A 121,202-nucleotide genomic window follows, 5' to 3' on the forward strand; every position below is an offset into this window, starting at 1 on the left:
CTAGTTTTCCTTCCATCCTCCAGAGTGTGTATTTTTCTTAAATTCAGAGGCAGATTCTTATATAAGAACTATTGTGTAACCAGAGTAGCAGCTCTCTTCTAATACATTATGCTTATGCTATAGTGCAAGTATGCTGCTAATAAATTCAAGGTTACTTATTTGTCTACTGTGGTTAAAAATATTCTTTACAGATACTTGTGTTGTCTACTGATTGAGAGACTTGATCAAACCCAGTGAATAGGTCTTTAAACAAAAAATGAAAATATGACTCAGAATTCTCAGTTCTGTCTGAACGAAAAGAGGGGGTGTAATGTGTAAACTTTCCTTTGCTGATGTTATATGAAGGACTCCGAGATAAAGTATCTATAAATTTAAAAAACTAAATGTAATATAATAGCAATTTCATGTGCATGTTATGACTGTGAACAGCATAACTGGGGTTCACTTGTAGTATCTCAGTGGTTGTAGGGGTGCACTTGTAGTATCTCAGTGGTTGTGGTTTTTTGGGTTATTTTTTTTGGTTTTTTTTTTTTTGGTGAGGTTATGTAGTTCTTAAGATGATAGTTCTTAAATAGGTAGTGTTCCATAACAGGATTTCTTAGTGCATTTTGTTAGCTCTTTTAAAGTACCAGAGACTTATCCCAGAAGGGTAAAGGAGGGTAGTTGATGATTACTAAACACTTTCTTCAGATAACATAAGTTTAATATTCTTCAAACCCATCTTAAAGCTCATTTCTCAATACATTGCTGTTACCATCTTTCAGATTGAGATAGAGATCTGAGGGTGATTTGTAACAATATTAAATGCAGATAGAACAGTAAGCTGATTTGCCAGAAATCTAGACATGAGTTTTGAATGTGTACTCATAGGGAGGGGTGGAGCTTACGTTGACTGTGCCTGTCACTGATGGTCCTTTAATTGTCTAAGATGCCACTAAAAAAAAAGTTGACAAATAAGAGGAGGCTCATAGGTGACATGAATTATAAGAAACCTAAAATTGAGAAATCAGAGAAATTCTTTCTTTAGATCATGAAAGTTCAAGTGCATAATCATCCATATGAATAAGAAAAAATTGAAATAAGTTTGGATGTTGCTAGTCATTTGAAGAGTTTACCAAGATGGTGGTGGATTTTCGTGTTACTGGAAAACTTTATTCTTACTGTGAAATATGATTGCTTATAAATAAAATTAACTAAGGAAGAACCTATGACTTTTATGTAGGCAAGCAGACTAAATCACAAGGAAATTTACTTTTCTTGCATTTCAGTGTTCAGTCTTTAACTTTCTTTTGTATTTGTAGTGTTTTCATTTCTGTGAAATACAAGCCATTTAATCTGTCTTTCTGTGTTTTCATCCTTTAAAGTAGGTCTGGCTGAGTTACCACATGAAAGAGCTACCACCCTGTGTATCTGGAGAGGAGAGAGCCGGAGAAATTGCTGCATGAACTGTATTTTGAGAAACTGCCCTCAGTTGCATCTGTAGTAATTGCCCGTTTTTGAGTTAGCTTAGTCTGCTCTTTAAGATGATCTGTTAGTAACTGGTGATGGCATGGGCAGTTAGCAACCTGAACGATGCCTTCTGGAAATTTTCATTCATCATCTTGGATGATGGCGCTGATGTTTGGTACCCTTCTGTATTCATCAGCCTCTTTCCAGCCTTAGTTGTGGACTGATAGTTTGTGGAGCCCTGTATTGAACTGGCTTACGGAGCTACATTCAGCTAGCAGTAAAATGGGGAAATGTGCTGTTTCTAACTTGTTAAAGTAGGCCAATTTATTCCATAGCAGCATGGAAAGTTGCACCACTGAGAGTTGATGCAGGGAGAGGAGCAGAAGAACTGGCTGAGGAAAGGGATTCATAAGTTTGGTTTTCTTACTATAACCACTGTTTATGTGATTTTTATTTTTTTTTTGTTAACCAGAGAATTAGTTAAAGAAGTGTTGGTGCTGACTTGTCTGAGTTTGATGTAAGAAAAAAAGGAGTTTTTGTTGGCTGTTTCTTGCAGAATTGTTTGCAAACAGTAAGATTTTACATGCTGATTATTTTTAAAGAGCGTATGTCTACAGGGAGAACCTTCCCACCAGTATAGAGTCAGTCAGTAACTTGAGTAATACCACCCAAAGCTCCATATAACCAAGAGCATTCTTTGCAAACACTTGTAGTCTACAAATGCTTCTGAAATGCCAAAATACATTTAGTGGAAAAAAAAAAGAAAATCTGACAAAACTTTCAGTTAACAAAACCCAAGTCTCAGAAAGACTGTTTCAATCAATTAAAACCAAAGAAAGGGTACTTCTAAAGGCTGTGGGCTGTTTCCTATCACTAAGAATGTCAGAAACTCATAGTTTGTTTTCTGACTTATACCTGTTAAGTGAGGCACAGAAATTTTAGTTTCTGTTGGGCTAGAGATGTGGGGGTTTGAAAAATGCTAAACTTTTTTGTTTGGTAGTTTGTGGTTTTTTGGTTGGTTTTCTTTCTTCTTTTTTGACTGTTGGAGGAGAGGAAACTTTTGTCTTATCCATTATATGAAGTATGTTTTGGCAGGTCCTTGTATCAGTGAAAACAGCAGCGTAAATAGGTGTTAACCCTCAGATCTGGAGTTTTTTAATTATGTACATATGGAATCGTGACACAATGACTAATAATGTGCTTGTTGTCTTGTAAACATGTTTGCAACTACTGCTTTTCATGATATGAGCTGTGTCTGAAATTTTAAGAAGCTGCATTGTTTTGGGCCACACCAGTTTCAAAGCTGTTCCTTAATTCACAACGTTTTCTTACCTGCCCAGATGCAGTTGCTTTTGATCTCCAGCTGTTCCACCAGTTACGTTATTGAGGATCTGTGAACGTATTGCTGCGCCTACTTTGCTAAATGAGGAGCTCCCATGTAATTCAGAGTTGTAGAAGCAACTCTGTAGGAGTAACTCTTTAAGTATTAGGTTGGTATTGTGTAAAATGATTCATCTCCAGGGGAGGCGGGGGGGGGAAGCCTCTTAAACTATGAATTACTGTATACTGAGTTACTGAGTTTAGAAATTCCTCTTTATTGAATTGGGATGTAGGGGCTTAAGCATGTTTTCTGGTTGCTCTGCAGAATTGCAGCTTGGCTGTTGTGTTGAGTGGAAAAGACTTGCTTTACTGACCAGCAGCTGAGTTTGAGAGCTGTTAACAACACCCTGACTGTTGGAGATGGTGTCATTAAGTAACCGCCTCTGTGCCTGATGCACATCACAACACGTATAAATAGAGCTGCAGATGGCACCTTACAGATGTCAGGGATTGATAGCCTTTCTTTAAGATTATAGTGTGGCTTGAGCATGAGGTTTAGAGTCTGATACAAAGTGGTAATGGGAGATAGAATCTCCACCTGGAGTAACGTGTCTCTTAGTGATTAGATGTGGTCTTTGGGTTAAATTTGTTTTGGAGGAGCAGGGGATGAAATTATTCTCAGCAACTAGGTCCGGAGGAGTGGTACTGTTTGTTCATCACGTAATTTAGGTGTGTGTGGATTTGTTTGGTTTGTATTTTTTTTTGTTTCTGTTTTTTTTGGGGGAGGGTTGTTTTGGGGTCTTTGTGTTTTTTTGTTTGTTTGTTTTTTTTTTAAGTTCTAAATTTTTTATGTGCCTTTTAAAGCATGTTTTCTTTCAACACTTGGTTGTCCAGATAAAGGTATGCATTTGCATTGTGTTTTAGAAACTAAGCCATTTCTGTTGCTAAAATACATTAGTAAAGAGTGTTTGCCCTCATAATGAGGTCATTTTGTTTGTTCTTCTGGTGGTATTTGTCTTTTGCAAAATTAAGATATTTCTGGTTAGAGGCATAGGTTGCAGTATTGAAGAAAGCTTCTTGAAATCTGCTTTTAGACATGATCTTACAAGTAACATGAAGGAAGGTATTTATTTCCTTAAATTCAGCTTCAGTCCCTATGTTAATTTTCCTTTGATATTAGGTTTTATGTGCTGTAAAATCCTTTGCTTATGAGATGAGGTATGCAAGTTTGAGCAAGAGAACATTTTAAGAAGGGCACCTGGAAAATAAAGCGACTAAAGGTAGAAGGCAGGTTTGCAGAAGGAAACAAAATGAATTGGAAGGAACATTATGCATTAGTCTTGTAGGTTTGTCTAAATTGAAGTGAAACAGGAAATCCTGATTTAAAAAGGCAGGAGAGAAGGGTGATACCACAGGAATTGCAGCATCTCAAAGGCAAAGCTTAAGATTTGCTTTATGGAAATGAAGCACAGCTTAATAAATGTTAATGTGCCCCAAAGTTGGCTCTCCATCTCCAGAGGTAATAAAGGTATAACCTCCTTGAGGGGATATGTTCTCCAGATCAGATACTCGGTGAATGAGCAGTAGCATTTGAGTCTTTTAAACACATGATGGACTAGTCAGCCTTTGTTTCAGGTGAATTGCCCTTTTGTCAGGCAGGAATTCTGTGGTGATGTCCTGTGAGATACCTAACCTTTGTAATCAGGGGTGACACGAGTTGTACTGGAGGCACTATTACCTGCACTATAGCCTCAACTGGCCTGCAGTAAACTTCCTTTGTTAGCAGTATATAGATGATGCACATTGGCAGTTATTACATTCACATAGCTCGATGTGAACAGCTGCAGTCTTTGAGTGAACAGTGATAGTCTTGCCTTGCTTAGGTAGTTAAGCTAGTTCTGTCCGTCTGCTGTCACTTGAGCCCATTCGAATCTAGAGATATATATGGGGGGTAAGGAGTTTGGGCCCCTTGGGCCTCTGTGACCTGGGAGATGAAGCATTGATAAGTATGGCTCTTACAGATGTGAAGAAGTACTTCCCCAGGCACAAAAAGCAAGAAACCTTAAACTGCTGGTGTGTTGCTGTTGTAGAAGGTGGAATTTTAAACCACTGGGTTTAAAGGAAAGCCGTGACTTTGGCATAGTTAAGTGTAAATTCCAGGGAGTTAAAGAAAAATGTATTAATATATTCATTTGCTTAAGTTTAGCTTGTAATCTAGTTTATAAAGGAGGCATGGAAAATGACATATCAAAAACATGCATGAATGTAAATAGAGATATCATAGAGGAAACTTAATGACTTTAAAGTGAAGTTGGTAATGCCCCTTTAAACCCAGACAGCACAAATGCTGATTTCTCTCTGTGTCCTGCACTGAATATGGCATTTTCAGTTTCAGTGTTTGTGTAGTTGGAAAGAATCGTACCGCGAAACAACAGAACAGTCAGAATTGAATAATGAAGCAGGGATTCTGCTCTTAAGGGCAGAAATGATAAATGTAGGCATAGGATTATTACTGGAGAGCTGTGAAACCCATGACACCCTACTGTAAATGCGAAAAGGAGTGGTTTGTAAACAGACATTTCTTTTTTTTAGATGTAACAATGAGCATGTTCTGAACTAAATAACATACATTTCAAAACTTCGAAATGTGTGTTGAAACTATTGATAAACAGTCTTCAAAAGTACTTGGTTGTTGAGTTTATATTGGATAGGAAGAGCTTGCAGTAAAGTGAAGCTATGGCATTGCAATGTAAACACGATGTAGAGCAGTGAAATAAATGTTATAACCAGCATGATGTATTCATGGATGGTTTTGGTGTTTTGTTAGCTAACGTAAGAAGAATTAATTCTGGAAGCTTTTCTACTTAGTACTATTCTACTATTCTTACTTTCTTTTTTGTCACCTCATTCTTTTCCTTATTTTCATACCTTCTGTCTTTTTTTTTCTGGCAGCTGCTACAGAAATTTCCTTTTCAAATTTTTAGCTTTTTTTTTTTTTTTTTATGGGGTTGTAGATCCTACAAACTACCATCCCATAATTAAAAGGATCTTGTTTATATGATAGCACAGATCTAATACAGCAGGTTACACAGTTCAAACAAATAACCTGTATGGAATAGTCATTTTGTTACAGTTTGTCTGATTACATAGTTAGCAGCTCTGTCTTCAGTAGTTGTCTTGTAATTGTTTGCCCTCTAAAATGAATTCAAATCATTTCAGCAATGTAACTCTAAAAAGCTTGAAACTTGTAATGATATGTAACAATGTAATGCTGGAAAAGCCTGAAATTCTTTTAAGTGGCCTGTTGAGGTAATACGAACAGAAGAAGGAAATATATGTGTTTATGGATATATATTCTGTTGAAGCTTGATCGTACCTGAGTTTCACTCCAAGTTGTGTTAAAAACTTCTGTTACTGCTGAATCATAATATTCTTGAATATTGGGACCAAACTTAAAGGCTGATTTGTGATACGTACCTGACCTCGCTTGTAGTAGTCTGCTGTAAGCTGATATTCAAAAAAAAAAAAGAGACTTAGAGAACTGTGACTGGTTTTTGTGTGTCTTCCCCTTTAACTAATCATGGACTTTGTTGGTCAGACTCAGCAGATGTTGTCTGGAAATGCAGGACTAAGGAGAGCTCTCAAAATGCAGTTTCTTCAATGTGTTGTGTAAACAGGCAGTTGGAGAGAGGCCCTTCACATCGTCCTGCTGAAGGCAGGGCTGCAGACTGCCTTTATTGGGCACCAGTGAATCTGCAGTAGAGCTTGGTGTTAAAGGTGTGTACTGTCAGAAATCTTTTTTCACGATTCCTCTGTTCTTGGAAGTACTCTGAGAAATTTGTGACAGCCTTGGGAGTAGGTGAATTCTACCTTTTTTTTTTTCCCATTATTATTATTTTTTCTTTAAAGAGTAACCCAATATAAATTTGTTCTGCCTGTGTAAGTGTAGTTCTGTTCTCTCAGTATTGTTTGTTGAAATGTTGTATGGAAAAACCAGCACGTTTCTTAATTTCTTAATCTTGCAGAGGAACTAGAAGAATAAAGATTGTAGTGCTGTGATCCTGTTTTGTGGCAGAAGTGTTTCAGTAATTTCTAGTTATTCATATTAACGTGCATTACTTTGATCTAAATGAGGTATTCCTAAATTTGTTTTGCTGAAGTACACCTACTGACTGCTGGTAGGCAAACAAAAAGGACATTTCAGTTACTGGTTTTCTAGTAGTGCTTAAACACATTGCTGTTTCCCTTTTTGTTGCACTTATCCTTTGACAAGGTAATGAGTGTGCATTCTGCATAGTAGTAAAGAGGGAGTAGACAGGAGTGAGGAAGATAAAAGCTCAAGTAACAGGCTAATAAAGTTCTGTCTGTTCCATGCATGTAAAATACATGTAGTAGTTGCATAATGTTTTCCTTTATCATAAGGCTTTCAAATTTGGGATGAAGTGGTTTTGATTTGCTGTTAGGAACATGAGTTGTATAAAATGATTTACACGTTCTAATGGTTTTCAGGCTTCAGCAAACCTATTTTTAGGAATGGATTATCACCTTTTATAGTGCCTGATCATCTTCTCAGAAAGCTTGCTAGGGCATTAACATGATCAAAACTGTTTCTTTAGAGTTTGATTGTGCACTTGCCTGACTGTCCTGAGCACAGCTGCTTGTTGCTGCCTTCCTTGCCAAGGGCTCCTTCTCCTTTGGAACTACTACTTAACTGACAGCAGTTAAAATGAAGTAGGGTAGCTTGAAAGACCAACCTGTGCTGATCTGGCTCATTTTGGTTGTTACAGTTTCCACTGTAGTTTAAACAGCAGTTCTGGGAGAGGAAGCCTCTGGGAAGGGTGCTGGTGACAAGGGTGCCTGGTTTCTCACCTGGAGTATTGTGTGCAGTTCTGGTGTCCTCAACATAAAAAGGACATGGAACTGTTGGAACAAATCCAGAGGAGGGCCACGAGGATGATCAGGGGGCTGGAGCACCTCCCATTTGAAGACAGGCTGTTCAGCCTGGAGAAGAGAAGTCTGCGTGGAGACCTCATAGCAGCCTTCCAGTATCTGACGGGGGCCTATAGAGGTGCTGGGGAGGGACTCTTCATTAGGGACTGTAGTGATAGGACAAGGGGTAACGGGTTGAAACTTAAACAGGGGAGGTTTAAATTGGATATAAGGAAGAAGTTCTTTCCTTTTAGGGTGGTGAGGCACTGGGATGGGTTGCCCAGGGAGGCTGTGAATGCTCCATCCCTGGCGGTGTTCAAGGCCATGTTGGACAGAGCCTTGGGTGGCACAGTTTTGTGTGAGGTGTCCCTGCCCATGGCAGGCGGGTTAGAACTAGATGATCTTAAGGTCTTTTCCAGCCCTAACTATTCTATGATTCTATGACAAGCAGCTGGGGATGGTAACAGCTTCAGTTTGTTTAAAGAAACAAACCCCCAAATCTAACAAATATTTTGACAGTAGGTGAATGGCTTAGCAAACAAGGTCATCTGGTTTCAAGTAAGGAAAGTGATGCTGATTCCTGAAGGAATCTGTTGGGTACAACTGCAGGAAAAGACTGTTCATTCAACAGCAGTAGCATGTGTGCCTTTTTAAATGGACTTCTCTTAGAAGTTGCATTTAGTTATTACTTTATTGCTCTAGCATCTTCGTGTCAGCATTCTGTTCTGAAAAATGCTTTCAGTTAATGGAAATTCAGGTAGTTCTTCTTAGTGAACTAAATTTACCTTCTTGTAAATACTGAAGAATATCACTGACGTTTATTTTAAAGCAAACTTACGGGCAAAAACATTCAGGTATGTAGCAGTCTGGAGCAGACTTGTAACTGGATAGCATTTTTAATTAAAAATATACTACCACACAGTTATTCTTTCTGGCATTGATATACACCGATTTCTGGGTTAGATGCAATGGTGACCATAAAATCCTGACTTTTGATAATACCTGTAATTGCATTCTGTATCTTTCATTGCAGATCTTCTCTGGCTTTAAACAGCCATGCTACTCCATTGCCAAAAATCAAGCGAAGCGAATGCATGCATTTATTCCCCTCTTGAATTTGAAGTTGGTAGCTCTGTATAGTGCCTGAAGGTAAATCTTTTATTGCTTCAAGTTTAAAAGTTTTGAGTCTGCTGATGTGCACATAGAAGATCCTGTCATGAATTTTGATCTTGATAATATATTTTCTTAATAACATTTTTTCTTTTCCTTTTTAAATAGCTTTAGTGTTAAGGTGTGGAGGGGTATAAGTTTCATTAAAATTTCACTTTAGGTACACAAGGTTTCCAGACATACACTTCAGCTTGGAAAGGAATGTTTATATGAAAGCTTCTTATATGGGCAAAACCCATATAGTGTATATGATACTGTACAAGCCTTTTACTCTACTTAGGTGGAAAAGAGGTGTTTTTGGTGGGGGATAGTTGCTTTAACCATTGTATTATTTAACATCTGTTTCTAATACTTCCTGGGCAGTCCCAAATATACCATCTGTGAAAAAAGTCTACACATGATATTGATTCTGAAACTTAGGCCAAATGATTTGGTAATAAATTATTCCTAGCTTGTTCATAGTGTTGAGCAGGTTTTGTCCGTTTAATAACTTCAGTTTGTAGAGTATATTCTTCTTATTCCAATATAAATTAAAACTTTTGCCAGATAATGCAGTAAAGTGCAAGTGCAAGGACAGCAGATCTCAATTCAGATAAAATTATTTAGATTTTTTTTTTTTTACTTGATATGATTCTGTTTCTGAAGCCTTGTTGTGAAAATGCATGTTTTGAGTAGTTTATATACTATAATTAAGGCGTAAAAAGTGTGTGGAAAGTCATTTTTATAATGACAAAAGAATATTGCTGAGTAGCTGAAACTTTTGTAGCTTAACCTTTCAGAACTCCTTCCACATCAAAAAAAAAAATCAGGTCATTAGTGACTGCAGCGCTTGTTGTACTTCTGTAGCAGCTTTGTTAGTGTGGAGGAAGTTATTCATAAACTTCTGAGCTCCTGTAGAGGAGAAGAGTAAAAGGCTCAGAAGTGTGGAGTATTTCAGTGATAAAATCTCAAGATTACATCTCAGTGTTTTAAAAAACAGGTCAAAGTTTTTCATGTTATATGCACTGGAAAAAATGTGTGCTTGTAGTCACTCATCTAGATCCTCATAGGGTACAGGACTGAAATGTACCCCCAGGTGTCGGACTGCAAGTTCATTCACAGCTAGTGCTGACAACAGAGGAAAATATGTTGTGGTTTGTGGTTTTTTTTTAATTGTTACTTAATTATGGAGAGATAAATAGAAAATCTACCTAATCTTAGCTTTTTGGGTTGGGTTTTGGTTTTTTGTTTTTTTTTTTTTTTTTTTGTTTTTTTTTTTGCTAAAGCTTCAGTATGTCTGTGTGGAATAAAAGCCTGTGGATAAGGATATTAGTGAGCAGGCAGACTTTGTAGCTGTAGCTTCATCAAGGAATGAATGCTTACAGCATGGATCATGCTGCTGTTCGTAAAATCTACAAAAGATGTCTGGAATTGACTATCTGGGGCTTTAAAAATTAGAAGGCCAGGTAATGAGCTCAGATGGTGGCTTTGTTATTTTCCTGAGTATATATTTTCATATATTTCATATATTTTCATATTTCTGGTCAGAGAAGCATGTGTATGTTTAGTATTAGATAAAGAACTGTGGAATGTAAGAGCTGATGTATTCACCTACTACATATGTAAAAGTGTTGTGTGTTTTTTTGCTTTTTTGTTTTTTTTTTTTTGTTTTTTTTCTCCAGAAGCATGTAGCTGTGTCTTTTGTAACTCATGTGGAACTAACACTTGATTTTTATTAATTTAATTTTTTTCAGTATCTAAATGATTTTAGCAGTGGAAATTCTGAACTTCAGAGACCTAAAGAAATCATCATGAAGCTGTATGTATTTTTGGTCAACACTGGAACTACCCTTACCTTTGATACGGAACTTGCTGTACAAAAGTAAGAAAGTAAAGTAATTGTGTATTGCTTAAAATTAAGTATAGATGCTTTTTTGTATACTGAATTCAGGAGAGATGATAGTTGAATTTTGCATGTAGTTATCTTCTGGGTTTTCAAGTATTTGAGTGAATTTTTTTTTTGTTTTTTGCTTCTTTTTTTTTGGTTTGTTAGGGATTTTTTTTTTTTTTATAAGCATGTTCAGTGGCTTGCAGGTGATGGTGTGTGTATTTGAGGTACCATGAAAGAGCAGAGATTGTTTACTTTCTGGGGCAGTGACAGAACATGGCCTTCTCTTAGCTGAGTCTGGTGTTACATTTGGTGTTTTTTGGAAAAAAAAAACTGTCAGAATGACTTTGGATCTTCTATGACCTTTTTTATTTATTTATTTAGGATTCATGTGTAGAAGTGTTTTTTTTCCTGACTGGCATCACAGAAAGAATTCTTCAGATAGCTCTTTCTCCTGTCAGTACGCATTCATCCTGAGCAAAATGTACAATCTCTAATATTTTTAGGTCGCGTGCTAAAGAACCAGCATATAGGTTTTTGTCCTATATCCAGGATGGGTAAAAGTTGCTTCTGTCCTATGCTGTAAGGCTCCAAAATGTTTTACACATATTTTGTATATAAAACAAGAACTTCTGAATGCCCAACTGCTTGAAATGTGAGCAGTGTTACAGAATCACAGTTAAGTCCCAGTAACTTTGCTGTTCATATTTTTTTCACTGCACATTAAAAGCATCTTTGTTTTGAAGAGGACTAGATACACTGGATGTGTTGTATCCTTTTTCCTTGTTCTCATGTGGGACTCTAATAAGTAAATAATGTATAGTATTATGGTACTTCATTCATCTTGGAGCTAGCAAGGGCAAAGCTTACCTGCTGTATTCATATTCTATTAGTGATGAATGAGTTGGAAGTAATTGCCCTTGAACGACTTTTACAATGGTTTTTGTGCTCAAATCTGTTGAATCCCTGTTTGTAATTTTCATGATTCAACAAGCGAATTTGAATTTTGAAGCTTGTTTGGGGTGGAAGGGCCCTAAGACTGTCTATGTGGTCTGTTCTTCTGTAAAGCCTACTGACACTTAGCATATAATAGTGTTTCATCTAAGCCATTCTGGATCTACTGGGTCATTTGCAGATGTGTCACACCTCCGTATGCTGTCAGCACCTCCATATGCTGTCTGGTACAGCAAGATATTTTGTTCCTAAATCATGGTGCCGAGTGAGGTACAGCATCTGAACTGCCAGACCAGGCACCTAATAGTCTGGTACTGGCTGACTTTTGTTCAGTTGGATAATTCTTTGAGGAAAGAAGCTTTCGAATGGCTGAACCACTGTCATGGTTTAAACCCTAGCCAGACAGCTTGTTCACTCACTCCCAGTGAGTGGTGCCGGGCTGAGAGCAATCGAGGCCCCCCCCCCACCCCAGGACTCTCCCCTTCCCCGCTCCTGGAGGAACGGGGAGGAGGATCGAAAGAGTGCAACTCCCACGGGTTGAGACAAGAACAGTCCAGCAACCAGTGTACAACACAAATCACCACCACTACCACCAACGACAGCAATGATAAGAGAAAATAACAAGGGAAGAGAATACAATACCACTGACCAAGAAACGAGTCCCACCCGGAAGCCCGTGTCCTTCCGGGTAACTCCCAGTTACCCCCCACCCCAGGCATGACGTGCTGTGGTATGGAATACCTCTTTGGCTAGCCTGGGTCAGGCGCCCCGTCTCTGCTTCCTCACAGCTTCCCCTCCTCCCTGGCAGAGCATGAGCCTCACAAAGTCCTTGGTCAGGGTAAACATCACTTAGCAACAGTCGAAAACATCGGTATCACCAGCACTGTTCCCAGGCTGGAAGTCAGAGCACAGCACTGCACCAGCTACCATGAAGGAGAAACATGACTGCTACTGCTGAACCCAGGACAACCACACAAAATGAAAGACTCTTCAGTTGAACAGTTTAATTTCTTATTCTCTATATTTGTATATCTGTGCTCTTTGTAGCAAGAATGTCTCCTGGGTTCTTTGCCTGTCTCCTGGAAAAGCCAACCTATCTTCCCAAAGACCGTGGAGATGATAGGTGAATGCTTACTGTAATACAGCTGGCAAGTACAAGCTTGTGCTCATGAGATATTTGTAGTGAATTCATGATGTCATACTGAATCATGGTTATTTTAGATAATTGACCTTTTTTTCACATACCATATAGCCAGTTATTGCAAACCCATTGATGCTTTTATCGATTATTTACTTGATACTCTGAAGCTTTTTAATATCTTTGCACAGGGACTACCCAGTGTGTTATAGTTTGGGTCAGTTACTGTATCATAATAGTAAATTCTTGTTTAGTTTACTGTTTGTCTGTGTCTTCCAAGACAAAGTCTAGAACTGTCTAAAATAAGCAGTAACATGAAGATGTCATCACCAAGAATTAAAGGTACAAGGATGGTAAATTAAAAGAGGGATGGCTTATCGATCTGCTTTTTCTGCATTAAAAGTGTCTGATATATTTTCATGAATTTGTTGCATATGGATTGTTTAATTTCCTGTTTAGTGCTCCACATAACATACAGTGAATCAGAATTGATTCGGTGAAATTGTGTTACACATAATGGAAACTTAATACTCTTGTTGCCTTCTAGGGCTTCAGCAAGTCAGCTGTGTGTTCATGAAGTACAAATTCAAAGAACATAATATGGTTTATACATTATACATATATATGGGGTATCCTAAAAGTGTGATGTGATATAGTTTCTGTATGGTATTACATTTTCTTTGAGAAAAAATTGCTGATAAGTTACCAGTAATGTAGAGTCTGTCTTCTTTTAGCTGGTAGCTTATTAGCTGGATGTCCAGAATGCAACACATTATAACATGTACAAAACGTAAAGGTATGTCTTTTTACAGAATAAAAAGTAGTAGTCCTTTCAAAAAAAGTTCTGCTTCAACACAGACAAGTCATCTCTCTCAATTACAGGAATATGTAACGTTAGAGGCACAAATCTGCTGATAATGTCCTTTTCTTTTCCCTTTTTTTTTTTTTTTTTCCCCAGTGTGGCTGATCTGAAACATGCAATTCAAACAAAGTATAAGATTGCCATTCAGCACCAAGTACTGGTTGTCAATGGAGGAGAGTGTATGGCACCAGACAGAAGAGTGTGTAGTTACAGTGCTGGAACAGTAAGTGCATACTGCATTCTTCAACTAAACTATCAGTTACAGGGGAAGGAAAAGATGTTTTACTGAGGAATTTTTAAGGTTTGGTTTTTTTTTTTTCTGTAGTGCATTGTTTGCTGGATTTCCTTGCATTTGGAAACAGATGTTTATATATTTAGCTTACATGTGTAGATCTTAACATAATCCTTAGGACACTTTACCCACATGATGAGGTGATCGGTGGTTGAGCAGTATGTTGCTTTTACTCAGTGTTTGTTTTCATTTTCTTCTTGAGTGTAGGATACCAACCCAATATTTTTATTCAACAAAGAAATGATCTTGTGTGAGCGTCCACCAGCTATCCCCAAAACTACATTTTCAGCAGAGAATGAGATGGAATTGAAAGTAGAAGAATCTCTTATGATGCCTGCGGTGTTTCACACGGTAGCATCACGGACACAACTTGCAGTGGTAAGTAAATTCTTACTGTACTTTTACAGAAGGAAAATAACTTTTTTTTTTATGTCAGAAGGGAAGCTTGATATAAATTATGAAATAGCTTGTTTAAAAGACAGTAAGGATGACATATTAGTGATGACGTATTCTTTTGAGCCTTTTTCTTGGAAGTTTCAAGGTAGGTATTGAAATGTGCTTGCTTCTTCAGCATGCTCAAAGCTTCTTTCAAAAGTGTACTGTATGTAACACAGCCTTTATGGATGCGTATATTTACAGCATTTGCAAAATGAAAGCAGTCTGTTTGCTTTGGGTCCATGCCTTAATGCTCTGCCTTATTTTCAGTGTCTTCAGTCTGCCTCAACCTGAAAACTGAAAAGTTACATTGCAAGTGTTGTTAACCGAAGTAGAAAATTTTTAAAAACTGCTTGCCAAGCTTCTGTTTCATCTGATGTCAAAACAACTGCTGAAGAATTAATAAAACTAAGCTTCCACTTCCTAAAATTCAGGTCTCTTATTACTGAGTGCTGGCTTTTACTTACATAGAAGCAAACTTGTCAGAATTCTAATTTAATTACTTCTGTATTATTTTGATAGGGGGAAATAGTTTCCTGCAACATGGTCAGTAAGTCAGTAAGATACCAAGTGTGCATGCAGTAGAAGCAGCTGCATGTTCAGGAGAGTGACACAATGCCTTCAGTAGCTGATGTGATTGCGTTTCTTCATGTTAGGAAATACTGCCCTCATTTTCCTTTTAAAATTTTGCTTTTAAATGTATTAAATTTTGTCACATCTGACACAGCTGGGAAGTGAAGAAATGGTTATGTGTAGCACTTAGCACAAAAGAAATGGTGCTGTATGGGTTTAGCATCTTGTCTTGGTAATAAAGTTTCTTAGTTTCAGTGGCAACTTTAATACAGTCAAGAAGAATATATAGCACTTGAAGTGGCTTGTTTTCAATACTGTACAGCTGAATTCAGAGAAAAATGCTAAGTCTTACATATAGTACAGGGGTGTTTTTGTTTTGCCCCTTGGCCTTCTGCCCTGTCAGGAAGAGGAAAACTAGCCTGGATAATCTGACCTTGACATACTGTCAGATTTAAGGCAAGGACTGAGTCCAGTAGATTCTCTTGCTATCTCTGCCACCTGTTGACAGTTACTGCTGATTTAGTAAATAGGACCTTGAGTTATTAGGAATCTGAATTGTGTGATTGTCATACAGAGAAGAGGGGATATCAGTGTGAATACAGCTAGGACTCGGAGGTTTTCATTTATGCTCCTTGAAGAGTGTGAGGATTCTGGTTTTGGCAGCTGAAACTGAAAAGCGCTTTAAAAACATCTTTTTATGTTAAGGGGATGTTTTGAAAGTCAGCAAGACTGGTATCTGTTAAGGGCTTAACACTGATTGGATATGAAATGGGGGCTGTAGCAACTACTCCAGTCTTCACATTTGTGTTTTACTTAGGTGAATGGAAGTGAAGGTGGTGGTACCTAGTTTTACATTTCTCATTGCTGATAATTTATCTTGCTGCTTCATGATATCCCTGATTTTGTGGTCTTGAAGTTTTTTAATTTTGGTTTTGATCAGGTGAAGTTAGTATGCACTGACAGAATGGAATTCTCTGGAGTAGGCTTTTTTATATTCCAGGAATCTTATTAAAAAAAAAAAAATCCTAGTTAGTTGAAAAGCATTGTTAGTGCTACCTTCTCTTCCCCCTTGATTCTGAAGGATGTCCTTTATATAGGATGTACACATATGCAGAGCAAGCAAGTTTATTGCCGTGTTTCTGCTTTTAAATTAATTGTTTAGGTATTTACTGCCTAATTCTGGTTTCAGTTCTTCTGTAAGGGAAGCCATATTTCAGAAGCACTCTTAAAGGTCTCTGTGTGGAGCATGGCTTTTATTGGCCAACTGGAGCTGTAATATTTAGCTAGAGACTGAAAAGTTTATCTAGAGAAAGTAACCCTGAGGTGATTTGCAAGAAAATAAACCTTTCTGTACTTGATGGCACCTATTAATAGTATTATGGGATGGTGAGAGGAATTTAGTATTTAAAGGTCTGTAAACATGTGTCTAAGGAGAATGGAGGTTTTACTTTTAGCCTGCAGATTTATCTGGAAAAAATTCATGGTCTGTTCCCCATTTCTTCCAGTTTTTCGCTGCTTGTAGATGGGCTACAATGATAGTAGAATCTTCTGTGAAAGACTTAGAAATTTATTTAAAGATAAAATGGGTAGTCATATTTGTAAATCTGATACACCTTTACAACCACAGCAAAATTTATCCAAGATTTTAAATCTTTCAAAGCTTCAGCCTCTGTACTAGGCTGTGAAAATGCACTGGGTACTTCTCTGGGAGGTCTGGGGAATGAGAAAACTATCATAGATTGTGGAAGATTAGTAAATAGGCTGTCATAACTAGAGATGTAGCAAGGTATAAAAATTGTTTAAAGGAGTATTGAAGTTTTGAACTAAAGCAGTTTTTCAAGATGCCTGCTTGAAGCATATTGAGCAGTAATTCAAAAGAAACTGAGGGAGGACTGGGAATGTGGTCAGAACATTAATCTTCTTCATGGTTCACCATAAGCCTCTTGTCTGTGAGGAAGAGGGAACATGGATTATTAATCCTTCTCAAAATTGATTAAGATCTCAGGGGAGCTAGAAAGGCTCTGAATCTCAGTAGTTGTGAGATTGGTACTCACAGAGCCGCACTGAGATAGCTGTTCAGGAGACTTTCTGCAAAATGGGGATAAAGAATCTGCCTTATAGTGATCTAAGCTGTGTCTCTATTAATTTTAGAGAAACAGTAACCTGCTTTACCAGAAAAGCAGAGTGGCAGTACTTGATAGAGAGTTTTTGCCTGTTGTAATTATTTAGAGCAATTTAATTAATTAATAATTACTACTAATACATGATTGAAATATTTTGTAGTGCTAAAATGAAAGTTACAGTCTAAGTCTGCATTATCTGTAATAGGCAAACTTGTGTGGAAGATGATGAGTATTTCAGGGTGTGAGCACTTCTATGTTGTTTCTCCCTCATTTTAAGCTGGCCTGAAAACTATTAAGTAATGTTTTTTTTTGCTATCTCTGACTTGAACTGTATACTACCTGGCAGCTATGCTGTTGTCCTGGGTTCAGCAGTAGCAGTCATGTTTCTCCTTCTTGGTAGCTGGTGCAGTGCTGTGTTTTGATTTCAGCTCGGGAACAGAGCTGATAACAAGGATGTTTTGGTTTGGCCAAGGACTTTGTGAGCCTCATGCTCTGCCAGGGAGGAGGGGAAGCTGGGAGGAAGCAGAGACAGGACGACAGGACACCTGACCCAAACTGACCAAAGAGCTATTCCATACCACAGCACGTCATGCCCAGGATGTAATGGGGAGTGAGCCGGAAGGGCTGGGAGACTGCAGGGTTGGAGGAGGTATCGGTCGGAGCTTGGTCGGGCTTGGGGGGCGAGTTATCGGTCAGCGGGTGGTGAGGTGTTGTATTCTGTTCCCTTGTTATTTCCTTTATCATTATTATCATTGGTGGTAGCAGTAGTGATTTGTGTTATACCTTAGTTACTAAACTGTTCTTTATCTCAACCCGTGGGAGTTGCATTCTTTTGATTCTCCTCTCCGTCCCTCCGAGAGCAGGGGAAGGGCAAGAAAGGGGGGGAAGTGAGCGAACGAATTACCTGACTGGGTTTAAACCACGACAGCTGTAGAACTGTAGGAAAGGTGTGGTTTTTAAGCTTACCTTATTTTGCACCTGATTTGTACTGTAAAGAAAGGGGACAGATATTTTTGATTCTTTCTTCTGATACATTCTTCATTAACATTGGTATATGACCTTTAACTTTTTTTTCTCACAAAAACAAGTAGTTCTATATTTTCCTTTAAGAAATGCTTAGTTTAATCCATGCTTTTATTTCTTCTCCATTGTTTTTTTGCATGTCTGAAAATGACCATTATTGATTTAATTTCTGCCTCTGCTTTTTGCATATTTTTTGCCATAATTCTTATATATTCTTAGTTACTAGTCAGGTATAAACAAAAGTTATCTTTTGGCTCACTGCTGAGGCCCTGGCATTCTTTTATAGCCTTTTGTACACATATGTATAGGGTATAGGTATATGTAAAAGCAGCCCCCTCTTTTTTTTTTTTTTTCAATTGAAACTGATTTCGTTAACTTACATATAGGATTTCTTAGATTTTAATACCTCCTAACCCAAGATTATTCCTCTGGGAAACTTGTTACCTCCTGTTTGGTTTTCTACAGTACAATAATGATCATATCAACATACCTCAATTTTTTTTTATTTTTGCTTTCATGCTCCTAACATCTGTGCAGATTTTCCCAAGTTCATTTTGATTACCTGGGATCTCCATTATGTAGAATTCACAGTATAAAAATTAGGTAGTTTTAAAGAAGTCTGTTAGTTTTAAACTTGTTCATTTACTAATAAAATTGAAATTCTCACCATAGGTTTTGTCATATGTGGCATGATGTCTTTGTTTTATAAACCTTTCTTACCAAATCCTTTTTGGTCAGTGTTTGTTGCATCTACTGACTGGCTTGTAAATCCAGTTCAAGCAACCTTCTAAGGCTATTTTCTGTCCCAGTATCTTAGTTTCCCTTTGACTAAATATTGTACCTTTGAGATGTCTATGTCTAAAGGGTTACAGCTTGCCTTTTTACAACCTCTGTTTTCCCACTGTTGCAGTTTAGCAGTTTTGTCCTTGAGCAGCAGTATGTGCACAGTGTTTGCAAAAAGTTACATACACACCACCTTAGAAGACAAGCTGTTCTCTACACAGGACATTGTGCAATAAGCTACATTGTATGAATCTTGTCAAATTTTGTGGTCATTTACACTGCTTAAAATAGTTTCTGTTACCTTAACCTTTTGGAAAGGACTATTTATTTTCTTTTAGTGATCTAACTGAAGTTTCTGTGTTATTTCTCCCAAAAAGTCTATTGAAAACTTGAACTTTCTGTTAGTGGGTGTGTTTTGCATTTCATGTGATGCTGCTGTTGTCATCATCGAACTGTCATCTGGCCAGTTTTTCTTTGAGAAATTGGAATAAGGATGAGAAACTCTGTGGTTTCTTTGGTTGATTGCATAAAACCATGGCTGTAAGTCATAGTACCTAGCTCATTCTTGGTTTAGTTCTAAATGCTTCAAAATACTTAAACCAAGAAGTACAGTCATGTTTCCTGAAAGCTGCGTATCTGTTATTTGGAGAAAAGCGGTTTTGAGACCCTCTGGAAAAGAGTTACTTTAAAATTTAGAAGTTCTTTAAGGCATTGTAACGTTTACAAGAGCTTTGTAGCCAAATTAATGCTATTCATCCTTTTTGTTGAAATTATTAGTCTAATAGCCAGACATACTTCCAGCTCCTCCACAGAAGTCCACATTTCTTTGTGCCTGAGATTAGTGATCAATCTCATAATTTTTTAAAGTAATATGGCTGGGAGGAGTTAAAATGGAGTAGGTTGTAGATGAGTAACTAATAGATCCAGCTTTTTTTTTTTTTTGTTGGCCTTTGTAACCAGAATTGTTAAATCAAGCTTTCTGAAAATTCACCAGGAGAAAAAAGATTTGGGTGGCTTGTATCAAGCTAGTAGAAATTATCACTTGGCTTGTACCATGATTTGATTTTCTGGCTGTGATGGTTTATTTCAGCTTGGTGGTATTTTTTGGGATTGGGGGTGAAATTTTGTCACTTGACTTCTCCAAGCCCGCTTTTAATGTTACAGTGAAGAGCTAGTGAAAACAACACTGAAGAAAAACTCATTAAACTATGACTTACAGAGCAACTTATTAAGTATTATGCTGATTAAATAAATACTTTCTATGCATTTAGTAAGTCATGAACTGTGAGGACAAATGTCCAAAGGATGCAGTCACCAAAAATGACCAGTGTTAATGGGGAATGGAGTCATCAGCTGTATAATGAAAGAGAAATTAAGTATCAGGCTTCCTCACAGCGAACTGTTCCAATCATTAGTTTTAAAATCTGAAATCTTAAAGTGGTTAGTCTAGTAGCTTTACCGGTGCTTTAGTTAGAGGTGTATGAGTTGGAGATAATGGTCTTAGTTACTACCTTCAATAAGCAAGATAAGTTACCTATTGTGGAAGCATTTCTATGCTGTTGTAAAATATAGATGTGTGTAATTTCACTTTCAAGGGTCTTCTTTGTTGGCCTGAGGTTGATTTTTAGGGTGGCTGAAACCTGTAAGGAGGCCTTTTTACAGGATTTCAGACACATGGCAATAGAGGACTTTGATGACTTGTTTCCTTTTACCACAGGGTTGTAGAGAATGGCAAGAACCCTGCATTTCCTGAGAACTTTTGTTCTTTAGAGGTAAGTCCAAAGAGCACTTAAGACCAGCAGACCTTCCTTGGATTTATTTTCGTTCAGTTGAGCAGAGTTATGACAATAGGATGCAAAGACAAAGTCCTGAAGTTGATGGGAAACACTACCAGTTAATTTATTTGAGATAAAATGTACTTTATTGCTTCTGCTGATTTGTGTTGATACATATTAAACAGAAGTAATTATAATCAGAAGAATAACCTAAATTTTAAGTTATGATGATTGAAGGAAGTAATTAAAATAAACATTCTGTTAAAGCAGCCAGCCAAAGATAGAAGTCTTTCTGGTGGGCCTGTGAATTTCTTGACAAATTAGGAAGTGAAAATGCTTCCATTTACTCTTCAGTGTAACAGCCAGTTTAGATTAGCCTGCGTTTGTCTAGTCTTGTAGTTGTGCATCTTGAGGTCCCTATTCCAGTGGTATGGTGAAACTGTCGGTGTTCTAGGTATGCTGATATAACTGAGTAAGATGTAGCTCTACCAGGCAGCTGAAGGCAATTTTTATGCTTTGTGATCCATTGGGTGTCTGCCAGTTACCCTGCATGTAGATCAGTGAAAAATCAATGACAAAAGCAAGCCTGTTGTTAGGCAGGTTTCATTTTCTCTGCTGGAGCTGGCAACTTTACTCAGAAGTGTTAAAACATATGTTGGATTGTACACTTTTATTTATATGCTTGTCATAATCAGATTTTTAAACTTTATTAATTTAGCAGAGAGCTGCTTAATTCTTTTCTGCATGCAGACATAACCAGTCATGTGAAATAGATTGGTGTTGATCCTTCTAAAGAAGATGTAGGAGGTTTCTCCAGAAATGTTGTCTATGGACATGTTAGGAAGAGCAAACCAAATCACTTGAAGATGTATTTCAGTAGTGATAGAATGATATGGAAGATATTATCTATGTAGCTTTTAATGTCTTAATTTCTTTTAAGCTATGTGGCTACTTCCAAGGGAAGCAGAATGCTTTACCACTTCATTTTCTTGCTGCACACCCTCACATTTTGAAAGCAGGTGTGCAAGTTTGACTGAAACAGCATTTTTTTCTTGAACCCTCCATGCAACATTAGAAAATAGAGTAATGGTCTAACACTATTTTTGTTCCCTGAACTGTTACCTGCTTAGTATAGTCTAAGACTGAAACAGTTCTGATAGGTGGACAGATAGTTACTCCATGTGGTTTGAACTTTGTTAGAAACATTAATTGGTCTCCTAGAATTCAGAGTAATATTCTTTACTATTTGAAAGTAATGAGCTTATATCATGACACTGCCTAAGAAACCAGTATTAAAGCAGTACTGAGTTCTTGCATACTCTAGTTGCATGTTGCATTCCAATTCATCTATGTAAACAGAATTCTACCACTTGCCCTACCTCTCCTCACCCCCCCCCCCCCCCCCCCGAGAATTTTTTGGCACATGGGGTACAGATATAAAAATAACTTCAGGAGGGTGATAATAGGTAATGCTGTTGTAATATCATGCATATGTGCCCTGAAACAGGCATGTCTCTGTTTAGTTGTACAGTTTCACTTGTAATCTATTAGCTTTTGGGTAACTTTGAAAACATGTTAGTTAAAAGAACCTCATTTATGTTTTCAGGCTAATTAATTTTGAGCTAAATGTTAGTTTGGTTTGAGCTCTAAATAGTATTTTTTTTTCTCAGTATCATATTTATGATGTTTTCACAAGGGGATTTGTTGTATACACAGGGGACGTTAAAACAAAAAGGAGCTGTGGCTCATCTGGCAGTGAATCCTTAGATGGCATTGGGGTACTCATGTAACAGTTTCTTTGAGCATATCTCTGACATATAACAAATACAACAAATATTTTGTCAAATGGCAAATCCTGACACTTATTAGAATGCCCTTCTGTCGCATGGTTTCTGAAAAATATGTACTAATTTGCTGCTCTGGGAAATACTGTTTACTTTTACTTTTCTAGGAGTTGGTTCACAAGCTTCTGGTTTGGTTAAATTGTGTAAATTGCCACAGGTTAGCCTCCTAGATGCAGAGTTGTCAGTGCTGATCATCAGTAGTGTAAGAAGCATTCTCAGTTGCGATGATCCATCCCTCTTTCCCCCCTCCCTAAAATTTAACCTACGAATTCTGTTTTGTGTTTGAAAGTGTATTGTTGAGCAAACAATCAAAGTTAAAACTAAAATCTTAAATTGACAACACTTGAGTTTTCAAGTTAGCATCAAGAATGACGTAAGGCTTAGTAGGACAACACTAACTTTGACTTTTGACTTCCCCTGTGAACGTGAAAAGTAAATCTATCTAAAAAAGCAAATATTGGCCACTGGTTAGGAATATGTTTTAGGGTGGAAGGTCTGGTCATATCAAGCCTGGCACATACATTTCCTTATGAGGCATTAGAGCTGTGCAATGCTAAGTGAGTTTGTCTGCAGAAAAATGGAACTAAGAAAAAGCCTCTATGCAGGTCTTCTAAAGAAATACTTTTTTTTGTTTGAGGGTGGGAGAAGTCCAGTCTTTACTTTCTCCAGTAAACTGTGATACTCTCTTGAAGAAAATGCATAAAGAGACTGTATGATCGTTTGTTTTTTTTTTTTTTGTAGAAGGATTATATAGTCTTCAAACTAATGTGTGTTTTTAGATATGCTCTCACTTCTGGAATTATTGCCAGTAGTTTGGAGGAAGGGTGACCTGGGAAGAGAATAGGGTTTGTGAACTGAAAGTAAAATGCTTGTGTAAATTCCCAGGACATACACTAGAACACAGTGGGTACATTCAGTTACTTTTTCAGCTTCATACTTTGTGTATTTTTTTGTACATCTTAGGGTAAGCCAGCCTCTTTGATTCTTAATATAATTGAGGAAGCAGTAATTGGAGGTAGTCAGAAAAAAATCGCTTGCAGATTTCAGCACTATGTGGATGCTGTCCCAGTTGTTTTATTGGTTGATTTTGACTTGGGAAGTGAGATCTCATGCAGCAGATGTCACCAAAGTTTAGAAAACAAGACAACAAATGCCATTTTTGCTATGAAGTGATAGAAATTTGTAGTAGATTTCGATTTCCTTGGACTTGCATGTATGAATAAGTTTCTGTATTCATATGCTGGTAGGTTGGATACCAGTGATTTGAAGGACAATGGAATTTTGTCGTGCTGCTTGAGACAAAGCCTGAACTTTTAACAAAAGAGAAGGTCTTCAGAGCTTTCAGGTTATATCAGTAATAATTCTGAAACATTTGGATAAAATGCTCTGCTGTTTTGTGGTTTATTTCAGGAAGTTAAGTGTTCTTGAGCTCTAAATTTTTTTGGATATGCATATGTGCTGCTAACCATGTGGTCAGCAGCAAATGCATTCTGAAGTATACTGATGTGTTAGGTTTTTAACACTGCTTTTTCATTGTATTTGTATAACCTGTTTCTCCTTGCATGGTTTTCTTGTATGTACTACAGCAGAGGAGAGTTATGTACCTACAGTCCTAGTTTAGCAGTATGCTCCACCAGCAAAAAAGATTTTCTATCTTGGAGGATAGGTAGATACTAAAAACACAACATACAGGCATGCTCAGGGGAATACATCCCATGTAGTATGTTATTGACAAAGTATCAAGCTGAAGAACTTGCGTGAATTTTGTTTTACTTTCTCATTTCAGTATGTTTGGATGGTAGGCCCTTTGAGGGGGACTTTTCTTAAAGTTGATAAACTTAGTTACTCTTCCTACTAGTTAAAACCTTGGAATTGAATATAATAGGCATTGGTGGTAGTGCACTTTCAGTAAGATATGGTACTTGCTATAGGTAGGTCTCTATTTGAACTCTGCCTTGTTGGATGTAATTTATTACCCTTTTAGTAAAATGGCTTTATGTCGTCCAGTTCTTTAACAGAAAAGCTTCCACATTAGTTTGCATATACAAGGTTTTCAGGGTGTATTTAGAGTTTTGTGGATACTCTGCACTGCTTCTCATCGTGTTGCATCTGGTTTATTAATCAGTGGAAGAGTTCAATTAATTATCTGCCCTGCTCTTTTCCTCATGCATCTCTTGCAACTGTTGCACCTGTGCTTCTGCTGACTGATCCTGCAATAGATTGTCTTGTTATGAGCTTCTGCCTGTTTCATCAATAGTTCTCTCCTTAATGGACCTTGTTTGCCAGCTCCTTCTCTCAGATTAATACAAGCATTATTATTCATGTATGTGTGCACTGAATATTTTATATTAGCAGCACTTAATTTTATAAGATTTTTTTGTAACTGCAGCTTTCACCTGCCTGTTTTGAAGATAGTTCTCAGTAAACAATCCACAATTCTTTCTCTAATTTTTTAATTTAGAATAAAATTTTGTTATTTTTATGAAGTTTTAATGTGTACAACTTCTTTAGCTATCTCATTTTAACACTTTCCATGTTAGTATTTTCTAAATGTCTCACTGTAACATTTCATATAGTTACCACAGTAATAATCTGAAGTGATTTGCGTTTTGATGGATTTTTTTTATATTTTTTATTTTACTTTTCCCTAGGAAATGTATGAGGTTGCCAAGAAACTTTGCTCCTTTTGTGAAGGTCTTGTACATGATGAACATCTTCAGCATCAAGGCTGGGCTGCCATAATGGCCAACTTGGAAGATTGTACATACTCTTACCAAAAACTACTTTTCAAGTTTGAAAATGTATATTCAAGCTATTTGCAGTCCATAGATGATATCAAGTTGAAACTTACACAGTAGGTTTGCCATTAAATTCAGTCTTGATATCCAAAGTTACTGTATTTAAAACTTATTGAGTATTGTATGTCTGGTCTGATTAATCAAGCATGTATTTATTTGATTATGTGTCATGGAGAGCATTGTTTCTGTTCTATGCTAGTCACTTTTTTAACTGACATTTTTTCCTTGTACTTGTCAGAAACCTGCATTAAATTATGTGGAAGATATGCTCATTAGTGAACAGCTGTTTAAGAGCTGGAGTGCTTCCAAATGTGCAGCAGAAACAGCTAGATGATTAAATTTAAACATTAATCAACTTGTTAAAATGCATATATGCACTTTTCAGTTAATTGGTTTTTAATACACTTGAGCAGATGTTAAGAATGATGATCTGTGGTGAAAGTATGGAGTCATAACACAAACTTTGGGTGTAAATGTATAACTTTGGGAGTGTGTGTGTGTATATGTATGTATGTATACTTGTGTCCTGCAGACTGGATGTTACTTCAAGGAAGATCTTTGACATTTTTCTGGACATTATAGTTTGGTGTTATGGTATTTATAGGAGTGCTTTGCCTAATAGAATGTAAGTGGATGTTGGATACTTAAATAAAACAGAAATATGTGGGATTTTTTTTTTTTTTTAAAGAAATTGAACTTTGTAGCTTTTATCAGTATATAGAAACTGTTCAAACTCTGCAGAAGTAGTTGGCCGGAGGGCACTCGTGCATTGCCAGTAAGCATCAGTATTTATGCGGGCTGGAAACCTAAAGTCCCTGTTGTGTGGTTAAAAAAGGAAAATGGGGAATGTCTCGGTTAATCAGTTTACATTGCAAATATAAGTTAACTTGAAAGTTTGGAATAGTTCATATTCAGTAGAGAATATGAGAGAACAAAAATTGTAGCTTCTTTAGCTGTCTTCCCATACTGTTGATACTGAACACATATATATTATTGGGGGGGGCTAAGTTTTTGTCACACTGGCTGCTAGGTACTGATTTATTATTTTTTTGTTGTTGTTCTTTTCACCCTTCCAAAAAAAAAGCTTGGGTTCTGCTGTTTCTATAATGGCCAAGATACCACTGCTGGAGTGCCTAACAAGACATAGTTACAGAGAGTGTTTAGGAAGACTGGATTCTTCAGCTGAGCGTGGAGGGGCAGAAAGTGAAGAAACAGAGGATGGGAAATCTCCTGAATTGGTGCTTGATTCTGATATATCTAAAGTGAACAATAAATCAATGTTAGCCTCATTTTGCAAGTCAGTTGAACATTCAGCTTTGGAAGGCACAGATCCTGAAAATGTAAAAGATGATAAGGAATCTGGTCAAAATGCTACTGTCCAGGACAATGAAACATCAGTAGAATTGAAAGATGATGATCAGCCTTCTTTCAATGTGTCTTTATTAGACTGGATAAATGTTCAAGATAGACCTAATGATGTTGAATCGCTGGTCAGAAAATGTTTTGATTCTATGAGCAGGGTAAGTTAACAATTTTTTAAAAATCAAATTATATTGCATTGAATGTTGCTGTTCCAGCTTCTTGTAACTCATCATTTTTCAGCTAGCTTTCTGAATGGAGACAGAACAGAGACTAGGGATGGGTGTGAGTGCGCGAAGTATTTTCAGAGTTCTTGGCTGTTAAGAATTTGACCTTTAGGAAAATGTATTAATTTCACAATGAGTGCATGTTATCTTGTTTGTTTCTCAAATAGCCATTCCTGTTGGAAAGCCAGTAGCTTCTCGCAGCATCTGAGCAGAGTGACTTGACATCTATTCTTTGTCTTTTTCATAGAAATTATGCTTTCAGTGAAAGTAAAGGTTTTTCTGTGCCAAAGTGAATGCTTTTTTGTGTTAAGAATACTGAAGCCTTTATTAAAATCTAGGACAAATTAGTGTTGTTAGTCGTGATAAATTTTCATACCTGCATGCTTTATTAGCTGATACCAATGTACTCAAAGGTGTCCAGCATGTCAGTATGTATTTCTGCTGCTGGTAGAATAAAACATTGCTCACTTTCTATACTTTCCAAATGATTATTTTAACAAGTGAGCATTATAACCTTTTAAAATCTTTTTTTGCCTAGAGACTTTCTTCCTTTGCTTTCACTCTAGCTTATGTTTCTTACACTGTCAAACTTTATGTGCGTATGTATAATTTTATACTGTTGCAACTCAATATACCCTGAACAAGGAAAACAATTTCTGTTGTCTTTGACACTTTATTTCCTCTGCAAGGTAGGACTGTAACACTGTCTCAGTTATGTCTAATGCCCATCTGTTTTAGGGAACATTGATTTGGTCAGTTTTGTACACTGACTTTTTTTCAATTCTGTCTTAAAATTTGGAGAATTGGGTTTAATATCAAGGGCCGCTTAATATCTAGAGCTGTCTAAATTTTAGTAGTACAGCAAAGGCTAAAATTAGACTTGACAAGTGTTTTCCTGTAGTGAAAACAGTACTCAATTTTTGTGGGAAAATCTTCCCAATTGTTGAAGTCCTGAGACAATCCTCTTTCCTATTTGTTCAGTTACACCACAAGGTGCTTTCTGCTAGTGCAAAACAAGAATAACAAAGCCCAGTAGTTCAGTTGTGTGTGAAAAAATTTACTTCCTATGTAATATTAACAGGGCACAAATGTAATGTCTCTCTTAAAAATCAGTATTTTGAGGCAGACATTAAACGGTTGCTTCCAAATAAATTATAGTGATACTTAAAGGTGGTTTACACCAATCGGGCAACTAAGTACCACACAGCAGCTTGCTCATTCTTTCATTCTCCAACCTGGTGGGATGGGGAGAAGAATCAAAAATAAGGTAAAACCAGTGGGTTGAGATAAGACGACCTTAATAATTGCAATAAAATATTATAATAATTGTAATCAAAAGGGAAACAACAAAAAGGGAGAGAAAAAACCCTAAAAGAACAAGGGATGCACAATACAGTTGCTCACATCCTGCTGGGCAATGCCCAACCTGTCCCCAGGCATCAGTTGATGCCTCGCAACCAACTTCACCCCAGTTTCCCTATTGGGCCTGACATTCTGTGATATGGAATGCCCCTTTGGCCAGTTTGAGTTAGGTGCCCTGCTCTGTTCCCACCCAGCTTCTTGTGCCCCTCCTCACTGTCAGAGCATGAGAGACTGAAAAGTCCTTGATCAGGGTAAGCATTACTTAGCAACAACTACAACACTGGTGTGTTATCAGCATTTTTCTCAGACTAAATAAAGCTGCAGCACTGCACCAGATACGAGGAAGAAAATTAACTCTATCCCAGCCAAAACCAGGAAAAGATACGAAAAGGAAAAGAAAAAATAAAACCTTCTTTAGTTAAATACTTATTTTACCTTTTTTTGATCAGCTTGTAGTCTTTTCTGGCACCTATCACATGTTGTAGAGAGGCTGTCTTGTGTGCTTTCCTGTTCTTGTCTTAGAAAACTTGTCAGAAGTCCTCTGTTACAACTGTTGTGATTGTTTTGTAACTTAAGCTAAGTTTTGTCGGGAAAAAATGATTGCTTCTGCAAAAATGAAGTTTCTTTCTGTTTTCTTGGTATAAGCAGAAAATGCTTTGGTCAGACTATTCTGCCCACCATCAGAACGACTGTGCTTGATCAATCTTGATCTGGTTTGTTTCACAAAAAACTTTGAAGTAATGTGATAGTTTGTAGTTTTCCTTAGGAAATGTTAATTTGCTTTGTTCTGATAGCTGCACAGACAAAGGATTGGATCATTACCTATCACTTATTTAGAATTAACTTGAAAACAGAATTGGCCTGTAGCTGAAAAGGAAAAGAAAATAACACAGTTGTTCTTTTAATATGTACTTGAGGTCACACCTTAACAAAGCAAGTCAGAATAACATGACACTCATTTGTTTTCTATTGTTTTTCCTGCATTCTCCCCATGTCCTTTCCTTCTTGGAAATATGAACTATACAAATGGATTATGATTGCAATTCTTATTTGAAACTCTGAATTCAGGTAAGATTTTAATGAAGTTCAAAGCATCAGAATGTATGAGCTTTATACCTTTGATACTTCCAAGACTGCCTGTGTTGCACAGGGTGCTGTTGGGTGGTTCTTCTAGCCTGTAGGTGTTTCTACGAAATGACACTTCTAATTACATAAACCTAGGCTGCAGCAAAGACAGTGGGTTAAGTAGGAGTTAAACAGATGTTTCAGTTAAGTGCTGTCATAGCCACTCAAATAAAAGGCTCAAAAAGGAAGTGAGTTTTAAAGATGAGAACCATACTATCTTAGCAGTGAAAGTAGAGCTGAGTGCTACAGATGCAATTAGATCAAGGATGGGATAAAAACAGTGGAATGAGAGGAATAGGCATTCTTAGTAAAAATAAATAGGACACAATTAGTTTATGAAGGTAAAAATGAACCCACCATATCATTCTTGAGTATTTTGTCTCTTAAACTGTTCTGGATGCTGCAGTGGAGAAATTCAGACTGACATGGGGAAGCAATCCTGAATAGGATGGCAATGAAGATCATCCTGTAAAAGCAGTCTGGTTTAATCCCAGAGACTATTACTGGTTCTTGAAGATGAACTACTTACTTGAGAATTCAAGAAATCCAAGATTCAGAAAGCCATTCATAACATATTAAAAATTAGCCTTTGCTATTTTGTGACATTAATAATAGCATTAAATACTTATTTGGGGCTCATTACTAGTTTTCGGTACTTCTTGTTGTTTTCTGTTTGTTTGTTTTGGAGGCTTTGTTTGAAGAGAATGGAAGTGCTATTCTTTGTGTTGCTCCATACTTTGTAATACTTTTCCTCTCTCTGTACCCCAGAGGGGCCTTTCCAGAAAGCAGAAGTGCTATATGTGAAAGCTTTTATACAGTTAAATAATAGATAGAATGAAAATACTGCTTTTTATTTATGTTAATACTGAGTCATATAAGTGCTGCTTTTTTTTTTTTTTTGGTAAATTAATGGGTGCTCTGTAAGTATCTGACAGAAGAAGCCAGTGTTATGACTGCTAGTGTGACCTCACAGGATATTGTCCTTTTCAGTAGATCCTAATGTAATAGATGACATACATAATAATCATTTTGGATAAATTTGTTCACATTCTGCTAACACCTTATGACTCTTAATGTGTTTCTAAATAATATATTCTAGGCTTAGACTGTCTTCTACATAAACTGTTGTAATTACCTATCTTAATTCTAGAACTAAGGAAATAAAGACTGTTCTCCTAGTGAAACTTGAAGTGCCACCTTTAATACCTGTGGACATTGGTAGCCTCTTAACATTTGAAACATTAAGAGGTGAGACACTGGAACAGGTTGCCCAGCAAAGTTGTGGCTGCCCCGTCCCTGGAAGTGTTCAAAGCCAGGCTGGATGGGGCTTAGAGCACCCTGATCTAGTGGAAGGTGCCCTTGCCCATGGCAGGGGGTGTGGAACCAGATTATCTGTAAGGTCCCTTCCAACCCAACCCATTGTGTAATTTCTGGATAAAGACCTCTGAAGGAATATGATTAAATAATTTTTTAAAATGTGGTTTTATTAGGAAAAATAAGAAAAAAAAAAAAAAGGCCAAAAGTTACTTAGAACTGATCTGTTTGTCTAAGCAGTCCATAAAAACATTAATTCAGTAGGAAAAGGTTGATGAGTCTTACAGCTTTTTCTCATCACCCTTCCTACTGTACTTCCCACTGACTCGCATTCATCACTTGTTTTGATTTTAGGTGTATGGACTCTTTTCCAGGACAAACTGTGCCTGTTACCTTTAAACTGCCTCTTCCCCCAGCACCCTGCCTTACACCCACAGCTAATGTTTCTTCGCCTTGTAACCATCCTGATTTCAGTGATAGTTTGCTTGGAATACTTCAGAGAAGTTCATGCTGTGATGTAAAATGCTCAGACACATTAACTCAGAATTTTGAAACAGATAACAGATGTAGGTATATGTTATTAAAAAGAAATATTAAGCTGAAAAAAATGCGTTTAAATAGCTCGCATCACCTTTCAGCATGTCAACTGCTAATAAACATTTCTCTATTTCACCTTTTTTCCAGCTTGATCCAAGGATCATCCAACCCTTTCTGTCAGAATGTCGCCAAACTATCGCCAAACTAGATAATCAGAACATGAAGGCTATTAAAGGCCTCGAGGATAGGCTGTATGCATTAGACCAGATGATAGCAAGTTGCAGCAGACTGGTGAATGAACAAAAAGAACTTGCTCAGGTAATTCACATTTGTGTGTGCAACATTGGAAAATAGCAGATTTTTGATATGTGTATGCTGATTGCAATGAAACAGTTGCATGTCTTAATGCAAGATAGTTTTCAACGTAATAGAGTGGAGGTGCTCATGAAGGTGCTATAGTCATAATAATTTGACATTTAAATATTGGTAGTTTTTACTCCTTGGAGTTGTGTTTTCTGCTCATAATTCCAGGTACAATATTTAAATAATTTTTAAAAAATATCTAGCTAGCTGAAAATGCAACACACTGATGGACAGCACTGGAACTTTAAATTTAGGGCTTATATTTATGTCACTTTATCTATGTAGAGAAAAAGTCATTCTACAAAATAAAAATGTTTTACTTAAAATATCCTAGACTTAATGCACTAGGAACGTGAAGAGCTGTAGTTCTCCGCAACTTCGTCAAGTGCAGATTAAGCTGTGTATTTTTATAGTTAGAATATTTCTGATGACATTCTCTTGGTTATATGAAATTTATTTCATTCCAATTTGACCAATAAGCATTTTCATAAAAGCACCAGTATATGGTGTTGTTTCTGGAGTAGGAAACATCTGGGTTGTGGTTTCTTTGTTCTTAGTTTTTTGTTTGTTTGCTTTTGTTGTTGTTTGGGGGTTTTCTGTGGGTGTTTTTGTTTTTGGGCTTTTTTTCTTAGAAATTAGATTTCCTCTGGATGAGTAAGAAAAAGAAAAATCATACAATTTTACTTTACATCAAATGTTCAGCAGAAAACTGTGTTCATAAAGAATAAAGTGAAGGTATTTTATGGAACAAGGATAAGGAGTATCTCAGTGTAATTCTGTTGGCAGTATTTGTATTGGAAGCTGCAGGGAGGCTTCTTTTCCCCAGCCCAGAAAAAGCTGATGTTCTACCCAGAATTTGGGTTGACTTTCTACTCCGACATCAATTTCATTATTAAATTTTAAACCAAACTGATTCCACAGAACAAGTAATTTGCTGCTAGAAGGCCTCATTGTTAATTTGCTTGTTCCTGGGCCGGCCTTAAGAGTTCTCTTGCTTTCAGTCAGCCTTTGCAATTTACTGACCATTAAACAGCCTTTTATATTAAAATTGTATCCTGAGTTACGTAGTTTAAGAGTTGGTCTCCCCCCTCCCCCGGCATTTAATGTAGAAAGCTGCTTTGTTAAATTAACAAAAGTTTTTTTTTTGTCTGTGGAGGTTGTTGCATGAGTGTATAGAGTTATGGTCAGTAGGTGGCGGTATGTAGTAAGGGTATGCCTCTGGAAATTTGGAGACTAATCTTTCAGTGTGATTCTGCCCAACAATTTCTCCTTTTTAATGTATTCTTGTGCTTTATTTCATTTATCGTTTCTCATTTCACTATTTGTAGTGTAGCATTTCAAAACATTCTGTTACATTCAAATGCATTTCCATCAATTAAATTCATAGAAGTTACTTCTTAAGACTGCTGGCAAACACTGTTGTAGGGCCACTCTTCATAATCTTTGAGAAGTTGTGGAGGTCAGGGGATGCCTAGGAGAATGGAAGAAGGTAAATGTCACAACCAGCTACAAGAAGAGTCACCTGTATTTTCCTCAAAGGAGAATCCAGGCAATTATAGGTCCATCAGTCTTCAGTCCTTGGGAATGTTATGAACTGAATCATTGTGGGGGCTATCACAAGTCAAGCGAAGCACATGATTGGGAAAAGCCAGCACAGATTCACCAGGGGCAAATAATGCTTGGCAAACCTGATCACCTTCTAAGGCAAAGCAGTCTCCTTAATTGATGTGGGGCAAGCAGTGGGCATTGTCTGCCTGGATGTCTCCAAGGCTTTCAGTACAGTTTCCCACAGCCTCCTTCTAGAGAAACTGACACATTATGGGCTAGACTAGTGGGGTCCCTTAGGGATCAATATTGGGCCCAGTTTAATATCTTCATAAATGATCTGGCAGATGGGATCAAGTGTACCCTGACCAAGTTTGCCAATGATACCAAACTGAGTGGGGAAGTGAACACTTTGGAAGGGGGAGCCACCCTGCAGAATGACCTGGATAGGCTGAAAGAGTGAGTTAACAAGAACTGAATGAAGTTCAAAAAGGACAAGTGTATGGTCTTGCACCTGGGTAAACAGAATCCAGAAGTGCAGCATGGGCTAGGATCTACCTGGGTGGGGAGCAGCTTTGTGGAAAGGGACCTGGAAGTCCTGGTGGACAAGCAGCTCAGTATGAGTGAACGGTGTGCAGCAGCAGCAAAGAGAGCGAACAGGATGCTGGTTTGCATCAACAAGAGCATCGCTAGCAGAGATAAAGCTGTCACTATCCCACTCTGCTTAGCTCTTGTCAAGCCACACCAGGGATGCTGTGTTCAGTTTTGGTCCCTGCTGTACAAAAAAAAAAGGATGACCAAAGAACTGGGAAGCCTGCTGTATAAGTAGAGCCTGAGAGAGCACTAACTAGGTCTGTTCAGCCTAGAGAAAAGGGTGCTCAGGGGACAACTTAGCACCATGTTTCAGTGCTTAAAAGCTGGTTATGAAGAAGATGGAGGCTCCCTTTTTACAAGGTGTCACATGGAAAAGATAAGGGATAGTGGGTGTAAGTTACTCCTGGGGAGATTTCAGTTGGACAGGGAAGGTGAATTCCCCAGTATTGGACACTATCTGGAACAGACTGCGGGGCCATATAGTCTGGGTCATGCTTTGCCACGAAAGGTTGGACCAGATAATACTTCATGTCCCTTCCAACCTGGTATTCTATGATTATTAACTGTATTAAACATACTTAAAAAAACCTGTTTGGCAGATGGCATTTTTGATTCTGGGCTTGTTCTCTTTTACTTAAAGTTTTGGGAAAAGGGCTTTGTCACTGTCATATTCTGTACTTTTATTTTCTTCCTCCTTGTTGTTGTATTAAAGAAAACTTACATTTATAGGTTTGTAGTGATCCAGGGTTGTCTCAGCTGCTTATTATATTGTTTGAACTTCAGTATAAAATTTTTTAAATGTTTCTTTTATTGCTTCTTCTTTGATTTGGAAATAGTTGTTGGGAAAAATCCATGAAGGTATTATCATACATGTTTTTCAGAATCCTTCTTAGTTTGACTGTGATGCTCATGTCATGAATCCTTTCATCTGATCAGGGCTGGAAAGGCAAGAACTTGTGAGAATAATTGATTATTTAGATCCTGGATTTCTCCGCTATTTATTGGCGCTTTTTTAGTTTAAATTTTATTTTAAAAATCGGTCCACAGATACAGAAATGGCAAAAAATTCCCAAATTTATGAATAGCCTCTTGGAACTGGGAGTAAAGTTAAAGGGCTTTTCTAGCTCACAGTCTTCAGTTAGTGAAATGTCAGGCTCTATGCCATGGGATTCTTTTAGAAAACTTGCTGAGCTGCTATTTAAAAAGAATTATTTTCTTGATGCTTTTACTTTTGCTACAAAGTTGTATAGAATCGGGTTGTCCTAATGCATATAAGCATCTGTTAATCTCGGATATGAAGATATTCTTGGGTAGTTCAAACCTATATGATCTCATGTCTATACTCCTTTCATTTTGTTGCTTAGCAATTCCGTAATGAATATCACAGCATGGTTTTTTTTCAGTGTCTTTATCATCCTTGACTAGACAGCCTAAGTTCTTTTGATGTAGCTGTTCTCTTCTTAATGACATAATTCTCACCTTTTCTAGTGTCCGTTCACTTGGATAATACATGCAGTTAAAAAGTTTGCAGCCTCCTTATTGTTTCGCAGAGGATTCTCACTCATTCGGTACATCAGTTGCTCTGAGTTCAGTAAACGATTGACTCTTTGGTATTCTCTTCAGTGTTCAGTATGCATCTTCTTTTTATTTCACTGTACTTTACTTCTTTGATACTTTGATTTCTGTGCTGTTCTTGCTAGGATATAAATATTTATTGCAGGCTTTGCAAATGTGTTTTCCACATCTTGTAACAAAATTGTTTTACATTCAGTATGAAATCAATGATGGTGATTTAATTTTACAGCAGTTTTATGTATGTGTGTATATGGTTCTTGTCAATTTCAGCTTCGGAAAGAAGCACTTAAAGCTATTTTCTGGTTTTGAATTCTTTACTAAGAAAACACAGGCTTAATAGACAAGTTTGTAGAACTACAAGTGTAGTGACCACTGTGATGCTCAGGCAACGTGTCAGAGACATGATATGAATTTCTTGCCTAAAGGACCACCCTGTTTCCAGCAGTCAGTAGCCTGGCACAGCAGTTATACCAGCAGCCTTGTCTTCGCCACCACTTCTGTGTGGTTTTATATACGTCACTTCCAGTAAACAAGTCTTAGATGGCTGATTATGTAAGGCAGCTCATCTTCCCTGTTTTGCCTCTCACTGTTACAAACCACAACAGATAATTCTTAGCAATGCCCAACACCTGTATGCAAATAAGATATCTAGCAGTGATCTTGGCTTTTAAAAAGAATTAGCTTCATGTATGGATTTCTGTATGAAAGAGGCGTAACATCAATTTAGAGTATATTCAGTATTATTGTGGGCTAAAGAATATGTCTCGCATATGCCAGCAGTCAACAGGCTGGTTGTTGACAGAAATTAGAATGGTGGTTAATCCACTCCATCCTAGTAGCTGCTTTTCTGCTTCGTTAACTTTTGTGATCTTTCACAGGGGTTGGTTAGTTTTGTATAGTTTTCACAGGATTGTGTTGGTAACTGAGAGGCAACTGTCAGATAACATTAATTTAGACTGGATTATGGAACGGAAAGAAAGCAACTTTGACACTTGTCTATGTAACATTCTGTTATGGTTCTCAATGATTACAGTAAGTTTATTGAAATGCTTGCATCCTTATAGAGAAGGTGGATCACTTCCGTACCTTTTGAATGTCATAGAGCTTGTATAAAAAACGTATCTCTCTTACTCTAGGGATTTTTGGCTAATCAGAAGAGAGCTGAGAACTTGAAAGATCCTTCTGTGCTGCCTGATCTGTGTTTGAGTCATGCAAATCAGCTGATGATTATGTTAACTAATCACAGAAAACTGTTAGATATTAAACAGAAATGTACCACTGCCAAACAGGAGCTTGCAAATAATCTACAAGTCAGACTGAAGTAAGTTACAACTTTTCCACTTTATATTGCTTGCACTTGCCTCAAGATTTTTTAAAGAATGCATGTCTTAAGAAAATCTTTGGTAATGCGTAGAGTTTTGCTTAATGGAAGAGAAAAAAGTTGGATAGCTTCAGTTTGTATATGAAGTTATTTTAAGTGTGAAACAGAATACTGTTTTAAGAGAAACTTTTGTTAAGAGTTTAAATGGTCTTCATATCAATAAAACAATATCCAAGAACCTACAATCCCCTCTACTCTCATGAACCTCAGAAGCTGTTGGTATCTTACATAGAATTTGATTGGAAATTACGTTGATGTTTGCAAAGGATTATAATAAGCATAAGTGAAACACTCTTCAGTAGCTTGTGATTACATTAAGGCAGAAAAACATGCTGATTTACTTGTAGTTTGTCAAAAAATAATTGTATTTAGTCACAGCCAGTAAAAATATCAATTTTTCTTGTAAGCCTCATTATAACAGAGAAGGCAGTAAGTAGTCTGTATTGCTCAATGGGAAATACATTTTTTCACACTACTAGAGTTAATAATTAAGCCTTAGATAATCTGTCATATCAGGTACATAGCAAAAGTATACAGAGTTTAATAATTGGGGGGGGAATCCTTTGTTTACTCTGGCAGCTAACAATTAGAAAATGTGACCCTGTTAGACTTGTATGCTGGATATCCATCAAGTAGACGTTTTGGGTTTTTTTGAAGAGGCTGCAGTTTGTGTATGATGAGAGAAGGTGCAGGAAAGAGTAAAGCAGAATCAGCAGTGCGCTGGTGACAAAGATCCTGTTGTGTTTGTAAAATGAATTACTTCTAGGTGAATCAAAATGTGAGTTTGTCTTTCTTTCTTGCCTATGTATCTGCTCTTAGCCCAGTGGAAAGATAACTGATTTTTTTCTACTATTTTTCACGGTAGCAGATTATTTGGGGATAGTACGTAGAACCTCAGTTGCCATAAATATCACTTTCATTTCCTATATGTTGAATATTTGTGCAGTATACACTTAATTCATGAGTTTTTAGAGGAAAATACTTGCATCCCTTTGTAAAGAATAAGCTAGTAAGGTGTGAAGAGTGAATGCATAGAAGGTAGATCTGAAGAGAATAATAAGGTGTATAGGTACATACATATATATATGTATATATATATTAAAAAATTAGCCCACACCAACAAAAAACAGCACACCAAATAACCCACAACCAAAATCCCCCAAATACACAGGAGAAAAAAAAAAAAGAAACCAAATATTTTTTGGGTCAAACCAAAGGTGGTTCTAGCTAATTTTCACTAGCTGTTAGTAGTAGCAAATGATCATAATGGGAATCTAATAATGAGGTGAGAACATAACTATAGTAAATCTTCTTGGAGAGTAATGTCTGATCTAGAAGCAGCTCTTCTGGTTTTAATTTCTGATGGAGGTTTTCTTCCATAAGCTAGTCCAGCTTTTTGAATTCACAGACTCCTCTGTTTTTATGCAAATTTTGCAAGTTATGCAACTGTATGTTGTATGGAAAATGTGCACCCCTTTGTGTTTTGAACTGGCACTTGTTGGCTTCATATAATGCCTTTTTTATATTTTTTTACTACTTATTACTATGAGGAAGTCAACAGTACCCATCTTGTAGTTTCTCCATGAAGATATGTTTCAAGTTGCTTAATGTTGACTTATTTGCATTTATTGTTTTGTTTCATTTCTGTCAACAGAAAACAATTATTTTGATAACTTGTGGGATATGCCTCCACCTTATGCCTTCTGTGGTGACAAAGTTACTATAATGTTTCCCCTGAAACACACCAGTAATCACCTTTTCAGTAGTTACCCTGTGACTAAGTTATGTTGGTGGCTGCGCTTGACATTAATATATTGGTTATATCAATAAGATAATTGAAGATGTGATTACAAGGTGTGAGAATTTTCATGTTACAGGTGCTGTTACTTGTAATGCATGAGTAGATGGTGTGAACTTCCCATTGTTCCGATATTGCTTCTTGGACAATATTGCTATCTTTAATATGTCTTGCTAATGCTTTTCAGTAAGTACTTTTAAGATTTATAGACAAAAATTAGTCTCTTTGCTCAGGAATTTACATTATCATTCCTCCCAGGGTTTTTTATGCCAAGAGCATTACTTGTCTAAAAGAATACGCTAACTCGAATGGTGGTAAGTGCTCATTTTTTGAGCACTGATGTGGGTGTCTTACTGTGAGAAATTAGCAGGGAACTGTGAGGTGTCTGCTGAATTCTGAATGCTTGACACTTCTAGATAGCTGTTGTTGTCCCATGTAAATGATGTCATCGTTCAGTTCATCCAGACATGTTGCTAATCTTAACGAAATTTGAATGCAGCAGAGATTACTAAATTGTTATCTTTTAAAATGTAACCTGCTTTTGTAGGTGGTGTTGTTTTGTAATGCTTCACGCTGACCAAGATGGAGAGAAACTACAAGCATTGCTTCGTCTTGTAACAGAGCTCCTAGAAAGGGTCAAGGTTGTAGAGGCTCTCAGTACTGTTCCTCAAATGTACTGCCTGGCTGTTGTTGAGGTTGTGAGGAGAAAAATGTTCATAAAACACTACAGGGAGGTAAGCAAGTAAAACATCAGGACTAAGCCTTTGTGAAAATGTATAAAGTAACAATTAACTAAATATTTTCCCTTCCACAGTGGGCAGGTGCTTTAATAAAAGATGGAAAACACCTATATGAAGCTGAAAAGGCAAAAAGGGAATCTTTTGGTAAACTGTTCAGTAAGTACTTTTTCTTTTTTTTTCCTGTGAAATCAGAATTGTGGTTTAGTATGACTTTTGTCTTTGTAGGTAAAATGCTTCTTTTCTGTCATAGCTTAAATACCTGTATAATTTTTTTTACTTAAAAAAGAAAATGCATACAAAGTGCCAGATGGTCCTATTATGGATGAAATATTTTTTTATTAATTTTGCTATTAATCAAATTAATGAACTGTTCTGTATAGATTATCCCAAATACTGTGAAAGTTCTAATTAGTTTAATTCTTGTCAGTGATAAGATTTCTAATTATTACATTCAAATGCAGTTTCTATTTGACCTTGCTCTGCGAGCTTTACTGCTCTTTAACACTTTTAAAACGATTACTGAAGATTTGTGTATTGCTGTGACTTACTCTGTACTACTTCAAAGAAAAAAGCAAGCAAATACCCACATCTGAATATTTTGACCAGAAGTCTTTAAAATGAAAAATAAATAAATAAAAGTTGCTGTTAAAAAATCTGATTAACTTCTTTTTTTTTTTTTCTGCAAAATCTGCAATTTATGATCTGAATGGACAGCTAAAATAAGATAACTGAGCAAAAGGTTCTCAAAATTTTGGAAAAGAGATTAGCAAGATTACAGTGAAAATTTGAATAAGGAGTTGAGGGTTTTGCAGGAGTGAACTTAAGCAAAAAGATGCGTCAGTGAAATGAGAAGTTCTACCTGGATGGTGGGTTTCACATGAAGTTCTGTGGTCACTTGCAATTTTCGGTTGTCAAGAAATCACATAGTTAGTAATGCTTTCAAATTTGGTTCAGATGTTAGACGGCAGCAGCTGAATAATTTTCTCTTGAGGCATTGCTTGTACATAGCATTTCTGTTTTTTAAATAACTATTTTCTTTACCCAGGGAAGTCTTTTCTAAGGAATCGTTTATTTAGAGGACTTGACTCCTGGCCTCCATCCTTTTGTGTATGTAGTCAGTATATTTTGTTTTTTTTTTTTTAAATTCTTATAAACAGTATTTTCATAAGTTAAAAAGTGAATCTTGCTTCATTCCAGCTGTACACCTGTAGCACTGCTCTGACACTGATGAGCAAGCTGGGAGCTAGTGTTCCTTGCTATTTCAAGTGGCTTATGGTAACACTGGTTCATAACTTGCAGTGTGGTGGGAGAGGAAATGTCAACTTGATACTCCTTTTTAACAAGGAGCCTGTGGTATTGAGCAAAAAATGGCTGTTAATGATCAGTAAAATGAAGCCAAGAGGAATAATTTGATCATCTAATTCTCTCCTGAATAATAAAGCCATAAAATTACGCAGATGGTAAAAACAAGTAAAAGGTTTTCATATTTTTCTTATAATCACCAGATTAGCATAAAAGCATTTTGATCTCTTTATTGGCTGATAATATGAAGGGGTGAAAAAGTATAGCTGTAATCAAGCTTTGCCTGTTAACTTCAATTTCATACATTGTAGCTAATTTAATTAAGATAACTCCCTGATTCTTATATTGCCATCTCACTTTGTATTGTTTAACAATATCAGCTTCTTGTTTGCACCTTTTTTCTTAAAAAAAAAAATAAAAAAATGTTGAAAATAAAGTGTTACTCATTTCAGTGGTTTGAATACTGATCTGAATTAATACTTGACTGTTCAGTAGCACAGCAAATAAAGTTTCAGTGCTATCTCTTATTCCTTAACTTTTACGCACATCCGTAATGTTGTTATGAAGCATGGTAGTAAGGAGGAAGTTGGACTACATGATGCTTGTAGTCCCTTCCAGCTGACATACTCTGTCCACAGTGCCTTGGGCATCAGTAGAATAGAGTTTGTGACTATAAATATAAATGATTGTGTTTTTAGGGGGGTGGGGCCAGACATGGTTCTTTCAAAAAAAAGTGAGAAATCTTTTGAGAGAGAGATATATTGGTTAACTGCCAAATTTTCTGTGTTATTAATGAAGCTATTTTTAATCCTTCCTTGGACATCTTGATATTGCTTACTTAACAACATGTATGTTATTTCTTTTTCACACAGACACGAAAACCTCGCAGATTTGACAGTGAGCTTCCAGATATCTCATTAAGTGACTTGCAGTTTTTGCAGTCTTTTTGTCCTTCAGAAGTACAGCCATTACTCAGGTAAAGCACCTTTTTAAACTTTGTGTGGTACGGAAATAGCTTCCCCACCTAATAACACCCCCTTTGTTTCCCTCTTCTCTGCCCCCCCAAGTTAAGTATTCATGAGGAAAAAGAAGGGATATTTTTTGAACCGAAACCATTTTTAAGCAATGGTCTTCACTGACTTAATGCAGTTACATATTATCTATATGCTTCATGTGTTCAAGCTCAGGTGATTTTAACACATGCATTCTGTATTGAGATGTTAAAAGATTTTGGATATTCCTCTCTGCCTCATAGCTAAAACAAAAAGGAAAAAAATGTCAGATCAGAATTAGATTGATTTTTTTTTTTGATTTTTTTTTTTTTTTTTTTTTTCCCCTCCCTCCCGTTTGCTCTTTGTTAAGTGGTATTCTGGAGCAAATAAAATAAATGTCTTTAACTCGGAAATCTTCTATATTCACTTATTCCTTTGTCTCTGACAGGCTGATTTTATGAAAACTGAAATCTCTTAAGTGCCTCTGCTGTCTGTGGAAGTCCCATCATTTTGAGCAGAAGCTCTGTTTCCAGGTTTCTTAAGTCCCAACATTGAGGCAGACATACAAATGTAGATAGGAAAGCTGCTGTTTTGTCTCTCAGCAACCTGACAGAATTAAGTTTATTACCTAGAACTTGGAGATGTCTTTCTGGATAAGTTGACTGTTAAGAGTGAGATTTCAAACCCGTCAAACATCTTAAACCTGTAGTAGTCAGATGGAGAAATGCCAGCCAAGGCAATGGGCAAGAAATGGGCAGTAGCAAGTTTTCCTTAAGGGTCTCTTTAGGAGGAGATTCAGCTATCATTCTGACCACAGTCAAATGCTGCATGTATCCATCATCCTTCTTCTAAAAGACATCTGCAGATAGAAATTTGCTGAGAGTCCTTACTTTTTTTTTAGTACCAACACCATAATCCCACAAAGGATAAGATAAATCTAGAAGGAGGATGCTCTGCTGTCATCTGTAAGGTTCACTAGCACTATCAGCCTGATACTTGTTAATTGGTGCTCAGTACAGGAGCTGAGTTCACTGCATTTTTCACCTGTATTTTTTACTGGTGTTCATTTTGATTCAGAATTCCTGGCCATCCTTATGGTATTGCTGCTGGAATAAGTATACAATAAGTATAGTGAGTTTAGTTAGCTTGACGGTGGATTTGATCATGGTACAGCTGATGTACCATTTTGATTTTTCTTGTTATGCTCTGAGGCTTGCTCCTTAGTAATTGTGCAGGAAAAAGGTGAAAGCTATGCCTAACGTTTGGGTTTGTGAGAATTTTCACACTTTCCTGGGAAGTTTAGACTGAGTTCAGGAGGAAATTTGGCTTGCTATTTTCAGATTTACCAAACTGGTTGATCCAAATTGTAGTGATATAGCTTTCCACTTGATGGCAGTAGAGGTAGGATTATGTGTGGTTGGTTCCTCCTGGTTTCTGAGCTCAGGAGTACATTTGGTGGAAATATTAATGATAGTAATAGGCTTGCAATTTGGGTGAGCAAAACTGTCACGCATCATAGTAGACACTGAGGCTCAGAAGAAACTTTAGAGCAGTGCAGTTTTGGTGTTTTTATTTAACATCTAAAGAGCAAGCAGTAGGCAAGCTGAGACCCAGCACAGTCCTTTTCTATCAGCATCAAACCACTAAGCTGAATAATTAAAATGATGCTTCTGTTTACTTAGAGTGCTGCAGTTTTCTGAAATTATATGTTTGAGTGATTATCAAAATCTTAATTCTACAAAAATACGCTAGCACCTCTTGCCCTGTATATTAAATAGAGAATGCAAAATACATTAAAGTATAATCTAGTTTTATTATATTGTTAGTCTAAATGAACTCCTGATTCATGATTTCAGTGGAGCTATTGCTGAACAAATTAAAAATCCTGGATATATGAACTCTTAAGAAAAATTAAATAAATGTTGTGCTTCCAAAGGTTTAAAAAACTTGCAGTTGAAAGCTCATCTTGCAACACTTGCAATATGATCACAACACATTAATCAGTCTTTTAATTTACATTACCTATCATTAAGATAAAATAGTTGAGAATTAATAGCTACTTCAGAGGAAGGGCTGGATTGGAGGGAATCCAAAGGGAGAGAAGAATAGAGTCATTTGCAAACATAAGTGCTTCAATTACAGATCTAATCACTATCAATTCTCCTCTGTTACTGTAACTCTAGGTGCTACTGGTAAACGTTTTCCTCAGAAGGAAAGACTTGACATACTAGTTTCCTATCACTGTGTTTATCATTAGTTATTCTTCAAAAGCTTTCAAGTTCTTAATTTAAAACACACAAACCATCCACACATACTTAGTGGATTTTCATGTAAAAGAGATGAAATGAAGAAAGTACAAATCTTATACAGAGGGAAGCTTAGTCTTGTTGGAATATACACGTAATAGTTTAATATGTTTGAATATTAGATCAACAATGTGGGGAAAAAAATTAATCTTACTCTGTTTTTAAGGGTTCCCATACTTTGTGACTTTGAACCTCTTCACCAGCATGTACGTGCTCTACATAACCTGGTAAAGGCAGCACAGAGTTTGGATGAAATGTCACAAACTATTACAGACCTGCTGAATGAACAAAAGGTATTTTTGTTTTTCTTTACCAAGAAAATAGAATATTCTGTGAAAAAGAGTAGAATAATTTTACAATACTATTTTATTAACCACTTAAGAAAGAAACCTCGTTTTTCCAGATATAAAGATTAGTTGGTCTCATAATTGCATAGCAGTTTCCTTTCCAATCACACACTGAGAATTTTGAGCTCTTCAAGTGAGTCTAGAGAATAGTCGAAAGATATTGAATATTTTCTAAACATTTAACAGATGCTTCTATTCCACAGAAATTGTTGAAGTAGAATTATTCTTTTCATATGTGTTTTCTTCCATTTTCTAAAGCTTCTGTGTGCAGAATGTGTACGTTTTGCCTGTGTTGTTGTAGTTTGTATTTAATGAAGTTGTTACTTATAGGTATTTTGCATTGCTTCTTATATCCTTTCGACACAAGCAGTTAAGGAGAAATTAAGGCCTCGGTTGGTTGTCCGCATTAACCTGAATATTGGTATGTCACCTACTCCTTTGTTGCAGTCCTTCTTTTGGGGGAATGGAAGAAATATATTGCCGTCTTTTTCTTTGAATATAGAAGGAACAGATGACAAAAAGATCTCTTCTTAGTTTCACTGTCTGTCAAGCAGATTCTTTCCCCTAGAAACTCCTGTTTCTGCTAAACACTTCTGATTACTTTTGCGCATTCAGCCTCTAACTTTCATAGTACACCAAACCAGGGTCCTTTTCGCTTCTGACTGTATCCTGTCCCAGTAAAACGCTGGGTGAATTTAGCAATGATTAAGTTTTTCTGTGAAGTTGACTGCTTCAAATTTGGTTTCTTTACCAGTTTTGCTATTAAAAAAAAAAAGTGTAATTTTTGTTGGATTCATATGATGTTTGGTGCGAGTGTTTGTAAGCACATTGCTGAGTAGAAGCATCTTCTATAACTACCAAGATTATGGGCATGTTCAGCTTTTAATTGGCGAATTCCTGCTTAAGCCGGATGACGTGAAGTTTACATCCTCTAGGACTTGAACACGAGATTTACTGGAAGTCTTGAATTTATGTGAAATATGAGATCTAGGCTGCTCTTTGTAATGTAGAAAAAGTGTCATGTAATATTTTAGCTCTTTCTTGTTTATGATGATTGTTTTCATATGAACAGCCATTAAGAAGTGTTAGGGCCTGTTTTAGCCAATGGAATGGGCAAGGAGTGATACAAATTTTGTGAAATCTGGGAGTTTTTTTGAACATGCTTTTCCAACAGAGCATGTTCTGAAATACAGAAGTTCACATCCAACTTAAAGCATCCCAACATTTATGTCATAAGAAACCAGGATAGTTGCAGGTGTTCTAATGAATTAATTTTTCACTAGGGTTTGCAGTGTTAGAAGAGTGTGAAATAAATCAAAGGAGTAGGTTTTAATTCAAAATAGACATAATGGTAGAAGAATAAGCAGGAAAGGTGCATTACTTGTTCAGGTATTAATGGTTTGCCCTTTTTGGTTCAGGCTTGCTTATGTGAGAGATTTTTATCAGTATCTGGCTGCACAAAAGAGATGCTTGCCAAATCAGGCGAATCTGTTTGTCTCTTTTGCTGTGCTTTGACCAGTTTGGATTCTTGGCTGACACAGAAATGTTAAGTGCTTAGACAGCTTTGTATAATTGTCTCTTTCCTTAGAGTAAATTGCATTGCACAGTCAGAGCCAGGCCATTCATGATGTCATCTTGAAATTGACCATTTCTGTGTGTAATTTAAGTGATTCATTTGAACAATTTTTTTGGAACTGAAACAAATACATCTGTCAGATTTTTCCTTCTCAGTGACAGCACTCATTACTTGATGGAGGATACTAGATCTTTTTCTGTGTTGCTTTGTTCCACAGGTGATCTAGAATTTTTAAATTATACTACTTTTGCCCATGTTCTTTTCTTGTGTAGAATTATTGAAATAATTTGAAGATGTCCTTTTCTTATCCTTAGCATTGCTGGATATTTACAGAATATAATTAGAAGTATGAATAAACATTTAATAATGGTCCTGAAGATGCCTGTAACTTCATGCATCTACACATTCAGTTGATGTATTGTGGGATACCAAACCAGCTTGGTGCTGAGCTGGCGGTGACTGTGCAGGTGTCGTTGTTTATAAGCAGAATGTTGGCCTTGTATTCCCTGAGAGAGATATGTTTTATCCCAGCCTCCCTTTCCATACAGGTGGCAGCAGAAGCCTTTTTTTTTTAAGTTGGACTGGGATAGTTACCCTGGCTTGCTGGTAGTGCAGCAGTTTAGCTCTGGTTTGGGTGGGAGTTCATCCTACTGTGTTGGCCACTGCAGCTGGTCTTTTGATAGTAGCTTTAAGCAGGAGAGAAAAGTTGTGGCTGCAGACAAGTGAGTAAAGAGCAAGTCAGAGAGGAGATCCAACCCCTTATTGGGGATGTTAGTGGCATTTCTTTTTAAGTTTCCTTCTAACTCTTACTGTTTCAGCTTTCAAGTTCCTGGAGCATTGATGATGATATGCTTCTCTATCTGATAGCAGATTTATTTTTTTAGTATTACATCAGAATAGTCAAAGAACATTTTTGTTGATTTTTGTTACTACTTTGAAATCTGTTTTCCTTTTTAAGGCTTTCTGTGTATTCTTTGTAATTAACTGTCTTGCCAAAGATGGGCCCTCTTATTTCTTTTAATATAAAATTTAAGCAGATCGATGATTAGGTTAAGGATGTACAGGAGAAAGTTAAGGTGCTCACAGGAGTTGGGTAAGTTAGAATCATAGAATCATAGAATATTTAGGGTTGGAAAGAACCTTAAGATGATCTAGTTAATTAAGGTGTCTTCTGCATGTTTAGTAGGTGATTGACATATGGAATCCTTTGGTATTTAAATTTTCTCTTGTAAGAGAAGCTGGCTTTTCAAATCAGATTATGAACCTACCATTTGTTCTAGTTGAGTTTGAAATTGAAACACTGTTGTAATCCTTCCAAAAATTGCCCCATTCCCTGTTTATTGTAGTAACATAATTAGAATAATAAATATAATCCATCAGTACTTGAGAACTTTTAACTCTGCTTCTCTGTCTCTCTTTCCTGTTTTTTTTTCTGCTCTTGATGCCTTTCTTTTGTTATCACAGGAATTATAGTGTATGACACATGCATACCTTGCTGCCTGTAGGTCATAAATAGAGTAGATGGCAGGCACCAGCTTCTCAGGGATAGGCAGCAGTATATAAAGTCTCAGCTACTCAAAATGTGAGATTTAACTCTTTGCCAGGTAGTAATTTGGTGTTCTAACTAGAGACCAGCTCTCAGCAGCCACTGCAGAGGCATGGCATTTGTTACAGGGCCAGGTCATAAGGAAGCCAAGCTCAGTAGAGTGTTGATTCACACAGTGACAATTTTTTGTTGGTTTTTTTTTTTTTTCCTTCGTGCTATATCCTTACTCTTTACTTTCTGGAATGGTTCTGCAGCAGTGCCAAAAGGAGCACTATCTTTCCTTTGCATGTGGCTTTCTGCAGGGCCTTCCAATATTCAAAGTCTTTGAAGTGCTTTATAGTATGTGCTTACTGACATCTGTGATGCTAGTTTTTATTACTGTTAAAGCCCTGGCTTACCAGTGTTTAGTGTTTGTCACTTAAAACGTATGCTTTGAATCCAGGCATGCATCAGCATATACAATATCCTTCAGTATTTATTTTTCTAAGTTTTCTTAGGTAAACAGCGTGAAATTAAACTCAAAGGAAATGCGTAAACCTGGACTAATACAATCGTTAACAAAAGGAGCGTTTAGTACCTTTAATAGAAGGAGCATTTCCCTTTGTTTTATGGCCTGCATTCATTTTCAATAAATAAAGACAATGCTTTGTATCGAATGAATGTAAGTTTTTTACAGTGGGTTTTCGTTACTGAGTTTCAAAATATTTGTATTATAATATTTTACTTTCATATAGGTGCAAAGTGGAATGCTAATGGAAGTGAGGTGTAAATGCATCTCTGCGAAGTAGATGAGTGTCAGAGCTGGAAATAATCTTCCTAAATCTCAGTTCAGAATTCAGTTATTCACACTAATCTCCATTAAGAGAACATTTACATGGTACGGAGAAGAGTAGGGTCCCTTTTTGGGTAGCAGCCATTTGTAAAAGATTGAGAAAACAGAAATCAGCTCTATATACATCATCAATCTGATATCTGTCACTTTTGGATTGTTTGGAGTTCTCTTGCTGACCATTTATTTCCCAGCTCCACTAACTGTCACTAAGCAAGTAGCTGAGTTTAGCTGATAGCATGAGTTTAGCTGATAGCATAAATTTCTTCAGTAAAAACTAGTACACTAAAGAACACCCGACATGCAAATGTATGGAGTCAGTGTGGATGGTTTGGAAAAGGGGCATGAGCAGGATATTGAGGATTATCAGCTGGAGGCAGTTTTGGCTTCTCGAGAAGAGCACCATTCTGAAGGATCTCCAGCACTTTGAGACTGAATGTCTTATGGGAATCTTTTGCTGCCAACTTTCATGAGTTGTTAGGACAGTTTCTTTTCAAGATGGTTACATTACTCAGATGAATAAAATCAAGTCCCTCAAGGATGAAAGATGGAAAAGCAAGGTAATGGTTGGGCTATGGGGCTATGGCATTACAGACAGTCCATCTGATATCTCTTAGGACACTGATCTGTTTAAAAAAAAAAAATATCAATGTAACATCTCCTTCAGTTTGTGATCCTGATCATGTTGCTCACATCTTTTCATCCTACATGTCACAGATACTCTCATTGTGTGTTTTAACTATGTGTAAATCACTGTAATTTTCTTAAGAAGAATTGCATCCATCCTTTTACAAAACTGTTCAGATTGTACATTGCTTTTTGGCTTGAACTGGGATGTGTTCTGTGCTTGCTGAAGATTTAGGTTTATATTTTTGTTCTAGGAATTTGTTCAATCTAATGTTGGCATTAGGACTTCTGTCTTCCCACTGTATTTAATAGTTGACAGTATAAGACACTACAGGTTGACCATTTGTTCCTAGTTCTGGTAGATGTGAAGACAGTAAAGGAAGAGGACTTTAATACATACTTCACTTAGTTTGTCAAACAAAGCTTGCAAGCAGTAAATTTATCATGTTAAAGTATTAAATAACAAAGGTAAGAAAATCTATCACTGAAGTGTACTGTTTTAGATGCGTCATACTGTAAATTAAATTGAGTTTCTTACATAGAAAAAGTCTGAAAATCACAGAACACCTTGTCTGTAAGGCCTTGCTGAGATAGATCAATTATTTTCTTAAAACATCAAAATGGTGCTTTACTGAACTTCAGGTGCATAGAAATAAGTGCACATGACTAAGCCTGCAGTTACAGCTATTACACCTATGATAAATCAAACTTCAGCTGCATTCACTTAAAATATATTTTCCGTGGCAGAATGAAAAAGTATGTCGTCTTTGAAATAGCAAAGATTGGTTTTCAAACACTGTGCATGAATTTACACTTTACAGCAGAGTATGCACTGGAACTTGAGATCTTGATATAGTAATGAACAAGAACAGATGATAATGAGATTTAAACATGTTATCTAAGCATGATTAGTGTAAAATTGATTTAAAGGTAAAATTTTATCCTGTTAAGGATCAAAGCCACTGAAATTGATGAGAATTAATTTGGAACATCTCCGTGAAGGTGGACAAGCTTAACTTAGTCTTTGTATTGGTTTACAAGCTGCTGTTACTCAATAATGATTGTGAGTTCCTATTCTAACTATTAGCTTTTTAGGTGAATATTTCAAAGGATCTGTTGCTACAGAATCAGGCCTAGTTGTATTCAAAGTCTAGAAGCAAAATGTCAAAAACTGGGAGAAATAGGAGTGGCATGGAGGAGGCAAAAAAATCCACTCAGGCTGTGGTGTCTTGCATTTTGAAAAGTCAGAATGCTTTTAATTAGAATGCACCCTTTGTATTATTCTGTAATACTTACACACTCTCACAAGTAGGAGAATTCTCATGCATGGTTTCGATACATTCATAACAACAGTTTTGTTTTAGTAAGGCTTCTTGTAATCCTTCTTAGTTTTAGTATATTAATAGTGACTGGATTCCACTTAGTAGCAACGTTAACAACAATAAAATAAAATAACAATTATTAGGAAAACTGCAATCAATAGGCTGTTAGGAAACAAAGCCTATTTCTGAGTGGCTACTTCACAGTTGGGTTACTTTTCAAGCCCTTTCAAATACAATTATATGTGACTTGTGTGGAACTTTTGGACAGTAAACATTTAATAATTATGTATTTTTAAATGGCGATTTTTTTTTTTAAATGTACTGGAAAATCTCTCAATTTCTGTCATTTTTACTTAATTTTTAGTTGCACTTATTTTGTACTGTCAAGGTGAAGAAAGCTGACTTTCTAAATTCTTGTTTTGCCTGGTAATTTTTAATAATTTGAAATACTAACAGCTTTGCCTATCATTCTGTTTACTGTTTGTTTTATATTTTATAACTTGTAGGCCTCCAATAGCCAAGCATCGCCACAATCTGCTACCACACCAAGGATGGAAACTACAACAGGAACTCCAGTTGCTACCTCTTCAAGAACTCCTCCATCGCTCAGTCTTCAGGGTCCCCTGTGTCCTCCTGTGTGTCCCCCAGCTCCGTTAGAAGAGTTGTCTCCAGACAGCATTGATGCTCATACATTTGATTTTGAAACTATTGCCCATCCAAATTTGGAGCAAGCTCTTAAGCAAGGATCATTAGACTTGGATTCATTAGCAGAAAGTCCAGAATCTGACTTTATGTCAGCAGTTAATGAATTCGTAATAGAAGAAAATCCAATATCTCCTAATGTAATAAGTGATCCACAAAGTCCAGAAATGATGGTGGAATCTCTTTATTCTTCAGTTATCAATGCAATAGACAGTAGACGTATGCAAGATACAAATTCTAGTGTAAAGGACGTTTCAACAGAAAATACATCTCTCAGTGTTTGCATGGAGAAGTGTAGGGTTATTGCCCAAGATTCAAAGGTAAATTTAAGAGGTATAAAAGAAGATCTTTGCCACTTTAGAACACTTGTACAAAGAGAACAGTGTGACTTTTCTAATTCTTTAAAATGCACTTCATTAGAAATAGTAAATACTATTGAGAAGGTAAAACTCTCACTTGAAAAAACACTAAAAGATAAACATCAAAAAGAATTACAGTCTTTGAAAAGTGAATATGAAACTAGAATTAATAAATTATTGGAGGATGGTGAAGAAAATGAAAAGAAGATTAAAAAGTTAAAAGGGGACTTACTAGGCCTTGAGGAAGTTATTCAGAATAAGAATGATGAATTTGCAATGGTGAAAAATGAGAAAGAAGCTGTAGTTTGCCTTCAGAATGAGAAAGACCAGAAATTACTAGAATTGGAATGCCAGATGGAGACACAAAATTGTGAAATTAAGGAACTGAGACAGTCACGTGAGATAGTACTTGAAGACTTGAAAAAACTTCATGTTGAAAACAATGAAAAACTACAACTCCTGAGGGCAGAACTTGAGAGCTTAGAGCAAAGCCATTTAAAAGAACTGGAAAGCAACCTACAAGCCAGGCATTTACAGGAATTTGAGAAAGTGCTAGCTGAGCACAAGGACTGTTTAGATAAATTAAAAAAAGAGAACCAGCATAGACTTGAACAAATGCAGGAATCTCATGCAGTAGTTGTGCAAGAGAAACAAAAGCAAGTCGAAGATTTACAACTCAAGGTTTCAGATCTGTCCGATTTGAGGTGCAAATTAGAAGTTGAACTTGCTCTGAAAGAGGCAGAAACTGATGAGATGAAGCTTCTGTTGGAAGAAAGCAGAAACCAGCAGCAAGAGAAATTAAAATCTCAGATTGAGAAGGAAACTGAAAGTTTAAAAAAGGAGATAGATAAATTAAACCACAGAATACAAATTAGTAGTGATGAATATCAAGCGGGCTTGTTGGAGCTGAGGACTCTGATGACAATTGAGAAAGATCAGTGCATTTCTGAGCTAGTCGACAGATATGAAGAAGAATCCAATTTGCTTAGAACTGAACTAAATAAAGTAACACTTCTTCATCAAAAAACTTCTGAGGCAGAAAAAAGACTCTCAGAGCAAATAACAGAACTACAAAGTAAGTTAGAGTTGGAAGTGAATGCCCTAGAAAAGGAAAAAACAGAAAAATTGTCTCTCTGTGAACAGCAGGAAAAATATGAAGCTATTATCCATAAGCTTAAGGAAGAGAAAGACCTGCTAGTATCTAACCAAGAACAAGACAGGCAGTTGCTCATTCAGAAGCTCAATTGTGAAAAAGAGGATGCAGTACAAACTGCTTGTAAAGAGTTTGAATTACAGAGGGAAGCTGCTGAAAAAGGGCTTTTGGAAAAAATACAGCAACTTGAGATTCAAGTAAATCGGAGGTACTGTAAGAATTAAGTTACTGTATTTTCCTAGTATTTTAAAGTAATTAACATGGTATATTCATGATGCACTGCAATAAGTAAAATTTCTGTGTATTTGTGGTTATTGGGTTGGTTTCTATATTTCAAGTTACTTTTATTGGTAGTGATATTCCTGTGTCTGTAGTTAATCTGAAAGGTTGTAAAATATATTATACAATATTATTTACAGACATCAATGAAGTGATAGTATTTGTGATGTTACAGTGAAGGAGTGTTCCCACAGCAGCATGTTGCTTGAAATTCCGATTTTGATGGTCTGAGCCTCTCCCCTTTCCCATCTTTTGCTCTGGCATTAGCACTGTATAGGCGTGTATAAGGCTTTTAGCGTGATAACTTCTTTTTATTGGCTAACTGTATGCTCTTGTTGGAGGAAAACGGCGGCATGAAAAAGTGTGAGGGAATACGTATTTGATGACTGAGAAATGTCCCATGGCCTCCTGGACTTCCGTTGACTTTAGCTGCAACGGTTATGTATTTCAGGGTCCTCAGTTTGAGCTTTATAATGAAATACAGTTGGGCAGCATCATTTTAAAGAGCATTCTAACGTTGTTTCTCATTGTTAATTTCTACAGTGATATTCCATTATAAAAAAAAAAAAAGATCCCTTGCCATAAATGGCTAGAATTACTTTCTTATTCTTTCATGGTGTTCTGGAATGGAAATAGAATTTTTCTATGTGACTAATGCTTAGAAACAATATTCTATCCTTCTAGTGGGAAGGAACAAAGTGGATAGATCTTGTTTCAAAATAGAGCAGGTGTTTTCTAGGTGTGTGAAATAGAAAAAGACCAAAAAAATAGAGGGAATGGGCATAAAAGCCAGAAAAGTACCACAGAACATACAGACTTAAGTTAGTATTTAACTTTTGCAAGAAGAGTCCAACATGTATGCACAGTTCACTTACATAGTGCAATTGAAATCTGAATATCTGCTTCACTTGAAATATCAACTTCAGTCGCATTACCTCAGAATTTTGATATGTGACCGTATCCATCAATATACGATGTTGTGTCATGTCTGGTTTGTATGTCAGTGGAAGAACTTATCTTGATAATACTATGTTTTCTGAATGAAGATTGGGATATAATGAAATTAAAAACTGCCCTTTAACGAAATATGGTGAAATGAAGCAAATAAAGGTATACTCTTATGTTCTTTTCCTTTTATACATATTAATGCACTGTAGAAGTTTAAAAAGCTTTAATCAACAGGAAAAAGATGTATTTGTCGTCAGACTTCCTAAAAATTCACTACCTATGCCTAAATTTGAACAACTTTTGAGCCCAACTGTCTATATTCTTATACAAACGGGATATGTGTTTCAAAGAAATATTATCTGCCTCAGTGTAAAGAAATGTTGCTAGTCTAATTAACTTCCAGTGTGACCTTAGAATACGTGTTGCCTCCTAAGGCTCCTCTTTATGCTTTTAGTCTGCTGTTAGCTTTTTTTCTCTAGGAATAAAGACATGTTGTGTGTTATATCCAGAAGGCATACATGCTAAGTGAATCTGTCTTAATATTTCAAAATCACTGTCTAGTTGTTTGGGTTTTGGGTTCCTAAAACTCCAGGTGAGTTGCCTTGTTATCCTCACTCAGTCACTGTTCAGCAGTAACTTGTAATGGTAGAAATCAACTTTTAGTTGGCATGTGCTATATGCTTGTCAGTTAAATGTCCTTTCCTGCGAGAGCAATATTATATTAGCTGTCTGGAAGGCACAGACAGGAGCGTGTATTGTTAAATTTGACCTGAGTGCTGGTATTAGGAATCTAGGCTTTGAGCTTACATGAAAACTAACAAAAATATTTAGAAATGGTGAAGAAATGTTTGTGATCCATGCATTACCAGTGTATTAAACCTAATGTATTTTGGTTACAATGTGCCTGAAATTCAAGTCATCATGATCAGGAAAGATAATAAAACTACAAGGCATTTGTAACTCTCCTGTTTAATCTTTCTACTGTATGTAGAAAGGTGCATCAAAGCACACCATTTCTCTAATGACTTTCATTGTTAAGCAGTTTGCTGGTGAGTTAAAAGACATATAACATTGTAAAGAATGTTAAACATAGAATAGGAAGCCTGACTGCTTTGAAAACTGAATTACAGCTTTGGCATTTTCCAGCCTTGGTATTGTCCAGGCACTTCTATCAGACTGCCATCAGTAGTGAAGCTTCCCTGTGGAGCATGTACTCTCTCCCACAGCTAGCCCTATTTTAGAAATAAGTTGCTATTTAATCCAGTACAAAAATGCTTTCTCAGTAGCACAGAAAAGATCTGCTTGGGTGTCTCATGACTTGTTTTGTTCTTTTGCTTATTTTACTTCTCATTTCTGGAATGACAAAGGTTGCTTAGCCTGTGTATATACTTCAGTTGCCTTTCAGAGCTTTTTATTTACAACTTTGCATGGGCTTTTTGAGTGCTTAGCTACTGCATAATAGTTTGTATCTTCAGTATATGCCCGTATGGGTTGTGTTAGTGGTACTGTTGCTAAACACATCCTTTGTCATATTAGAGTAGTGCAGTGTTTACTGCACAAAGGAACCCCAATCTCTGAAGAAATGTGCTTTTGGAATCTCAAAAACAATCAAAAAAGTTAGGCATTGTCACTGTTGCCATAGTCGTTAATACCTTTGCAGATTAAAGATGTAAACACAGTACCTGATATATATATATCTATAACATCCTTTGCAGAGTAACAGCGGTTCGGCTGACATTTGCAAACAGGCTGTAGACCAGGCAGCCTGTTCAGGAGGCAGATTGTACCTGCTTTGGTTTAGTGCAGCTAACAACTTTGGGTTTATGCTAAGGTATTAACTTGGCATTTGGATAACCTGGGATAAGATGAGTGATTTTTGTTGATTGTAAAGTAAGGAGCGGGCATACTGCTTCTGTATACTCCCCAGATCGTGATGTTTTCCTTTCTTTATAATTGTCCTCCAGATTCTGCAACCCAGAGTTTTGAGTTTCACGTCTGGATTCATTAGGATCAGAGTTATTGCTGAATTGCTTCAATTATGGGATAGTTCTGAAGGCTTTGCAGTTTGGCATACTAAGAATTTACAAGGAGTTCATTGTTATTGTTCCTCTCTTAACTGCTTTCCACACCGTTGTGTTAAAACAGTGCACACAAGAACCTGCTGCCTCAACAAAGCTTCAAAATTGGAACCAGTGTAGTACACTAACAACCAAAACTCACAAGAGTAAGAACTTGGTGAGGTGTTCATGATTCAAAAGTAGAATTGAAGATTGGTAGTGACTTAGTAAAGAATACAGTATTTATTAAATATCTCAGAAAAAAGTCTCAAACTTCTGATATTTGTTTGCTTATTTCATGTATTCTGGGACTCTGTATATGCTGCAAATTTAAAGCCTACTCATTTTCTTTTAAGTCCTCCAACTGAATCATCTGCTGAATCAAGCTTGGTTGCTGAACTTAAAGAGAAGCTTCAGGAAGAAAAAATGAAGTTCCTAGAGCAACTTGAAGAACAAGAGAAAAGAAAGAATGAAGAAATGCAGAATATCAGAACATCACTCACTGCAGAACAGCAGGTAAAGCTGATTCTTTTTCATTACTTTTGCTCCCATGACAATTGCATGTTCTGCTGTTTTGAAGTAATGGTGTTAGGGTCTTTTTTTTGGTGGTTTTGCTATATAACTCATAAACATTCTAAATTTGTCCTGTTATCTGCAGCCAGTATACCATGTGCTAATAGAATCCAACACTTAAGCATTAGAAAAAAGATTAAAAAAAAACACCCACAAAACAAAACAACAAAAAAATGCAAAAAAAACACAAAAAACAAACAACCAAACAAACAAAAACGCAACCGAACAAAACCAAGAAACACCACCACACAAAAAACCACAAACAAACCAGCCAAAACAAATGCCACCTTAAATGTCTGTGAACTGGACAATCTAGATTAAGTTTTTGTTACTTTGTGACTTCTTTTGCTTAAGTTGTTAAACTAGTGCTGTAAATTTTTATCCGTTAAGCTCTTGAATTCCAGAAAGATAACATAGTTAAGTATATCATAAGTTAGCAACACCAAATTTGTGGACAACACAAAATTAATTATTTGAAATACTCATTGATTGGGAATGCTACATAAGGGCTGTATAACTTTATGAGCCTGGGAGGTGGTGTTTGAGGTTCAAAGCAAATGTTATATTTTACTTAATAAACTTAGAAACGCTTTGTACACCATGTTGCACTGTATTAATAATTGTATCCACATTTTTCTTTGAAACATCTTGAATCTAGTATTTTGTAGGTGAATCTTCAGTTCTTAAAGTAAATCTGTTTGTAACAGCTATTATCTACAGCTTTGTTGTATTTAAGCACTAAGAAGGATTTTCTGATTTAAGCACCTCTACTTAACTTTAGCTATGGTAGGATCAAATAAGGACAAAGAAACAGTGTAGCAATCAGCCAGCTTAGTGAATGAATGCTATAAATCACTTGTGGCAGAGAACAGAAAATTGCAGACAGTTATAAGGAAAGGAATGCTTTTTAGTTTTTTTTTTTTTTACTGCAGACGTTAACACTGAAGTGAGAAGTACATAGCAAATTTAATAGCAATATTTCATAGGTTACATTGGTAATCATAGACTTTTTTCAGCAGAATATGCCTTAATATGCCGTTTTCATCACTGATAACATTCTTTATTTGTGCAGCAGTGTGGAAGGGATGATTCTAAGGCATTAACAGCAAATCACAGGGAAAGTGAAAGGGAAAATAAAAAAAAAAGTGATTTTTGTTAAGGAAAAGAAACCAGATCCTTAAAACTGTAAAAACGGTGTTTCGGTCAGTGCTGAAAGCTTGCTGGACTGGCTCTGCTGATCACTGAATAATCTGGGTATTTAACATCACTTTTGATACCATTGTGGTGTTGTTTATGCTTGTGGTGTGTGGTAGTTTTGTTATGCAGACATATACCAAAGGCTGCTGTACACTATGTAAGTTCTGTAGCCTGCCAAATTGCTTTCATTTTAAGACTGAGAGTTGATAGGTGTCAGTCAAGACAATCTTAAAATTTACAGAAAAAAAAGTGGAAATTTAATTTAAAATACGCTTTTAGTATATGGTTGTTGGTAGCTCTTGTCTATCTCTTCAGCACAACCTTAAGAGTAGAAGGGATGAAGGAATGATGGTTAGTCGAAGGATTGAAGAAGCAGAAAGGTATTTCAAAATGATACCAAAAGATACGCTAGCCTTTTTTGTGTTCACTTATTCAGGCTATTAGCCAGGATTCCTGTATGGTTTCTGCATTAATTAATTGCTTGCCGAGGAATTAATGTGCGATTTGAAATTTATTTTAAATTCAGATTCTAGTATGTTATTCTAGTTTAGTTATATTTCTTATTACATGTAACATACCTTGATGCAGTGTGTCTTTGTCTTAATCTTTTAAATCCTGAAAGTAACTGGTTTTAATATAAAATGTGCAACTGTCGTATTTTAATGGGAATATAAAGTGTTACGTTTAAAAAAAAAAAAACAGACAACTTTACAAATTATTTTTTAATGACAGTTTCTTTATAGTTAGGGCTTGGGGGAACCAGGTGGATAAAAATGATTTTAAAAAAACGGTACAGATACACCTCAAAACAAAATGTACAGCCATGTTATCTCTTTACCAGAGTAATATGTAAACAGTCTTAATTCCTTGTTTACTTACAATTTATGAAACTGAAATGGGTGATATCTTTTGTACTTGCTTGTTCCAGTGATGTGTTTTGCGTTAGGTTTGTACAGGGCATTTCGTGTTTCAGTAATGCTTCTTTCTGTTTTCAGACCAACTTTAACACTGTACTGGCAAGAGAGAAAATGAAAAAAGAAAGCATAATTAATGATCTTAGTGATAAATTAAAAGTGCTTACACAACAGCAAGAAAAAGATAAGGGTAAGCAAAGTTCTGAAGAAGTATTCATCTTTTTCTAGTAGGACAATTCCATTCACTACAGCTTGGTTGTGATCCTTAGTACTGCTGTTATTAAAAGAATTTCTATTAAATTGTGTCATAGATTTGATTGAAACACTTTCTGAAGATCGAGCTCGCTTACTTGAAGAGAAGAAAAAGCTTGAAGAAGAAGTTAATAAGCTGAGAAGTAGTAGTTTTTCTCCATCAACCTACTCAGTGGCAACTTCAGAAGCTTGTGGAGCCTGCGCAGCTGATATTTCCACCGACACAGACAGATTGGTTTCTGACATTGCATCTGAAGGGAGAATGGACTCCACAATGGAAACCAGTATGATGGCTGTGCAGTAAGTATGTGGTGTTGTGGTAGAAATACATGGTGCATGGTCTTGTTCGTTAAAGGTGTGTTGTGAAGTACAAGTGAGCATGCATAATACTCCTCTGCCTTTGTTCTTGCTAAAAATATTCTTTTAAATGTGCACATGCAATTGTGGTGTCAGAGTCATCTGAGACATGGTTTTGATGACTTAGAAGTATGCATCTTAAGGGTGAAACTTGGCCCCACTTGTATGAGATGAAAAAAGAGACCTAAGTGTATGAAATATAAGTCAAATAGGAGAAAAACAATTACAGTAGTGAATGAGCTGGTTATCTGCATGTTATTGGCATATCTTTAGGACAGTGGCTGGCTCTCACTTAGAAACAAGCTTTATGATTGCTTGGGTACATGTCTGCTGTAAGATAGTATAATGACATTTTTTGATGGAGGGGAAGGGTTGATAGTATGCTTGGTAGAAATTAGGCTGAATCCTCAGGATTTCAAACAAGCAATGAGACCCAGGCTGATTAAGTGGCCTTGATAGATTTATGCTTTTTATTATTGGAGAGCAGGACAGGTATTCAGCATCTCTTTGTATAACTTCTGAATCATCAGCAGTCCAACTGTGATATACTGCTGACTTACTGGAAGGCAGTGATGGCACTGGGGAAAAAAACTGGCAATGATCTAAACCCTTACTTGAGCAAAATTGTTTGCTAAGGCAAGCAATTTATGTACTTCAAACTAGATGGTTTACTTAAGACTGGATCATTTGTGTCTAAATCTGGTTGAAAATGTGGATTTACAACAAATTCAAATAGCTATATTGATACATATATTTAACTATCACCATTTTGTATGGAGGTTTAATTAGGCGGGGGTTAATTTGCAGGTAGGTGTCTGAAGCTGTGCTTGAAACACTGAGGTTATTGTAGAGATCAGAGGAAACTTAGTTTTTTTTCAGTCCTCGGCTTTACTGTGTTCTCTGTTTTGGGTACTCTAACATAGCAGTGCACTTTGCTATTGGCATATCACACTTTGCCTAGGGAGGTAAGAGTCTACATGTAAAGCTAGCAGACTGATCTGGTCATAGTACATGTCTGTGAAGTCTTCTGAGTTTAAGTAATTCTGACTGGTACACAAAGCTGTTCTGTTGATTGTTGTCAGGAGTCCAGCCTACTGCAGGTGTATTGTCTGGTATTTTTTTTTTAATACCAGCTTCCATGAAAATGTACATCAAGTTCAGAGCTTTGTTTCTTAATTTAAGTGTACCTAAATGTATTGTGTAAAGATTTTTGAATACTAAGGAGCAATGCTCCAAAAAAAGTTATGATGATGCATGCAGAAATCCTTTTTTTTTTTTATTTTCTTGACATTTACATTACATACATTGAAACATTGTAGAACATTGATTTACATCCCGATGTTTTGAAAATAATGCAAAACATGCAGAAAAATCTCCCTAAACATGCTAGAAATGTTGGTACTGATTCTTAAGGTATGATAAATGAAGATGGGAGAAGTGGGAAAGATAATTTTTTTATCATTAAAACAAACCAGTTTCTAACCTGTACATTTTATTCTTTCTCTTTTAGTGAAAATGTCCATATGTCTGAAGAAAAACAGAGGATAATGTTATTAGAAAGAGTGAGTAGATTGTGAAGTTAAGCACTGCAATTAAGTATTTATGTATGTGTGAAGTTGTGTTGTGGTTGGTTTTACTCTGCAATATAGTATCTGCAAGTCTTGTAAATGTAATTTTAGAAGCTACTTTTTCATTGTACTTGTGTCAGATCAGTATAATTCACTGAAGTAATTAGAAACAAATATTAATACATTACACCTACACTTGTCCTAGCTTAAAGTTTGTTTATTCTGTTTAAGTAGGCTTCAGCAGGAATGAGTCAGGTGTAATCTTTCTTCTTAGGAATGACAGGTCAGTGATCTAGGGAATTTCTGTGGCAAAAAAAGTTTTGATTACTTTTTCAAATTAAAGCGTCCAGAGCACCTGGGTGGGAATTAGGATTGATTTACCTGTTTTTCTTGGAAATTGGTAAATTCTCCTCGTAGGCTTAGATCATTTTAATTGTACCTGGGGTACATTATAATCTTGACCATATTGTTCAATATATGTAAAAACTGAAATAGCAGTTCTTATGGATGTGCTGAAAATTGCAATTTTTCTCAAGTAAGTGTTATGCTTCTATAGGGTAGAACTACAAGTTTCTACCTTTCCACCCCTGCTTTTCCCAAATGCGTGCCTAAATTTTCACTTCTGTTACAACTTCCATTTTGGGAATAGCTTTCAATGTACACTTGAGTATTTGAACCTTTTTGAAATAAAACTATTATTCTTTGTAAAAGGTGAGATTAATTCTAAGTAGCTGCACTGGAATCTTTCAGATTCTAGTATCTTAACTATACATTTGTATCTAACTCCATTCCATTTTCTTGCCCATTCAAAGCTGACTTAAAAAAAGAAGTGTCCATAGCTTTTAGCTTTCTAGGATCACTATGACTAAAACGTGATCAGTTGGAGAACATGAACGTTTTCTGTTAATGGTTTGTAGCACTGCATGATGCAAGTGGCTAGATGTTTTAGAGTAGGAGCTCTTACATGCTTGATTCTGTCATCTGTTTACAAAGGATTTGTCACAGGTAGAGCTGTAAAATAATAATGTATTGCATTTCTTTTGCTGTTTAATCAGTGAAATGTTTTCCTAACTTAAGGATAGTATGAAGCTAAGCATAACAGCAGTGGGGTTTGTAGCACTGTGGTAATTGCTAGACTTCAAATTTCTTTAACATGTCTTTTTTCAAGAGATGTTTTGAAACTGTTTGAAAATTGAGAGCTGTAGTAAATATGTATATTGTATAAGTAGCCTGGGTCTTGTCATATCAGAACATTTTTTTAAATGTTTATATGGTGTAAGGTGTATTACTTAATCAGACAAAATTTTCTTTCAGACTTTGCAGTTGAAGGAAGAGGAAAATAAGAGATTAAATCAACGATTGGTAAGTATTTGTGCAATGCATGTTTTTTCAAGTTTCATGAAGAGAATAAAAGCTTACAAATGTGAAGTTTCTTAAAATCTAAAAAAGTGGGCTTATTAGCTTAAAAATGTTTGAAGTGTTAAGGCAAGTGGCAAATGGGTAAACTGATAACCTTTTAGAGGTACCTTAATTTGCCAATCTTTTCATGGAAAAGTCTCTTCACAGGACTGGAGAGAAAGAGAGTTCTTCCCAAAGAACACAGACCATCCAGGTTTGGGATAGGGAGAGTTAATTTCAGTGGACACATCAAGAAAAAGAGCTGTCAGTAAGGCTTCCAGCTCACATTAAGACAGGCTAATAACTCTTTCTGGGGAAGTGGTGCGTGGCTGGTGGGGTGCTGGCAGTAGGAAATCTTCTCTAGGTAACTATATTTGAGTTACAGCTGAAAAAATTATGTGCTAAACTTCAAGAATGGGTAATCCAAGCTTGAACAGCATATGTAAGCAGTCCATTAAATAGGAAACTATAGAACTACAAGACCTTTCTCTAGGCAGAGTTTCTGCAGGGCAGTTATGAATTCTCTTCTGTAAGGATATTACCAAAGGTAATTAAATAGATGCATTTACATCGGATCATCTTCCCTATTTACTTGCCTGTTAAGTAGGCTATGTATCATCCCTTTGTAGATACAAAGTATCATTATCCATTTTAATTTCTTAACACAGTTACTGCATGTACAGTTACATTCATTTTTAGATCTAGTTCATCCTATCAAAGTTGGCTTATATGCCATTTAAAGGCAAATATCATGCATATAGGAGATGATAATAATGTCCAAAAACTTACATAATTGAGCTTTTGCTTGGTCTTAGTAAGTTTGACTCCACTTTTTTCCCAGGAAGCACTGTTCTGTCTGTTACAGTAAACTTGGGTTATGTGGCAGTCATTAGCAAAACTGAGAGACTGTACTGAATTCAGTTGCAATAAACATGCTTAACCTCCAGTGTTTTACCATCAGCCTTTTTTAGAATGCCAGTGGCCTTTGTGTTACAGTGCACAGCTATATCATAGGCCTTATACAAAGAACAAATCAGAACAAATCTTCATTGGCACTGATTTGGAAAGCACTTCTCAGTTTTAAATAATGAGGGAGAAGTTGGCCTAATCAAAGGTGGCCATTTAATGAAAAAAAAATCACAAAAATGGCAACAAAAAATCAACACCAAAACTGCAAATAAACAGCCAAACCTGGTACAGAACAGGATGATAGAAAGGTATGCTATTTTCTTGAGTGAATATAAGATCTGCAAGAATAGACACTGCTTAATATCAGTAATAAATTATTTATCTTAACCATATTGTTACCTGCCATGTACATTTAATCATAGCTTTTATCTTTTTTTATAGATGTCCCAGAGTATGTCATCAGTATCCTCAAGACATTCTGAAAAAATAGCAATTAGAGAGTAAGTACATGTTAATTTTCATATAAACTGATAGATAAGCCTTCAGTAATAAATACGTAGCTAAGAATGTCACAATTCTGATGGTCTTGCTCTGTGGTGAAAAGATACATAGGCCATCTCTATACTTTAGCCATCAGTTATTGGACCACCCCAGTTGGACATAAATTTTATTCTATGTATCGGTGGTTTTCATAAGTTCTGTGCCTTTCTTTACATGTTTCATAAATATAATGCCTCATGGGATTTCTAGAATCCTTAGAGTTGTCTCTTAAATGACTTTCTGTTTATCTGTACATTCTTGAAATTGTGCTAAGTAGCTCACCTTGGATATGTTGTGCTCCATTATATTGCAAAAGAAGTTTCATCTTCTTGAAGTCTTCAGAATTTTTGGCTTAATGTTTTCTGAGTTACAGCAAGTTGCATTTTCTATTGTAACAAGGTCAGTACGTGCAGAATCACTTTTCCTGTGAGCGTTTGAATGTCCTGGCAACTCTCTTGGTAGACTTTGAGTAAAACGTCAGGAGAGAATTACTCATCTGTCCAATAGACATGTCCTTATCTGTACAGTCTGTCATCATAATAAGTCCAGGCAGAAAAGCTTGGAAATACTGTGTATTTAATCCGAAAGTGAGCTTCAAAGTAGATGAGCTAAATTTCTCTCTAAGTTTACCTATTTATGTCTATGTATTTGCAGTTTCCTTGTATGGAGAAGAGCTTTCCACTCTCTTTGCCACTTCCTTCCCCATCTCGTGGTCTAATGCTTAATTTGTGGCTGGTTTAGACTCCATTTCATTAATGGGTGAATAAACACATTTACATTGTGAAACAGATGTTGGAGACAGAAAGAGTTAGCTGAATTTTGTTGCTGAGACTTGGCATGAGAGCTTGCTGGCTTCTTGAGTTTTCCTGGTGTTAGGAAGAAACGTTTGTGCTGCTGTTCAACTATGTCTCAGTCTGTACAATACTTGGGGAAGAAAATGTAGTATAATTAATGTAGTTTTAAACGTCTATGCTTTTTTTTAGTTAAGTTCCTTGATTTTTTTATTTTTTCCCCTCCAGTTTCCAGGTTGGCGATTTGGTTCTCATTATCTTGGATGAAAGGCATGACAACTATGTATTATTTACTGTTAGTCCAACCTTGTATTTCCTGCACTCAGAATCTCTGGCTGCACTGGATCTCAAACCAGGTGAGTGTGGTAAGTGTCAAATTGATTCCAATTATTATCTGCTCCTACAAATAATATTCTCAACTTTCTAACACTCAGTAAATGATTTTAAAAATATATGTGATAAATGAGAAGCATGTAATACAAATAGCTGTCAGCTACCTTTGTAGCTTTTCTGTTTGTTCTGATGACAAGCATTTTTCAACAGAACACCCTAAATAAAAAAAATCTAAATATCTTGGAAAAATGGCAAATAACATCTGCATCTTCAAAATAAGTTTCAACAAGAAAAAAAAAAGAAAACAATCTCAATTTTGTACATATACACAAGTATGCTAACATGTCTGTAGGGGAAACAATCCTATCGCAATACAGTTGTGTAGGTCCTAGGCCTATTTTTATGTGGTTTTGTGTTTTCAGTGTCTTTTTTGATGGGAAAAGGAAATACGCAACTTAAAGTAACATTTTTGTCAAAATTGCTCTCTTCTTAGTAATTGAGTTTATGATGTTATTTGAAGATTGTGGATAAAATTTGTTCTCTCATCTTCTGTAAAGCAACTGGAATTGATGAACCCAAATATACATCTGAAATAACAAAACGTAGACCACACTGTATGAGGATTTGCAAGTAGTATTTTTGCTGATAAAGTTTTTCCACCTGATCTAAATGGTGTTTAGTAAGGCTCATAAGTTTTCAGAGAACAGTTTCTGTATGTGTTGCTTATGTTCAGATTGGTGGCACATTTGCTTTTTTCCTCCCTTAATCTTCAGGGATTTTGTTGTCTGGTTTTGGCAGCTATGTAAACTTAGTTTAGTGCAAAGATTATTATTTTTCTTTGTTTTGAAAGGTTAATATTAACTATGTGCTACAGGAAGTATATTCATGTAAATGTCTTTAAACTATCATCTGTAGTATTTTTTTTGCAAACCCACCAGACAGAAATGTCAGGAACATGCATCAAAAGGAAATTTTGTATTAATTCTAAATTACTTTAAAAGTTTCTATATGTTATTGCATGTCAGAAGCTGTCAACTTATATTCAATGAGCAGACTCATTGCAGATGTTAGTTATGATGAAAGGTGATAGCTCTTAAATACTTGTGTAGTCTCCAGAAGACCGCCAAGCTCTAACTGAATTCTGAGACTGCTGAAGGATCAGTGCTATGCATGTTCTGTGAGGCATATGGGAAGAACTCCTATATTTCTTACAGATGTAATACATTCTGAACTATGGCATTAGTAGTATGTATTTAACTGTGAAATATGATTAATTTTATTACTGTTAGCTTACACATATAAGGTAAAAGCCATGTCAGTTGTGTACTACTGTAAGTATACTGACCTGTCTGTTTTCAAATGGACTTAGCTTGCCCCGTTCCTTACCACTTACTAGCCAGAGCTGGTCTCAAATTTGAGAAAACTGCACATAAAACAAACACAAAGACTTGCCATTTGCTTTAGGAACACATTTGTCTCTAGCTCATTACTTCATGAAACCATGTCTTGTTTCTTGTCCTGCATCAGGGAAGTGGGGAAAAGGAAGCTCAGAACACTGGTATTAATTGTGATAGATGAAAATTGGCGTGGGCCTAGGTACTGCACATTATTGTTTCAAGGGCTGCCAAAATGCTGCATCTAAATCTTACCTTTTGTACCATTATGTACATATCAAGTTAATAATTCTGTATAGATCCACCTACAGTATTAAGTATCAGGGATTTGGCTATTGTAGGTTATCTCTGCCTAGATTAAGAGCATTTAGTATGCAACACCACCACTGAAATTGGTTGAGGACTACATGGTTACTATATTGCCCCTTATCTTCAGGGTGGGGATGTATTCGTATGCAAATATAAGGGGAAAAAAAAAACTACATCGTTCTCACTATCTTTGTTAGATCAGTGAAGTCTGTCAGCCAAGCAAATTAAGAAAAACTTAAGGGATTTTTGCAATTTAAGTATATAATTGTAGAGCATTCATGCCAGATATGAATACTTTGCACTGATATGTAGGAGTGTGGAGCAGAACAGCGTCTGCTCCATTGTCAATAGCCAGATTAATATTGAGGAGTAAGATTAAAATTTCAGACTCTGGTCCTTGAGTGACTCATGTTCTCGTCACTAGATACAGTATCTCATAAATAGTCATGCTTAGAAATGCATTGATTTTAGCATTATTCAGAGCATGTGTGAGCTGTTCCTTCCGTTAATTTTGATGTTTTTTTCATGCCATGATTAGTGATAGTTAGAAAACAGCAAAGCGAGTAAAATGGATATAATTTCTTGGACTAGAAGGCGCATAGGCATTTCTTTACTGATACAGAAATGGATACAAGTGGGAAGTTTATATATGCCACTGTTGCTCTTTTGACCAGTCAGTTTATTACTGAGGTTTTTCACTTTCCTGCTTTCTGAACAGTATCAGGTACTCTCAGAAGACTGCAACCAAATCTAGCAGACTTGTAGGGCTTTGAAATGTTACTTACGGGTAACTGATTTCCATCACTAATACAGAAAACTAATCAAAAGTTTCAGTAAGGGGTAATAATAATAGCTAAGTACAGAAGACTTCCTGTCCTTTGAAGTACTTCAAGAAACTCTCACCTTAAATCAGACCAAAAGGTCAAGCTTGGTTGATGAGAATAATTTTGAATCATTACATGAATTCCAGTTTTGATTTGGCTTTGTCTCATCTAATGCTAACTTTAATAAAAAACTTAAATCCCAAACACTTTGAAAGTGCCAATGACCTGTCTTGACATCTGAACTTACTTGTATTTTGTTCATTTATTAAAAACAAGCTTTTTAAAATAATTTCTTTCAATAAAATCATTGTAGCAAGTAATCTTTGAGTATATTGAATCTAAATAGCCTGTTAATCTGTAGTTGATTGTCTTAAATAATAAGTATATTGTCTCTTTAGCTTCAGGTACATCTAGGAGGCCTTGGGTACTAGGAAAAGTGATGGAAAAGGAATATTGCCAGGCAAAAAAGGTAAGGAAATAGTAATGGAAAAAAATGTCTGATAAAATTAACAGAGACTAAATTTTGACATTTATAACAATTCTGAAAAGTACTCTCTGCATAATAAGTGACATGCAAATTGTCCTACTTTTTGCCATTCCTGCTAGTTTTAGCCACTGAATAGCAAGAGAAGGGGAACTAGAAAAATAAGTAAGTGAAGCAGTGACTTGAGTAGCTGTGTCCATACTGCTCAAAACCTTGCCAGACTCCAAAGGGTCTTGTAAATGCTGAGGGGTGAGAATTTTCTGCTTAAGAATACAAAAATCAGAGGACTGATCCCATAGTTCTAACATTTTTTTTTTTTTTGTAGGCACAAAACAGATTTAAAGTTCCTTTGGGTACTAAATTCTACAGAGTGAAGGCAGTACCATGGAACAAGAAAGTATAACACAACAATTTTAGTTCATTCTGTCTCCATTCTTTTTTGACTTGTCCTTCAGTGCTCATTCATCGCTTCAAATACCAGGCCATCTTTTTATACTGAGGTCATGTGACAAGATACGTCATCGATGTACTGCTTTTACTTTTTAACAGGTCACATTTTAGAAACAAGAACTTCATCAGAAACTCTGGCCCTAACTGTTCCAGTTTTTTTACCCAGATAACTTTAGGAGTGTGGACCAAATGAGTTCATTTTCTCAAAGGGTAACCACATGATACATGGTTTGTTTAGCCATGTTAATTGCCTGTTAAATATACATTAGCTTGTATTTAGATGTTAAATGTTAGTTCCCATTATTACCAGCATACGTCCTTTTGTGAAATCATTATCGAAGTACTTGCACTCTTTAACAGATTCTTTATATGTGTAAAATTCATCAACTATTTAAAGACGAGTGTTCATTGCATGCAGATAATCATAATTTTTCTTCAACATGAGTTTGCCTCAGTAGATGAATAAAAATAACTACTGCGACTTGTTTCATTACATGAAAATGCTCTTTAATGTTAAAAAGAAAAAAAGCAACAAAAAAAAACCTTGTAATTTGATAGACTGATTTTGAGAATCAGTCACAGTTAGGTCTGCAATCTTCAGAAGCACTTTCGATGGATTGATCACACAGATTCTGAAGGGAAGACACCTGTGCTGATTGTTCAAAGTGAAGCACTTGTTCTTCCCAGCAAAACAGAAATCTTGTATTAATCTATTTAGAAAAATCATATTGATGAAATTGTATTTCATGGTTGAGTTTCAGGAAAAAGCTCATTGTACATTAACCATACAAGAGTCATTTAAGTAACAAATTATTGTAATTGTAAAAGACATGTAGAATTTTAAAACAATAAAGATTTGAAACTGTATGTGTTTGAAGTATGTGTGTGCTTTTTAAATACTAGCTGTAATATTTATTTCATGTTACTCTGTTGCAGCTTCTGTCTGATTCCTCTAGCAGTTTCATTACATAGAAATACCTAAATTTTCTGCAAGAGGCACTAATATTCCACAACATTCAGGAATTACAAAAATTACCTTGTAACAATAAAGACTTCAGGTAGACATACTAACAGCATATTAACATATCAACATATTAACTTTTTTTCAAAATAGTTTTACTGGCTATAATTTATTTTTTAATAACAGTATGAAGGAATGTACTATACATACGTGGCCAGTGGAAAGTGAAATTCTAGATTTAACTATGAGCTTATGTCTGGAACTTAATTCACAGAATTATTAAACTGTGATTTATCTTCAGAAGGTGTGGAGTAAATAGATAAAGAAATGATCACAGGAAAATGTCAATGCTTTGCCCCATATGTTGCAAATAATGTTCTTCCAGAGTAAACAGTCACTTGAATACCCAAAAATTTCTTTATATGCTTAATTTAAAATTTTGTTCCGTAACAGTTTTAAGTTCAGATTTTCATGAAGTGCATTGGCTTGTAATTGTATCACGCCTGTGATGAAATAAATTAAGAACAGTTGATCTCTGGAAGACAGAGTGTCATTTTACCAATTGCATTCTTACCTGATTGTTAAATTTGCTAGTTCACGTACTGACGTTTTAAAATTGCTTAGCAAAAAATGTGCCTTGTTCTTCAACAACAATACTAGCATAGATGGGTGCTGCCCAGTGTCAGATGTATAAATAACATACATCTGTGGAGTGGGTTTAGGAAAAAAAAAGATGCAAATTTTTTATCACTGAATTTCTGACCTTCAACTAAATGGAAATTCAGTTGTGTCTGGAATTTGATGCAGTCTTGTTCTTTAGTCAACTCTGTCACAAGTAGTTTAACAAGGCGCACACATAGCACAATTCATTCCTTCTAGTATGCCAAATGTTTAGAAACCTCAATACACTTTACCTCACTGACAAAACTTTCCCAGCCTCAGATACTCTCCCTACTGCTGTGAATATTACTTATCCTTCAGGGACTAATTATCTCCCAGAAGCCACCAGGCTTTGCAAAGAGGCACAGAATCCTTCCATTTCTGGGAGGATAGTTAACTAATTGAGTAGGAGCAATGGGTTTGTGTAGCAACATGTAATCCAGCCCTACAACATAAGACTCTGCTCTTTTGTTAATGAACAATCTACTTCGGAGACAAATAAAATATCTCCCAGAATGTTGATACTCTGTGAATGATGTACCATGTAGTTCATTGCAAGTTCTGGGATGGTGTCCTGAGCACAGAGGTGAGGTGAGTGCAGAACTCCATGCTGGGAATTAAAAAATAAAAGGTCAGAAATTCTTCCATCTTGTTCTGTAAAAACAATTTGATCTTTGTAGTCTCAGTTTATTGTTGCTCAGATTAAAAAAAAATACATGTATTTAAGCTTATATGTGGATGGTAGCAGTGATGATTTATGCTGTGAAAGTTGGTTTGATTTCTAGCTTAAGATAGAAATCACTACATTACTGACATTTATATAACTCGGAAAAATATGAAGGTGAGCTTGTGAAGCACCTAAATATATTAGTGAAAATAAAGTACTGTAATGCAAACTATGAAGAAAAAGTTCTTCCCTGCTGATATCTGCCACTTAAAAAAATAGTATGTATGTTATTTTTACATGATGACATATTTTTAAAACATAAATAACCAGCAATGGCTTTGGTTTTTAGGAATCTTTGTCATGTGTTTCATTTTATAATCTTTATGTATATCCAAAATGGAAATTCTGTCAAACAAACTCCTAACATATTTAGTAATGATTCTGAACAGTCATTGAAAAAATGTAGTTTACATACTTTTTGTATTTCATTGCCTTAGTAGTTCTTGAAACTATGCTTGTTATGCACCACCTATGTGTTTCATCTTATTCCATAATAAAACTTTGTATATAGCTATCTAATTTGGATGAGGAGCATATTCAGAGAGAGTTGGGGGGGGGGGGAGTTTCAAAGTAAATTTGATTATTTGAGATTTCTGAAATTCTTTTGTGCAGTTGCATGTTGGAAACTTACTGATTAGTGTGAAAGCCTCTTGTGCTACAGCTAGTACATGTTTATTCCCCAAGTCTGGCTTTAGATGGAGTCATCTATTTTTGAACTACAAAAAAGAGTGGTAAAGTTGATTGAAAGCAAATATTACCCTGCAGACTTAACATGAAAATGATAATTTGAAAGGGATTCTCTTCCCTCATGTTCTTGGAAGGCTGTATCTGTTTGAATACCCTGAGAAGCACATGGAGTTTTGCATTGCTGTGCAGTAGGTCTCAAGGAGCTTGTGCTGGTTAGAATTCAGCTGTGGTTCATTTGAATCTTAAGATGGTCTGTGAGTAGGACCAGTTTCCACTTAAATATGTACTTTTCCAAATATAGCTGTCATTGCATATGTTGCATAGCAGAACTGGAAAGTCTGCCCTCCAAAAAATTATGGTGTGCTGTTTTTCAGCACGAGTTTTCTCCATGAGCTAGTATTGCATCCTTTCTTGTTTTGTGGAATTTTAGCTAGAAGCCAGATTGGGCTGTAAACAGTTCTAGCAAAACTTGAGTAGTACTTTCCTATAAATTTTTCATTAACAAATTGTAATGCAGGGAAATATTTCTATTAATAATTCTAGAAATAGAGCATTCACCATCCATGCATACTTTTCAAGCTACATTTGCCTATTAAACTTCAGTGAGTTCAGTGTCACCCATGCCTTTAGATCAATTTAAAAGCCATTCTGCAGTCCTAAAGCAGTGATGACAAAGGATAAACAGTTACTTCCTTTAGCACTCACTGTGTTAACACTCACTCATGTTAACAACATCCACATAAAATATGGAGGAGCATAGGAAAGTCTGGTCCTCAGAATGCAAATACCAGCCAAGAATTGAGTTCAGTGTTGATACTCTTAAGGAGGGTAAGACCCACAAATGTTTGAGGTTGGAGGCGGCCTCCCAAAGTTTACTTGTCCAGCCCCCTGCTTAGGTTGAATTGCTGCAACTTTATAAGTCGTGAGTTTACAAGTAATTTAACAAACATTCAATTTACAGGTGGGAATTAATGGCAGCACTGCTTTGCTGTAGACTAAGCACTTTGACTTTGGGCTGGGTTGTAACGGAAAGCACCAGTATAATAGTCTCTGACTGCTAAGTGGTGGTTTTATAGTGTTTTAGCTTGCTTTGTCAGTGGTACCTAGTGCACATTCCACGGGAGTGATGCACCCGCCATTTATGGCCAGTTCTGCTGGCCAACTGACTTGTTTGATGTGTTTTCGCATCAGATTATTACTCGAATGTTGAGGTTCATGCTGCTTCATATTATAATTATTATGCCATTGCTTGGGTTAGCATTGTGGTGAATTAAATATTTATTTCTAAGAAAATGCTCTTTCCCTTATGATGCTTTAGCAGCCTGACCTGTTTCAAAATCCTGCTTTGTGGGTTCTGGTGCTGATTTGCTTCTATATTATAAGCCCTCTCCTTGTGTAAAGTGTAAGGAAGAGTAGGGCATTGAGGGGTTGATGAAGCTGTGCCAGAAGCTTCTTGTGATTCCTCCTAATGTAAATGCCAGGAAATTGTATGCAGACAGGACAGACATTATGCAAAATACTAAAATGAAATTATAATGTCATTTAGCAGACATTGTGGCTCCTTGCACAGCAGAACAAAAAATAATTTCTGAAACTGTTCTTGAAGTTAATTAACCCTGCAGCTGAGTGCTAAAGGTGTCTCTTCAGGATGCGTGGTGAAGCAGTTCTGCACATGTTGTTCTTAAAGAATTTAAACCCTGGACATTGAAGCTTACCCCCTTTTCTACAAAGTGTGATGCTGCAAGAGGTGGTGATTCACCAAGCCACCTCAGTCTATTGCTCTGCCAGCTCTGACTCTTCCCAAACACGTTCAGAGTTCCAGCCAGTTATGGTTGCATCATTTATGTATCTTTAATACACCTCTAGAAAGTACAGTCTCCATGTTTTAGCATCTTAAAATAGATGAATTGTTTCAGCAGGACGATGTCTGTCACTGTTGCATAACCTTCTTTGGGTTCTTTCTGAGAGAATATTTTTCTTAAGTCTGTGAACACAGTTATTAGACAAATGACAGGGCAGTAGTAGCACTTCCATTTCTGCATGCTTAGTAAGTAATTCCTTTTGAAACAAGCATGTGATTATAACATGAAAGTTGATGTAGTTGATTTAGTAAGTTTTTTCCATTTAAAATCCATTCTTGTGTGAAAAAAAAGTGATGAAATTCCAGTGCAGGGAGGTCTATTGTTAAATTTCTGAAGGCATAAAACGGATCTTGGTAAGTTACTATTTCAAGTGTGTCCCAGGAACCCAGGAGTCTTTTTATAACCCAAAATCCGTGGGTTACTTCAGTGAAAAAGAAAAAAAAGCAAACTATTATTCTCGTACAATTTTTTGACATAAGTAATGTTTAAATCTATTTTTAAAACAATAGATGCTTTCCTTTTCTAAAACTGGAGTTTAAAAAAATCAAGGTTCTGTCTTACTGGACTGCATCCAATTATGTATGCAGGGTAGTTAAAGAGTTATTTTGTGGTTTTAAGACACTTTTTGCATGTTTATTTGGTGAACAATAAAATTAGACAATAAATATGGTAACAGCTCCAGTGGAATTATTTGCTTGCTTCATTCTGTGTTTCACCCTTGAAATACAGAAAATGATTGTGACTAAGGCAGTATACCTGAGCTGTTAGTCTCTGCCTATAACATATGTTTCTGTATAGGTTATGTAGCATGAAAACAGCAATACAGTGTTGCTGTGTGGACAGCTATGAGACTGTGATGTTTTGAATGTGCTTAGTGTAAAACTGATAATTCCTGTTGACTGTTTCTGTTTTCCTTGAGATTTGCCTTTTCATTAAACCTAGTTCCTCTAGGCCTGCTTTTAAACATTTCATGTGTCAAAGACAGACATCAAAAAAAGTAATTTCCTGCAAGGTATTAGTTTAAGTAGCCTATGTTTCCTCTCATTCCACTAAATTCTAATTTTGACTTGGGATTGAACATATCTTCTGCTTAACAAAAAATATTATAAAGGAATCACGGGACTATACAGTCTACATTTCTGCTTTGGAAGAAGGATTTACTAATAGCTGTTACTCATAATTCCACTCACTTCCCTGCATGCACAATCTGGGAGACTGAAAGAAGGGTCTCAGCTGAGTTGCTTCTCCAGGTCCATGTTTCACATAGACTAGGCCTTACAAACTGCAGCTGTGCCGCATCTTTTTCCTTTTCTCCCATTTGTGTTTTTTATTTTACTCTCTACACTCTGTCTAGCCCTTGTTGTTTTTCATCTCTGCCACTCAATACTGTGGGAGAATGTATAGTTTTATTGTTCCTTGCCTTGAGGGGATTGCATCATTTGCTACCCCAAAGACTGAACTCCAAAAGAGAAGTGGTGCTGTGCCGGGCAGCTAAAGCTCATCTGCTGATAGTTTGCTTCTGACCTGAAGGCTTCACACTTTGCGCGCCTCTTTGATGGCAATTTTAAGGAGGAAATGGCTGCTTCCACTTCAGGAAGACATTAGAACTGAGAAGAGGCAAGAAAAATTTTACTGTCTTCAGGGTAAAAGAGAAAATTGATAATTCATTGTATTAGCTGTTTGAAAAAGCTTCAGTACTTGTAAGAAATATCAAAGTGGAAATTATGGTATTCAGTTTTGAGGTGGAAATTAGCAAAGTGATACAGATTCTAGAATAATCCCCCAAATCATCATAGTGGTTGAAATTCACAGGTCAGCTATTCTTGTGACGGAAATAGCCAGAGACTTTGAAGGGGAAAGGAAATTTTCATCTATTGTGCCACAGCCAAAAGAAGAATTAGGGAAAGATTGCTGGGTGCAGGCTGCCGGGGGGAGCAAGGCCAACAGTGGCTGCAACCCCGAGGAAAGTTGGGGGGGGCTCTGGGGCTCAGTGACATCTTCAGGGCAGTGTTTGCTGATGTGTATTTCCACACTGACAAGTGGATTATGTGCTGGTAGTATCAGCGTGGCTTAGTGTGAGCAGTGCTGCTTTGCTTGTTTGTGATGAAGATTACAGACGTCTTCAGAAGGCTCCCATGTGCTTCACTGAATGTTCCAATGGATCCTGGCTTTCCAGGATCCTCTGGTTTTCTAGCATGGAAAAAGGTTCCCATAATCCTCACTGTTCTTAAGATCCACACATATTTAGTAGTTAATGAAAGGCACCTGCTACTGCATGGGGCTGTATTTCCAGAGCTGAATGTGTTACGTAAAGACGCATTAAATGAATATGTGAAAGTGTCTGACCGGTTTAGAGATTTGAGGAGGCCTTTTCATGCTGCTTTGACTAGAGACACTGAAGAAATGCTCAAGGATCTGCTATATATGCTTGAAATAAAGGGCAAGACAAGCAGGAGAGCCCTAGCTGGTGGTTAAGGGAAAATTAAAGTTAACCTGTTATCTTGTGTGGGGTCAAGGGAAATGGGCACTTGCATCACACTTTTACCCTTAATTTCTTGTACCGTTATCCTTGTTTAGGTTTCGCTGTAATGTTACCTGGTACAGACACCTGTTACAGAGAAGCATCTCAGAGGCTTCAGGTGAAGGATATCTGAAGGTCTAACGCTTAGAATGAGCCACAGTTTGAGTGTGAAATGCAGGGCTTTGTAGAGGAGTTCAGGCTTAGATATGTGATTCCAGGTGCTTCTTTTCTTCATCCCAAAGCACTGGCAGGAAGATGATGTCGAAAGCCAGAGATGTAACATCTGTACTCTCAAGATATTTTTGCCATTTTCTGATCTGCTTAACAGAAAACCCAGATTAACCATGTTAGAAACCTACCTATGTGCAGGTCCTCTGATCAAACCAGGCAATGGTTAAAAACAAGAAAAATAAAGTCCGTGTTTATTTAGGGTGCCAACAGCTGACACTGCGGCAGTAGTGTGATGCATGCAGGGGGGAAGTAGGTGCTTTCTGATGACAATGTTTACAAAAAAGATAGTCTTGTCAGAAAATGAAGGTATCTTCAGAGGTGGGCAAATAGAGGATTAAGTGACTTCAGGACACATGAGAATGTGAATTAAAAGTGCCAGATCTTTCATCCTACTGGAGGAAAACATCACTTTTGCTTTGAGGCACAGTGATTCCAAATGAAATTAATGTAATAACTCCTGATGGCAGAGCAGTGCTATTTAAACGAAGACTTGCAAATCCAGGCAACGGCAAAACATCACCTATAAACTGAATTTAGGGGACTGGTACTAACCAGTGAGCGTTTGGAACGGTTTTTGCCAAATTTTAGGAGGCATAGATTTATTGGTTTTGGGTTTTTTTTTTTTCCTTTTGCCCATAGTGGGAATTTGTAACTTTACATAACTGTTTCTGGACTAGCAGGAGAAAAGGGTAGAGATTTTTCTGCTAGGGAAAGCAGTGGCAACTGTATGGGTATCTGGGAGAGAATCAGGGGTTTTTTTTGTACTTATATCTCTGAATATCACAGCCACAATAGTGGGAAATTCCCATGAAATTATGAAACTAATAAAAAACCTGCTGTTGCTTTGAAATGTTGTTTTTTTTTTTTCCAAATTAGCTAAAAGTTGTCTGTTATGGGAAATATGAGCCAAAAAAACAACTCATGAAATTGCCTTTGTTTTTTTTCATTATTTATGAAAAGCCTTAGTTTCAGTAAAAATGGTTTCTATTAGTGTCTTGCTGAGATGAACCTTTGACTCCTCTATCATCAGCAATGCCGTGGACAAGGTGATATGGAGTGTTCTGCAGGAATTCAAGCAGTCCTAGATATTAAACATGGCATGGGAGGTGTTGCAGGATCGTGCAGTGGCCAACTTGATGAGAAAAATGTTGTTTGAGCCTTTCTTCAACATCTTTAAAATGATAAAAGCGACCAACAACTGTCTACAAAGAAATACATGGGCCACAATAAAAATACACTTCATGAGAGAGGCTGCTTTCTGGGATATTAAAGGTATATCAATTTTAAGGGGGGGCGGGGGGTGTTAATTATGTTCAAGATAGGGCTCTCTATCTGTTCTGTCTAATTTAGTGTTTGTTTTTTAACAATTAAAAAGTCTAGTCTCACTTAAAATACTTTCTCACACAGGCAAATTGATGGCAGCCTTCCTCCTTCCCAGCCTCTCTGAGCCTTCCTCACCTTACAAATGCTTTTAAAATCATTCGAATGATTTTACATTCAAATGTAGTACCAAAACCAGTGTGCTGAACAAGATAAATACCAATAAAAAGTGACTATGAGTTTCAGTGCACAGAGAGACACAAACACGACAGACAAGCCTCCACTATTTCCTCCAAGTCCTGTTAGATGTGATGGCAAAACGGTTAGATGGTGGAAGAGGCGGTGTCAGATCTCCTCAAGCAGGGGCTGGAATTGTTTGGAGGTTAATAGCTAAAGTGTTATAAACAACACTTTGAGGGTGCATTCTTATATGAAATTTTGAGGGGTTTGTGTGCCCCTACACCCTCCAGCCAAAATTAGTCAACCGTTTGATTTATCTACAGGCTTTTTCATGGTCAAGGTTTCCTTGAAGTATAGGATGTACTATTAGCTGCAAGTCTGTGGTGGCCTTTGTTCTCAAAGGAATTCTAGGTTAAGTAAATAAGTAGTTTACAAAAAACATTGTTCAGGCACCAGAAAGAGCCGATTTCAGGCCTCCTGTTACCCAGGCCTGTGACTTAAGCCTCTATACAGGAGGAAGGTAACACTTTTACAGCTGTTCTGTGAACAGCTTTTTTTTTAGCCAGCCTAACTCCCACAGAAATGGGAGTAGTTGGTGGATGTGAGTCACTGGGAGAGGTCCAGGTTTGCCAGCAGGGTGGCTGGGGTGTTGCTTAAAGATAACCTAGTTCCCTGGAATGCCTCTTGCTTTTCCTCCTGAATGTGTGTGGACCTCCTCTGTGTGAGTTGGCTTCTGTGAATTTATTTTATCTTATACCTATGTTGCTGGCTGTCCTTAGTGTTATTTAGGCTGCCAGGTGCTTAGCCTGCAACAAAATCATTTTGAGAACCTAGGTTCTACCAACAAATGTTGCTTTGATTTCCCACAAGGGTGTCTCATTTGCAGTGAAGTGCTGTAATGTCTCCACTAACCCGCTGCTACTGTCTGAAAGCTGCAGAGACCAAAAATCAGGCTCTTTTGTGCAGAACAAGGCTCCGGGTTGCTCAGAAGAGAGAACAATATAACATATGAAATAATATAAAAAGCAATTCATGCAGCCTCTCAAGGCCTTAGCAAGTGGGGAAACCCAAGAGGGACCAAAGCAGTCAAGGAAGTAACAGGTAATGGGAAGTATCACTACTTATACTTTGCATTCATGCAGACATAATGCTTTTAATACATCTTCAAAAGCATTTGTTACTGTTGACTCAGTAAACCAAAACCTGATTTGATTTCCAATTTTCAGACTCCTTCAAAATAGTATTTAATGGTCTTTCCATGCTGGCCTTCTTGAAATGCGATGGGCATGATATGTTTGGTTTGTTGTGTGCATTGTCGATCCCCTTCCTCCAACTTGGTTTGAAGGTACTTTTTGTCTTTTGATCTTCCTCTTGTTTGGTTTTGTTAGATAAAATTATTACCTAAGCATTTCAATGTTATGGGTCGTATCAGGATTCATTCAAAGTTGATGTCCCTCCGACAGCCGCTCCTGTAGGCAGAGGCCTCAGTGAATGGCAAGGCTTCCCATACATTAGTATTTGTACCTGTTCAGGACACAATGCTAATGCTGGGAACAAGCAATTAAGTGGAAGGTAGTGTACGGTTTCTATGTGAGCAACATTTCAGCTTCTGCAGCCACCAGCTGTAGAGAGATCTACAAGCAGGTTATGTCTCCCATGACACGCTGTGGGAGCTGGAAAGCAGCCAGAACAAGCTGAAGGGTTCCCAGGAGTCATGAAAGATAATAAACACGCTTAAACAAAAGAAAAGAAAAAGTCCTCTCAGATATTAATCCAGCCAGAGAATTTATCACTGGGGTAGCAACAGCCCTATTTAGCAAGGTCTAAACTTCCCTTTTTCCTAAACATCCCAGGCAGTATGGAATTTGCAGCTTAAACAGCTGAGAGGAGAGGCACACAGCTGAAGTATTTGAGGAACTGCATTGCATAGACAAGTAGGGTCATAACTTATTAAAACATTTGCAAAACACATTCCAGTGAGACCAAACGAAACAGCTAGAGCATCTTCCCATGTAAGAAAGGCACTGGGGAACAGAAGGGGTAATCATGGAAATCAGCTGCCCAGCCTCATTCCTCAGATGGCTAAACTCATTTTCGATGATTCTGAACTCCCTCTCATTGGCTTGTAGGGCAAATTCAATCGGTATTACAGTGTGATGCTGGAGCTTACATAAGAATTCTTTCATTCCTCTGTCCCACTGCATTTCTAAACTGTACATGAACATATGCTGCCTCACAAGCTCACGTTTGGGTCAGAAATAGAGTAGTGTGCAATATACTCTTCCTGAAAATCTTCTCTATAAATAGTACACAGGTGGGAAAGATGAACTCATCCTCCAGTTCGACGGCAGTTTGAAAACCAGTCTGGATGTCCTAGTGGAATGATGTAATATTGGCAAAGGTGAGCAGGAGCAGAGCCAGGGATTTCAAGCTCATGCAGGGGGCTCCTGGGCTGTTTCTCTGTGCCTCATCTAACATGCAGTTACTGCAGCTGCGTGGTTATGACATTTTGCTTTCCCATCCCTGTTAGCTATTGCATTTTGAGGGGCCAGAGCAATGGATGGTATGTCGTCTAAAGAAGAGGCAAACTAGGTTGAAAGCTCCTGCCCATCACTTCCTAGGAAAACTGTGTAGCTACGTGCAGTGAAGATGCTTGTCCTGCACCTTTAATGTCAAATTTAATGCAGAAATATGTCCTGTTGATGAACATAAAAATGAGAAGTTGCCTCTGCAATGTACAAAAGGCAAAACAGATACGTAAGTTTCTTGAAGGTCTTTGGTGAGCTGGAGCCACAAATCTGTTCAGAAAGCTGCAGGCACTGTTCTGAGGGCAATAAGCACGTTAGATTTTGTTTTATTGTCTTGTGTAACAAAGTTGTGCTGAATATTAAATAATAATCACCATCCTACGCAGGTTATATCTGTACTCTCCACTGTTAATCATTTAATAATGTACAGAAAACCAACTGACGTGCAAACTGCAGAATACAAGTGCATCATCCTTATAAAGCTTCTTTAAATAATACTCACACCATAGTGAGTAAAATCTGCAGATAAATCCATTAATATTGCAAGTGAAACTGAACAATAAAGTGGAGATCCTAGTTATCGTTGGCCAGTTCCTCAATAAGATGTGCATATTTAGGATTAGTTATTCTTAACTCAGCATCCACTTCTGCAAGGCTGAGTGCTGATAAACGTCACATGCTGTTGTATTAAGTGTAAAAAATTCATTGTTTTTCTGTCTCTGAGGCTAAATGCTATTAGCCCAAATGAGCTATCAAGGTGATGTGATAAAAAGCCCTGTTGAATATTTATACAGAATTAAATTAAATATGTACGTGCCACTAGCTTACAAAGGACATAAGGGAAAATATGACTAATACACAAGAGCAAAGACTGGTTTACTTGTCACTTCATGATCATGATACAGATGGAATTTCCTTTCATTAAAACAGCATGACAAAGAGTTCATGAATATTTTCGTCAGTAGCTAATGTTTCCATTCCTGAAGGATAGCTCTAAGCCCACAAACAAGAAAGGCTGCTGTACTAACAATTCAAGGGAATGTCATCACAGAATGTAAACCGTCTGCAAGAAACTTTCAGCTTTCATGGTTTTATCACATTATAGACAAGTGCATCACAGCTGTGAAGTGTATCATAGCACAGACATGATTCATATTTATAAAAATCTTCAAATACTACAGCATTTTGTTATATTAGAAATCTGTGCTGCAGCAGTGCAGGGCTGAGCTCTGCTGGGAGCAGTGAGGGTTTGCAGGTGGAGGGCAGGATCATGTTTCCATTTTATTGTCATTTCCAGGTGAAATGTACAGCTTTTACACTGCTACAAGTGTGAGGTTGTATTTTCAGAGAATGGCATAATGAATTTATATGCGTTAGCTGTCTGACATTTAAGTTTGTTCTGAATGTAACAAATTACAGATTAGTAAATAACAGGGAGGTGCAACACAGATACATTTTTAATAGGGCTGTGTTGTAAAAATTATTAATATTGTTTAATAGGTTAAAACCAAGGTTATCTTCTAAAATAACAGTAGTCCTCGTAAGTGACTACAAATTAGTTAAATACAATCTGACTTTGAGACCTTGTGTAAGTAATCTATGCACTGAGCTGATTTGAAATAGGATATTAAGTATTTGGACATAGATTGCCTTCTGCCAGACTGAAACCTGTGCATAATTTTGGTCATTCTTCTGTACCTTTTACAGCATTTTTATCCCTTGTTCTTAAAACAGGGAGGGGATGGGCAAACGAAATTGGAAAGGCTATCACCCAAATATGAATAATAATAAAGTCAATGCTGCAGCAGATTTGCAGAAACTAACACATAGTTGCCCTAATAGTAAATGAAGGAGGATGGTGAGGCTAAAGTTGGAACAATACATTTAGAAGTGGATACTTAGCAGAATGAATTAGAGATGTCATAGGTGGTGGAAGTATTTTCTGAAATGTATGGGTGACATGGTTTAGTGTGAGGTGTCCCTGCCCATGGCAGGGGGGCTGGAACTAGATGATCTTGAGGTCCTTTCCAACCCTGACTATTCTATGATTCTACGAAAAGACTTGCAGCCATCAAAATGTGATAATTACAAAATCAGCAAGTTTCTATAAAGGGTAGAAAGTACACAACCATCTGGAAATATTTTTATTTTCAGTTGAGTGCTGTGACACCTTTTCCACAGAAGGAATACAGAAATTTGGGAAGTTCTTCTTATAGCTGTTGAACAAACCCAAACAGGCAAACACATAGTTTTTTCCAAGCACATGAGAGTTCTAATGGCAAGAAGCAACATCCTAAAAAATGAGATAGTTAAGTTAAGGGATCACAGACATTTACTTCTAAGTCTTTAAGAGTATTTTACTACATTCTATTGTTTATATTATTTCTAACATTTCTACTTAAGAGACAGCTGGCCTATGTCTGTAGACTATGCAATAAAATCTTCTGTTTAATGTGCGGTGTGGTCCAAGAAGCAGCCAGGATGTATCTGTGTGGGATAATTGAGTGATGCTTTTCCATGCTGAAGGCATCCTGGGGAAAGTAAGGAGTCTTGGGGCTCCATGCCTTCCTGATGCTCTATGCTTAGGGTATACAAACGGGCAGACCCTGTGCTGCATTACAGAGGGAATCCACGGTCCCAGGTATGTACACACAAGGCAGTGTGTTGTTGCATGGGCAGTCGTGCCCCTGATGTCCACTGACATTTGTGCTTATTTGTCCAGGATTCCCAGACACCCAGTGTTCTACACTACTGAATGTCAGGAAACATCAGCTGGTGATCACTACAAGAAATATTGTATCTCTGGAAGTCATGAATCTTGTAGCATTTTGCCTTCAAGAGCTGATATATATAAAGTGCCATTGAGGGAGTATTTGTCTTAAGAGCAGTTTATTCTACCTTTCTGTAGAATTCGAAGGCAGTTACACCTCATATTATGCAAATAGTCAAGGCTCCAGGGTGAAAAAAGGCTCCAGTTTATTGGAAGGAAAACAAGAAGGAAGTGGGAAGGAGTAATGAGATATTTGTTGTATAAAGAATATATGTAAAAGGGAAGATGCACACATAAAACAGCAAATGGAGTGCAGTGGTATAGTAGGAACTTCTCTGTCAACACAGAACTCAGGAAATTCAACTTTATGGGAAGATATCACGAAGGCAGGGGCAATCTGTCTGTCCTTCCAATACACCTTGCAACAGAGGAAGTTTGGACTTCTTTAGGAGATAACCAGGCAAAAACGTACTGAGAAGCTGCCTAGGTTCCCAGGAAAGCAGTTGATTTTCAAAGAAAATGCTCTAAAAGTCCTGGAGTACATCATCCCATTTTACAAGCAGACAGATAATTCTGGCAAAAGGCCTATTAGGCCAAGGAAGGAGATTTTTGATGAACAAAAATGCAAAAGGGGAGCATGTAAAAGGGGAAATGATGACAGGCTGCAGAGATGTAGTGTAAAAGCATTGCTTGGACATGTAGATGTGAAATTAGGAAGGCCAAAGGCCAGCTTTGGAGCAGAGTAGTAAGGGGCATAAAGGAAATATTATACAAGTTTGTTCACAGAGAAGCTCCGTGAAAATGTGGCCTTTGTGTGAGTGGTGGGAGACAAGAGAGGGAGGGGTGGTACAGAGAAAATGAAGTACTTGACACCTTCCTCTCCAATCTTCACAGGAAAAACATGCCTATCTCGGTTTGTGAAGAATGGAGAGAGCCATCACCGAGAGCAACAGATGACCATATGGAAGGTGAAAGGGAAAGGTAAATGGAAAATCAGGGAAGCTTTAGACTGCCTTACCCTGGAAACATCATGGACCACGTGTCTTTCATGACGAGGCAGAGTATACCGTCAGCAAATTTGTGGATGACACTGAATTAGGATGGATCTTAAGATAACCGAGGCTGGGGCTAAAACAGAACTCGTGAATTTTAGCAGGGTGATATACAGAGCTCTGCTTCCCCAGAAGTAAAACTGTATGCATCAACATTGTCTATGAGCTGAGCACCTGAATACCAGGTCTCATAAAAAAGGACCAGGTGTTATGGCAGAAACCAGGCTATGAATATGAGTTAACAGTGGTCTCTCATCACTAGTGAGGCAAAATCCATGCTGGGCTATCTTGGAAGAAGAATGGCCATCAGGAAGGTTTTATTCTGTCTGCTTTAGCACTGCTCAGGCTGCTGCACTGTGTCCTCTTCTGGATTCCCTGGTTCAAGAAGGACGTTGGACTGAAAGAAGGCCTAGCAGATTGCTGCCAAGATTATCAGAGGTACCTGACTTGTGGGGAGGGGATAAGGGTACTAAGGGTATATGACAAAGAAGGGTTGTTAATGACAGCATACAACTACTGGAGAGCAGACTAGGGGGGACTTCATGGCAGCCTCAGATTACTTGAAGGGGAGTTACAAGCACAGTAAAGCCAGGCTTTTTTGGTAGTGAAAGATGGCAAAGCATGGGGCAAACCACAGACTGGGAAGTTTGGAGTGTCCTCTCTTGGCTAGAAAGGTGATGCAGTGCTGGAAGGGTTGCCAGAAGAACTGGGATTGGTGCTCTTGAAGACTTTTAGAACTCTGCTGGACAAAGCCATGGCTGATCTGCTGTAGTGCTGGAGGTGCTCACAGCATTCAGTCGGGGGCTGGACTGGATGGCTTCCAACCAGCACTTCTATGATCCTATGAATTTGATAAAGATTTACATATTTTATAACTATGGTAGCTATAGTTTTCACAGTTCAAACTAAAGGGAAAAATAAAACAAAAGAAGACTATAATCCTGATTTAGAACATGCCATCCATCAGCAATAGGGAAGTGAGTGGATTCTCATAGGATTAGAGATGCATTCCTCAAACATGTTACGTATTAGACACATGTTTTTAAATGTGGGAGGGAAACTGCTGGCCCTCACAGACCTCTGCTTACTGACTTGAGTAGCAGTGCCTATGTCATCTTCTAGCATGGTCATGTCACTCTAGCAGAACTTCTGACCTCTTCTATGCAGCTAGGTAACTTTCAAGCTATATCACAACCACATACAGGACACACCTATGGTTTTATTAAAGACATGGATCAAGTGACAATAGTACTAAGATCTTGGGAAAGGAAACACTCATTTAATACATGAAAATAACAGTCATCAAGAGAAGTAACATGAATGAGCAGAATGATAACCTCAAAGTACTTCTGGCTGGGTTGCTAGACGTCAATTGAAATCTGTTTTCTCTGTCTCAGTCTGCAGATATTTTATTACTAAAGCCTTGTTAGTGAGCAACAAGGCCCCAAACCAGAACATAAAAGAATAAAGTAGAATTGCATTAATGCAATTAGTGTGCATTAATACATCATATATTCATATCTTGTTCAAAATCAAATAACTGTAGTGGATTTAATTACATACACTTAATGAGCACTTGAGGGCTAAAGCCTTCATTTTTTTTTATATACGTATGAGAAAGATGCTGCCTTTTGCTCTCTTGAGTAACAAGAATGGTCATTACATTTTGGTCTGCTTTGTAAACCCTGGGCACATGCACTGGAAGTACACTTTATTTATGGAATCTACGTTGTTAAAACGTCTACTGAGAAAAAGCAGAAACTAACTCTAAATGCTTTTTCTGCACTTCCTAGCCTAAACACACAGACTGTTGTCTTCATTGAGCAACAACATCTGTTACCCTGGATAAACAGATGTGTGAAGTATACTATACAGAGGGAAATATCAGAAAGGTGAAGATGTGAGTCTTCAGCAACTCCAGAGGCAGCAAGGAAATTGGGAGATGACAAATGCAATATGTGTTTGTGAACAGGGTGTGCACGAGTTAAAAAAATAATATATGAATTGTTTAATTTGGAGTGATAAAGAAAAGCTCTAGGAAGAAAAGTACAATATTGTGTGCGCCTGTTACACTTCTGTTTTCTTTAACCACATTCCTTATTTATAACAGAGTTTTTTAGGGTTTTCCCAGGAATCATTTCATAGTTCTGGATGCTGATTTATACTGGATCTCATGGGTTTGCTATCAAGGGGATGCTGGATTAGTTGAACAGTAACTGGGTATATTTCTTGGCTATGGCCATGTTGCTTGACTAAGTGTTCTAATTTCAGAAGATAAATAGATTGAAAGTTAATTATTTTTAAAAAATATTTATGCTTTTAAGCCTATGAAGTGATGCTTTGGGATCTGACCCATAGTACTAGAATGCTTGGAATAGCCAGTCTTGGATCTCCCCAGGTTTCTCAAATTCTTATGGGCTTCAAAACAGCCTTCTTGATTCTGCACAAGGTGGCTAGAGGTCTTTGTCCTTTCCATCCAGATCTAGTGTAAAACAAAAGCAGAGCTGAGAAACAGCTTTTTCCTGAACCGTAAGTGACCTGGTGGTTGATAAATTACTGGTCAGTGCTTAAACCTTCACTCCAATTCAGCCAGCTTCATTTCTGTGTCACTGCATAGCCACAGGCTTGCACGCTTCTCGTTGGTTGAGATTAATTTTTCATTTAAGTGTATCAAACCCTGTATCTTTTTCAGAGCACTGCTAAAATCAATCGTGATTACAGATTCCTGGTCTAACCCACATCCCTACTGCAGCCACATTAACTCATCATTTTGCTATCCTTTTGCCCTGGTGAATTAAATGAAATATTTTATTGATTTTCAGACACTTATCATGGTGGCCAGGTATGTAGGAGGGCCTGCGGCCAGGGAGAGATGTTCAGGGGTAAAATTTATGGTACCAAGCAAAGCTTTGGATTACAGAAGATGAAAGCAAACCTGGGAAATGGAGGAGTGAAAAATCTGGGATGTGGATGAGACCATACTTCCTTGGGGAAGGCTGTGGGTTGAGAGACAGGGGTCGGGTGCAGCAGCAGCAAGATCCACCTGAAGCCAGCATGACACTTGGCAAGCTGTGCTGCCTGTGTTGTTCCCCTGCCAATGCTGAGGTAACTCATGTGAGGTTGGGTGAGGTACCAGCTGGGATGGGCAGAGCATCCTGTTGCTCTGCTGCGTCACAGCCACACATACTCCAGCACCAGCCAGAGCTATGATATTCATTTCCAACCACAGCTAATCACAGAATCATAGAAGGGTTTGGGTTGGAAGGGACCTTAAAGCTCATCCAGTTCCAACCCCCCTGCCATGGGCAGGGACACCTTCCACTAGACCAGGTTGCTCAAAGCCCCATCCAACCTGGCCTTGAACACTGCCAGGGATGGGGCAACCACAGGTTCTCTGGGCACCCTGTGCCAGTGCCTCACCACCATCACAGTAAAGAATTTTTTCCTAATATCTAATCTAATGCAGATAAACCCATATTAGAATCATAGAATCATAGAATAGTTAAGGTTGGAAAAGACCTTAGGATCATCTAGTTCCAACCCCCATGTATTGCTTATTTTTGTATCATAGCTGAAGCCAAGGGGCCAGTTTTGTGCCTGGCAATGTTTCTTCCTCTGTCAGAGAATCTCACATGGGTACATGGGATATCTGAAATTCGGTTTTAGAATGCCAGGTTGTTTTGAATCATTTCTTTCCTCTTTCACAGTAGGAGAAAGCTAGTCTCAGCAATCCATTTGCTGTGTCTGAAACACTAGTCATGCCTGTCAAATGAGGGTAAATGCTTTCCCATGCTGTTACCAGCCGGGTGGGTGTCTCCTCAGTGCCTAGTCATGTGATGCTGTGATGGCATGTGGGTTGGAGCAGCCCGTCTTAAAAGGTTGCCATAGATCTATATAGAGGGAAGGATTATTCACTGTTTTTCCTGACACGAGAAGAGGGGCAACCAGGTGGAATTATTAGGAAGCAAGTGTAAAAAAACCCCAAAAAACTAGTATGTTTTTCTACAGAAAGCATAATAAAATTTTGTTGCTTCTTGTAATAAGATATATCTGTACATGAAGGTACCATTATAACTGCTGGCTCAGGAAGTCTCTAAACCTGGGGTGTTGGAAACTGGGCACAAACACTGTTCATACTTAAAATTATTCCCTTCACTTCTGTTACTGGCCATCATGAGAATTAGTTGAGGCAGAGCACCTGATCTAAGGACCTTTGTCTGGACCATATGGCAATTCCCACTTTATTAGCTTGCAGAGGTGGAGGTTTGCAGGAGTTTAATTGTTTGGCACACAACAGTTCAGGAGTTATTATTGGTACTCCTTTTTTTTTTCACAAGTGTTCCGCCAGCTAAGAGCCTGTGGCCCTGAATATAGTAAGTTCCAACCAATCAAACACCTCCCACTCCTTCCAAACCTGTCCTGTTGCAACAGTATATGAAATAGATTCTTCATTGTGTTGCTGTGACACTGTGGGCACAAAAGCGACTGCTCATCTGACAGTACAGGATCCAACAGTGTTTTCAAATTGTGAAAATATTTGTGATCAATAGAGGTGAAAACTGGGTACCTAAAGTATACTATTCTTTTCAGGTATCTAATCAGGTACTATGCTTTACCTGGAAACAATTCAGTACCAAGCATTTTAAAGAGGAAACTTTTTTTCTCCCTTTCCTATCCTTTAAAAGGACTTTGTTTAAACAGTAAATTAATATAAAGTGTTTTTTTTTTTCTCCGGTCTATTGCTTTTATAACATTTTTCAGATGTCTCTCAGTGTGAAAATTACTGCATCCATATGCTCATCAAATGTCTTGCTTTTACTTCAGAGTCAGTCCCGGGGCGGGTAAAGCAATGGCACATCAGTGGTGTATTCAGAACTTTAGAGAAATGTGAGTTTGACTCTGTAAAGCTCCGGGCAGCAATGAAATGGGCTGTTTATGTCTAGCCAGTGAAACCAGCATAAACCAAAGGTTCTCAGATCATCAGTGAGAGAGCCTTAAGGTTCCCAGTGCAAATGACCATTTTTCCTAAATCTTCAAAGAGAGAGGATAGATCTTGACTTCTAGGTTTAAAAAAAAAACAACAAAAAACAAACCCCCCAAAAGCCTCAAAGCTTTTGGGCTCACGTTACAGAAGACTAATGTTATACTGAAAAAAATGAGCATTACATTGAGTTCTGTCTTGAGGCAGGACTCTGAGTTCTAGAAAAGTTTTGCAACTTGTTCATCTCATCCATACTGATCCTTCAGCACACAGAGGTGACTTCTGAGGTATGGTAAACTGAGTGATAAAGTTGTTGGATCATAAATGCTGGGTGTACCATTACACCAGTTAGAAGTGCTGGAATTGTTCTTTACACATAAAACACACGAAGACCTTTATTTTTTACTTGTGTTTTTTTATTTTTTTTTTATAATTTTTATTCTGATGTCTGTGAATATTTTTGTTTGCATTTAGCTCTTGTGGGCATATTTTTAGCCCTTGGGCAGCTGCAGACTGTTACCCCAGGGAGGTCTTCCCAGGTCTGAAGGAACTATGGGAGGCAACTCAGGCAGATGTAGCAGCATGAAGGCAAGGCCAGCAACTCCACTTGGATTTCCTCCTGCAAACACAGTAGCATCTTAGTGTCCAAAACAACTGTTGCGATTTAGTTGTGTTGAGAGGAATAAGACTTGATTTTCATCTGCTTATCTTAGGAATGTAAAAAGAGCTAAGATCCAACGTAGAAAAAGGCTGAAGTATGTGGCAGGGGACAAAGCAGCCTATGGTGGCCCTACCAATCACATGGGTGAAAACAAGAACTGCTTGTTCAGCTGAGGGCCAGTCTTCAAGCTGCCTCAGTCAATCTGGACCACATGCACTGTTTCTCCCCACTTAATATCAAATGCAGCAGCCATTTGCTCTACTGGCCCATTACTAGGAGGTATGATGGGTTCCCTTGTAGAGCTCTACTGGGGGTTGCTCTGCACAACCCTTGCATCTGTGCACCCCAGCCGAAAAACTGGGGGCTCAGAAGGGCCAAATGCGAAGCCAGCAAGCACTGATTGGTTTTGCTCTATTGAAAGTGGGCAGCTGTCCAGCGAATCATTCAGACTTGTTCTTGGAAGCAGTGGGATGGGGAGGGGAGTTCTGCAAAGACTGGGACCAGGCAAAGGTTAGTACCCAGGAGCCCATCATGAATGAACTCCAAGCTCAGGCTGAGAGGATGGTGGGAGTCAAATTGGAAATGAGCTGTGGATAAGGACTACTGGGTAACTTTGGAGCTAACTTTAATGACAGGTGAAGATAACTGAGGTGCATGGAGAAGTGTTAGTGGGTGGGTATAGTCTGACCAGTGGTTCTTGCAAATGCTACCGAGATAGGACTCAGACCACAGTGAAATTTTTTTTGACATTTTCATGTGACACATGTTATTTCACTCAGTGTGATGAATTTGTTGCATTTAAATGGAATTTATCCTCACCTTGATTAAAATCTTCATGCCTTGTTTTTCAGTTGGATCTGCACAGGACGGGAACAAACAGGCTGGAACAAGGTGGAGGAAACTGGTCTCCACTGAAACTGCAGAGAGAGGTCCCTGGGTGTGTACAACTAATACTGATTTTAATATATCGCTAGTCTCTTTAAATAGTTGTGTAAGACTGTAAGACGCAGTCAAGTATTCTTTTGTCTTAGTTATTTAAGTTACAGGGTATACATAATTTGTGGCTTCTGACAGCCATGCATGCAACTACTGAAACACCAGCAACCCTGTTAAGATGTGGGTCTGTGTGAGTGACCTTCTGGTTTCTCTGCAGATTCTACTAAAATTACTTTTGGACCACAAGGGGCTGATGAGGTAAAGGCATTTGTACAGGGTATCCTGTTTTTACCCTGTCCGTGTATTTCTATCTAGATTGTGGACCATTTTATGCAAATAAACTAAATTAAGAAATTATGTGCCAGAGACTATTAAAATATAAAGGACTTAGTGGAATCTGTAAGAATGCTCAAATTCTTATACTGTGTTCCCAGTACTATAAACCTAAACTTTATGGTAACTCAAAAAAGCCAAGCTTAGAACAATTCTGTCTTTTAAGTTGCCTCCACCCTTTAACACAGAGCAAACCATTCCCTCTGAATGAACCCAACTTTTTAGAACAACACCACAAATGAAAGTAACCGTAATTGTCTGAGATCTGAAATACAGTCTATACTGCTCCTTGAATAAGTGTTTAATATCCTTTCTTAACTGGTTGCCTGTTTACTTGCTGTGATATGGCATTTTCTGTGGGACTGTTCGAGCTTTTCTGTAAGTAAGTGCAGTGCAGATCCAATGCTTAAACCTCAAGATTTATGGATGTACTGGCAAAACAGCAAGTAGACAAGCCCTAATTATTACCTTCTGGGCATTGCAGATGGTGTTTCAGAAGCTTGTGGCTTTTTTGCTCACCTTTAAATAGTGATTTAAGACTTCTTTATGTTTATACAAAGGCTAGAATTAAATCTCTATTAGTTCTGATTGAAATGTTTTCCACTGTAGTAGTAGCAGACAGATCAGGTTAAAATTCAGCTATGTAACCTTAATTGAATAAAAATCACTTTGCTTGTTTCACTAGATTTTTTTTTTTTGGTGGTGTTGAAAACATCCTCCTCCTAACCACTTTAAACTGTTCTTCTAGGGGAATTCAAATTTTACTCACAAATATTTATTGAGCACCTGTCCTATGAAGATAGGCTGAGAGAGTGAAGGTTGTTCAGCCTGAAGAAAAGAAGACTCTTGGTGAGACCTTAGAGTGGCCTTGCAGTACCTAAAGGAAGACTACAGGAAATCTGGAGAGGAACTTTTTACAAAGCCATGCAGAGGTAGGACAAGGGGGAATGGATTTAAACTGAAGGAAGGTAGACTTAGATTAGATATTGGAAAGAAATTCTTTACTGTGAGGGTGATAAGGTGCTGGCACAGGTTGCCCAGAGAAGCTGTGGCTGTCCCATCCCTGTAAGTGTTCAAAGCCAGGCTGAATGGGGCTTTGAGCCATCTGGTCTAGTGGAAGGTGTCTCTGCCTTTGGAGGGCGGATGGAATTAAGTGATCTTTAAGGTCCCTTCCAACCCAAACCATTTTGTGATTCTATGGTTCTATGAAAACTAATCAAAATACCAGAGCCATCATCTCATCAAGAAATTGTTTACCAAGAGTAGTTGGTGGTAATGAGGTTTAAGGTCAGTCATGAAATCCTTTACACTGCATTTGGTTCCTGGAAGGTGTGGGCTCATCCTGAATGTTACCTTTCCAGCTGGTTTGTGGCTGCAGTCATGGAATAAAAAGGAAAAAGCAATCCATCTGGATAATGCTCCCCAGGTACTCACATTAATTAACTAATTCTCTTGTGAATACGGTGCTTTTTTTCAATTTACAGCAAATAAAGCAGGGAAAAGAAGTTTCAGAAAGCCATTTTCCAACAGAGCCTTTGGCTTTTGTGTCACTCTGCTGCTGCCCATATAAACAGAAATTAAATCAGCAATAATCTGACAGCTACTGATCCAAGTAATAGATCAATAGGATATGCATATATAGGTCCAAGTAGACCCCATGCATCCCAGCAAAACTGGTTTTATGTGTTTGTCAAAAAAGAAAGAAAAAAGAAGGGTTTTATTTCATTTTAGCTGCTTATGTTATTTGGTTCTCTGCAGCATTTAGCTGGTATCTGTATGTTGCTGACAAAACAAACTGAATTTATGCTGTTGGATGCTGCTGATGACATCATCACAATGAGTCATTAAAATAATTATAATGGGTCAATGAAATGAGTCATCAAGTGAAAGAGGGTTACACCTGCAACCAGCTGCTGTCCTTGTGTTATGCAATTGAATTTTGGTGATGGGCTCAAAACTTATGTCTGTCATGTTGAGGTGTTTCTTAACAGCTCATACCGCAACCTGGGTTGTAATATTTAGTACTGCTGAATGAGTCTTTGTAATTGAATGAACTTGTTAGTCACAGAAAATAGAATCTGCCACACAGAAAGGGAAAACTATTTTTTGAAAAGTGTTCTTTTAGAAAAGTTTTCAGAAGTATATCCTTGGGCAGAAATTATAGTGATATCAAAGTTAGCCTTCAACACTACTATGGAGATACAGACTGCTTTCCAGATTTGAGTTTATTTACACCTTTATGCTTTCCCTGGTAAATTTTTCATTTATGTAAATTAAAATTGTTTGATTTTTTAAGTTATATTTGATAATTATATATATTGGTATAAATATCTATATAATTGAAGCACTCAAGCTGTTTAAGGAGGGGCAGTACACATTATAGGCATCCATATAATGCCTGCCACACCTGTTTCTCCTTGTTACAGCTGGTGTCTTTATGATATAAAAAAAAACAAAATACAAGTAGTATCATTATTTACTATGTGTTTGGTACTATTTGTCAAATACTGAAGGTCAGAAATTGTTTCAGAACTTCTACTGATTGAAGATACTTCACTCATTTTGAGGAAAAATTTGGCGTGTGTTTTATTGTTTTTTTTTTCAGACTGTAAGATGCAGCAGTTAAAGCTTGAAGTTTGCAAACTTGGGTGCCTAAACTGACTTCAGTTCTCTTTCTATTTCCAGATTTGTTGAACATTTTGCTTGATTTCAGGTACCTAAACATAACTTTTGTTGTACACCTTTACAAATCCATCAATGAAGACTCTGGCCTTTTGGTATTTGTATCGGGTTTTGGACTTTTTAGACTACAAGAGAAAATGTACCTTCTTTTGAACACTTTTTAATAATGCTGGTAGTTTCTTTCCAACATTTCCCATTTAGTACTCTGTGACATAAACAAACTTGTAAGAAAACACATTTACAGTTCTTGGCTGATCAAGAATATTTTTCAGAGAGCACCAATAGATCCATAATTCTATAGCAGATTAATAGCTCAATATAAATGCACCGAGGCAGAATATTTAAGAATTATCATCTCATTAAAAATGTCATAATGTCTTTGGCACATTATCAGTCTTTGTTCTGTTTTTTTATGATATAAATTTTTCCTCTTTTATTTCTGGACTAACGATTCACGTTAACAGGGCAAATAAGCAACATGCTGAACATGCCACCTGTAACAAATACCTGTAGAGATAGTATCAAAGGTCCAGGAGACATCAGTGGCTTAGCTACTTACAGATAGGTGCTGTAATACAGAGCGTTTCTGCATGCTTGGCCCAGGACTCTGCTGGTGACTCAGCTGCAAGTGAGGGATGTGAGTCTTAGGGGGCCCCTTGAGAAAAGGCTCCTGCTCCTGCTTCTTAGGTGCATGGCAACACATGTGAAGCAAGCAGAAACTTCAGAAGGAAAAGAGGTTATAAACTGCGTTTTTAAAGACATAAAATCATGGTGGCATGTGTTGAGCGTGCTGCTATGGGGCTGTTCTGCAGCCATTGAAGAGCAAGACATGCAGGAGGTATGTCTGCTTCTCCGAAGGGTTTCGGAAGATGATGGCACCTAGTTATTTCAGGAAAACACCAAAGAAGCCTCCTGGATTGATTTGCTTTCTTTAAAGAGTTTGGGCTGTTTCATAAGAAGTGTAAGATGATGGAGGAGGAAAGTCACACCTCTTTCCTGCCTTCCCAGTGCTTTTTTGTGAGTAGGCTTAAGAGGTTCACTAAGGAATTAAGGGTTTTAGCTTTTCTTACAAGTTATCCAGCAGAAATTAATGCTATGCAACAAATGCCTTTTCTAGACAGATTGCACAAATTTGTTCCATGAGTCTATCTCAGAATCTGAGAGCTCACAGATAGGGTACCAATGGAAACTGCCTTTTCTTCTGTGATAAGCTTCTATTTTGAAAGTGATTTACAATTCCCAGACAGAAAATCAGAGCAAAAGAGCTGTAAAAATTATTATTGTGATCATATCATCTTTCTCTGTGGACTTCTGAGTATTTAGTAAATAAAAGAGAGAAAATCCATCTTCTGTAGGTAGTACATCATCTTCACAGTGATGGCAATTTTTCATTTCACTTTGGCTTGCTACTATTTCTATGGGAAAACCTCAATCCATTTCCTCTTATAGTGACAGATTATTATGACTTATATATATGTCTTATTTGGAGCTTTCTAGAGAAAGCACTGTGTTTTTAGCCTGTTTTTTTAGCACACAACAAAGCAACAGTAAGAAAACCCCCAGATCTGTGAAAATGCTGAACTTTTGCATTAAAATTCTCTTTTCCCTAACTGCTGGTGTCAGAATATTTCAAATAAATACATCCTCCAAAAAATAACGCCTCAAGCTGAATTCACTGCCTTGCTTTATCTTTGCTTTCAAGTTAAATAAGATAAGACAAAAGTCAAGAGTAGTTTTTTTCCTGTTCCTTTCTCAGTTTGAATGTTTCAAAAGTCTTAAGGGAAATTCTCCATGGACCCTAATAGGCAGTTTCAGTAATGCAGCGGTGTTATAGATTCTTGGTTTTTCTGCAAGGTGGACTATGATTTAAGAGACAGATCTCTTTTTATTGGACTTTTTCTTCTATTAAGGAGTTTCTGCCTTCCTGGAAAAATCCTTATTTCTCTCATTGATTGATGTTTTCAGTGAATCACAGTTTAAAACCTAGTTTAAGGGTTAGGTAATTCTTGGTGATATGATTTAATATTTCCAGACGATAACTTTTGCCTTTAAAATCTAAGATAACAATATATTTCAGGAGATGGTGCAGGCTTTGTTGTTGCACTGGTGTTGCTGAAAGCAGGACAACTGGTCATAACCAGAGACAATCCTGGAGCAATAGTCAGGAGAATTCTCTTGTAGGAAAATAAAAAAAAACACAACCAAACATAAAAAGTCAGAAAGCTTCTCCTGGGCTCCTATTGTGCCATGGCCCCTCTGAAAACAAATGGCCAGCACAGTCACTAGTCTTCCCCTAAGTAGACATGGAAGAATAAGCACTCATCCTGTTTTAAGTGGGACTAGGAATAATGGGTTTGAGTTATAATAAGTGACGATAAATTATATGCAAAGAAAATTTTCTTATAGCATTGAAGTAGTTGCTTATAGAGATGGAATGGTCTCCTGACATTATAGGCTCTTCAGAATAGACTGGACAAGCATGTGTCACAAATGCCAGTGGTGTGTTTTGGAGAGGGGTGAGAGACTAGATATTATGTGATAAATGCTTCCAGCTCTACTTTCCTATAAGAAGACAGAGCCTGAGAACTGCAAACAGAAAGAGTAGCACTGATCTCATCTAAAAGCAGACAGTGGAGAGTATGCTTCCCATAGTGCCAATGCTGGACCATAAACCCATATATAAGGCAAGGAGGAGAGCAGCAAGATGACCTGTAATGGAAGGATGATGGGGAAGGCAGTGCCATTTCTCTGTTGTGCTTGGAAGGTGTAAGCTCACTCTGCTTTCATCTTTGCTAATGGAAGAGGAAGCATTTACTAGCTGCAGGCTGCCTCTGGAGGAGACACTGACACAACTCACTCACACAGTGTGATTCCTGCAGGCACCAGGCTCTGAGAGCTCAGCTATTTCTCTGGGCTTTCAGCTGTTACCACTTAGCCTGAGCATACAAGAACTGCACTTCCATAAAGTCTCTCAGCTGAGGTTCTCAGGGTGATACTCAAGCAATTCTACCCCTTTTTTCTTAAGGAAAATGGCTCAGAGACTGGCTGAGTGTCAGTTCAAGATCACACAAAAGCAGCCAGGTACTCAGAGCTCCCTGACAACCTTAGGTAAAACATGAGTTTGCTCAGTAGTTCTTATCTGAATGGAACATTGTTGACCCTACTGCCAAGTGTATTCCCAGGAGACCCTCAAAGAAAAACTTTGAGACATCTTCAAGTCTGAGCATTCCTTACATGAGTTGGTTAGCTCTAGGAACCTTCTAGAAAGGGATGCTCCCTCTGGAACAAAGGTCATGCTGGAGCAAATGGCTAAAGGATCTCTCATTTAACATCTTTTTTTTTACCTTCAAACAAACTCAGCACTACTCCATTGATACCTGGATTCTATTTACCAAAACCCACTGACCTGATCTCCTTATTCCATGTTCTGCATCCCTGCCTCACATGTGAAAAGCCAGAATAACAGGTATACTGAAACAGCCAAAATAAAGGAAAACAGAAAACATTTTCACTTTCATGTCAGTGTCAATAAGTCTGGGGAACAGCAAACCATTCACAACCACACAACCAACTATGAATATGGCAACATTGGAAGGTAGAGTACTCATCCCAGGGTGTAGCAGCTAACAGAAGCACTGACCATTTCAAAGCCTTGTAATAAAAAAAATAAATATGTAAAAATCATCAGCAAGTGAAAGAAAGTCTAATTATGAATACATAGCCATTAATCACAGCTTACATGGCAAGGCTTCTGTAAACCACATATATCACACAAATATATATATAAAGAAGATAATTTTATATTGAGAATATAAGGGTCTGCAGGGAATAACCTTGGGGTAGGAATGTCATAAAAAATATTCTGTCAGCAGAAACACAACAGAAAAATTTGTATATGTTAATTGCTGCTCATCATCAAATAGTTGTTGCTTCACTTATTCATGTGTGAATATTATGTGTGAACAGATACAGATATATCTGTCAGGCATTAGAGCAGCGGCCACTTTTTTTAGTGATAGAGCTAAAGTAACTGAGTAGAACTTTCTTTACACATTCTTTAAAGGATAACTTTTTTGTTGTTGTAATACCCATTTAATAGTATATCAGCAGTTTCTGAAACAATTCAGTCAGAGGGGGTGGAAAATGCCTACTGACTTACGAGACTGAATTTTCTATCTTTCTTATTATCTGTCTTATGTGGAAACTTTGCAAACCCTCTGACTGACAGATGACCCCTTCCTGCTCATTCTCAGTCAGGCTGAATGTTTTCTCTCTGTTTTTGTCCATGGTGGGTATTTTTTATTCAACACACCTGTTGAGCTTTTCATCTCTGGCCTTCTAGGAGAATGAAGGTGGGTAGAAATAGCTTTGTGTGTGTGTATATGTAGAAATAATTTTGTGTGTGTGTATATGTATATATGAGGTTTATTCCTAGTGAGGAATGAATAACTTAGCAAATTAAATTAGTAGCTTCATGGGGCTGAGTTCAGCAACGGTACAAAGTAACCAAACACAGTAGAGTTATACAGATTTAATGCGAACAAGAATCTGGGTTTTTTTAGACTATTGGTTTTTCATGATAGCATTGTCCATGAATCCTGTTCTGGTTTTCATTCCATTAATGACACCATAGGAGTGAAACCAAAAAGATGCCCATACTTTTTTTCAAAGACAAGTCCTGAAACAAATGGATTAAAGAATATTTCTGAAGACTCCATAGCTGTTTAAATAATTTTCATCTTCTTCTGCTCAAGAGGACATCCTTGTTGCCATTTCAATTATTAGGTCAGTGCAAACCTATTTTCTAGTCCCACGGAAATGCGTTCACCTGTTGGATCCTGTAGACTGAAATGTTATAGAAGTTTAGCTAGACAGATGCTCTGTCCAAAATTAATCATATTATGAAACAAAATGCTAATGTAATAGAATTCTTTTGAGACATGTTTAAACCAGTAGTGGAACCACAATAAAATCACAGAAAATGGGTGATTACTGAGTACAATGGAATGATGTTGCTATACTTTTGAAAGACTAAGTTTGTGCGTAAATGTTTCATAACCAGGCTTCTTGCCTTGTATAATCCATTGGTCCCTCACTGCCTTTACATTAGCTGTTGTGGACTTCTTCCAGTAAAACATGTAAATTAGGATTAATGTCACATTTAAACTAAAGCTGCATTGAAAGCTTTTGATGAAATTGAAAAATAACAGAAACTTCTAAGGAAAATTCACTGTGAATCCAGCCTCGAGTTCAATTGGCACAAATCCTACTTTTCCCTTGGGCACCACTGGGCACCACTGCAGACCCCTTCCTATGGAGTGGATCAAACCTTTGTTTCATAGAATCATAGAATCATCTAGCTCCAAACCCCTTGCCATGGGCAGAAATGCCTCACACTATACTATGGTGCCCAAGGCTTTGTCCAGCCTGGCCTTGAGCACTGCCAGGGATACAGCATTTACCACTTCTTTGAGCAGCCTGTTCCAGGGCCTCACTACCCTCACAGTAAAGAACTTCTTCCACATATTTAGCCTGAACTTCCCCTGTTTAAGTTTAAATCCATCACCTCTTTTTCTATCACTACAGTTCCTGATGAAGAGACCCTCTCTGGCATCCACTCATGAGGACTCCTTCAGATACTGGAAGGCTGCTATGAGGTTTCCTTAGGTACCAGCTGCTTGTGCCATCTTTTTGCCTTACAGAGGTAGTTATATGGGTATAAAGCCTTCCCTGTTCTTGAATTTTGCATGTCTCTACCAACTATAATGGATGACTGCTAACTAGACTGCCACAGGTCCCTTTTGAAATAAAAGTGGCAAGAAAAGTGTTGGGAATGGGACAGTTGTGAAACTTATTTTCTCAGCATTTCCTCCCAGTAACAAAGATATCTGACTTGACCATCCTCTTGATCAGACAGAGACAGAGTTCAAAAGAAAGTGGATTCTCTCAAAGAGAATACAGATATTGCCTACTAAGGAACTACTTTGTCTCCCAATGCCCTATTTAGCACATCTGGATTCCCAAGTGAATGTTGGTAAGTAAACCATATAAACCTTTTTTTCTTTTTTTCCATCAAATTGTGTATCTCTAAGGTCTGTGTCTGTAGCATTACCATTTTGACCACCTTTTATTTCTTTGCAGTGGCTCATGTTCATAATAACTTGGTTAACTCTGCCTCTAGTAGTTTCAAATTTTACTTAGAGCTGGTGATGAATTATTTTTCTCAGCTGGAAAAATTGCCTTGGTTGTGCGACCTTTATTATATTTACCCTTTCTAAACATTGGAGTTAGAACTGTGCACAGTGTTTTAATAGAAAGTTCTTTGAATTTGTAGCCCCTGTTTATATGGCTGAGAAGATGTTTATTCTTCTAAGATTTAATTCCTGTTTATAAAGAGATTGTGTTGTGTTTTAATACTTATCTGACAAAGTGAAATATTTGGGGGTTCAAATGAGATTCTTCTAATTGGCATTATAGCAAGTCAGCCAGAAAACAATCTATGCTATCACTAAAATAACTCTTCCTGAACAGTTGCAAATTACGGGTGAAACTTTAAAATGCATTTGTTGTTTTATGGCATGTTTACTTTGATTCTTTACTTTAACATAGCCTTGTGTTTAAACCGAATAGACTTAAAATTAGCCCCAAGTTTTTTATAAACTTTCTTCTAATTATTTCAATAAGTAGAAGCATAGAATCATAGAATAGTTTGGGTTGGAAAGGACCTTAAGATCATCTAGTTCCAGCCTCCCTGCCATGGGCAGGGACACCTCACACTAAACCATATCACCCAAGGCTCTGTCCAACCTGGCCTTGCACACTGCCAGGGATGGAGCATTCACAACTTCCTCGAGCAACCCATTCCAGTGCCTCACCACGCTTACAGTGAAGAACTTCCTCCTTATATCCAAGCTAAACTTCCCCTGTTTAAGTTTTAACCCATTACCCATTGTCCTATCACTACAGTCCCTAATTAAGAGTCACTCTCCAGCATCCCTATAGCCCCCCTTCAGATACTGGAAGGCTGCTATGAGATCTCCACACAGCCTTCTCTTCTCCAGGCTGAACAGCCCCAACTTTCTCAGCCTATCTTCATACGGGAGGTGCTCCAGTCCCCTGATCATCCTCGTGGCCCTTCTCTGGACTTGTTCCAACAGTTCCATGTCCTTTTTATGTTGAGGACACCAGAACTGCACACAATACTCCAGGTGACGTCTCACAAGAGCAGAGTAGAGGGGCAGGATCACCTCCTTCGACCTGCTGGTCACGTTCCTTTTGATGCAGCCCAGGATACGGTTGGCTTTCTGGGCTGCAAGTGCACACTGAAGCCGGCTCATGTTCATTTGCTCATCAACCAACACCCCCAAGTCCTTCTCTGCAGGGCTGCTCTGAATCTCTTCTCTGCCCAACCTGTAGCTGTGCCTGGGATTGCTCCCACCCAGGTGTAGGACCTTGCACTTGGCATGCTTAAACTTCATAAGGTTGGCATCAGCCCACCTCACAAGTGTGTCAAGGTCCCTCTGGATGGCATTCCTTCCCTCCAGGGTATCAACCGAACCACACAGCTTGGTGTCATCGGCAAACTTGCTGAGGGCGCACTCAATCCCACTGTCCATGTCACCGACAAAGATGTTAAACAAGACCGGTCCCAACACCGATCCCTGAGGGACACCACTCATTATTGGTTTCCAGCCGGACATTGAGCCACTGACCACAACTCTTTGTGTGCAGCCATCCAGCCAGTTCTTTATCCACTGAGTGCTTCATCCGTCAAATTGATGTCTCTCCAATTTAGAGACAAGGATGTCATGTGGGACAGTGTCGAACACTTTGCACAAGTCCAGGTAGATGATGTCAGCTGCTCTACCCCTGTCCATCAGTTCTGTAGCCCCATCATAGAAGGCCACCAAATTGGTCAGGCAGGATTTCCCCTTAGTGAAGCCATGCTGGCTGTCACCAACCACACAAGAGAGCAGGAGTCTTTAAAAAGCTACCAAAAAGTTAAACCACATGCCGTTAACAGGGTCAGTATTCAATGCCACTTCCTTCTGTGACCTGGAAATGATTCTGACTGATGACTGTCCAAGTGGTGATAGAACCAGCCCATTTGTATCACCTCTCCCTCCCTCCCTTCCCAGTACATTTTGTAATAGGCTATAACTCTCATGTATAAACACAATGCTTAATTTAATTATTTTACCAACTCAAATACAATCTGTGCCATAAAACAGAGAGGAAAATCAATGGACAAAGGAACTCAGATTTTTGAAACCCATGGAATGACTCGCTTTTCTAAAGAAAAATACCAATCAAATACTGAAATACATTTCTAGCAGTGAGTAACTTCTCTGGGTTGATTTTACCTTTTAAAATGCTGTGTATTATGCATGGCACCTCATTAATTAAGAGACTCTTCCTAATCCAAATATAGGTTATATCAGTACTGAACAGCTGTTTTGTTCTCCCTGTGGATCTCTCACTAAACCAAGAAAGGTACGGTTAGAACAACAGATTGTTTGACACCTGTGCTCAACAAATAATCTCGGTTTATTATTATTTATTATGAATGGATTCCAATATGTTAAGTGCATTATGCAATATGTTGCTTGTAATCTCAGTATAGAATTAAATATCTTTTTTTTTTTTTTTTTTTGCTTTTTCAAGAACTCAAAATAAAAAAAGTGTATTTTCAGCCTCTTAATGACTTTTACTACTTTCACACTTACGTTTGAGGAAAGCAATGAATCTGGCGCTGTGATCTAGAAGTCAATACAACCATAAAAATTCCTCTGAAGCCAATTAGATGAAGATCTCAAGTATTTCAGAGCTACTGTTACAGATGGGAAAAGAGAGGTAGATACTTATGTTTCTGAAATGAAAAACTCTGGCAGATTTAAGATAAGCATTAATGACTGGATTTATTCAGAAGTGAATGAGAAACCAATGAAACTCATAAATAAACAGAAGTAAGATTGTTCTGGCAACTTTTCTGGCACTGACTGGAGACTCAGGAAGTCAAGGCAGTCTGTACCTGGAGCTCAGGAGTGAGAATTCTGAATTCCTTTCTAAAAAGCTTGAAGAGAAATTGTTAACACCTATCAAGGCTCACATAAAAAAAAAGGTGTTCTGATCTGGGAAAGCTTCCTGCTCTTTTTTCTTGGTGGCATTAAGTTCTGCGTCATAAATTACCTTATTTATGGATGTCACACACTGAGTCAGCTGTGGAAGCCTGGGCCACAGCCGAGTTAAAATTTTACACTGGAATAAAATCTAGTAAAATACATGCCAAAAAATGATCTATTCTTCCGGAGTCTAGGCTGATACTTTAGACTCAAAGCAGAAAACAAACCTAATGCCAAATTAAACAGAGATTTATATATGGAGAGAAACAAGGCAGTATATGTACACTCATTCTTAAAAGTTTCCTGGCTGGTTAGTTTTGTAAGATAAGGCAACCTGTTTTCCTTGTCTTCTGTTTCACATTCTATCCTTTCTTTTCCATTCTTTATTCTTTAGGATAATATTGAAAGGGGCATAATGTTGGACAGGATGTTATCAGTATTAACTAAAAAACAGGTGCAACAGAGGAATGGGATGTTACAAAGGACATTGGTTGTAAGTAAGTTCTGTCTTTTGGGTTTCAGGTTTTGCCCAATTCAGCTGTGCATCTTATGTTGGAGGCATCCTAAGGAGAAAGATATAACAGATTATTTGCCATTTTTCCTCTTCTCTTACATGGACTATTTGTATCATAGTAATTCTTAGTTCTGCTGAGCATACCTTGGTTAGATTAGTTTACATGTAAAATAATATCAGATTATGTCTGTTTCTATTTAAAAACAAAGTTAGGAAGATCCCACATGAAGTTATTCAATTCAGTATCCCATTTTCTATCTTCACATCTAAACTGCTGCAGCATGACTTTCATGATTTGGGGTGTAGTGAGTGAAAGAATAAAGTGGGGTTGGTCTTAGTTTGTCTGAGCTGTGGAGATCCTATGAATAACTTTAAACTTCTGGTGTATTTTATCAAGTGTCATTTATGTGAGCATAAATATAATGCAAGGGCGTCCTGCTATATTTAATAAATTTAGTAATAATAAGCAAAAAATTTGTAGTAAGTAATAAATTTACTGCAAGGCAATTCTTCTATATTCACCGTTGTAACAGGATCTGGAGTCAGCCAAAGTCTTCCTGCATGTTTCCTAGCATTGTTAAAGTGAAAACCTTAAGAAGACAAGCTAAGATAGATAACCTAGAACAACATCACTTTTAAACAAGCAAAACTCAGCTAGGTTAAGACAAAAGTAAAAGGACTTGTAAGCACACGTTCCCATCTTTGCTTTCTATTCTTGACAGGGGTGATTTATCTCCAGTCAAACTGCTTTTGGTGATTTTCCGTGCCAGAAAACTCTCTTCAGTCAACAAGCTCTGAGTGCTAGGTAGAGCTGGTATCTCTTACTCTCTGTCTGGTATGACAGTTCATGGAGGACTGGGAGGACACAACGCTGGAGCAGGAGAAGACTGTGAGGAATCCTCCCCTGAGGAGGAAGGAACAGCAGAGACAACGTGTGATGAACTGACCACAACCCCCACTCCCAGTCCCCCTGTGCCGCTGCAGGGAAGGAGGTAGAGAAATTGGGAACAGTGTTAAGCACAGAAGGGAGCAGGGGGAGGTGTTTTAGGATTTAGTTTTTATTTCTTATTACCTTACTCTGATTTGATTGGTAACAAATCAAACTAATTCCCCCAAACTGAGTGTTTTGGCTGTGATGATAATTGGTGAATGATCTACCAACAGATTAAGCATATGTTTATTTGTGTTTCTCTCTTCTTTTTGTTAGGACAAATTGAAACTAGGTTTTCTTAGAATGGGAACCTAATCTTTAGGTGCGCCTCTTTTAAGTTTCAAGGTAAGCATGGTGGCAAAAAAACTAGAAAAGTTATTTACTCCACATGTAATATTCAAAACTCAAGCATATAACTTTTTTTGAGGAATAATATGACTTTTTCACTGGTAAAAATAGCAATGCAAACAGATGTAGTTACATGTATTTTACAACTGTTATTCCAAACTGTCATATGTAAAGATAGGCTGACTTTTTTCCTGAATATACTGTCCAAATAAAGAAAAAATGAGATGTTTCTGTGTCTTATAATCTTATTCACAACCTTTTGAATTGTATACAATGTGAATGTCATGATAATGAGGGCTGAAGCAATGTTAGAGCTTCCTATACGACACACACACCAGCTGACCAAGAGTAGATATGTTCTACATATTCCCAGCAGCTGCTTTTTTCAGGCTGCCTCAGGGAGCTGACCTCACACAGAAATATTCCATCGTAAGTGGGCATCTTCTATGTTGCTACCTTCATAGTCTTTAAGGTGGTGATGTGGTACTTCAGAGACCTTGTATCAGCTTCTGTTGCTCCTGTGGGCATAAGTAAACAAGACGTTTCTTCTTTTTGTACCTCAGTGTCTCATCTGTAAAACGGAGATAGCAACGCTCCCAGCTTTTTGTCTATCTGGTCAATTTATGCAGAGAATACCTTCAGGCAAGATTTTGTTGTCTATGAACATGTCTAGTACAGAAGAGCTCCTCTCTCACATGGGGTGTTCTTAATGAATTAACGGCTTGGGAAGTTTTCAGGAGAGGAGAACAGTGGCTGATCCTCTGTTCCTGTGAGTTTTGAACCATACAGATTGCAGCAGCTGGAAAATTGAAAAACTTTCTGTAGCCTGGAGTTAGGGAATTCTCTTCAGAGCTGCAGTCTGAACAGTTGTCCGGTAGAAAAGGATGTTAGCCTTGATTTTCTCCCTTCCAGGTAAATTTGTAATGACTGTGCTAATGAGTAAAAGTGTACTGCCATTGTTGCTTCTCCTTTGGGGCTTGTGTATGTAAATACTGTTCTGAGAGTTGCCCCAGCAAGTAAAGTCTCCATTTGTTAATCTTGCTGAAGCTTTGGTTCCTGGCTGATCATCAAATATTTAGAAGACTCTATGGAAACAGAAGTGCCTTCAGACTACAGATGGAACCATGGTTATGTGACAGATAAGTGTGATATTTTGAGGATCTACAGATTGGATTTAGGTATTTAAAGTAGGAGTTAAATGTCTAAGTCCTTTAATGGATCTATAGTGATTAGTCAACTTAATAACTCTTGAAGACTTGAGAAATGATTGAGAAGTATTCATTTTTTTTTAAATGGTGGAAAGTAAATAACTGAGAGTGGTCACGGAAGTAGTTAAAACAAGGAAAGTAGTTAACTCCTTTACCAAAGCTATGAGATGGTTTGATATGGACTGAAACATGTTGGGGAAGGCACGGCTGTCACAGATAAGATTTGAGCTGAAGTTACCTTGTGTCTGGGCAAGCTGTGCAAGTGCTGGAAGAGAAAATTTTGAATGTGCTGCATATTTCACCATTTGCATACTCAGACCTTTCAAGGAGCTGTCTGATCTTTATAAGGCATGAACAGGAATGTCTGCACGTTCTGAGTCACTCGAGAAAGTAAATCCACACTGCTGAGACGCATGGAGGACTCCAGTCCAGCAAGGAGCATCTGGGTCCAAAAAGAACCTAGCAGTGACCTGCTGAAGATCCACATTTCCTTTCTGTTATTTTCATGCTTGCTGAACAGCAGTCCTAGCTGATTACTGTTTTGATTACAGGAACTATAAGGAGAAAATTTGCATTTATCTCATATACCAGCTGAGGAGCATTCTTTGCATCACCAGTGACACAAACCTGTTTATTCAAACAAATTGCCATTTTCACCAATCCAAAACTCATTGTCTATCCACTTTGCTTTTGACTGCCTGCCCAAAGAGAGCAGTTACTGCCTGCTGAGTCACCTTTCTTAGCTGCCCATGAAGCATGACTCATCGAAAAGCAGAAAGAGAAGGCTGCAGAGAAGAGATGCCTACAAACTATGTAATATATGGTAGCAAAGAAAGTAAAGCTGTTCACTTGTGGTGAATAGCCTAACTGGTGAGACTTCAGTCCAAAAGGCTGATACCAGGACATGAAATTTGTTTCAAATTAGGCACCAAAAGAGGTTTCCTTAACCCAAGGATAACCTCATGCCAGAACACATGAAAGTATGGTAATATTCTGATTAAAAGCAGAATAAAAATAACAATAACTCTAGGATTTACAGAAGGATCTGCCTGAATACCTATCCATCTCCTGATACCTGAGTTATGTTCCACAATTTTCACTCCTGCAGGAAACTGAGTGATCACTGCCATCTATTGGTAACAAATAAGCTAACATTAATGTCCCACTGAGATAATCCACTAGAAATTGCAAAATTGACCTGAAATTGAACATGCTACACTGTTAAAGATGATGATGTATATTCTCAGCCTACTGGGTCTCATGATGTTTTTTGTTTTTTTTTTTAATAAGGGTTTTACACCACATGAAATGTGCACCCTTTAAGCTAGCTTTTCTTCCTAATATTTAGGTGGTTTTGTCTGTTACAACACAGCTCCCCATTTGTACCATTCGTGTGACATGTTTTTAACAGAAAATATCTAGCTGTGACAGCTCCAGGGGATTAACAAATTTGAGTTCCCAGCTATGATATAATTTAGTTGCCTGAAGAAGAAATTCCTTGCTCATGGCACAAATCTTGTGAGAAGTAAAATGAAGTCTTCTCAATGAAAAGCCCTGATTGATTGCCACATTTTTGTTTATCATTATCACATTGAATTTGATAGAAAAAAAACAAGGGAAACAGTTGAGCATGGGAGTTATACCTATTTAAACATGTAAAGGAGAATTGTCCTTACCAGCACTTATGAAATTAATCAAAGGCAAAGCAAAATAATTTACTAAACTCTTATTAATATCTAAACGATTTATCTTCAATGTCTGAATAGCCTTTAACGAGGGTACTAAGCGTACAGAACTAGCAAATATAATAATGCACTTAAATTTTCTTCAACAGCTTTGTCTTTATTGTTCATCATTCAAAAGATTTGCATACCTACGAACAAATTATTCAAACCTAATTTTAAGCACATCTTCAATGGCTCAATGTCATTGACTTTATTAGAAGTTGTAGCTATTTATGCTAGAAAGATTATGGCATAAATTTTACCATGAGTGATGCCACAATTGCAGCTGTGTTATAACTAACACAAAACCAGTTTTTTGCTGTGTGCAGCTTTATACTTCAGTTACATTATTTGGACCTTAGATTAGGGAATTAGGCATAAAAAATGTGGATAAAAGAATTTTTTTTTTTTTCAGTTTTCAGCAAATGGTTTATAGACCTTCCAAAACACATTGAGAGAAGTTAAGTCCTCTTACAAAATAACTGATATATTTTTTTCCAGAAGCCCCATATTTCATCCATGATATTTGTGTTGTCAATTATAAATGTGCTGATTTATAGGTTAAAAAAACTAAATAGATTAAAAGAACTGTTTCTGGCAGTATTAAGCAGCTATATGTCATAATACTATATGGAAAGGTATTAAGGAATATTGATTTTATTATTTGCTTATGATGTAGGAAAATCTGTTCTAAAATAACTGGCAAACTATTTTAACGTATTTCAGGCATTCTTGCTTCTCTTTTGTACCCAGGTAGTACTCTAAGCTCCTACCCTGACCCTTGGAACCATTGTCAGTTCCAGGAAGGGACTGTCCCTTTGGAGGCTGCTCAGCAGCTTGAAGCTTCTGCATACACAGTGGCACTTGCTGCAATGTGTGTTTGTGCAAAGCACAGAAGGTGCTGTCACACTCACTGTTTAGCAGAGCAAGAGATTTGGGCATTGTCTCACAACTGGCCTCTAACTGTGCCCAGCCACTGCATTCACTAGTGTGAGGAAACCATTCAGTGCAGACCAAAGATGTCATGCACTGTGCAAGTATGAGGCAAACAAAGCTGCCTGACAAGCTTCATGAATGCTTGCTTGAATTTTGTAAGAGAGTATTTTCATAAAGTTGTAATCTTTTTATCTCAAAAGGATTGCTGTTTAAATTACTCTTAACAAAATCATGAGTGGGTGGCAACAGAGGCCTGCCAGCATTAAGAAGATCAAAGCGTCCTAGCACTGATACCTATATTTATGGTGCAGGTATTAAATTACTTAAGTACTTTAGAAGAGAAGACCTCATAGCAGCCTTCCAGTACCTGAAGGGGGCCTATAGGGATACTGGGGAGGGACTTTTCATTAGAGACTGTAGTGATAGGACAAAGGGTAACGGGTTAAAACTTAAACAGGGGAAGTTTAGATTGGATATAAGAAGGAAATTCTTTCCTGTTAGGGTGGTGAGGCACTGGAATAGGTTGCCCAGGGAGGTTTTGAATGCTCCATCCCTGGCAGTGTTCAAGACCAGGTTGGACGAGGCCTTGGGTGATATGATTTAGCTTAACGTGTCCCTGCCCACAGCAGGGGGGTTGGAACTAGATGATCTTAAGGTCCTTTCCAACCCTAATTATTCTATGATTCTATGAAATATTTCACACCAATACAAAATTATATTGCTAACTTTAGTTTAAACCTACTTCTTTTCATTCAGGAGAGTGTCTTTAACTTGCCATTATCTAATAAATAAGATTTGAAAACTTATTTAAAAGAAAACAAAATATTTTGGTTTTCTGTGCTTGTTTAAGGCTTAGGGAAAAGAGTGGTTTCCGCATTCAAGACAATCAAATCATGAAATAAGGAGGCTTCCTGCTTCTTTAATACTTCTTTCTCATTATAATTTCTGCTTCTCATACATACAAGAGGAGGTAACCAGTTTTTAACAAGTGATAACTGTAGATTTGTACTGTTTGTTCCTTTGGTCAGTCACCTGTGCCTTCAAGATACCTGTGTGTCTCTGTCTCAGTCTCCCCTCTCTCCCCTACTCCACACATTGACCACACAAAACCATGAAGGTTGGTCCAGCCAGTCAGGGCTGCATCCCTGCTTGAACTTTTGATCAGCTGAAAGCAACACCCTCACTGTATTCATGTGGCTCTGCTGGGTGCCTCCTTCAGCAGCTGCTGAGATGGAGGGCTTACTCCTCTCTCTGAGGCAGTGATATCCATACTAGAGACAGACCGTAGTGTTTCCTGCCTTTGCTATACTTTTAACTAATCTTTGCCTTAATTGGCCCTTTGTTTCAAAGAAGCAGGATCAGAAAGGCATCAGAAAGAGCTCAAGATCCTTTCGGATCGTGTTTTATCTTTCTTCTGAAGACTGCCAAGCTGAGCTATATTTTTTTTTACAAAGAATAAGAGCAGGAGAAATGTAAGAACATGTAATGCTAACACAGAAGCCCTACTTCACATACATATATATTTTTAAATATGAATATATTGCCCATATTTATTTCCTCTTGCCTTCCTATTTTCCTCATACTTAATAAAGCTTTAACACCCCCCCCCCCCTTATTTTTTTTAAAAATGATGATTGTTTAATGCAGGACTAAAAAAGCTACATTCTTTCAGTTTAACCCCATCCTCTGGATCAAATTTCATTGTAATAATGAGCAGTGACAATGTAATGACGTTTCCTTTAATCAGCTGGGGTCCCTGAAATTAGCTTTCCTAATTTTGGCCTCTGGTTGCCTAGTTAGAAACTCCATGGCAGAGAACAGCAACAATTCATTACAGCCAGCTGGAATAAGGATTTTGTTTCTCACAGGAAACAGCATTTTGAAATAGGCGTATACGTACACAAAGGCATGTGTATATGTTACCTTTTTTAACATACATATGGACACACACACCTGTGTATATATTTTCTCCCGGATCAGGATGGAAAGTCAGAAACTTGACACTTTTCATGGGAATGAGATTCCCTCTAATGCCTCTCTTGATTTGACAGCTGCCAAACTCCTTTGCTTCCCACCCCTTTGATTGCTTTCCTGGATGTTCAGCTGCCCAGCTGCTGCGCTGGCTTGTTGGCTGCCTGAGGAGCCAGCTGCTTTGACAGAGAAGTGAAGGATCCCAGGGCGTCGGCAACCTGCCCACCCTGCTGCCAGCCAACTGAGTAGTGCCTTGTCAAGGCAGGCTGCCTGTATCAGTTCTGTTGAACTTTTTGATGGGCTCCTGCGGTATCCATATGTCCTGTTTAATCAGTACTCTCTGATGGAGCAGGGTTCCTTCAGTGACCAAACCTAAAGAACTTCGGTGTTTTTGTGGTATGTAGAAGTGCTCTTCTCAAATGTGTCCTTTAGCTACGACTGCACAAAAGCATGTTCAACACACTTTCAAGAAGTGCAGGTGTTCAGAAGAGTATTCAAATAGGGCTCAAGAAAAATTAAAAGAGAACCACAGAGGTGCTGAAAGTAGATGAGAGTGAAAGACAGTAGGGCATTACAAAAAAGGACCAAGCAGGGCATTTCAGAAGGATAGGAATGATCTAAGAGAATGGAGAGAATTTTTTGGGAATTCCTGACAAGCCAATGCCTTTAGCTGTTAGACATTAGAAAGCTATGAATGTGTCATGCTTCAGCAATTCTCAGAGTCAATTTATAAAAGCTCAGGGTCGTTGCACAAGTAGATAATAGCTAAAGAACATCATCTGTGGTTATGCAACAGCAAAGCCATCGTCTTTCACTTACTTCAGTAGCAAGGCAAATGCAATGTAATGCCCTATGTCACAGAAAATGTTTTGTTTTGGGACCTTTTCACCTAGTAAATAGCATAAAATCCAACTAACATACTAAACAAAATCCATTTTGAGACAATTTATACTCGAGAACAGTGTATGAAATGTATCTGACCTATCTGTATGTGTTGCAGGTATGTATTTGGTGACATTTTGACAATGGTCTTTCTTCATAAATTGTTGTATTTAAAGTAGTATTTAACTTTTAAATGCCCCTCCCCCTTTTTATAAAAGTTTGTTGGGTTTTTTCTTACTTCCTTTTCCGTTGTTCAACTCCAACTTAACTATTCTGGTGGAAAGACCTCTTCATTTTCTAAGAAAATAAGGTGAATATAATATTTAAGCCAATACCTATATCCCTCAGCTTCTTCCTCTTCATATATCAAACACATATTTTTTACTTTTTCTGATTTCCTCTCCTACCCCAGCTCACTTTCCTTTTCTTCTTCTCTACCAATCTATTCCAATTCCTCCATTTCTTCTTTATTTGCTTCAGTTTATTCACATTATAGAAAACGTGTGGAGTACAACTTCCTTTCTTCAACCTATTCAGGATCTTCTCCATCTTTCTGTTTTTTTTTCCTTGCCCTTCTGATTTCACTGTAACATAATTCTTCTTTCCTTTTAACATTCAACTTTTTGATTCCTTCTTAATCACCTCCTCCTACTCTGCATTGACTCAGACTTTCTTTTCCTCCTCTCTTAACCCTTCCGTGCCTTTCATCTTTCCACTTTCCTCCATCACTGCTTCTGCACTCACTCAACAGTCCTTTCAGAAGTTTTTCCATCTCCTCCACTCAGCTTGTTATCTTTCCTTCTTAAATTTTCTCCTTGACTCATTTAGTGTTTATTATTGTTAATAATAATGGTAGAAATGAATCTTTCCACAGAAAGCAAAAGATGAGCTTGGCAATATAAAAAGAGATTATAGAGACAAAGGTGACTGAAAAAAGCAATGGCACCTAATGGGACAATGAAGTCCTTGATGTTTAGTTCTCCATCATTTTGTTGTTCAAGTAATCTTCTACTAGGAGAAAATTGAGCTAGGGATTAAAGTACTTGTGAAGCTCATTTTAGATAGGTAGCTGCTTCAGATAACTGAGTGGGAGTACCTTGACTGTGTCACTGGAGTGATTTGTCAGAGACATCTATATTCTTTCTTTTCCAGCATGAAGGCAGTATTTATTCTTCTGCCCTACAGAGCTGACACTGTAGAAGAAAAAAAGGGAGTTGTTTTTTTTTTTTTCTTTTCATCTGCATTTCTCTCCAAATATTTAGTAGGGCTTACATCCAAATAAGTTAAATCTGCTCAAGTCTGATTTAGTAAAGGTCCATATGTTACGGGCAGACAGTGTGAGAGGCTATCACCTACTCAGTCTTGTGTCTCAAACAGCTAAGGGTCTTTGTATGGGCCAGGCAAATCTGCTTATCTTAGATCCACTAGCTTTAGTAACACATTTCTTTCACAGTTTTACAGCCTTTAAAGCACCATGTCTGGAACATGAGATCTATTTTGTAGCTTTTTATTTAGAAGGGGAGGGAAGAAAGGGCTTGGGAAATTTAGCCTTTGCCTAGCCTTCATCATGTTTTGCATTTCTTGGTGCTGCCTAGCAGGTGAGTGCTAGCACAGCTGCTACAGGAGCCTTGTGCAGTTTACTCAGCAACATATTCAAATTCCTGTGATGCTAATGAAATGAGAATTGTGGAGGAGGGAAAATAGCAGATGAGATAGGAAAGATGGAGAAGTAATGAACACAGTACTGGGTCCACCTCCTGCTGAGTTAATTCTCTCTTGACTTTCTAGAAAGGAGGGCAGAAGAGCAGGACATCCCTTATAAAGATTTTTAGTTCCTTTCACTCTTCACGCACTAATATATTTCTCCCTCTGCCATTGGCTTTTATGGTTAGAGAAATATGAGGATGCATTCATTTGTTGTTACACATCTCTCAAAGTAGTTGAAATGGCCCGTTCATTCAAATGCTGTTAGGATGGGCAGAGGGCATCACAGTCTCATCTGCAGCCACATATTTGTGAACACTGTAAGTCAGCATTGCTTCTGGTAGATGCATCCCTGTTTCTCCCTTGCTACCAGCTCTTCACTGAGCTCTCCATGATATCTACTTCATATTTACATGAGGAGTTGTGAATTATAGTGGGCTTCATGGGGAAACTAGCCATTAAGAACTAGTTTCAGCTTGAAATCTTGACCCAGTTCAGCAAGCAACTACCTGAACTCCTTTGCCAACGTAACCGAGGTGGCAGCTCAAGGGCAGAAATTTGGTGGCCAGAGGCAAGTAGTGTATGGCATTGATCTTTCTGGCAGCCATTCCAAATTACATTGGTTTAAATTGTGCATGAAGCTACAGACAAATAACATAATTGGTTGAGAATTCACTGTCTCAGAAAAACAGGCCAGACAAAGTTTTTAATAAGGTATAATAAATATTCATGTAATTTTCTAGTTATGAATCACAGAATCATAGAATCAACTAGGTTTGAAAAGACCTTTAAGATCAGTGAGTCCAACTGTTACCCCAGGACTGCCAAGTCCCCCACTAAACCATGTCACTAAGGGCCTCATCTACAGGTTTTTTGAACACTTCCAGGGGCAGTGACTCTACCACATCCCTGGGAAGCCTTTTCCAATGCCTGCCTATGAAAGTGGAGTAGCTTTGAGAAGCAAAACTTTTCAGTAGGCAAATCACTGCAGGTGGACTTTGCAGGCTCTCCTCTCTGTCCCTCAGGTCATGCACATACCTGATACGGCCATTCTGGTAAAAAAGCCTTTCCAAATAGGCATTTATCATACAAAAAGCAGTCACCAACAAAAGCCAATAAATACCGTTGCTCAGGACTTTGGGATGTTCCCTCAGACAGGGCAAGCCTCCCCTATCTCTGAGCCTTTGATTCATCATCTGGGAATCAGGTTCCCTGGCTACATGCCAGGGCCCACATTCTGCCATCTGTCAGAGCAGGGTCAGCAGCTTCCCCGAGTCTGGAAAGGGCCCATATACAGGCAAGGCTGCTTCTGAGCAGCCGAGCAAGCACCTTTATGTCTGTCTTAATCTGTAATGCAGATTGTGGCAAAAGATGCGATAATTCAGAACAAGGAATGTACAACCTCAGCACAACTTCCAGTTTTAATATTGGTTTCAACTAAACTGAAAATAATCTCCAACAACAATATACTATGCAATTAACACAGCTTGATTTTCTGTCAGTCAGTCTTTATTCCCTCAAAAATGTACAAGCCAATTTGGAAAAAGAACCCCACAGAAAAAAGAAAAGCGTCACCAACAACAATAAAAAAACCCCACAAAGTATTAAAAGCATTACTTAACTTGTTTATTAAATTGCCACAGTTCAGGTACCAAGAAACAAAGGTTTAGCAAAAATTTTTTGTGTGTGTTTAGTATGGTTTCTTCTTCTTTACCTTGGTAACAAAGAACTTAAATGGCTTTCTGTTTGTAGAACATACAAGGGATGTATAAAAAACTGCATGAGTGAACAGCTGATACTTCACCTGTAGTGTCATGTGTCATTTTAAAAGAAAAGAAAAAGAGCTGTGTGTGGGATAAATGGCTGAAAAAAAGGAAGGCAGGATCAGTGAATAAATGCCAAGGAGAAACTGAGGCAGCTGAAGGAATAGGCAAGGTAATTATTTCAGATTTAGAAGTAGCATGGGAGAAAGGAAATAATAAAAGAGGACAAAAAGAATCAGAAGTGACACTAGTTATTTGTTTTCCTATGATTTCGGAGCTGAGCTCCTCAACAACCCAATCTTGCAGTACAGGAGAGAGAAAGAAAAATGAAATGCTTGTTCTTTTCAAATTTGTCAGAAAAAAAAACCCATGTTTACATAATGTTCAATTTACTATTGCCACTTATGATCGTCAAAAGCTTCAGTGGGGACCAAACATATGGCAAGATATTTAAAAGGATTTCAAAGCTAATGTTTACAAATTAACAGTTTTTTTCTTTTGTTTATAAGGCCCAAATACATTGAGATAATTTGTTATAAAGTGATTTTCTCTGTCACTGGCTACAGATTTTTACAAATTAACTGTAGTCTATTAAAAATAACCAGCGACTGTATTCGAGTGAATGTAGAAGTTGTAGGATCACTGCTCACATATTACATTTCCATTGCTTTAACCCCACTAGCCACCTGATGAAGATAGAGACCACTTCTTAGGCATCCCTTTGATGACTCCCACAGCTGGAGACAGTATGTCAAAAAGATCCATTAGTAATTCATTAAATTCTCAGCTGCTTGGCCAGCATATCATAATCACAAGCTCTATAGAAATCAGTCACCAGGGCTGGAGGCATCACAAAATTTTTCCTCTAGGTCAGGTCGGCAGAAGCATTCTGACGTTCATAAAAAGGGGATGACCTGCTTCCCTGGGTCAGTTTATTTAAAAATCTCCCTATTCCTATTCCTGCATGTTCCCCTGATGTTCTTTCAGACATTACAAATTTGTCTTTGGCCAGTTACAAGTACTTGAAATTTGCTCTAGACTATTTTAAAATACTGTGTCATCTGAAGTCTGTAAAGGCATGTTTTGTACTCTGTTTGAAGCAGGTCTCCACTCTGCTCTCAGCGGTAACTTCAGTTTTACAGATGGTCTTTCCCAAATTTATGTTCCTAAATTAAAGAGTTTGTGATCATCAAATTTCTGTTTCCGAGCAGACATTTTTAGGCCAACCTCTTTGATAAGCTTGAGTCTTTTGCTTTAACACATTTTTTTCCTAACGTCAAGAAAAATATATTCCTTACCTGTTTCCATTTTTCATTATTCTTCCTAAGGTGTGAATTGGTGATTTAAGCACAACATTTCAGCAGCAGTGTCATCAGTGAGAGATAGTATTGAGATTTGTCTTTCTGGACATCAATAGCATTGCTTTGGCCAATTCTGACTATTTATTATTTTTTTTCAGACCACCTGTTTCTGAGTTAGGAATCCACCCTCAGATAGCTTCACTCCCTGGCTGCATTCTGATGGAGTGTGCTCTTTTGGTCCCAGCACCCCTACTGGCCTGCAACAGAGACCAGTTTTCTTTATCACTTGCCAGTCTAAAAATTGATTCCTGCTGAAAAGCTCTTCCCAAATCAACACTGAGGTGTGCGTTATTCAAATAAATGAGGTTACCTCACTAACATTTTTATTACGAAGCTTCTTAGTGAACTAGTTGTTAATCCACTGAATGCAGGCCATATCAACTTACTCAGTTTTTGCCTAAGTTTTCATGTGGCACAAAGTCAAATGCTTCTTAGAAATCTCTTGCATTGACACCATTAGTGTGCAGCAGGTCTGGAAACTTTGTGAACTTTCTGAGAAATCACACAAGAAAGCAGAGATTATCCACAAAAGACCACTGTGGAAATCTGTCCTTGATGTAATACATCACCAGAAAATGTCTTTGATGTAGGAAATGACATCAAACGTCTGCACTTCTGCACTGGAGATGGCATGAACCTGAGCTGGCTGACTTTATCATTTGGGGTGGTCCCTACAGTTCATTTTTGCTAAAACTTCTCAAGCCTCCTCTTTTGTCATGCACAGAACTTTTCCACCATTTTTTTCTCTCTTTCAAAGATGATTAGTTCAGCAGAGGGGGTCAGTGAGCTCTAGACTCAGGCCACTCTGATGCAGCACACCTGCAGTGACTCTCCATCTGCAGTGAAGGCTGCCATTGAAACCTTCCTTCCAAAAATCCCCAGGTCTATGTTCCCCTGATTGAGGGCTCTCATTGTGAGAGGAAATTAAACATTTTTTCTGACTCAGAGACTCCAGGATTTGAATGTAAGGCCGTCTACTTGATATTGCCCCAGCTGCCAAGCCCTGAAAATGCCACTCAGTTTTTGGTTTTGTTGAAAGGAAACATCTGTCTGTTTAGATGATGGTCATCGTGCTGGACAGAGAGAGCTCTTTAATGAACCCATGTCACATGCACAGTTATTCTGGTCACCAGGCAGCTTTTTGGTGGTGTCAGTAAGTTCCTGTCTGCTGTCATGAATCACAAAGGGCAGATGGTGAAGATCTCTTCTGTGGCAAGAGATTTATTTTTGACCCACTGCATCTTTAAATTAATTATTATAACAGCTATAATGATAGGTGTAATAAATTGTCATTACCTTAGAAACAGGACTTTGTCTTCTGTGGTGCATCCGACACAGCTGAGAATCCAGGTCTGTGTTCAAAAGGCTCAAACCACTAGGACTATCTGGAACCTATTTTTGATTTCATGATGGGGTAAGATAACAGCAGGTGCCTGCTGCAGGACTCCTGGGAGGGGTGTATATCTGCTACTTCCTTCTTAAATGTAATTCTAGTCAAAATCAGAAGCTAGCAATAAACCAAGAAACTATAGACAACTTTCTAAATTAAACTGTCAGTCTTCAGAGTCATGGTAACGCAAATAATAACTTTTGAATCCATGCCACAACATTTGTGAGGGCCTGAAAGCAGTTCAAAAGGGTCCTTTGGTCAGACTGGTTATGGCTCAGCCCTTAAGACCTGTTCTCAGTACACCACTCTTGGGTCCTTCAAAATCTGACAAGGTTTTAAAAACTTTCCATTTTACTTCTGGCGAGTTTGCTGTAGATCTTGTCCCATGAACAGTATAAAAGGCAAGCAATGTTCATTTCTTGCTATTAAGTTCCCAATACCAATTGGCCTAAGAGAGAAACTATCTGGTTCAGATTATTGTGAAATAACATCTACAGATGCAGACTCTGCTTTGGGATGCGGTACTTGGGAGTGAGAAGGACTTGGGGGTGTTGGTTGATGAGAAAATGAACATGAGCCAGCTTCAGTGTGTGCTTACAGTCCAGAAAGCCAACCATATCCTGGGCTGCATCAAAAGGAGAGTGACCAGCAGGTCGAAGGAGGTGATCCTGCCCCTCTACCCTGCTCTCGTGAGACCTCACTTGGAGTATTGTGTGCAGTTCTGGTGTCCTCAACATAAAAAGGACATGGAACTGTTGGAACAAGTCCAGAGGAGGGCCACGAGGATGATCAGGGGACTGGAGCACCTCCCGTATGAAGATAGGCTGAGAAAGTTGGGGCTGTTCAGCCTGGAGAAGAGAAGGCTGTGTGGAGACCTCATAGCAGCCTTCCAGTATCTGAAGCGGGGCTATAGGGATGCTGGAGAGGGACTCTTAATTAGGGACTGTAGTGATAGGACAAAGGGTAATGGGCTAAACAGGGGAAGTTTAGCTTGGATATAAGGAGGAAATTCTTTCCTGTTAGGGTGGTGGGGCACCGGAATGGGTTGCTCAGGGACGTTGTGAATGCTCCATCTCTTGGCGGTGTTCAAGGCCAGGTTGCACAGAGCCTTGGGTGATATGGTTTAGTGTGAAGTGTCCCTGCCCATGGCAGGGGGGTTGGAACTTGATGATCTTGAGGTCCTTTCCAAACCTAACTGTTCTATGATTCTATGATTCTACTTTCTCCAGTATGTCACCTTCAACTGAACAGTCCCAGCTTCAGACAGTCAGCTGGTATAGGAACAAAACCTCCACTACCAAAACTATGCAGTTTACTCAGCAATATATTCAAATTCCTATGACGTTAATGAAATGAGAATTGCGGAGGAGGGAAAACAAGAGATGAGATAGGAGAAATGGAGATTCCTGAAATTACTTAAAAAAAAATAAAATAAAAGGAGGAAGAGGAGCTTATTTCACGGTCCTACCTGACTCTGCCCCTCCTGGCTTTCTCTCCTGTCCCCTCTTTATTTCCTGCTGAACAACTTGCAGGATAGTTTTCAGGGTTTTGCTCGAACTATCTCAGTCAGAAGCTGCTTCATGTTTCCAGCTGCTCCTTTCAGAGCAAGTTCTCCAAAAATGACTCATTAAGTCTCAATTGCAGGTGCGAAATGTTCCCAAACACAAATGGTGGTGACGTTAGGGTTGAATTTCTTAACAATAAAGCCAGTACAGATCGTTATAGCTCTGTAGTAAAAAAAAAAAAATCTTAGATATGTTTGTAATAATACAACTAAGCTGCTATTTTTTTAATTGGAATAATGATCATTATTTTATAGAATAAACATTTGGAGCTGTTACCTAAAATTCAGTTAATAACATGTCACAATTCTCTGCTGTGCTGTTCCTACCAAAAAAAAAAAAAAAAAGAAAAAAATATCAAATAACAAGATGCACTAAACTTTAAGTTATGATATATGTGACACACCGATTTTCACATCTCTTTTATTAAAATCGTTTTATTTCAAGAGTTCAGCCTTCCACTGTCAGCCAGTTCATTAGCATGTCCTGTGCCTTAAAAGCTGCTTGCAAAAAAAAAAAGATCTATACATTTATATATATATATGGCTGTTTAAAAATTCTGATTTTAAGAAAACAGTGTGATCTGAACACCAGCTGGAATCCTCTGTTACTTATCAGAAATTAGAGCAGTCATCTATAAATTACTGCCTTGGCTAATACATTCATACTTTTGAGTAATTTTTCACTTCCTCACCTCTCCTTTAGTAACAACCCTGTATTAAATCCCAGCTCAAGAAAGTCAACAGGAGAATTCCCATGGACTTCAACAAAACCAGGTTTTCTCTCTGTTTTTCTTCTTGATTTAGCTGAGTGGCCGTGGAAATCTTTGGCTGACAGATTTATTTAGAAACAGTGAGACACCTGAATTTTAAATCTTTGCTTCAGCCTTTTATTTGAGTGTGTGCTTTGGGAAAACATTTAGATAATTTTTATATTTCAGTATAAATCCTGAGGTAAAATGTCACTACTAAACCAACATTTACCAATTTTTCATTTAATGGATTTGGGTTGAAGTGTTGAGCTTGACAGGAAAAACTAAAAGCTAAGTTTCTTACTGAGCCCTGATGACATAGGTACATCTGGGCAATGGAAAGCACTAGATCACCTCTCCAAGTCCCTGACAGCCCTATGATACTTTGATTTAGCTAGTTTGCTTTTAACTTCAATCAGACAGATTGGTGGCTAAGAAAGATCAGAAAATAAAAAGAACATGCCACAGGAAAAAGATGTGATACACTTGTTTAAATCCATTGGCTACAAGAAGCAAATAACCAGACCTGTTTAGGCTCACCACTAACAGGTTTTCAGTTCCTAAATAAGATACTGAGTGCAATCTTAAGATGCTCTCTTTGATGTAAATCTCATGCTGAGGTTCTTTCTCCATATAATGATGAGGAAGCACATAAGAGCTACTAACAAAAGGGCAAATGTAGTTGTGACCTGAGAATGGGTTTTCAACCTGCCAGAATTGCTTGGGATTAGTAAAACAGTCATCTTCCTCGCTTGCAGTCTGGTTGACCTTCTTTCAAGTGCTTTCTGAAGAATTCAAATAACAAATCAATTTAAAAAGAGAAAAGGCTTTGTGCAGTAACAGAAAACAGATTTTTCTACCTTTCTATAAGTCTTTAAAGTTCTTGGGCATAGAAAGAATCTCAAAAAGCTACTTAAAGCTTGTGATTTACATGTGCTGTGGCTCTAATTGGTTCTTTTAATTTTAAGGCTTGCCCCAACTCCTGCAGCAGCGAATAGGAATTATTGCAGTAACTTCAGGACCTGACACATCTGTCCCTCAAGCTGCTCTTCAGGGACACCCCCTCTTGTTTCTTTGACTTCTTGTTTATTAATTTAAAAATACACAAAAGGTAATACACATATATGTAAAAAAAAAAAGAAACAAAAAAAGAAAGAAGAAAGAAATCTTTCTAAAAAATGAAGCAACCAACCTTGTCTGCTTGGTTTAATTTAAAACAGTAATTTAAGAACAGTTTATTGCCCTCTGGATGGGTATAATGTCAATCCAAGGAAAGAATATGCAGTTTTTCCAAAGGATGAAAACAACCAACAGCAGAGGCAGAGGACAAGGTAAAACTTAGTAGCTCATGATGGTAAAGGGCCTAGTTGGGTTCCAATACAAAGCTTTAAATAGTGGCTCTAGTATTTGTAACAGTATTTATATCTTAGAAACCACTGAATGCAGGTGACATATTTGAAAATCTTTGCTCAAGGAGCCACCAACTTTTCGAAATAGTGGCTATAGAATGTCCATCAAGACTGCATAGTCAGCTATAGCAGCTTGCAGACCTGTTACATCTTTTTGGGGGATGTGAGGGAGACAACAGAGACCACTTTCTTGCCTTTTGCAATATGGCATTTAATTCTTCTGAGTATTCTGCTATCTGCCTCAAGCAGACAGCCAAGAAAGACTTTGATTTTTCTTATGAGCAGAAAAATTATTCTATCTTAACAGGGCCATATGGATTTCCCCCCTGCATGACTTGCTCCCAGGGCTAGAAGAAGATGTAAACCTAGTCCAGGACTAGTTATGAAGATGGGCAGAGGAGATTGAGTCAAGGTAATACTTTGGTCATTTCTAGGGGAGAATTCAGCCCCATTCAGTGGTAGCCACATGTCTCTGAGAGCAAAATAAAAGTGAAGAAACAAAAAGCAAAGGAAGAGAAACTGGGATTTCTTTTGGAACTGCTAAATTAAGATGCTGCTTTGTTTCTCAGTTTATTGCTGCTCTCCCTTTCCCTCTTCATTCAACCTAATGATCAGCTTGACCAAAGAAAACTGCTTATATA

General features: G+C 37.6%; 1 protein-coding gene across 4 annotated transcripts; it reads left to right on the top strand.

The window, feature by feature from the left end:
- The first annotated feature begins 8,731 nt into the window (after positions 1 to 8,731).
- On the top strand, positions 8,732 to 68,760 carry RB1CC1 (RB1 inducible coiled-coil 1). Of its 4 annotated transcripts, none has more exons than XM_061448489.1 (23): positions 8,732 to 8,847; positions 10,602 to 10,729; positions 13,786 to 13,912; positions 14,189 to 14,359; positions 25,189 to 25,391; positions 26,420 to 26,855; positions 31,407 to 31,577; positions 36,473 to 36,657; positions 39,063 to 39,249; positions 39,330 to 39,411; positions 40,301 to 40,362; positions 41,430 to 41,533; positions 44,022 to 44,148; positions 50,609 to 52,524; positions 55,957 to 56,116; positions 58,366 to 58,474; positions 58,596 to 58,836; positions 60,404 to 60,455; positions 61,776 to 61,823; positions 63,210 to 63,268; positions 64,328 to 64,464; positions 67,358 to 67,428; positions 67,769 to 68,760. In XM_061448489.1, the coding sequence occupies exons 2-23, from the start codon at positions 10,659 to 10,661 to the stop codon at positions 67,844 to 67,846; spliced, it is 4,797 nt and encodes a 1,598-aa protein (XP_061304473.1). In that variant the 5' UTR covers positions 8,732 to 8,847; positions 10,602 to 10,658; the 3' UTR covers positions 67,847 to 68,760. The 4 variants fall into 4 exon arrangements, with proteins under 4 accessions (XP_061304473.1, XP_061304474.1, XP_061304475.1 ...); XM_061448490.1 differs by having other exon boundaries at positions 64,328 to 64,455; XM_061448491.1 differs by lacking the exons at positions 8,732 to 8,847; positions 10,602 to 10,729 and having other exon boundaries at positions 14,184 to 14,359.
- Positions 68,761 to 121,202: the final 52,442 nt, after the last annotated feature.

This window comes from Pezoporus flaviventris, unplaced genomic scaffold, assembly GCF_033815535.1.
Source record: "Pezoporus flaviventris isolate CSIRO_AGI_PZ_B2104156 unplaced genomic scaffold, CSIRO_AGI_Pfla_v1 ptg000007l, whole genome shotgun sequence".
NCBI classification, from domain to species: Eukaryota; Metazoa; Chordata; class Aves; order Psittaciformes; family Psittacidae; genus Pezoporus; species Pezoporus flaviventris.

Bases quoted from the DNA above. Each gene is read 5' to 3' on its own strand.
- RB1CC1 (XM_061448489.1), top strand. From the start codon at position 10,659: ATGAAGCTGTATGTATTTTTGGTCAACACTGGAACTACCCTTACCTTT. The intron at 39,250-39,329 runs GTAAGCAAGTAA...TCCCTTCCACAG, and splicing joins TCATAAAACACTACAGGGAG to TGGGCAGGTGCTTTAATAAA. The intron at 58,837-60,403 runs GTAAGTATGTGG...TTTCTCTTTTAG, and splicing joins ACCAGTATGATGGCTGTGCA to TGAAAATGTCCATATGTCTG.